The 144,179-nt window shown below is 41.7% G+C and overlaps 3 protein-coding genes across 3 annotated transcripts; 1 reads left to right on the top strand and 2 right to left on the bottom strand.

The window, feature by feature from the left end:
• Positions 1-8,730: 8,730 nt before the first annotated feature.
• Positions 8,731-14,940, bottom strand: LOC145864281 (uncharacterized). Its single transcript, XM_082969793.1, has 2 exons — positions 14,909-14,940; positions 8,731-11,220 (listed from the first exon to the last, which is right to left on the bottom strand). The coding sequence occupies exons 1-2, from the start codon at positions 14,938-14,940 to the stop codon at positions 10,296-10,298; spliced, it is 957 nt and encodes a 318-aa protein (XP_082825919.1). The 3' UTR covers positions 8,731-10,295.
• A 64,886-nt stretch (positions 14,941-79,826) lies between these two features.
• On the top strand, positions 79,827-134,072 carry LOC123732931 (uncharacterized). Its single transcript, XM_045712255.2, has 4 exons — positions 79,827-79,838; positions 82,010-82,736; positions 86,345-86,349; positions 132,180-134,072. Exons 1-4 carry the CDS (start codon positions 79,827-79,829, stop codon positions 132,837-132,839), a joined length of 1,404 nt encoding a protein of 467 aa, XP_045568211.2. The 3' UTR covers positions 132,840-134,072.
• Positions 91,941-121,049, bottom strand: LOC145863554 (uncharacterized). Its single transcript, XM_082968341.1, has 2 exons — positions 120,457-121,049; positions 91,941-94,849 (listed from the first exon to the last, which is right to left on the bottom strand). Exons 1-2 carry the CDS (start codon positions 120,836-120,838, stop codon positions 94,722-94,724), a joined length of 510 nt encoding a protein of 169 aa, XP_082824467.1. The 5' UTR covers positions 120,839-121,049; the 3' UTR covers positions 91,941-94,721.
• Positions 134,073-144,179: the final 10,107 nt, after the last annotated feature.

Genomic DNA, 144,179 nt, shown 5'->3' with positions numbered 1-144,179 from the left:
AAGTTCCTCCTAGAGATCTATAGTTCCTCACAGAGATCTATAGTTCCTCACAGAGATCTATAGTTCCTCACAGAGATCTATAGTTCCTCCTAGAGATCTATAGTTCCTCCTAGAGATCTATAGTTCCTCCTAGAGATATATAGTTCCTCACAGAGATCTATAGTTCCTCACAGAGATCTATAGCTCCTCACAGAGATCTATAGTTCCTCACAGAGATCTATAGTTCCTCACAGAGATCTATAGTTCCTCACAGAGATCTATAGTTCCTCACAGAGATCTATAGTTCCTCACAGAGATCTATAGTTCCTCCTAGAGATCTATAGTTCCTCACAGAGATCTATAGTTCCTCACAGAGATCTATAGTTCCTCACAGAGATCTATAGTTCCTCACAGAGATCTATAGTTCCTCCTAGAGATCTATAGTTCCTCACAGAGATCTATAGTTCCTCACAGAGATCTACAGTTCCTCCTAGAGATCTGTAGTTCCTCCTAGAGATCTATAGTTCCTCACAGAGATCTATAGTTCCTCACAGAGATCTATAGTTCCTCCTAGAGATCTATAGTTCCTCACAGAGATCTATAGTTCCTCCTAGAGATCTATAGTTCCTCCTAGAGATCTATAGTTTCTCCTAGAGATCTATAGTTCCTCACAGAGATCTATAGTTCCTCACAGAGATCTATAGTTCCTCACATCACAGAGATCTATAGTTCCTCTCAGAGATCTATAGTTCCTCCTAGAGATCTATAGTTCCTCCTAGAGATCTATAGTTCCTCCTAGAGATCTATAGTTCCTCCTGGAGATCTATAGTTCCTCACAGAGATCTATAGTTCCTCCTAGAGATCTATAGTTCCTCCTAGAGATCTATAGTTCCTCCTAGAGATCTATAGTTCCTCTCAGAGATCTGTAGTTCCTCTCAGAGATCTGTAGTTCCTCTCAGAGATCTATAGTTCCTCTCAGAGATCTATAGAAACTTCCGGGTTTGGAGCGAGTAGTCGTGCTGCACTTCGCTCCGCAGGTAATATTACATTTCACTACATTACAACGGTTTGATTTGTTTGATCTGAGCAATTTTAGCTAGCTACATAGCTGTCCTTGCTGTCTTTGTATCAAAGATAGTGGTGTAGTTTAGAGAAATTATCGAGGTTAGCTAGCCAGCTATTGTCATCCGCCGCGACGCCGTTTTCCAAACCTAGTCATCACCACAGCCACTGCTAGCTAGCCTACTTTACCAATAGCAGCACTGTAGCACTGTAGAAACTAAATACATCACAACGGAACGATTTGATTATTGTAGTGTTAGCTAGCTACATAGTTGTCTTTGCTGTCTTTGTATCAAAGATAATTCTGTAGTTTACCGCCAACTTTAGAGAAATTATCGAGGTTAGCTAGCCAGCTCGCAGCGGCGCCGTTTTCCTAACAGTCAACTCCACAGCCGCCGCTAGTTAGCCAACTTTACCAATAGCAGCACTGTAGCACTGCAGAAACTAATACATTACAACGGAACGATTTGATTAGTGTAGTGTTAGCTAGCTACATAGTTGTCTTTTCTGTCTTTGTGTACTTTAGAGTAATTTTCGAGGTTAGCTAGCCAGCTATTTTCGTCCGCCGCGACGCTGTTTTCTAAACCTAGTCAAACTTAGTCAACACCACTGCTAGCTAGCCAACTTTACCGACTAGCAGCACTGTAGAAACTCAATACATTACAAAGGAACGTCTTGATTAGTGTTATGTTAGCTAGCTACATAGTTGCCTTTGTATCATGATAAAGGTGTAGTACAGATAAACTATCGAGGTTACCTAGCCAACTACACTTTCAAACAAAGTCAACGCAGCCACTGCTAGCTACCCAACTTTACCAGCTAGCAGTACTGTATCATTTTAGTCAATAAGATTTTTGCAACGTAAGCTTAACTTTCTGAACATTCGAGACGTGTAGTCCACTTGTCATTCCAATCTCCTTTGCATTAGCGTAGCCTCTTCTGTAGCCTGTCTACTATGCGTCTGTCTATCCCTGTTCTCTCCCCTCTGCACAGACCATACAAACGCTTCACACCGCGTGGCTGCTGCCACTCTAACCTGGTGGTCCCTTTGCGCACAACCCACATGGAGTTCCAGGTCTCCGGCAGCCTCTGGAACTGCCGGTCTGCGGCCAACAAGGCAGAGTTCAACTCAGCCTATGCTACCCTCCAGTCCCCCGACTTCTTGGCGCTGACGGAAACATGGATTACCACAGAAAACACTGCTACTCCTACTGCTCTCTCCTCGTCTGACCACGTGTTCTCGCATACCCCGAGAGCATCTGGCCAGCGGGGGGGTGGCACTGGAATCCTCATCTCTCCCAAGTGGACATTCTCTCTTTCTCCCCTGACCCATCTGTCGATCTCCTCCTTTGAATTCCATGCTGTCACAGTTACTAGCCCATTCAAGCTTAACATCCTTATCATTTATCGCCCTCCAGGTTCCCTTGGAGAGTTCATCAATGAGCTTGACGCCTTGATAAGTTCCTTTCCTGAGGATGGCTCACCTCTCACAGTTATGGGTGACTTTAACCTCCCCATGTCTACCTTTGACTCATTCCTCTCTGCCTCCTTCTTTCCACTCCTCTCTTCTTTTGACCTCACCCTCTCACCCTCTCACCCTCCCCCCCCTACTCACAAGGCAGGCAATACACTTGACCTCATCTTTACTAGATGCTGTTCTTCCACTAATCTCATTGCAACACCCCTCCAAGTCTCCGACCACTACCTTGTATCCCTTTCCCTCTCGCTCTCCTCCAACACTTCTCACTCTGCCCCTACTCGGGTGGTATTGCGCCGTCGCAACCTTCGCTCTCTCTCTCCCGCTACTCTCTCCTCTTCCATCCTATCATCTCTTCCCTCTGCTCAATCCTTCTCCAACCTATCTCCTGATTCTGCCTCCTCAACCCTCCTATCCTCCCTTTCTGCATCCTTTGACTCTCTATTTCCCCAATCCTCCCGGCCGGCTCGGTCCTCCCCTCCTGCTCCGTGGCTCGACGACTCACTGCGAGCTCACAGAACAGGGCTCCGGGCAGCCGAGCGGAAATGGAGGAAAACTAGCCTCCCTGCGGACCTGGCATCCTTTCACTCCCTCCTCTCTACATTTTCTTCCTCTGTTTCTGCTGCTAAAGCCACTTTCTACCACTCTAAATTCCAAGCATCTGCCTCTAACCCTAGGAAGCTCTTTGCTACCTTCTCCTCCCTCCTGAATCCTCCTCCCCCCTCCCCCCCTCCCTCTCTGCGGATGACTTCGTCAACCATTTTGAAAAGAAGGTTGACGACATCCGCTCCTCGTTTGTTAAGTCAAACGACACCGCTGGTCCTGCTCACATTGCCCTACCCTATGCTTTGACCTCTTTCTCCCCTCTCTCTCCAGATGAAATCTTGCGACTTGTGACGGCCGGCCGCCCAACAACCTGCCCGTTTGACCCTATCCCCCCTCTCTCCTCCAGACCATTCCCGGAGACCTTCTCCCTTACCTCACCTCGTTCATCAACTCATCCTTGACCACTGGATATGTCCCTTCCGTCCTCAAGAGAGCGAGAGTTGCACCCCTTCTCAAAAAACCTACACTCGATCCCTCCGATGTCAACAACTACAGACCAGCATCCCTTCTTTCTTTTCTCTCCAAAACTCTTGAGCGTGCCGTCTTTGGCCAGCTGTCTTGCTATTGCTCTCAGAATGACCTTCTTGATCCAAATCAGTCAACTGAGACTGCTCTTCTCTGTGTCATGGAGGCTCTCCGCACTGCTAAAGCTAACTCTCTCTCCTCTGCTCTCATCCTTTTAGACCTATCTGCTGCCTTTGATACTGTGAACCACCAGATCCTCCTCTCCACCCTCTCCGAGTTGGGCATCTCCGGCGCGGCCCACGCTTGGATTGCGTCCTACCTGACAGGTCGCTCCTACCAGGTGGCGTGGCGAGAATCTGTCTCCGCACCACGTGCTCTCACCACTGGTGTCCCCCAGGGCTCTATTCTAGGCCCTCTCCTATTCTCGCTATACACCAAGTCACTTGGCTCTGTCATATCCTCACATGGTCTCTCCTATCATTGCTATGCAGACGACACACAATTAATCTTCTCCTTTCCCCCTTCTGATAACCAGGTGGCGAATCGCATCTCTGCATGTCTGGCAGACATATCAGTGTGGATGACGGATCACCACCTCAAGCTGAACCTCAGCAAGACGGAGCTGCTCTTCCTCCCGGGGAAGGACTGCCCGTTCCATGATCTCACCATCACGGTTGACAACTCCATTGTGTCCTCCTCCCAGAGTGCTAAGAACCTTGGCGTGACCCTGGACAACACCCTGTCGTTCTCCGCTAATATCAAGGCGGTGACCCGATCCTGTAGGTTCATGCTCTACAACATTCGCAGAGTACGACCCTGCCTCACACAGGAAGCGGCGCAGGTCCTAATCCGGGCACTTGTCATCTCCCGTCTGGATTACTGCAACTCGCTGTTGGCTGGGCTCCCTGCCTGTGCCATTAAACCCTTACAACTCATCCAGAACGCCGCAGCCCGTCTGGTGTTCAACCTCCCCAAGTTCTCTCACGTCACCCCGCTCCGCCGCTCACTCCACTGGCTTCCAGTTGAAGTTCGCATCCACTACAAAACCATGGTGCTTGCCTACGGAGCTGTGAGGGGAACGGCACCTCCGTACCTTAAGGGTCTGATCAGTCCCTACACCCAAACGAGGGCACTGCGTTCATCCACCTCTGTCCTGCTCGCCTCCCTACCTCTGAGGAAGCACAGTTCCCGCTCAGCCCAGTCAAAACTGTTCGCTGCTCTGGCACCCCAATGGTGGAACAAGCTCCCTCACGACGCCAGGACAGCGGAGTCAATCACCACATTCCGGAGACACCTGAAACCCCACCTCTTTAAGGAATACCTAGGATAGGATAAAGTAATCCTTCTAACCCCCCCCCAAAAAAAAGATTTAGATGTTCTATTGTAAAGTGGTTGTTCCACTGGATATCATAAGGTGATATCCAGTGGCCTTCCCTGTAGCTGAGTTGGTAGAGCATGGTGTTTGCAACGCCAGGGTTGTGGGTTCGATTCCCATGGGGGGCCAGCACAGAAAAAAAATGTATGAAATTGTATGAAATGTATGCATTCACTACTGTAAGTCGCTCTGGATAAGAGCATCTGCTAAATGACTTAAATGTAAATGTATAGTTCCTCTCAGAGATCTATAGTTCCTCACAGAGATCTGTATCAAATCAAGTCAAATGTATTTATATAGCCCTTCTTACATCAGCTGATATCTCAAAGTGCTGTACAGAAACCCAGCCTAAAACCCCAAACAGCAAGCAATGCAGGTGTAGAAGCACGGTGGCTAGGAAAAACTCCCTAGAAAGGCCAAAATCCAGGAAGAAACCTAGAGAGGAACCAGGCTATGAGGGGTGGCCAGTCCTCTTCTGGCTGTGCCGGGGTGGACATTATAACAGAACATGGCCAAGATGTTCATAAATGACCAGCATGGTCAAATAATAATAATCATAGTAGTTGTCAAGGGTGCAACAAGTCAGCAACTCAAGAGTAAGAGTAAGTGTTATATATTATATGCAACATTTTGCTGCGTGGCAATACTGTGTTGGGATTCTGAAGGGCATTTATACAAAAGAGGTAGTCTAGACACTGTATTAATACCATTATGCATTTGAATCCCATCTACATCTACCATCTAAGATATTAATTTCCCTCCACAAGGGGGCGGACATGTAACGTTTCCAAAATGGGATAGTATTGTACATGTAACGTTTCCAAAATGGGATAGTATTGTACATGTAACGTTTACTAAATGGGATAGTATTGTCCATGTAACGTTTCCAAAATGGGATAGTATTGTACATGTAACGTTATGCCCCCTTGTGAGTTAATAGTATTGCATGCTGTAGCAGGCTATATAAAGAGGAAGACCTCTATTGATGATTCAGTTCGTTGTAACATCTCGTCTGGACAGGTCACCATCCTTAGTTAGTTAGTTAGTTAACGAAGCTAACGTTAGCTAGTTCATTATCACAAAAGTGAGAACTGCTTTAGATTGGAAACTTACATTAATGAGTGTAAAGCCATGTTGGCTTTATGAAAACGATATACAATATATGGGAAAGAATATAGTTGAGGAAATAATCCAAACCTAGTTGTGCCTAGTTAGGACATAACGTTAGCTAGCTAGCTAACGGTACTGTACTGTAGCTCATACAACGCCGACGGTCAAACCCGGCTTTCTAATATTTACGTTCATTAACTATAGTAACGTTATGGAAGATATTCACAGAAAACCATCATTGTCTTCGTTATTCATTATTAGTATGTTATATTATTAGAATAAATTATTTCGAGACATATTCAGAGTCAAACATCAACCCAACTTAACCTTTTTAACTGTTGTCGCATCCAAACTTGTCACCATCGTTTTCAGTTGTAATTGCGAAGTTCCCGGAAGAAGTCCAGCAACAACGGAGGTTCCTCGATGAACCCACCTTCTAACAAGTTCTTTGAAGAACCTTTTGGGGCTGTTTTTCATTGACCAAGAACCCTACGGTTCTTAGGGGATCTGAGAACAACTCCGGTTGAACCCTTCATTTCTAGAGTGTAGTCGGCTCTATTTACTCTCAGATTCAAACATGATGATTAGTATCAACGATCAAGTCAGCTGCTGCTGCTCCAATACAGTATGAGGTGAGACGGTGAACTGATGTTAAACGGGGCAGTCAGCTGCTGCTGCTCCAATACAGTATGAGGTGAGACGGTGAACTGATGTTGAACCGGGCAGTCAGCTGCTGCTGCTCCAATACAGTATGAGGTGAGACGGTGAACTGATGTTGAACCGGGCAGTCAGCTGCTGCTGCTCCAATACAGTATGAGGTGAGACGGTGAACTGATGTTGAACCGGGCAGTCAGCTGCTGCTGCTCCAATACAGTATGAGGTGAGACGGTGAACTGATGTTGAACCGGGCAGTCAGCTGCTGCTGCTCCAATACAGTATGAGGTGAGACGGTGAACTGATGTTGAACCGGGCAGTCAGCTGCTGCTGCTCCAATACAGTATGAGGTGAGATGGTGAACTGATGTTGAACTGGGCAGTCAGCTGCTGCTGCTCCAATACAGTATGAGGTGAGATGGTAAACTGATGTTGAACCGGGCAGTCAGCTGCTGCTGCTCAAATACAGTATGAGGTGAGACGGTGAACTGATGTTGAACCGGGCAGTCAGCTGCTGCTGCTCAAATACAGTATGAGGTGAGACGGTGAACTGATGTTGAATTACACCTCTGTTGCTAGGCAGAACTTTAGTCACATGAGTTCTTCCTCACTTCACTTGACCTGACCTCAGCCTAAATTCCTCACTCCTCCCCACCTCACGGCTGTCCTGTTGACTTGTACCAGACTGTGGCCCTTCTCCTCCCCACCTCACAGCTGTCCTGTTGACTTGTTCCAGACTGTGGCCCTTCTCCTTCCATAGGATCCCTGATGTCTAATAATAACACATTCTGACAGAATGTAAACGTTCTACATTCCCCTCAAACAGTGACATGAATAAGGATATTTCATATTTTCAAGTTCAGAACCCATCACCTGCTATGTAAAAGAGACAGAAGAATGCACAATGGTCAATGCTATCTGGGATCCTTGGAACATCCCTACCCTAAACCCTAACCTTAAACCCTGACCTTAACCATTTTAAAAGTCAACTTCAACGGGCTAGGGACGTCCCAAGGATGTATCTCTACCTGAAAATACATGATCTAAGTGATTGATAGTTGGTATTCAGCAGTCATAAAGCCTTATTTACTTTAATGAACTACTAAAATAGTGATTTTGTCACAGCAGCTCCACACTTTATTGACTGACTGATCCATTCATCCTTCCATCCCTCCTCAGCCTTCCTCTCCTCTGAAGACCCAGTGAGGGTGGAGCTCAGTCAGAGAGCTGTTGAGGAACTGGTTAGGAAGAACACTTCTACAGCCAGAGAGGTGAGAGGTCACACATGGTTTAGATGGTAAATATGTTTGTCCCCTTAGCGGTTCATCACGTAAGCAAAAGGTAATATGTTCCATCCTCCATGTTTATTTACATTAGTGCAAATTGTCCACTGATATTGGTGTAATTTCTCACCCCTTTTGGCTGTATGAAAGTTAATTTCCCCTCAGGCACACACATTTGTTCTTTGATATTATGAAGGTAATTTGTGTAAATGTATTCATTCACCCCATCTCTTTACATTGCTGATGCATATTCGGTGGCCAGACTCAAATTCCGAACACAATGCCCATCCTGGCAGATCTAAACCTAATGCAGCACATTGTGACTTTTGTGCATCCAGACCTAATGCAGCTTAGAGTGATCAGATGACAGAAGTCACATTTAGGTGCCAGGTGTAACTGAGGCCATAGATGCTCCATATCCATTACTTTGAGTGTTTTATTTAACATGATTAAATGTGTTTATTTCTGTGTTGCAGGGGCAGTCAAGAAATGGAACAGCAAGACCACAGAACATGACATAATCAGAGCTGTGGGAGACCACCTCAAGCCCCTGGTAGAGCCGGGGGTGGTGTTTACCACTCCACCACGCCTTCAGCAGGCTGGAAAAGTGATCGTTTTTCATACTAAGATGGACCAAGAAATGTGTTGCTTTTGCACATATTTGTAAATTGGTTTGGCAAGAGTCTTCTTTTGTCAGTCATTGGGTTCATTTGTTTTACATTATGTTCAAATCAAATCAAGATTTATTTATACAGCACATTTCAGACATGGATGCAAAGCAATGGCTTCACAGGAAAAAAACTATGAAAATAAACAGAAATATTTAGTACACAACAAACATGAGGATAAAAAAACAGAAGACTAACAACTGAAAGACTAATGAGCATTCTAAGGAAAATATTAACAATTGGATTCAACATCCAACCCAAAATATAAGCTTGTTTTACTACATTGTTTGTTGTTACGTTCAAGAAAAATCTAAATTGCTCAAACAGAAGAGGGAACAAACAAAGAGTCACTGACAACAACCACAACTAAACAGGTGGGGTTTTAGGAGGGCCTCTGAAAGTTGAATAGTAACAACAACTCTGACCTAAAAGTCACCCACCATGAGACCCAATAAATCTGCTCAAGAAGAGACAAACAAAAGAAAAACCCACACCAAACTTAAAGACAGGAAGCAAACCACTGTGGAGCTTCTCTCTCTTTTCAGGGTTCACTAGATAGGCATGTTGTTGGAACGGGGCCCAGTCCCCAATGTCATGCTCTAGTACATTTGGGTTGGCACATCTGAGAATTAACCCTGATATTCTAAAAGCAGGGCAACAATGTCAGTTTGTGATATATTGAAAACCTAAACATAAAATGTGCTATGTACACAAACATCTGCCACAATACTCATATTACTTGGATATTTTAAAACAAGCACCTTATAAACTGCACAAGCACCAGAAACACTGTTGTTTTGACAAGTAGCAACCAACAGACAGTTTCAAATAAAATATCGACAACAGATTAAAGTGATCTCATTCGAACAGACAGCAACATATTCAGATCGATTTCAGTACGGACACTGTAAACAACGTACCATGGGCAAATAGTATGCTCTTTAAAGTAACATAAATCCTGAATAAATACCATAAAGACTGTTAATTTATGCTGTGTCAAGAGCACTGATATCGATTAGGGGGGAAATCAGGTTGTACGTGCTGTTGAAACTAAAAAAAACACATGGAAATGGGAGATATATTTTATCTCACTGATTAGAGGACAACCAGCAGAAGACAGTCAGCTACATTTTGGAGTGATGCATTTAAATGTAGGGGTCGCTAAACAAAGGAACACAACACTTATTTGTCATCACTCATTGATATCATGTTGAAATCAATTGCGCGAAAAAGGGGGAGATGAGGTTGCACGTCCTGTTAAACTAACAGCTCAAAAACCACACGAAATCTGGGAATAATGTGTACATCACTGGTTAGAGGACAATTTGTAGAAAACAGCTCGCTACATTTTGAAGTGTTGCATTTTGATTCAATTGGGTTGCCAATGCGGTAAGTGTAACACAACTATTTTTCTGTTTGTCACTTTTTGTTAAATCTCATAAATAGTAACTCTTCCAATTCAGAGCCTGGATTTTCCCCCTGAGGCTAATATCCATATCATGTTGAAATCAATAGAACAGGGGACAAACGTTTAGGATTCTACATTGTGACATCATTAAATTACTCCTACAATAAATATTAAAACATTCTACATTGTGAGATCATTAAATACTCCTTCTACAATGTTAAAACATTTGACATTAATTCATTGAGGTATTTTATCAGATTATCTCTGGTCACACTGATCACAGCTGAGGTTTCTCCTGTATGTGTTATATGGTGTGTAGTCCGCTTGCTAGACGTAGTAAAACTCTTCCCACATTGATTACAGCTAAAAGGCTTCTCTCCTGTGTGTTTTCTCTGGTGTTTAGTCAGACAGCTAGACTCAGTAAAGCTCTTCCCACATTGAGCACAGCTATACAGCTTCTCTCCTGTGTGTGTTCTCCGGTGTTTAGTCAGACTGTTAGATGTAACAAAACTCTTCCCACATTGAGCACAGTTAAAAGGTTTCTCTCCTGTGTGGTTTCTCTGGTGTGATATCAGGCTGGGTGATTGAGTAAAACTCTTCCCACATTGAGTACAGCTATAAGGTTTCTCTCCTGTGTGTATTCTCTGGTGAAGAGTCAGATTACGCAATGTTGTAAAACTATTCCCACATTCATCACAGCTATAAGGTTTCTCTCCTGTGTGTGTTCTCTGGTGTGATATCAGGCTGTTTGAATGACTAAAGCTCTTCCCACATTGAGTACAGCTATATGGTTTCTCTCCTGTGTGTGTTCTTTGGTGTACAGTAAGATGGCTAGATGTATCAAAACTCTTCCCACATTGACCACAGCTATAAGGTTTCTCTCCTGTGTGGATTCTCTGATGAATTTTCATGCCTGATGAGGTGGTGAATCTTTTCCCACAGCAGTGAGGTTTCTTCCCTGTGGATCTCTGCTGGTGTTTCTTGAGGTGTGCTAATGTGGAGAGACTCTTCTCTGCCTTGTCAGCATCATGAGGTTGTTGAGGCTCCCCAGAGGACCCACGGTAGTCCCGTCTCACTCCTGTGTGAACAACAAAGTCAGACAGATGGTTAAAAGCCAACAACAGCGGTAATCCACTGTAAAAGGTGATGCCAACAGCGTAGCCATGATGTTGTACAACAATTGACGTCTGTAATGAATGTAATGATTATTTGACATTTGTCTTAAAATGAGCAAGAACAGTCATATTTTGTCTTGTTTTCACATTAGTAGTAACATCTAAGACGATAAATAAGTTACTCATGTTGTTGAAACTCTAAGCAGTGTGCCAGACGACCTTTGGTCTCCAATATAGGCCCCTTTCTGTGTTTAATAAAATTGCGGCACGAGGGCGATGCACATGCAATTTGGTTGTAGAAACTCCTCCCTGCTAATGAGGAAACCGATAGTTATGGATGTAGTATATCTGCCAGGAGCAAAAATGGTGAGAAAAGATTTTTCACAATGTATTCTGAATGTGAATGGGGAAAACTCAGGGGAGTAACCTCCATTTCCAGGTTGCTTATGAGTGCATTTCACACTACTTTGGATTATAATTGTAAGGCTCGTTTGAATGTCCTGCTTAATATAATGTTAGTGTCATCATTGCAAATCAACCTCTTTGTATTTAAAAAACACTTCAACCAGTAAAATGCTCTTTGGCTTTTCCATCAGCCTGACAATGAGGGTTTGTACACTGTTTGCCAAATTGGCCCATAACTTCACCTAACAACAAATATACCTATGTAATGAACGAAGAAGCACTTTGGTTGTTGTTGCATGACATACATAGTGTCCTCTAGGATCCATAACAATAACATAAACCTACTGTAGGACCCATAACAATAACATAGACCTACTGTAGGACCCATAACTTCACCTAACAACAACATAGACCTACTGTAGGACCCATAACTTCACCTAACAATAACATAGCCCTACTGTAGGACCCATAACTTCACCTAACAATAACATAGCCCTACTGTAGGACCCATAACTTCACCTAACAACAACATAGACCTACTGTAGGACCTATAACTTCACCTAACAACAACATAGACCTACTGTAGGACCCATAACTTCACCTAACAACAAATAAAGGAAAATAGCTCTGTGTGTTGTACAATAGCCTGTCCATCAAGGAACACACTGAACTCTGTCTGAGAAGCAGTTGGTGAACCAGGCGAGTCAGTCATTTGAGAAACCAAGGCTGTTGAGTCTGCCGATAAGAATACGGTGATTGACAGAGTCGAAAGCCTTGGCCAGGTTGATGAAAACGGCTGCACAGTACTGTCTTTTATCGATGGCGGTTATGATATCGTTTAGTACCTTGAGCGTGGCTGAGGTGCACCCGTGATCAGCTCGGAAACCGGATTGCACAGCGGAGAAGATACGGTGGGATTCAAAATGGTCAGTGATCTGTTTGTTAACTTGGCTTTCGAAGACTTTAGAAAGGCAGGACAGGATGGATATAGGTCTGAAACAGTTTGGGTCTAGAGTGTCACCCCCTTTGAAGAGGGGGATGACCGCGGAAGCTTTCCAATCTTTAGGAATCTCGGACAATACGAAAGAGAGGTTGAACAGACTAGTAATACGGGTTGCCACTGGCGGCGGATAACTTTAGAAAGAGAGTGTCCAGATTGTCAAGCCCAGCTGATTTGTAGGGGTCCAGGTTTTGCAACTCATTCAGAACATCAGCTATCTGGATTTGGGTGAAGGAGAAGCTGGGGAGGCTTGGGCAAGTAGCTATGGGGGGTGGGGAGCTGTTGGCCGGGGTTGGGGTAGCCAGGAGGAAAGCATCTCCAGCCGTAGAGAAAAGCTTATTGAAATTCTCCATTATCGTGGATTTATCGGTGGTGACAGTGTTTCCTAGCCTCAGTACAGTGGGCAGCTGGGAGGAGGTGCTCTTATTCTCCATGGTCTTTACAGTGTCCCAAAACGTTTTGGAGTTAGAGCTACAGGATGCAAATTTCTGTTTGAAAAAGCTAGCCTTTGCTTTCCTAACTGACTGTGTGTATTGGTTCCCGACTTATCTGAAAAATTGCATATCGCGGGGACTATTCGATGCTAGTGCAGTACGCCAGAGGATGTTTTTGTAATGGTCGAGGGCAGTCAGGTCTGGAGTGAACCAAGGGCTATATCTGTTCTTAGTTCTACATTTTTTTAAAGGGGCATGCTAATTTAAAAAAATGCTTAGTTAGGAAATTACTTTTAAAGAACAACCAGGCATCCTATACTGATGGGATGAGGTCAATGTCCTTCCAGGATACCCGGGCCAGGTCGATTAGAAAGGCCTGCTCGCAGGAGTGTTTAACAGTGATGAGGGGTGGTCGTTTGACCACGAACACATAACAAATGCAGGCAATGAGGCAGTGATCGCTTAGATCCTGATTGAAAACAGCAGAGGTGTATTTGGAGGGCAAGTTGGTCAGGATAATATCTATGAGGATGCCCATGTTAACGGATTTAGGGTTGTACCTGGTGGGTTCCTTGATAATTTGTGTGAGATTGAGGGCATCTAGCTTGGATTGTAGGACGGCAGGGGTGTTAAGCATATCCCAGTTTAGGTCACCTAACAGAACGAACTCTGAAGATAGATGGGGGGCAATCGATTCACATATGGTGTCCAGGGCACAGCTGGGAGCTGAGGTGGGTCTATAACAGCCGGCAACAGTGAGAGACTTGTTTCTGGAGAGATTCATTTTTAAAATTAGAAGCTCGAACTGTTTGGGCATAGACCTGGAAAGTATGACAGAACTTTGCAAGCTATCTCTGCAGTAGATTGCAACTCCTCCCCCTTTGGCAGTTCTATCTTGACGGAAAATGTTGTAGTTGGGGATGGAAATTTCAGAATTTTTGGTGGCCTTCCAAAGCCAGGATTCAGACACGGCAAGGACATCAAGGTTGGCGGAGTGTGCTAAAGCAGTGAGTCAAACAAACTTAGGGAGGAGGCTTCTGATGTTAACATGCATGAAACCAAGGCTTTTACGGTTACAGAAGTCAACAAATGAGAGCGCCTGGGGACACACAGGGCCTGGGTTAACCTCTACATCACCCGAGGAACAGAGGAGTAGGATGAGGGTATGGCTAAAGGCTATCAGAACTGCTCGTCTAGTGCGTTGTGAACAGAGAATAAAAGGAGCAGAATTCTGGGTAGTATAGATTCAAGGCCTAATGTACAGACAGGGGTATGGTAGGGTGCGGGTACAGTGGAGGTAAACCTAGGCGTTGAGTGACGATAAAAGAGGTTGCATCTCTGGAGGCACCAGTTATGCTAGGTGAGGTCACCGCATGTGTGGGAGGTGGGACAAAAGAGTTCTCTGAGGCATGTTGAGTGGGACTAGGGGCTCCGCAGTAAAATAAAACAATGATAACTACCCTAAACAACAGTATACAAGGCATATTGCCATTAGAGAGACATAAAGCGAGGCATAAAGCAATCACAGGTGTTGATTGGGAGAGCTAGCTAAGACAACGGCTAAGACAACAGTTAATCAGCTAAGACAATAACAGGTAAAATGGCGATGAATGGGCAGAAAGGGTCAGTTAACTACACACAGGGCCTGAGTTCGAGGCTGTGGCCGACAGATAAACAAAATAAACAAAATGGAGACCCGTGATTAATGAACAATTCGGCAGGCATCAGCTATGTAGCCAAGTGATCATAGGGTCCAGTGAACAGGAATATACGAAACAGGGAAGCCGGTAGATAGTCGTTACTACGCTAGCTGGGAGATGCGCCTGGCTCGAAGCTAACTGGTGCTAACTTCGGCACAAGGGCGTCACCGACGTCTGGCAAAGGCCGGTTGAGGGCACATCGGACGGAATTACGTCGGCAGACCAGTCGTGATGGATCGGCCGGGAGAAGCACCTGGCTCGAGGCTAACTGGTGCTAGCTTCGGGACAAGGGAATTATCCACTATAGCCAATCTGGTGCAAAGGTCCAGAGCTTACGGCAGGAATCCGGTGATGTAGTGGCTTCTAGTCGTCTTAGTGAAGAGTCTGGGAGGCATCAGCTGTGTAGCTGAGTGATCATAGGGTCCACTGAGCAGGCCGGGAGATGGGCCTGGCTCAAGGCTAGCTTCGAGGCTGGGCCACTCGGTAGCAGCTAGCTAGCTGTGATTATCCAGTGTAATGGTCGGCTTGTCACCAAAAACACTCACAAACTTTTACAGATGCACAATCGAGAGCATCCTGTCGGGCTGTATCAAACGCCTGGTATGGCAGCTGCTCTGCCCATAACCGAAAAAGGCTCTCCAGAGGGCACAACGCATCACCATCACCAGAAACTATAGGAGCATAACATCAGAATTTACGAAGGCAAGCAGCAGCGGGAGGAGTAGGCTAAGGAAGAGGTTTTTTTCTGATGGTTAGGCTCTTGTATCTGAGGGGTGTCATCAATAGCCCATAATGACATAATGACAAAGTTAAAACAAGTAAAAAACAAAAATACCTTATTTACTTAAGTATTCAGACCCTTTGCTATGAGACTCAAAATTGCTTTCATGTGCATCTTGTTTCCATTAATCATCCTTGAGATGTATCTACAACTTGTTCGGAGTCCACCTGTGGTAAATTCAATTGATTGGATATGATTTGGAAAGGCACACACCTGTCTATATAAGGTCCCACAGTTGACAGTGCATGTCAGAGCAAAAACCAAGCCATGAGGTCGAAGGAATTGTCCGTAGAGCTCCGAGACAGGATTGTGTCGAGGCACAGATCTGGGGATGGGTACCAAAAATAATTCTGCAGCATTGAAGGTCCCCAAGAACACAGTGGCCTCCATCATTCATAAATGGAATACTCTTCCTAGAGCTGGTCACCCGGCCAAACTGAGCAATTGGGGGAGAAGGGCCTTGGTCAGGGAGGTGACCAAAAACCTGATGGTCACTCTGACAGAGCTCCAGAGTTCCTCTGTGGAGATGGGAGAACCATCCAGAAGGACAACCATCTCTGCAGCAGTCCACCAATCAGACCTTTATGGTAGAGTGGCCAGACAGAAGCCACTACTCAGTAAAAGGCATATGACAGCCCTCTTGGAGTTTGACAAAAGGCACCTTAAGACTCAAAGACCATGAGAAACAAGATTCTCTGACTTGATGAAACCAAGATTGAACTCATTGGCCTGACTGCCAAGAGTCACATCTGGAGGAAACCTGGCACCATCCCTACGGTGAAGCATGGTGGTGGCAGCATCATGCTGTGGGGATGTTTTTCAGCAGCAGGGACTGGGAGACTAGTCCGGAAAGTATTATGTGAAATTATTTTGATGTGATATTTAAATATTGTGTGAAATTACTCTGAATTGATATGAAAGTACAGCGATTTATGCTTCTAGAAACGTATCGCAATTGAGAATCGATGGAATATTTGACTATTTTACCTGAACAGAGCCAGTCTACCTCTGAAAATAACATACAGTACTTGGACCTTGAGGAGTAACGGGGGCAGCAATCAGCAGTAGAAACAATAACAAAGCGTACTCCCTGCCCGTTTCGGTAAAAAGCTGAGGGATGGGGCTGGAGAAATGCAACCATCCATGATATCAACATTCTAGTTTTAACCATGTTTTGAGGATATACAGTGTTTGTTTATATTTACTGACAAACATTGGAGTAAAAGAAGCTTATATTTTGGGTTCTGATGGGGGTTCGACAGTTCAACTAAGCTCATGAGGCATTTATAAGTGATTTATTCAAGAAACAGATGGGTACATATCATTAATGTATAAGTCCCCAAATGGATGTAACAACTGCTGATTGCCCCTTTAAGAGAACATCTTGGGCTAATCTAATCGGAGATATTGAGGACTACAGTATTTCAGGCATTGTCATTGGATGCATTTGATCAATTGTTAACGTTTTGTTGATGGTCCACTCTTGATGTTCTACACGTTACAGTGTAGCTTCAGCCATTCCTACAGAACAACATTAAAGTGTAGAACCCCTTTACTGCATATTGGTTCAACAACTGCAGAGACGGTACTTACTGGTGTTAAACAGATCTCCAACCTCCTCTTCTTCCTCTAATGTGACAGTCATCTCCCCCTCCTCCTCTTTCACTCCAAAAACTGCATCCTCCTCTTTCTCTTCCTCCTCTTCTTTTACTGTAACATCCTCCTCCTCTTTCACTCTGAACGTGTCTTCCTCTTCTTTCACTTTAACGTCTTTCTCTTCTTCTTTCACGGTAACAGCCTCACCCTCTACTTGTTTTTGTATTGTAACATTCTTCTCTTCTTTCACTAGAGCTTCTTTCTCCGTCCAGCAGACCTCCTCTTCTTTAGCAGGAGAGTAGCTTAGTGAACTCATGGTCGGGGATGTTAGCTAGCTAGCATTAGCGACTAGCTTAGTTCTAAGCTAACTTAGCAAACCAGCTAGCTGACAAACAACGTAAATATATAATTAAATGGGCCAACAAGTACATACGACAGAAGTGTGTTTAATACACAGCGACAAATATACACCAAACCAGTGTAAAGAGCGTGAATGTTGTAGCTATGTTTGCTAGAAAGCTACCGAGGTGTCTGACTAGCTGTTGTTGTTGAAGGAGCGTCCCGTCCACTAGATTATACGTCACACTGGCAGCATCGCCTGAACCTAAAAGACGCACATCGCCATCTGCTGACTGGAGTGGGCAACGCAGTTGAGGAACCAAACGTTTATTTTTCATTTATTTCAGAAAAGTTGATTATTATATTAAATCGGTCAAAGAGAAGCATGTGTTGTTTGATTCGTTTTTAATGAGTGAGAATTTAATACAAACTTTACACCCACTACATATTTTCATTGACCCATACTTCTGACATGGATCATTTTGACCCCAGAGGCATATCTTTGATCATAGCCAAAATGTGGTTCATTCAATTATTCCAATTTTTAATGACTTTGTCAAACAACTTGTTTTTAATATATATAAATCATGGTTTAGTGTTTCTTTATCAAAATTGACTTTTAATTCAAATCCTTTGGAGTCATTTTGACTCCAGCCAAAAGCACCTTTGTTAAATAGGACGTTTATTTCAAATCAAATCACATTTTATTGGTCACATACACATGTTTAGCAGATATTATTGTGGGTGTAGCGAAATGCTTGTGTTTCTAGCTGCGACAGTGCAGTAATATCTATCAAGTAATATCTAACTATTTCACAACATATACCCAATAAACAAACATCTAAGTATTTGAATCTAGGTTTCTCTGTAGACATGATCCATCCCACCAGAGGGTGGAGGGGCTCCTGTATCAGTGGTTTTGACAGATAGACACCTGCAGACACACTGTATAGTGCGTGTACTCTCCATGTACTCTCCTAAGATTGGACTTTTCTATACCACGTATCACATGACTGTGTACAAAACTGCCAGTGGTAGAAAACACTCCCAGCGGTAGAAAACACTGCCAGAGGTAGAAAGCCCTGCCAGTGATATACAGAGCATTCGTTAAGTATTCCGACCCCTTCACTTTTTCAACATTTTGTTACGTTACAGCCTTATTCTAAAATTGTATAATTTTCCCCCCTCATCAATCTACACAAAATACCCCATAATGACAAACCAAAAACAGTTTGACATTTTTGCAAATTGATTAACTTAAGTATTCAGATCCTTTGCAATGAGACTCAAAATTGAGCTCAGATGCATCCTGATTCCATTGATCATCCTTGAGATGTTTCTACAACTTGATTGGAGTCGACTTGTGGTAAATTCAATTGATTAGACATGATTTGGAAAGGCACACACCTGTCTATATAAGGTCCCACAGTTTACAGTGCATGTCAGAGCAAAAACCAAGCCATGAGGTCAAAGGAATTGTCCATAGAGATCTGAGACAGGATAGTGTCGAGGCACAGATCTGGGGAAAGGTAGCAAAAAATGTCTGCAGCATTGAAGGTCCCCAAGAACACAGTGGCCTCCATCATTCTTAAATGGAAGAAGTTTGGAACCACCAAGACTCTTCCTAGAGCTGGCCGCCTGGACAAACTAAGAAATCGGGGGAGAAGGGCCTTGGTCAGGAGGTAAACAAGAACCCGATGTTCACTCTGACAGAGCTCCAGAGTTACTCTCTGGAGAAGGGAGAACCTTTGAGAAGGACAACCATCTCTACAGCACTCCACCAATCAGGCCTTAATGTAGCAATGATTAAATTGTCAAAATGTATTTCAATGGACAATTCAGTGAACTGTTCTGTGAAAGGTGTTGGCTAGAGATGACATGCAGGAGGTTGCAGGGATTTGTTGTCTTGCATGTCATCTACTTTGATGCTAATTAGCATTTTAGAATCAAAGAGTAAAGAGACACAAATATATTGATAAAGTATTTGAATTTATTATGGATCCCCATTAGTTCCTGCCAAGGCAGCAGCTACTCTTCATGGGGTTTATTATGGATCCCCATTAGTTCCTGCCAAGGCAGCAGCTACTCTTCCTGGGGTTTATTATGGATCCCCATTAGTTCCTGCCGAGTATGGTCAGGGAGCGGGCCAGCCTGCCTGAACCACCCCTGAATTAACAGGTATAAATGATGGGTTATGAACTAACAGGTATAAATGATGGGTTATGAACTAACAGGTATAAATGATGGGTTATGAACTAATAGGTATAAATGATGGGTTATGAACTAACAGGTATAAATGATGGGTTATGAATTAACAGGTATAAATGATGGGTTATGAACTAACAGGTATAAATGATGGGTTATGAACTAACAGGTATAAATGATGGGTTATGAACTAACAGGTATAAATGATGGGTTATGAATTAACAGGTATAAATGATGGGTTATGAATTAACAGGTATAAATGATGGGTTATGAACTAACAGGTATAAACGATGGGTTATGAATTAACAGGTATAAATGATGGGTTATGAACTAACAGGTATAAATGATGGGTTATGAACTAACAGGTATAAATGATGGGTTATGAATTAACAGGTATAAATGATGGGTTATGAATTAACAGGTATAAATAATGGGTTATGAATTAACAGGTATAAATGATGGGTTATGAACTAACAGGTATAAATGATGGGTTATGAACTAACAGGTATAAATGATGGGTTATGAATTAACAGGTATAAATGATGGGTTATGAATTAACAGGTATAAATGATGGGTTATGAATTAACACATCCCCTCCAGGCATTTCAATACATTCAGGACCTCTTACGGTCCATGTGCAATATATATGGTTATCTGTCTCTCTCTCTCCATCTCTTCTTTAACAAGCAGCCATGTTGTTGTCATTCCACTAGGGACCTGTTTTCAGCATTTTAAGTCTCCAGTCAATAACCGGTGCACTGGAATTATCCCTCAACACCCTTTACACATGTACTGCACTGGAATTATCCTTTTACACATGTACTGCACTGGAATTATCCCTCTACACATGTACTGCACTGGAATTATCCCTCTACACCATTTACACATGTACTGCACTGGAATTATCCTTTTACACATGTACTGTACTGGAATTATCCCTCAACACCCTTTACACATGTACTGTACTGGAATTATCCTTTTACACATGTACTGTAATGGAATTATCCTTCTACACATGTACTGTACTGGAATTATCACATTGGCTGGCAGAAACTTACTGTTTTTTTTATTGGGCCATCAAAGCTGTCTCAGTGAGAGACTAGTTGATTATGGACTAACAGTCTAACAGCTTAAAGGACACAACTCCTGTTATTCTGGTTAAACAGAGAGAGACCAGTTGATTAAGGAGTGGGGATTTTTTGACAATTATGAAATAATATGTCATGTTTTACTCGTACCTCAGCCAGCATTGTGAATGGTTAGGAAATAATATGTCATGTTTTACTCGTACCTCAGCCAGCATTGTGAATGGTTAGGAAATAATATGTCATGTTTTACTCGTACCTCAGCCAGCATTGTGAATGGTTAGGAAATAATATGTCATGTTTTACTCATATTCTTCTTCATATTCATTCTACACACCCAGAACAGTTAGAACATCATGGGTTCATTCTACACACCCTGAACAGTTAGAACATCATGGGTTCATTCTACACACCCAGAACAGTTAGAACATCATGGGTTCATTCTACACACCCAGAACAGTTAGAACATCATGGGTTCATTCTACACACCCAGAACAGTTAGAACATCATGGGTTCATTCTACACACCCAGAACAGTTAGAACATCATGGGTTCATTCTACACACCCAGAACAGTTAGAACATCATGGGTTCATTCTACACACCCAGAACAGTTAGAACATCATGGGTTCATTCTACACACCCAGAACAGTTAGAACATCATGGGTTCATTCTACACACCCTGAACAGTTAGAACATCATGGGTTCATTCTACACACCCAGAACAGTTAGAACATCATGGGTTCATTCTACACACCCAGAACAGTTAGAACATCATGGGTTCATTCTACACACCCAGAACAGTTAGAACATCATGGGTTCATTCTACACACCCAGAACAGTTAGAACATCATGGGTTCATTCTACACACCCAGAACAGTTAGAACATCATGGGTTCATTCTATACACCCAGAACAGTTAGAACATCATGGGTTCATTCTACACACCCAGAACAGTTAGAACAGGCCTCTATCAACACACTTTTCTATGTTATAGGAGTTAGGTTCTTGAACAATCTCAAGCCCAATGCCTCGGCTTAAAGAATTATATTTGACTACACCAGCATGAGTAAGGTTTAATAGAAATTTCCCTCACAGTGCTAACGAGCTATACGTGCTAACGAGCTAGACGTGCTAACGAGCTAGACGTGCTAACGAGCTAGACGTGCTAACGAGCTAGACGTGCTAAAGTCCAACCTCACAACATAAATGGAAAAACCAAAGCCTGTAACACCTTCCCCCTTAAGACAACAAATATATCCTATATTTTTGTGAGACAAGTTTGCTCACCACCAACAGAAAACAACTTCCATTTCATATTAAAATCAACTAAAATGCTTCACCTCCTGTCAACAATTAAAAACAAGAAAAACACACTTATTTCGAAATAATAATATACAATTGAAATATTTTTTTTCTCATTTTTCTCTTACTATAGAATGCTAAAACTCACTAGCTTCTAGAACTCTTGTCCCCTTGGAACGAGCCCAAACAAAACTCATCTCTAATACATGCAGTCAAAATAAATTGTGATCCATGGTAACGCACTGGCTAAACACTAAACACATCTTTTTGACTGCCCACCCTTGAGACAATCAGCAACCAAGTTGTCCTTATCATGGACATGTCTGATTTCAAGAGGAAACTCCTGCAATATCCGTAGTAACTTTCCACCTCACTGCAGAGCTTCTCTCTCTTTTCAGGGTTCACTAGATAGGCATGTTGTTGGATCGGGGCCCAGTCCCCAATGTCATGCTCTAGTACATTTGGGTAGGCACATCTGAGAATGAACCCTGATATTCTAAAAGCAGGGCAACAATGTCAATATAATTGTACCCAAAAATTGTCAGTTGGTTGCATAAATAATTATGATTACTAAATGTTAAATGAAATGTAAATATGAAATATTTGGTTGCATAGTCCTTTTTTCAAAGTATTTTCAATTAAATGTTGCTAGGTGTGATAGCCAAATGTTAAAACACAGTTTTAACGTGTACAAATCAATAACCAATATGCAGAAACAGTTTTGGATATATTGAAAACCTAAACATAAAATGGGTCATACTATATACACAAACATCTGCCACAATAATCATATTACTTGTATTTTTTTAAAACAAGCACCTTATAAACTGCACAAGCACCAGAAACGCTGTTGTTTTGACAAGTAGCAATAAATCACTGATATCGATTAGGGGGGAAATCAGGCTGTACATGCTGTTGAAACTAACACAACAAAAAAAAACACATGGAAATGGGAGATATATTTTACCTCACTGGTTAGAGGACAACCTGCAGAAGACAGTCAGCTACATTTTGGAGTGATGCATTTAAATGTAGGGGTCGCTAAACAAAGGAACACAACACTTATTTGTCATCACTCATCGATATCATGCTAAAATCATTTGTGCGAGAGGAGGGAGATGAGGTTGCACGTCCTGTTAAAACTAACAGCTCAAAAACCACACGGAATCTGGGAATAATGTGTACATCACTGGTTAGAGGACAATTTGTAGAAAACAGCTAGCTACATTTTGAAGTGTTGCATTTTGATTCAAGTGTACGTTGGTAAGTGTTACACAACTCTTTTTTTGTTAGTCACTTTTTGTTAAATCACATAAATAGTAACTCTTCCATTTCAGAGCCTGGATTTTCCCCCTGAAGCTAATATCCATATCATGTTGAAATCAATAGAACAGGGGACACACGTTTAGGATTCTACATTGTGACATCACTAAAATACTCCAACTACAATGTTTAAACATTCTACATTGTGACATTAATTCATTGATTGAGGTATTTTATCAGATTATCTCTGGTCACACTGATCACAGCTGAGGTTTCTCCTGTATGTGTTATATGGTGTGTAGTCCGCTTGCTAGACGTAGTAAAACTCTTCCCACATTGATTACAGCTAAAAGGCTTCTCTCCTGTGTGTGTTCTCTGGTGTTTAGTCAGACAGCTAGACTCAGTAAAGCTCTTCCCACATTGAGCACAGCTATAATATTTTTCTCCTGTGTGTGTTCTACGGTGTGATTTCAGACTGTTAGATGTAACATAACTCTTCCCACATTCATCACAGTTATAAGGTTTCTCCTGTGTGTGTTCTCTGGTGTGATATCAGGCTGGTTGATTGAGTAAAACTCTTCCCACATTGAGTACAGCTAAAACGTTTCTCTCCTGTGTGGATTCTCTGATGAATTTTAATGCCTGCTGAAGAAACAAAACTCTTCCCACAGTCAGAGCAGTGGTGAGTTCTCTTCCCTGTGGATCTCTGCTGGTGTTTCTTGAGGTGTTCTGATGTGGAGAGACTCTTCTCTGCCTCGTCAGCATCATGAGGTTTTTGAGGCTCCCCAGAGGACCCACGGTAGTCACGTCTCTCTCCTGCGTGAACAACAAAGTCAGACAGATGGTTAAAGGCCCACAAAATGAACAAGAATAGTCATTTTGTCTTGTTTTCACATTAGTAGTAACATCGATGATTGAGTTATTCAAGTTGTTGAAACCCTAAGCAGTGTGCCAGACAACTTTTGGTCTCCAATATAGGACAATTTCTGTGTTTGCTAAAATTGCGGCACGAGGGCGATGCACACTGTTCGGTCAGTTGTAGAAACTCCTCCCTGCTAATGAGGAAACCGCTAGTTATGGATGTAGTATATCTGCCTGGAGCAAAAATGGTGAGCAAAGATTTTAGTTTTTCACAATGTATTCTGAATGTGAATGGGGGAAAACTCAGGGGAGTAACCTCCATTTCCAGGTTGCTTATAAGAGCATTTCACACTACTTTGGATTATAATTGTAAGGCTCGTTTGAATGTCCTGCTTAATTTAATTTTTCTGTCATCATCGCAAATCAACCGCTTTGTACTTAAAAAACACTTCAACCAGTAAAATGCTCTTTGGCACACAACTTTACCTAACAATAACATAGACCTACTGTAGGACCCATAACTTCACCTAACAACAAATATACCCATGTCGTGATGTTTGCCATTTGACTGTCATTCAGAAAATGATTTCCTGGATCAGCTGATGATAGTTGAACATGTGACTGTAACTAAACAGCTACAGTATTAAGAATTATGTGTAATTATTTAAGAACTGCGTTAATGACAGTATCCATTTGGGTGTTGTCTGTAAAGTTAAGATGACTGTTATTTGTTGTTTTAGGTATTATTATCATCATCATCATCATCACAGGAGAGGCAGACTGAGCGGCCTACTGGTCAGACTCAGAAGGAGAGCACATCATCCACCGCTTCCGATCAAATTACTCGCCAATGTCCAATCGCTAGACAACAAGGTGGACGAAATTGCTACCAGACAAATTAAACATCTTCTTTGCTCGCTTTGAGGACAATACAGTGCCACCGACACAGCCCGCTACCAAAGACTGTGGGCTTTCCTCCGTGGCCGACGTGAGTGAAACATTTAAACATGTTAACCCTCGCAAGGCTGACGGCCCAGACGGCATCCCTCGCCGCGTCCTCATAGCATTCGCAGACCAGCTGGCTGGTGTGTTTACGGACATATTCAATCAATCCCTATCCCCGTCTGCTGTGCCCACATGCTTCAAGAGGGCCGTCATTGTTCCTGTTCCCAAGAAAGCTAAGGTAACTGAACTAAATTACTATCGCCCCATTTCACTCACTTCTGTCATCATGAAGTGCTTTGAGAAACTAGTCAAGAATCATATCACCTCCACGCTACCTGATACCCTAGACCCACTTCAATTTGCTTACTGCCCCAATAGGGCCACAATGCAAATCTCATCTGGACAAAAGGAACACCTATTTAAGAATGCTGTTCATTGACTACAGCTCAGCAATTAACACCATAGTGCCCTCCAAACTCGTCATTAAGCTCGAGACCCCGCCCTGTGCAACTGGGTCCTGGACTTTATGATGGGTCACCTCCAGGCGGTAAAGGTAGGAAATAATATCTCCACCCCGCTGATCCTCAACACTGGGGCCCCGCAAGGGTGCGTTCTCAGCCCTCTCCTGTACTCCCTGTTCACCCATGACTGGGTGGCCATGCACACTTCCAACTGCAGACGACACTACAGTAGTCGGCTTGATTACCAACATCAACGAGACGGGCTACAGGGAAGAGGTGAGGGCCCTCGGAGTGTGGTGTCAGGAAAATAACCTCTCACTCAACATCAACAAAACAAAGGAGATGATCGTGGACTTCAGGAAACAGCAGAGGGAGCACCTCCTATCCACATTGACGGGACAGTAGTGGAGAAGGTGGAACGTTTTAAGTTCCTCGGCATACACATCACGGACAAACTGAAATGGTCCACCCACACAGACAGCGTGGTGAAATAGGCGCAACAGTGCCTCTTCAACCTCAGGAAGTTGAAGAAATTTGGCTTGTCACCGAAAATACTCAAACTTTTACAGATGCACAATCGAGAGTATCCTGTCAGGCTGTATCACCGCCTGGTATGGCAACTGCACCGCCCTCAACCGCAAGGCTCTCCAGAGGGTAGTGAGGTCTACTCAACGCATCAATGGGGGCAAACTACCTGCCCTCCAGGACACCTACACCACCCGATGTCACTAGAAGGCCAAAAAGATCATCAAGGATAACAACCACCCGAGCCACTGCCTGTTCACCCCACTATCATCCAGAAGGTGAGGTCAGTACAGGTGCATCAAAGCTGGGACCGAGAGACTGAAAAACAGCTTCTGTCTCAAGGCCATCAGACTGTTAAACAGCCATCACTAACATTGAGTGGCTGCTGCCATCATACTGACTCAAATCTCTAGCCACTTTAATGATAAAAAATTGGATGTGATAAATGTATCACTAGTCACTTTAAACAATGCCACTTTATATAATGTTTACATACCCTACATTACTCATCTCATATGTATATACTGTACTCTATACCATCTACTGCATCTTGCCTATGCCGTTCGGCCATCGCTCATCCATATATTTATATGTACATATTCGTATTCATTCCTTTACACTTGTGTATATTAGGTAGTTGTTGTAAAATTGTTAGATTACTTGTTAGATATTACTGCATGGTCGGAACTAGAAGCCCAATCATGTCTCTACACTCGCATTAACATCTGCTAACCATGTGTATGTGACCAATAACATTTTATTTGGTACAACTCAGACGAGTGCTCTGAAATCAGAGTAGATAGCCGGAGTCAATTTATAAAAACACCCGAATGTCCATTGAGAAAACACAACGACTGTACCATTTAGCTAAGCTAAGAATGACGGGAATAATCAAGTCAATAAACGTTGGGTAGTTAGTTAAATAGAATATAGAGAATATACTGGCAAGTTTGATGTATAAGTAGCCAACTAACGTTAGGTAGCTAGTTAACACACCGGTACATACTGCTGTAATAACATGCTAGCAAATTGTCAGCCAAAATATCGTGTAAGGTAACTTATTTGAAAAGTAATTATTTTATTACATTGCTCAACATTTTCTTAACATTTGTCATAATTAGTTAAAACAATGAATTTGTATCGGCTCTCGTTGGACTTCGGCTGCATATTTTCCGCCATTTTCTTCAAATCTGAAAACACTATGAAGCCACGCCCATTTCCTGAAGAATTGCATTATGGGCCCTAACGTACTGCGTGTTTACGTCATATTATGGCGAATTTAGTACGACATCCGGGAACTTTTGGCATACTAACTACATCATACTATGACCAATAAGCATACTATATACTCAGTTAACATCACAAATAGTAGGGTTAGTATGAGTATTCTAACACAGCTAATGACTTATCAACAGCTCTAACAATTTGACCCCCACAGGAAATCTACACTGGCAGTTATAGACAGACCCATTTACTATATAACCATTGATTCTTGAAGAATATAACTTATAAATGCCCCAAATGTTTCAACTTTATTACCCCACCAGAAACCAAAACATAAGCTTGTATAACGCCACTGTTTGTAAACAAGCACTGTATAGCCTTAATCTTGTTTAAAACTATCATTTTGACCTTATGGCCAGCCAGTCCTTGTATTCATAGTGTAGTGAATTCAGGGGGTAGTCCTGAGCTGACCTCAAACCTGGGTCCAGCGACTGTCAAGCCAACACCTTATAACTGTTACGCCAAGATGTCTGAACTTCTTGACGAGGTCATTAGGTGTTGGGTTATGGTTTCTACAATAGCCTTCTCTATGCATTTGAGTGGTTACATTTCTCCTTCCCCCATCCCTCAGCTGTTTACCAAACCAAGTCTCTGGGCAGCCGTTTTGTTACTGTTTAAATCCTAGGTTACCCCTATAAAATAGCCGCACATCTATCAACCAATCTGCAGTTCATACAATAACAAAGCTGTCATTCCACCACTAGTTTGGTTATAAGATGATGATGGGGCTGGAGAAATGTAACTACTCTCAAATGCATAGACGGACCTACGGATGCAAGGACTGACCATCCATGACATCAACATTATAGTTTTAACCTTGTTGAGTGTTTACAGTGTTTGTTTATCATTTAAATTGTTTCTAAACATTGGAATAAAAAAGCTTATTTGGGGTTCTGATGGGGTACAACAGTTGAACTAAGCTCATGAGGCATGTGTTATATTCTTCAAGAATCAATGGCTATAAATAAATAATTTAAAAAGTCACAATATGGATGTAGCTATTTCATATTTCCCCTTTAACACCAAACATCAGTTAAACAACTGCAGAGTTTGTGCCTCTGTTTTTAAGACAGTACTTACTAGTGTTAATCAGGGTCCGTTTATCGTTAGAACCATTGGATGCCTTAACATGCCTTTGGGAAACCGAGCCCAGATATCCAGTTTCAAACTCCTCCTCCTCCTCCTCTTTCACTCTGCGAATATTCCTCTTCTTTAACTGAAACGTCTCTCTTCTTCTTCACGGTAACAGCCTCACCCCTTACTTGTTTTTGTATTGTGACATCCTCTTCCTCCTCTTTCACGACAACGTTCAGCCACAGACCCTCTTCCTCCGTCCAGCAGACCTCTTCTTTAGCAGGAGGAGAGTAGCTTAGTGAACTCATGGTCGGGAATGTTAGCTAGCTAGGCTAATGCTAACTTAACCAGCCCGCTAGCTGACTAATAACAACAACACCGTAAATATGAAATTAAATCGGATAACTAACTAGACGAAAGAAGTGGTTTTAAAACACAGTGGCTAATATACACTAAAGCGTCTAAAGAGCTTTATTGGTTCGGCTATTTTGTCTAGCAAGCTACCGAGGTGGCTGAGTAACTGTTGCTGCTGTTGAAAGAAGCGTTCCGTCCACTAGATTATACGTCACACCAACAGCATCGCCTTAAAGCTCCACATGATGTATTGTTACACCATGTAGGAGCAGTATAGACCTAGTCTGTTCATTATATACATCTACATGATGTATTGTTACACCATGTAGGAGCAGTATAGACCTAGTCTGTTCATTATATACATCTACATGATGTATTGTTACACCATGTAGGAGCAGTATAGACCTAGTCTGTTCATTATATACATCTACATGATGTATTGTTACACCATGTAGGAGCAGTATAGACCTAGTCTGTTCATTATATACATCTACATGATGTATTGTCACACCATGTAGGAGCAGTATAGACCTAGTCTGTTCATTATATACATCTACATGATGTATTGTTACACCATGTAGGAGCAGTATAGACCTAGTCTGTTCATTATATGCATCTACATGATGTATTGTTACACCATGTAGGAGCAGTATAGACCTAGTCTGTTCATTATATACATCTACATTATATATTGTTACACCATGTTGGATCAGTATAGACCTAGTCTGTTCATTATATACATCTACATGATGTATTGTTACACCATGTAGCAGCAGTATAGACCTAGTCTGTTCATTATAGACATCTATATGATGTATTGTGTCACCAAAATAAAGGGAAATTATATCATTTTATAGTAATACAATTGCTCAGAGAAAGAGATTTAGTTTAACATGTAATTCTCAAAATGTAGGGGTCTGAATTATTGCCACCCATGTTTTTAATTCTCCAGCACTCTCCCCTTGGGAGGATAATGACACTGAAATGTTTTATGAGATTACAGAACACATACAGAATCTCTCCAGGTCCTTGATTTATTTAGTCTGCGCTTGTGGACTGCCCTGTTCAATTCAAACCACAGGTTTTCAATGGAGTTCAAGTCCGAAGTCTGAGAAAGCCATTGAAAATGTTGATTTTGTGCCCAATTAACCATTTCTTGGTGGATGTTGATGTGTCTTGCTGGAAGATCCACTTATCGCCAAGTTTCAGCCTCCTAGCAGAGAGGTAACCAGGTTTTGGGCTAAAATATCCTGGTAAAGTTTATTTATTTATTTCATACAGTAATTTTTGCTCATCTTTATCAAGGGTATCAATAACTAGGTGCTTATTTTGATATATAATCATTTGCTTCTTAATCAGAAATACAGATGTGAAGTAGAGGTTAAGTTTGTTTTAAATTTTCATAAAAAATCTGAACTAATCAAACAACACTTGTTACTCTTTGTACGTGTTGATATAATATTCATATTTAATGGAGAGAAAACTGCTTTATAATATTATAATTCAATGAAGAATAAAAATAGTTTTCCCTCCTCAACTGCGTTTCCTCCCTCCAGGCAGCAGATGGCGATATGTGTCTTTCAGGCGATGTTTCTAGTGTGACGTATAATCTAGTGGACGGAACGCTTCTTCAACAACTGCAGCCACCTCGGTAGCTCGCTAGCCGACAAAGTCGGAACTTTCAAGCTGTTTGGACAATTTCGTGGTTTAATTGCCACTGTGATTTAAACATAGTACTACATTTTATGTAATATTTACGTTGTAAGTCAGCTAGCTGGCTGATTAAGTTAGCACTAGTCTAGTCGCTAATGCTAACTAGCTATTGTCCCCGACCATGAGTTCACTAAGCTACTCTCCTTCTGTTAAAGAGGAGGCCTGCTGGACGGAGAAAGAAGCTCTGGTGAAAGAGGAGGAGGAAGAGGAGGCTGTTACAATACAAAAACAAGTAGAGGGTGAGGCTGTTACCGTGAAAGAAGAAGAGAAAGACGAGGATGTTACTGTGAAAGAAGATGAAGAGGATGCAGTTTTTGGGGTGGAGGATGAAGAGGGGGAGATTACTGTCACATTAGAGGAGGACGAAGAAGAGAAGACTGGAGATCTGATTAACACCAGTAAATACAGTGAGTACTATCTAATAAAACAGGGACATTGATCTGATTAACACCAGTAAATACAGTGAGTACTTTCTATAAAACAGGGACATTGATCTTTTATTATTATTATTATTTTTTAAATCACCTTTTTTAACCAGGTAGGCAAGTTGAGAACAAGTTCTCATTTACAATTGCGACCTGGCCAAGATAAAGCAAAGCAGTTCGACAACATACAACAACACAGAGTTACACATGGAGTAAAACAAACATACAGTCAATAATACAGTAGAAAAATAAGTCTATATACAATGTGAGCAAATGAGGTGAGATAAGGGAGGTAATGACAAAAAGGCAGTGGTGGCAAAGTAAATACAATATAACAAGTAAAACACTGGAATGGTAGATTTGAAGTAGAAGAAAGTGCAAAGTAGAAATAGAAATAATGGTGTGCAAAGGAGCAAAATAAATAAATACAGTAGGTGAAGAGGTAGTTGTTTGGGCTAAATTATAGATGGGCTATGTACAGGTGCAGTGATCTGTGAGCTGCTCTAACAGCTGGTGCTTAAAGCTAGTGAGGGAGATAAGTGTTTACAGTTTCAGAGATTTTTGTAGTTCGTTCCAGTCACTGGCAGCAGAGATCTGGAAGGAGAGGCGGCCGAAGGGGGAATTGGCTTTGGGGGTGACCAGAGATATACCTGCTGGAGCGCGTGCTACAGATGGGTGCTGCTATGGTGACCAGCGAGCTGAGATAAGGGGGAACTTTACCTAGCAGGGTCTTGTAGATGACCTGGAGCCAGTGGGTTTGGCGACGAGTATGAAGCGAGGGCCAGCCAACGAGAGCGTACAGGTCGCAGTGGTGGGTAGTATATGGGGCTTTGGTGACAAATCGGATGGCACTGTGACAGACTGCATCCAATTTATTGAGTAAGGTATTGGAGGCTATTTTGTAAATGACATCGCCAAAGTCGAGGATCGGTAGGATGGTCAGTTTTATGAGGGTATGTTTGGCAGCATGAGTGAAAGATGCTTTGTTGCGAAATAGGAAGCCAATTCTAGATTTAACTTTGGATTGGAGATGTTTGACAGTCTAACCAGACACCTAGGTATTTGTAGTTGTCCACATATTCTAAGTCAGAACCGTCCAGAGTAGTGATGCTGGACGGGCGGGCAGGTGCAGGCAGCGATCGTTTGAAGACCATGCATTTAGTTTTACTTGTATTTAAGAGCAGTTGGTGGCCACGGAAGGAGAGTTTTATGGCATTGAAGCTTGTCTGGAGGGTTGTTAACACAGTGTCCAAAGAAGGGCCAGAAATATACAGAATGGTGTCGTCTGCGTAGAGGTGGATCAGAGATTCACCAGCAGCAAGAGCGACATCATTGATGTATACAGAGAAGAGAGTCGGCCCAAGAATTGAAACCTGTGGCACCCCCATAGAAACTGCCAGAGGTCCGGACAACAGGCCCTCCGATTTGACACACTGAACTCTATCAGAGAAGTAGTTGTTGAACCAGGCGAGGCAATCATTTGAGAAACCAAGGCTATTGAGTCTGCCGATGAGGATGTGGTAACTGACAGAGTCGAAAGCCTTGGCCAGGTCAATGAATACGGCTGCACAGTATTGTTTCTTATCGATGGCGGTTAAGATATCGTTTAGGACCTTGAGCGTCACTGAGGTGCAGTTGCTGTTTGAGGTGAAGAAACATTTGTTTTGAGAAGCTCCACAACTCATTAGTGGTGGTGCATTAAGACAATCAGAAATACTATCAGACATCCACAAATGGGCACATTTATAGGCCTACATTTGCACACAGGCCAGGTAGACTAGTCCTACTTCTATATGTGTAATTAGGTGTGCGTCCTTACTCAACATTGACAGGAGTGTTTCAAACAAAAGACAATTAATTGACAAAACTGACGCATCTTGCGGGGTCAGGTCTGGGTGGTCTGCCAGGGGCCGTTTCATTTAGTATCCATTTGGGTCGGCATGGGGAATGATTGTATTTTCCCATAGTATGTTGTACCGAAGTTGACCAACTGAAAGGGAGTATAACTTTATGACTATTGTTGGATTCGGGCTAAACTTTGAACATTGAGATATTAACCTGTTACATCTAGATGTTCCCGCTAGTGGAACACCGCTCCAATATCCAATGATAGGGCGTGGCACGAATTACAAATTCCTCAAAAATCCGAAAACTTCAATTTTTCAAACATATGACTATTTTACACCATTTTAAAGACAAGACTCTCCTTTATCTAACCACACTGTCCGATTTCAAAAAGGCTTTACAACGAAAGCAAAACATTAGATTGTCAGGAGAGTACCCAGCCAGAAATAATCAGACACCCATTTTTCACCTGACCCCGCAAGATGCGTCAGTTTTGTCAATTTTAGCAAACATAGAAAGGGGCCTATATTGGAGACCAAAAGTCGTCTGGCACACTGCTTAGAGTTTCAACAACATGAATAACTTATTTCTAGCCTACAATCATCAATGTTACTACTAATGTGAAAACAAGACAAAATATGACTATTCTTGCTCATTTTAAGACAAATGTCAAGTAATCATTACATTCATTACAAACGTCAATTGTTGTACAACATCATGGCTACGCTGTTGGCATCACCTTTTACAGTGGATTTTCGCTGTTGTGGGCCATTAACCATCTGTTTGACTTTGTTGTTCACACAGGAGAGAGACGTGACTATCGTGGATCCTCTGGGGAGCCTCAACAACATCATGATGCTGACAGGGCAGAGAAGAATCTCTCCACATCAGAACACCTCAAGAGACACCAGCAGAGACCCACAGGGAAGATATCTCACTCCTGCTCTGACTGTGGGAAGAGATTCACCTCATCAGGCATTAAAATTCATCCGAGAATCCACACAGGAGATAAATCTTTCAGCTGTACTCAATGTGGGGTGAGTTTTACTCAGTCAACCAGCCTCATATCACACCAGAGAATACACACAGAAGAGAAACCGTATAGCTGTGGTCAATGTGGGAAGAGTTTTTTAAAATCTAGAGATCTGACAGTGCACCAGAGAATACACACAGGAGAGAAACCTTTTAGCTGTACTCAATGTGGGAAGAGTTTTGTTCAATCTAGCCAGCTCAAATTACACCAGAGAACACACACAGGAGAGAAACCTTATAGCTGTGGTCAATGTGAGAAAAGTTTTGGTCAATCTAGCCATCTGACAGTGCACCAGAAAAGACACACAGGAGAGAAATCTTATAGCTGTACTCAATGTGGGAAGAGTTTTGTTCAATCTTGCCAGCTCAAATTACACCAGAGAACACACACAGGAGAGAAACCTTATAGCTGTTGTCAATGTGGAAAGAGTTTTGCTGAATCTGGCAATCTGACAAGACACCAGCAAGTACACACAGGAGAGAAACCATTCCACTGTTCAGATTGTGGAAAAAGATTCTCAACTTCACAGAATTTGAAGATGCACCAGAAAACACACACAGGAGAGAAAGCTTATAGCTGTGATCAATGTGGGAAGAGATACTTTGATAAAAGATCTCTGATCAAACATCAGAAAATACATACATGAAGGAATTGTTTCATGATATCAATGAATTAATGTCACAATGTAGAATGTTTTAACATTGTAGTAGCAGTATTTTAATGATGTCACAATGTAGAACCCTAAACATTTGTCCCCTGTTTTATTGATTTCAACATGATATGGATATTAGCCTCATTGGAAAATACAGGCTCTGAAATGAAAGAATTACTATTTATGTGATTTAACAAAAAAGTGACTAACACAAAAAGAGCTGTTACACTTACCATGTTGGTGACCCACTTTAATCAAAATCCACCACTTCAAAATGTAGCGATCTGTTTTCTACAAGTTGTCCTCTAACCAGTGATGTACACATTATTCCCAGATTCCATGTGGTTTTTAGCTGTTAGTTTTAACAGGACGTGCAACCTCATCTCCCTTCTGTCACACAATTGATTTCAACATGATATCGATGAGTGATGACAAATAAGTGTTGTGTTCCTTTGTTTAGCGACCCCTAAATTTAAATGCATCACTCCAAAATGTAGCTGACTGTCTTCTGCAGGTTGTCCTCTAACCAGTGAGGTGAAAGATATCTCCAATTCCATGTGTTTTTTTAGTTGTGCTAGTTTCAACAGCACGTACAACCTGATTTCCCCCTAATCGATATCAGTGATTTATTGCTACTTGTCAAAACAACAGCGTTTTGGTGCTTGTGTCCATGGTGAGGACAATTTAGTTTCTGATTGTCTCAAGGTTGGGCAGTCAAAAATATTTGTGTTTTAGCCAGTGAGTTGCCATGGATCTTATTTTGACTGCACGTTTTTCCGTATTGGAGATGAGTTTTGTTTGGTTACAAAGGGACCAGAGTTCTAGAAGCTAGTGTTTTCTTTTTTTTCTTGTTTCTAATTGTTGACATCCAGTAGACACCATGTTTATATTGGTGAAGGTGAAGCATTGTAGTTGATTATAATGTGAAATGCAAGTTGGAAGTTGTTTTCTGTTAGTGGTAAGCATTCTCTTAAGGTGTTACAGTCTTTGGTTTTTCCATTTATGTTTTGAGGTTAGCACGTCTAGCTCGTTAGCACGTCTAGCTCGTTAGCACGTAGGACGCACTGATTGGTGTCACCTCGTTAGTCAGTATGTGTTACACCTGTGCTGGCTTGTCCATCTCGTTAGTGGGAAGGTGTTTCACCTGAGCTGGTCCAGGTTCTATTTAAGAGTGTCTGGCCCAGTGCTCCAGTTGTCTTGATACATGTGGAGAGTCAACACCTTTAGTTGCTCCACCTTTTTGGTTTGCTTCCTGTCTTTAACCTCTTGGGGCTATGTGGGACGCTAGCGTGCCCCCCGTGGTGCACCCTATCAACAGCAGGTGCATTTCAAGAGCGGCAAATTTGAAACCAAATAAATGTCAAAATTCAAATTTTTCAAACATACAACTATCTTACACCCTTTGAAAAATAAACATCTCCTTAATCTAACCACGTTGTCCGATTTCAAAAAGGTTTTACGGCGAAAGCATAAAGTTAGATTATGTTAGGACAGTACATTGACAATAGTTGTGTGTAATGTTTTGTCAATTCAAGACAGGCGTCACCAAAACCATAAAATCAGCTAAAATTATGCACTAACCTTTGACAATCTCCATCAGATGACACTCCTAGGACATTATGTTAGACAATACATGCATTTTTAGTTCTATCAAGTTCATATTTATATCCAAAAACAGCTTGCCAGATTTAAAAATAACATTACTGGGAAATCACACTTTGCAATAATCTGAGCACTGCGCCCAGAAAAACGCTTTGCGATACAGACTAACCGCCATGTTGGAGAGATCTAAAATACTATGTAAATAATCCATTACCTTTGATTCTCTTCATCAGATGTCACTTCCAGGAATCGCAGGTCCATAACGAATGTAGTTTTGTTCAAAAAAGCTCATAATTTATGTCCAAAAAGCTCTGTGTTGTTAGCACATGATCTAAGCCCGCCGGACTTCACTTCATGAACGAGGGGAAAAAATATATTTACGTTCGTTCAAACACGCGTCAAACGTTGTATAGCATAAATCATTAGTGCCTTTTTTAACCAGAACATGAATAATATTCAAGGCGGACGAATGCATTCTCTTTGAAAACGTATTGGAACGAGGGTACCCAACATGAACTCGCGCGCCAGAGTCTAATGGGCCATCACCGTTCCAAGGCTCTTGTTCGGTCAGATCTCACAGTAGAAGACTCAAAACACTTTGTAAAGGCTGGTGACATCTAGTGGAAGCAATAGGAAGTGCCAAAACATTAATGAGCCCCTGTGTGTTTCAATGGCATAGGTTTAAAGGTAATACAACACATCAGGTATCCACTTCCTGTCAGAATCTGTCTCAGGGTTTTGCCTGCCAAATGAGTTCTGTTATACTCACAGACACCATTCAAACAGTTTTAGAAACGTTAGGGTGTTTTCTATCCATATATAATAAGTATATGCATATTCTAGTTACTGGGTAGGATTAGTAACCAGATTAAATCGGGTACGTTTTTTTGTCCAGCCGTGAAAATACTGCCCCCTAGCCCCAACAGGTTAAGTTTGGTGTAGGTTTTTCTTTTGTTTTCCTCTTCTTGGGCAGATTTAGTGGGTCTCATGGTGGGTGTCTTTTAGTTCCCAGTTGTTGTCACTAGTCAACTTCAGTGGACACTGAGAGCAAAACTGCAAGATTATGTTATTATACTTTTATTGCATCAAATGGTTGTTTTATGCAACAGAATAGAGGGTTCTTAGAACTATTGTGTCTGTGTTCTACTGAGGATGGGCCTCTGGGAGAAAACACTGACAGGAGATTTACAATGTCTTTTGGGTGATAAAACCTAAAGAGACCACATTCCACAGCATGAGTTAATGTTTCTGTTCTATATGGGACCAGGGAGAGATGACCCCAGGGCCAGACCCTGGTCTCTACACAAAGAGTACTGTTTTTACAGCAGATACTGTCTGCTGAGAATTATAAGTATCTTTCATACAAATCTTAAGCTTGTGACCCATTCTATTCATCGGTTGTTCGTCATGTAGGTTGAAAGGGGTGTATCTTGGCTTTAAAATACCTTTGTACTTTTGTATCGTGGTTCTCAACGAGTCATCTGGGGGTGATTCGTCGACCAGCGATCATTATCGTAGAGCACTCAATTGATTCACCCTATATTTGTGTGTTGTATTTACCTGCTCCCTTAATAATAAGTGAATAAAGATTTAGTTTCAGAATTACTCTGACTTGTGTGATAAGTTTGTCTCCTCATTTGATGTTAAAGAAATTAATCACCACATTTGGGGATGTGAATCTTCACTTGGTACCGCTCCTGGTGACCTGGGTAAATGGTGCACCAGGGATCCCTCTAACTTGGGATCTCAGGGAAACCACACTTCGGGAACGGAGCAGATGGATTCACCTTTGATCTGAGAGGCAGCGAGCCGAGTGGATACCACATCTTGAACGTAGTTTTAAAAAAAGAGGTGAGTGAAACACGTAAAGTGGAGTTTTTAGAAAAGCCTCGTAGGCTCTGAGTGTGTATTCCTGTGTGGAGGTGTAAACAGGGCCCAGTCAGGAGGCTCTGAGTGTGTATTCCTGTGTGGAGGTGTAAACAGGGCCCAGTCAGGAGGCTCTGAGGCTGAGTCAGCTATCTGTGTGAACTGGATGAAAACTAGAATCTGTGTTTACTAGTTAAGACCATTTGTGATATAGTATAAGATGGTACGGTGCACCTGGAATTATTTTAAACCTGTACCCCATTTTAGAAGTATTGAAAGATGTAAATGTATGAGTTTCATTATCCTAGGAACTAACCATTAGATAAATGTGAAAATATTCCTGCAGGTTAAAATATTGTTGAAAAACAACTAATTGATTATCTTGAACGTAGTTTAAAAAAAAAAAGAATGTGAGCGAAGCACGCAAAGTGGAGTTTTTAGAAAAGCCTCGTAGGCTCTGAGTGTGTATTCCTGGGGGGGGGGGCTTGGAGGTGTAAACAGGGCCCAGCCAGCCATCTGTGAACTGAATGAAAACTAGAATCTGTGTTTACTAGTTAAGACCATTTATGATATAGTATAAGCTAGTAAGGTGCACCTGTAATTATTTTAAACATATACTTGATTTAAACCTGTAATAGTTAGTTAACGAAGCTAACGTTAGCTAGTTCATTATCACAAAAGTGAGAACTGCTCTAGATTGGAAACGTACGTTAATGAGAGTAAAGCCATGTTGGCTTTATGGAAACTTGTTTTAAACCTGTACTTATTCTAAACCTGTCATTATTTTAAACCTGTACCCCATTTTAGAAGTAATGAAAAATGTATGAGTTGCATTATCCTAGGGACTAACCATGACATAGAAATGTGAAAATATTCCTGCAGGTTAAAATATTGTTGAAAAACAACAAATTGATTAGTTATGTTTGAGAATAGCATTGTGTGACAGGCTGACTTGAAAGATTATACTCAACATTTTGCTGCGTGGCAATACTGTGTTTGGATTCTGAAGGGCATTTATACAAATGAGGTAGTCTAGACACTGTATTAATACCATTATGCATTTGAATCCCATCTACAGCTACCATCTAAGATATTAATTTCCCTCCACAAGGGGGCGGACATGTAACGTTTCCCAAATGGGATAGTATTGTACATGTAACGTTTCCAAAATGGGATAGTATTGTACATGTAACGTTTCCTAAATGGGATAGTATTGTACATGTAATGTTTCCAAAATGGGATAGTATTGTACATGTAACGTTTCCAAAATGGGATAGTATTGTACATGTAACGTTTCCAAAATGGGATAGCATTCTATATGTAACGTTAACCAAAATGGGTTAGTATTGTCCAGTATTGTCCATGTAATGTCTCCAAAATGGGATAGTATTGTACATGTAACATTTCCAAAATGGGATAGTATTGTACATGTAACGTTTCCAAAATGGGATAGCATTGTATATGTAACGTTAACCAAAATGGGATAGTATTGTCCAGTATTGTCCATGTAATGTCTCCAAAAAGGGATAGTATTGTACATGTAACGTTTCCAAAATGGGATGGTATTGTACATGTAACGTTTCCAAAATGGGATAGTATTGTACATGTAACGTTTCCAAAATGGGATAGTATTATACATGTAACGTTATGCCCCCTTGTGAGTTAATAGTATTGCATGCTGTAGCAGGCTATATAAAGAGGAAGACCTCTATTGATGATTCAGTTCGTTGTAACATCTCGTCTGGACAGGTCACCATCCTTAGTTAGTTAGTTAGTTAGTTAACGAAGCTAACGTTAGCTAGTTCATTATCACAAAAGTGAGAACTGCTCTAGATTGGAAACTTACGTTAATGAGTGTAAAGCCATATTGTCTTTATGGAAACAATATACAATATATGGGAAAGAATATAGTTGAGGAAATAATCCAAACCTAGTTGTGCCTATTTAGGACATAACGTTAGCTAGCTAGCTAACGGTACTGTACTGTAGCTCATACAACGCCGACGGTCAAACCCGGCTTTCTAATATTTACGTTCATTAACTATAGTAACGTTATGGAAGATATTCACAGAAAACCATCATTGTCTTCGTTATTCATTATTAGTATGTTATATTATTATAATAAATGATTTCGAGACATATTCAGAGCCAAACATCAACCCAACTTAACCTTTTTAACTGTTGTCGCATCCAAACTTGTCACCATCGTTTTCAGTTGTAATTGCGAAGTTCCCGGAAGAAGTCCAGCAACAACGGAGGTTCCTCGATGAACCCACCTTCTAACAAGTTCTTTGAAGAACCTTTTGGGGCTGTTTTTCATTGACCAAGAACCCTACGGTTCTTAGGGGATCTGAGAACAACTCCAGTTGAACCCTTCATTTTTAGAGTGTAGTCGGCTCTATTTACTCTCAGATTCAAACATGATGATTTGCATCAACGATCAAGTCAGCTGCTGCTGCTCCAATACAGTATGAGGTGAGACGGTGAACTGATGTTGAACCGGGCAGTCAGCTGCTGCTGCTCCAATACAGTATGAGGTGAGACGGTGAACTGATGTTGAACTGGGCAGTCAGCTGCTGCTGCTCCAATACAGTATGAGGTGAGACGGTGAACTGATGTTGAACCGGGCAGTCTGCTGCTGCTCCAATACAGTATGAGGTGAGACGGTGAACTGATGTTGAACCGGGCAGTCAGCTGCTGCTGCTCCAATACAGTACGAGGTGAGACGGTGAACTGATGTTGAACCGGGCAGTCAGCTGCTGCTGCTCCAATACAGTATGAGGTGAGACGGGGAACTGATGTTGAACTGGGCAGTCAGTCATTTATTCTGTACTATGAGTCTGGTCTAACATTGTGGTGGAAATTCTAACCAATCAGGAGAGACTGTCATTTCTTCAAACAATCAACCTTTATTTGATAAGAATTGCAATAATGTAGCTGGTTAGCCCTACCCTCTGAGGTGGAAGGCCGAGAGCTCGATGACACAAGGAGTTCAGAAGCCCACAGTTCCCCAATAGCTGTCCCTCAACCCTCCAAGATCCCCCCACAGTTCCCCAATAGCTGTCCCTCAACCCTCCAAGATCCCCCCACAGTTCCCCAATAGCTGTCCCTCAACCCTCCAAGATCCCCCCACAGTTCCCCAATAGCTGTCCCTCAACCCTCCAAGATCCCCCCACAGTTCCCCAATAGCTTTCTCTCAACCATTCGAGACCCCTCCCACAGTCCCCCCTAATAAAAAAAGACAATTAATTCCATTCCCCACCTTCAAGAACCCCCCAATGCACCAACAACCAAGAGAATGAACTAAAGAGAAAAAAGGAAAAGACAGAAGAAAACGGCATACAATGCAAAAAAATTATAAAACAAAATAATACATTTAAAACAAAGGACATCAAGGACAACTAAAATCATAACAGCAATGCCAACTGTATATGTTTGTGTGCATGTCTGGCACTATTACATGTATGTGTGTGTTCTTGTATGTGTTTGTTTGAATGAGAGTGTGTGAATATGCATGTGTTCCAACACCTGCACGGCATCAGCCTCAGGCAAACCGGCATTAGTTGTAAAAACACTGCCACTTAGTGTCATTCAAATGTACTTTTTATTATGTTTGATTTTGACGTAATTTTTTTTTCAAAAGTTTATCTTTTGACCATCTATCATCTACCATGAGGTAGTCACCTGGAATGCATTTCAATTAACAGGTGTGCCTTGTTAAATATTCATTTGTGGAATTTCTTTCTTTCTTAATGCATTTGAGCCAATCAGTTGTGTTGTGACAATGTAGGGGTGGTATACAGAAGATAGCCCTATTTGTCTATATTATGGCAAGAACAGCTCAAATAAGCAAAAAGAAATGACAGTCCGTCATTACTTTAACACATGAAGGTCAGTCAATACGGAAACTTTCAAAAACTTTGAATGAATCTTCAAGTGTAGTCACAAAAACCATCCATCGCTATGATGAAGCTGGCTCTCATGAGGATTGCCACAGGAAAGGAAGACCCAGAGTTACTTCTGCTGCAGAAGATAAGTTCATTAGAGTTAACTGTGAAGACGACAACTATGCCTATGAGATGGTTTGGGATGAACCGGACCGCAGAGTGAAGGAAATGCAGCCAACAATTGCTCAGCATATGTGGGAACTCCTTCAAGACTGTTGGAAAAGCATTCCAGGTGAAGCTGGTTGAGAGAATGCAAAGAGTGTGCAAAGCTGTCATCAAGGCAAAGGGTGGCTACTTTGAAGAATTTCAAATATAAAATATATTTTGATTTGTTTAACACTTTTTTGGTTACTACATCATTCCATATGAGTTACTTCATAGTTGTGTTGTCTTCACTATTATTGTAAATTTTTTACATTTTAGTTATTTAGCAGAAGCTCTTATCCAGAGCAACTTACAGTAGTGAATGTATACATTTCATGCATTTTTTTTTTTGTTGTACTGGCCCCCCGTGGGAATCTAACCCACAACCCTGGTGTTGCACACACCATGCTCTACCAACTGAGCCACAGGAAAGGCCAACTTAGACAACAGTTAAAATAAAGAAAAAACATTGAATTTGTAGGTGTGTCCAAACAATTGACCGGTACTGAATATGCATTGTGGAGGAGAACTGATCTTAGATCTGTACAAAGGCATAACATCTACAGCAGGAACAACTGTCTGTGTTAAAAAGGCCCAGCTGGATTGAATTGAGCTATCTAAAATGACATATTTGAATGTCAAATGATTTGTTCTGTTTGTCAATACAAGACAGGGTCTGTGGAGGCTTGGCCTATTAGTGGTAGATTTGGGGGAGAATTTGAGTTGGAATAGTGATAGATTTTTGGAGGGACCCTTGTCACTACAGCCAATCAGCGAGCAGCTTCCCTTCCCCCACATCTCAGGCAGTTCTGTTACTCACAACACTTCCCCTGCTTTCCTCAACAATGGAAAAGCCCACTGAACTAAAGCCTTGCCATTTCAGATCTTTTTTAAAAGATTGGGGAATTTTTTACAATTAGGAAATAATATTTCATGTTTTACTCGTACCCCAGCCAGCATTGTGAATGGTTAGGAAATAATATGTCATGTTTTACTCGTACCTCAGCCAGCATTGTGAATGGTTAGGAAATAATATGTTATGTTTTACTCGTACCTCAGCCAGCATTGTGAATGGTTAGGAAATAATATGTCATGTTTTACTCGTACCTCAGCCAGCATTGTGAATGGTTTCTGATGCAGTGACATACTAGACCATGGTAGTAAATCTAATACTTAGGTGTTTTTAGTCATGCATGAAAGGTCTGGGGTGGTTCAGTGGTTATAAGTTACATCTCTGGCCATGCTGGCAGGGTCTGAATCAAACCCAATGTCCAGTAGGATTGATCTGTTTGATCCAATTGTTCGTTTCAGTTTTCAGTAGTTGAATCCTTTGACATATTGTTGATTTCAACATTTTTAATTTTAAAAAATGCACTGGTTTGGTTGAAAGTGATACTAAACTTAAATGCACTATATTGTACAAAGTGGAATTTTTTTAAATATATTTTTCTATAAACACTGCTCAAAAAAATAACGGGAACACTTAAACAACACAATGTAACTCCAAGTCAATCACACTTCTGTGAAATCAAACTGTCCACTTAGGAAGCAACACTGATTGACAATAAATTTCACATGCTGTTGTGCAAATGGAATAGACAACAGGTGGAAATTATAGGCAATTAGCAAGACACCCCCAATAAAGGAGTGGTTCTGCAGGTGGGGACCACAGACCACTTCTCAGTTCCTATGCTTCCTGGCTGATGTTTTGGTCACTTTTAAATGCTGGTGGTGCTTTCACTCTAGTGGTAGCATGAGACGGAGTCAACAACCCACACAAGTGGCTCAGGTAGTGCAGCTCATCCAGGATGGCACATCAATGCGAGCTGTGGCAAGAAGGTTTGCTGTGTCTGTCAGCGTAGTGTCCAGAGCATGGAGGCGCTACCAGGAGACAGGCCAGTACATCAGGAGACGTGGAGGAGGCCGTAGGAGGGCAACAACCCAGCAGCAGGACCGCTACCTCCGCCTTTGTGCAAGGAGGAGCAGGAGAAGCACTGCCAGAGCCCTGCAAAATGACCTCCAGCAGGCCACAAATGTGCATGTGTCTGCTCAAACGGTCAGAAACAGACTCCATGAGGGTGGTATGAGGGCCCGACGTCCACAGGTGGGGGTTGTGCTTACAGCCCAACACCGTGCAGGACGTTTGGCATTTGCCAGAGAACACCATGATTGGCAAATTCGCCACTGGCGCCCTGTGCTCTTCACAGATGAAAGCAGGTTCACACTGAGCACGTGACAGACGTGACAGAGTCTGGAGACGCCGTGGAGAACGTTCTGCTGCCTGTAACATCCTCCAGCATGACCGGTTTGGCGGTGGGTCAGTCATGGTGTGGGGTGGCATTTCTTTGGGGGGCCGCACAGCCCTCTATGTGCTCGCCAGAGGTAGCCTGACTGCCATTAGGTACCAGACCCCTTGTGAGACCATATGCTTGTGCGGTTGGCCCTGGGTTCCTCCTAATGCAAGACAATGCTAGACCTCATGTGGCTGGAGTGTGTCAGCAGTTCCTGCAAGAGGAAGGCATTGATGCTATGGACTGGCCCGCCCGTTCCCCAGACCTGAATCCAATTGAGCACATCTGGGACATCATGTCTCGCTCCATCCACCAACGCCACGTTGCACCACAGACTGTCCAGGAGTTGGCGGATGCTTTAGTCCAGGTCTGGGAGGAGATCCCTCAGGAGACCTTCCGCCACCTCATCAGGAGCATGCCCAGGCGTTGTAGGGAGGTCATACAGGCACGTGGAGGCCACACACACTACTGAGCCTCATTTTGACTTGTTTTAAGGACATTACATCAAAGTTGGATCAGCCTGTAGTGTGGTTTTCCACTTTAATTTTGAGTGTGACTCCAAATCCAGACCTCCATGGGTTGATAAATTGTATTTCCATTGATTATTTTTCTGTGATTTTGTTGTCAGCACATTCAACTATGTAAAGAAAAAAGTATTTAATAAGATTATTTCTTTCATTCAGATCTAGGATGTGTTGTTTAAGTGTTCCCTTTATTTTTTTGAGCAGTATATAAACATTTTTATTACGTACAATGCCATTCATACAAAACAAAACCATCAATATTCCAAACAAACAAAAAAAGGCATTTTTAAATTCAAAACGAAACAAAAACCCAATAACTAAAAACTCAGGGGAGCATCTTCCCTCCCCTTCATGCCTACAAACTACATCTCTAAAGCCCAACCTTCCCCCATCTCCCAGTCACTATTCTATCCCCTTAAATCATCTAAATTAACCCCAGCCCTAAACCTCCCTTCCTCCTCTGCCGGGCAGCATGCTGCCCCCACTTCCTCTCCTCCCTCTTCATCCTCCCCCTCAAATTCCCTTCCACCCTCCTCACTATCCCCTCCATCCACCAATCTCTCCCTGTCTTTACCATGTCCTGACTGGCTTCCCACAGCCCCCATTTAAAGAGGCTTATGAGAAGCCAGAGCAGAAACCTGTCCCTGACCGTCCCCCTCGCTCTCCCTACACCTCTCTCTACCCTAGCCCAAGTTAAAACAAAATTCCCTTTCACCCTACCTAACAACAGCCGTGCCCATACTACTCCGGCAAAGGCACAGTCCCAAAAGGTGCACTGTCTCCTCCCCACCACAAGATGGTCTTGGACAGGTGGGGGATCGCGCCAAGCTATGCCGGTACATGATGGAACGTACCGGCAAGCACTTGTGGAGGCTCAACCAATTCAGGTCCTTGAGCTTGTTGTCCATACCTTACCTTAACTAAATCCCACCAATCTAACACCCCCTCACACATGGACCGGAGGCCTTCAATCCCCCGAAACTAACCAGTAAAGGCTTCAATGAAAGCTCATCCAGCACATCCCGATCTAATTTCCAGTACACCCTACCTAAGAGGCAGACTGGTGACCTCACCTGCAGGAGCAGCCCGTCGGGATCCGAAAAGAACACAGGCAACAGCTGCCTAGACAACTGACCCAAGGACCTGGACAGAAACATATAGTCAGGCCTCCATCAACCCCCCGGGAGTTGCACCAAGTGGAACCAGACATTTTAGGAGTAATGTGCAGACCTCCATCAACCCCCCGGGAGTTGCACCAAGTGGAACCAGACATTGTAGGAGTAATGTGCAGACCTCCATCAACCCCCCGGGAGTTGCACCAAGTGGAACCAGCCATTGTAGGAGTAGTGTGCAGACCTCCATCAACCCCCCGGGAGTTGCACCAAGTGGAACCAGCCATTGTAGGAGTAGTGTGCAGACCTCCATCAACCCCCCGGGAGTTGCACCAAGTGGAACCAGCCATTGTAGGAGTGGTGTGCAGACCTCCATCAACCAGACCATGGCAAGCCATTAGCCCGGTGATGGCGCCTGCACTGCTATCCCCCCCCCCACCCCCCCCCCCCCTAAATCTATATTAAAATCCCCCCCACCCCTAAATCTATATTAAAATCCCCCCTACTCCTAAATCTGTATTAAAATCCCCCCCTACCCCTAAATCTATATTAAAATCCCCCCCTACCCCTAAATCTATATTAAAATCCCCCCCACCCCTAAATCTATATTAAAATCCCCCCACCCCTAAATCTATATTAAAATCCCCCCACCCCTAAATCTATATTAAAATCCCCCCACCCCTAAATCTATATTAAAATCCCCCCCTATCACCACTTGCCTATTTGTGGCGCAAAGGGGCACCAGACATTCCACCATCTCCTTCCTGTCTGCCACCACCTGTGGCCCGTACACCCCCACTAATCTATATCTGCAATCCCTTAAGGTGACATCCACCCCCAAAACCCTCCCCTGCAATACCACAAATGAACGCTCAACCTTTACCTCCCTGTGCCCACACAAAATCCCTACCCCCGATGAGTGCAACCCCCCTATACCCCAAACTGACTCCCCTTGTCCCACTCCCTCCTAAATCTATTAACATCCCCTCCATCCCTCCCCCCCTATACCCCAAACCGACTCCCCTTGTCCCACTCCCTCCTAAATCTATTAACATCTCCTCCATCCCTCCCCCCTATACCCCAAACCGACTCCCCTTGGCCCGCTCCCTCCTAAATCTATTAACATCCCTCCCCCCTATACCCCAAACCGACTCCCCTTGTCCCCCTCCCTCCTAAATCTATTAACATCCCTCCATCCCTCAGGTGAACCTCCTTTAAAAAACAAAAGTCAAAACCCACACCCTCTAAATAACTAAAAACCTTCCTTCTCTTAACAAAATCCCTTAAACGCTTCCATTTAAACTAACAAAAGTTATAGTAGGCTCCATGAAAACAATTATAAAATCAAATCAAAAACAACCATCACCCAACTACTAACCCCCCCAGGAGTCTCACCTGATGCTCCTCTGCTCCATCTCCACCGGCAGGGACGCCGTCTCTCCTCCCGACGTCCCCCCGTCTTCCTCCATCTCACCAACCCAGGATGCAGGAAGGCTGTTTGGCACCTGAGTGCTCTGCATCCGGGGTTGACCACCAAACTCCTCCACTTCCCCAGCCCCGTATCTGGTTGGGTAGAGAGTAGGGGAGCCCGTGTCCCCAAACAGGAACTGCGACCCCCCCCTCAGTTGACCAGCCCTGAGCCGTGCTTGGTGTATCAAGCTCCACCAGGAGTTGAGGGGCTGGGGAAGCCAGCGAGGACACAGAAGTTTCTCCCGCCCCATCACTCGCTTGGCCACCCCCTCCCCCCGATACCCCCTTACCTCTCGCTGTCCGTCGAGAGCCCCTTCCTCTTCCCTCTCTTCTTTGGCGATGGCAGTAACAGGGAGACACCACCCCCCCTCCCCGCAAACTCCTCCACCATTCCCCCCCATCTCTTCCACGAGGGCCCTCGACATTCTGCTGTCCCCCCACTCCCTCTCCCCCCTCCTCCACTGGTCCTGCCACCGACTCCTTCTCCACCACCTCTCCCTCCATTGCTGCCCTCTCTGGCTCCTCCACTCCCTTGCTTCCTCCCACCTCTTTTCCCTCCTCTCCTCCCGGTTCTGCTGCTCCCGTGCCTTCTCTGTCCCCCTCTCCTCCTGCTGCCGCTCTTTGCTCCTCCTCCTTCCGTGAGACCGTCCTCTCTGGGCCTGTGTTCGGTTCTTGGTCTGGGCCTCCTCCCCTTCTTCCCCCATCTCCCGCTCCTGCTCCCCCCCAGCCGCAGACACGTATGGCCTCTGACGAGCCGGGCATTCCTGCCACAGGTGTGCTGACGAGCCATACCCGTGACACGCCTTGAGCTCGTCACAGTCCTTCGCCTTGTGCTCCCCAGATCCACAAAATCTGCACTTTCTTGTGCTGCACGAGGCTAGGATGTGGCCGTAGGCCATACCACGCCTGCAAAACGGGGGCTGACGTGCATAAAACAACGTCCCCCTGTCAGCCCCCAGGGAGAACAGAGCTGGAGGATGAAGGTAGCCGCCCAGTCCCTTTGGGTCCTCCATGAGGAGGGCCTGGAAGTCTCTCCTCCCGTTCCAAAAACCCAGGGAGTCCTTGAGGTGCCTTGCTGAGGAGATGTCATCCATGTATCTCCCCAGAAAGGCCCTCACCTCCTCGTCCTTGACGGACGGGTTATAAATGTTCACAGTTACAATCCTGAAATAGTTTTTGCTGTTTTTTGCCAAGCTGGTTACCTCATAGTGGCACATCGGCCTCGCACCTCCTACTTCTCTCACCTTTTTCAGGATCTCGTCATGTTTTTCTTCTGTGTGTAAAGCCACATCATAAGTTCCCTCCAACGGGTAACCTTGGAGGCAAAACACATCCTTCCCTGTCAGTTTAAAGATCCACATCAAGATAGTCCTTCCAAAAGTTTCACGTCCGAATGGCTCCATCTCCTTGTCCTTCCATGCAAAGCGAACCGTATTCGCCAGTCCGATCCAAGGGACCGACCTATTTGAAGAATTTTGCGCCATCTCCACTCCCACTCTCTTCCAAAAAACTTTTTTACCGCCCTCCGGGCTTCGACTTTCAGCTAAGAGGTTATCGACCTCAGTACCCAACTTGAACTTAGCCACACAGGAGAGAAGCCTTATAGCTGTAATCAATGTGACAAGAGATACTCTCATTCATGTGGTCTGATTAAACATCAGAAAATACATGCAGGAGATCCACAGAGTGTAGAATGATCTCCACCACCAGACCTGGGTAGTAGAACACAGAGTGTAGAATGACCTCCAACACCAGACCTGGGTAGTAGAACACAGAGTGTAGAATGACCTCCAACACCAGACCTGGGTAGTAGAACACAGAGTGTAGAATGACCTCCAACACCAGACCTGGGTAGTAGAACACAGAGTGTAGAATGATCTCCAACACCAGACCTGGGTAGTAGAACACAGAGTGTAGAATGATCTCCAACACCAGACCTGGGTAGTAGAACACAGAGTGTAGAATGATCTCCACCACCAGACCTGGGTAGTAGAACACAGAGTGTAGAATGATCTCCTACACCAGACCTGGGAAGTAGAACACAGAGTGTAGAATGACCTCCAACACCAGACCTATATACATCAAATCACATTTTATTTGTCACATACACTTGTTTAGCAGATGTTATTGTGGGTGTAGCAAAATGCTTGTGTTTCTAGCTCCAACAGTCCAGTAATATCTAACAAGTAATATCTAACAATACACAAAATCTAAAGGAATGGAATTAAGAATATATAAATATTTAGGCGAGCAATGTCAGAGCTGCATAGACTAAGATACAGTAGAATAGGATAGAATACAGTATATACATATGAGATGAGTAATACATAGACAGATACAGTAGAATAGGATAGAATACAGTATATACATATGAGATGAGTAATACATAGACTAAGATACAGTAGAATAGTATAGAATACAGTATATACATATGAGATGAGTAATACATGGACTAGGATACAGTAGAATAGGATAGAATACAGTATATACATATGAGATGAGTAATACATAGACTAAGATACAATGGAATAGGATAGAACCTAGTCTGTTCATTATATACATCTATATGATGTATTGTTACACCATGTAGCAGCAGTATAGACCTAGTCTGTTCATTATATACATCTACATGATGTATTGTTACACCATGTAGGAGCAGTATAGACCTAGTCTGTTCATTATATACATCTACATGATGTATTGTTACACCATGTAGGAGCAGTATAGACCTACAGTAGCTGGCTACTTATTTATATGTTGTTTGACTGAATGAAACTGCCTTAAATGTGCTGTAGTAAACATGTCTTATTCGCACTAATCAACCAACACATCCCTGTCTTTGTATGTCTCAATATAATAGTATTATTTAATTAAATCCATGTAAAATAATCTTTGTCTGAAAATAAAATCTGATCCTCAACTGCGTTTCCCTCCAGTCAGCAGACGGCGATGTGCGTCTTTCAGGCGATGCTGCAGCGTGACGTATAATCTAGTGGACGGTTCTTCATAAACAGCTCGTCAACCACCTCGGTAGCTTGCTAGCCAACATAGCCGAAAGATTCAACCTATTTATACGCTTTCGGTCTATATTACCTACTGTGTTTTAGACACACTTCTGTCGTATCTACTTGTTAACCTATTTAATTTAATATTACGTTATTTTTATTAGTCAGCTATAGTAGCTGGCTGGTTAAGTTAGCATTAGCCTAGTCGCTAATGATAGCTAGCTAGCTAACATCCCCGAACATGAGCTCCCTAAACTACTCCCCTCCTGTTAAAGAAGAGGAGGTCTGCTGGACGGAGAAAGGTATGTATGCCACGGCATGTAGTGATTTTAATGTAGTGATGTTTTACTACACACCGTGACCCCCAATAGAGCCATGTGAGAGTTGGGTTGGCTACACCAAAGATTATGGATATACTGACAAGATGTCTCTCCGTCCTGACAAGGGGAGTCGTTGTCCACAAAGCTGCACTGTGGGTTGTCTCGCTCCCGCCTATCCTGTCTTTGGATTGGTGGATACATCTTATTATTGTAATCTATTGTTTATATTCTATGAGGGTTGTTGTCGTCAACCGCCTGTATTCAATGGAGAGAGATGCTAAGCTACTAGCATGAATATGCATAGCGATCTGAAGACAACTCCTATAGTGTTTTTATCAAAGTTGTCGGTATGTCACGTGTCCACGTAACAACTTAATCATTACGAAACTTCTGTTAGATCAAGTAAACCTCACGTAGCAAATAAGCCATTCATTTTGTTGTTGACCAAATTCAACACTTTCCACATTGGGTTGATAATTGTTTCCACTTGGATACAACCAACTGTAGCCTACTGGCATGAGCTAGAGAGATACAACCTACTGTAACCTACTGGCATGACCTAGAGAGATACAACCTACTGTAACCTACTGGCATGACCTAGAGAGTTACAACCTACTGTAACCTACTGGCATGACCTAGAGAGTTACAACCTACTGTAACCTACTGGCATGACCTAGAGAGATACAACCTACTGTAGCCTACTGGCATGACCTAGAGAGTTACAACCTACTGTAACCTACTGGCATGACCTAGAGAGATACAACCTACTGTAGCCTACTGGCATGACCTAGAGAGATACAACCTACTGGCATGACCTAGAGAGTTACAACCTACTGTAACCTACTGGCATGACCTAGAGAGATAAAACCTACTGGCATGACCTAGAGAGATACAACCTACTGTAGCCTACTGGCATGACCTAGAGAGTTACAACCTACTGTAATCTACTGGCATGACCTAGAGAGTTACAACCTACTGTAGCCTACTGGCATGACCTAGAGAGATACAACCTACTGTAGCCAACTGGCATGACCTAGAGAGATACAACCTACTGTAGCCTACTGGCATGACCTAGAGAGATGCAACCTACTGTAACCTACTGGCATGACCTAGAGAGATACAACCTACTGTAACCTACTGGCATGATCTAGAGAGATACAACCTACTGTAGCCTACTGGCATGACCTAGAGAGATACAACCTACTGGCATGACCTAGAGAGTTACAACCTACTGGCATGACCTAGAGAGATACAACCTACTGTAACCTAATGGCATGACCTAGAGAGATACAACCTACTGTAACCTACTGGCATGACCTAGAGAGTTACAACCTACTGTAACCTACTGGCATGACCTAGAGAGTTACACCTACTGTAGCTTACTGGCATGACCTACAGAGATACAACCTACTGTAGCCTACTGGCATGACCCAGAGAGATACAACCTACTGTAGCCTACTGGCATGACCTAGACGAGTACAACCTACTGTAGCCTACTGGCATGACCTAGAGAGATACAACCTACTGTAGCCTACTGGCATGACCTAGAGAGATACAACCTACTGTAGCCTACTGGCATGACCTAGACGAGTACAACCTACTGTAGCCTACTGGCATGACCTAGAGAGATACAATCTACTGTAACCTACTGGCATGACCTAGAGAGATACAACCTACTGTAGCCTACTGGCATGACCTAGAGAGTTACAACCTACTGTAGCTTACTGGCATGACCTAGAGAGATACAACCTACTGGCATGACCTAGAGAGATGTAACCTACTGGCATGACCTAGAGAGTTACAACCTACTGTAGCTTACTGGCATGACCTAGAGAGATACAACCTACTGGCATGACCTAGAGAGATACAACCTACTGTAACCTACTGGCATGACCTAGAGAGTTACAACCTACTGTAGCTTACTGGCATGACCTAGAGAGATACAACCTACTGTAGCCTACGGCATGACATATATATATATATATATACAAGCATTTCTAAACTTTTTTTCTCACTTTTATGGGGTATTGTGATGTCTTTATGAGGTATTATCTGAAAATTGAAAAAAAAAAAAATCATTTTTATAATAACCAAATGTGTAAAAAGGGAAGGGGTCTGAATGCATGTATGTTGTATGTTCTAGGGCAGATTTTAAAAAAAATTGTATTTTCTTTCTACCAATTGTTTGGTTGAAATGTTATGACGTGTATTTTTCCGTATGGACACACCCCATGTGTTTAATAAAATCAACTGTATGTGCAGAACTTGAACTGAACTGATGCTTCAAGCGTTTGATTAAATAATTAACACACTCAAATGACTTGAGGAAGCCAGAGGTCAATATAACCAGAAGAAAATAACCAATTCCCCACCTGCTGCTGGCCTTCGTTAATTCTGACGTTATGCTCCTGAAGTTTCCGGTAAAATAGGCAAACTTTTTCCATTTCCGTTTGAAGTGCCAATTTATCTTACCATTTCTACCGATCTGCGTGCCAGTTATGAACGAGTTACAACACCTGTTTGGCTCCGCCACTTCCTGGGTCGGTGAAGTGAGGTATTAAATTTAAGGATTAAATCATTTAAGAAATATATCCGAGTCTCACGCTCATCACCTGTGGAAGGCGGGGCTTCCAGCGAGGTGTGGATTTAGTAGTATGTTGTACCTAGTTTCCCTCCTTCAGGGAACAGTAGTTATAGTCATAACATGTGGATTTAATAGTATGTTGTACCTAGTTTCCCTCCTTCAGGGAACAGTAGTTATAGTCATAACTTAGTCTCTCTACTTGCAGACTTGCAGACTTGTTTACGCTGCTGTGCGTTTTTGTTGCCGATCTTACTTTGATACCTGACGGTTTTTTACTTTTTCATTACCGTATATTTTTACTTTTTCCCTCAACTTTTTTCATTCAACTTTTTCACCCCGGAGGTTTTATCTGGACATGGTTCGTCAGGACTTCAAACAGCCGAAGCTAAGTAACATTAACATGATGCCTTCTAATTGCAGTCGTTGTACTTATAATATACAGGAGAACGATCGCCTTACGGCAAGGATAGCTGTGCTGCAAGCCCAGCTTCAGACGCGATCGTTAGGCAAGGGTAATTTCAGTGTAGGAAAGGATGAAACAGCGTCTGTGCCACCAGTAAGTACAGATAGTAACGTTAGTATAAACCCCCTCGCACGGTCCCCGCAGCCGGACATCTTTCTCATGGCTTCTGGAGGGAAACGCTGTAGGAATGCTCAACCGGTGTCGCTTATTCAGCCGACAGAAACTTTCAACCGGTTCTCCCCATTAAGCGAGTCGGAGTCGGAGGCCGAGACTTCTCTGGTCTCTACTCCTCCCGTTGTGGGGTCTGAGACGCCGACGGCTCCCACCATTAGCTCTGACAAATTGAAAACCCTAGTCATTGGCGACTCCATTACCCGCAGTATTAGACTTAAAACTAATCATCCAGCGATCATACACTGTTTACCAGGGGGCAGGGCTACCGACGTTAAGGCTAATCTAAAGACGGTGCTGGCTAAAGCTAAAACTGGCGAGTGTAGAGAGTATAGAGATATTGTTATCCACGTCGGCACCAACGATGTTAGGATGAAACAGTCAGAGGTCACCAAGCGCAACATAGCTTCAGCGTGTAAATCAGCTAGAAAGATGTGTCGGCATCGATTAATTGTCTCTGGCCCCCTCCCAGTTAGGGGGAGTGATGAGCTCTACAGCAGAGTCTCACAACTCAATCGCTGGTTGAAAACTGTTTTCTGCCCCACCCAAAAGATAGAATTTGTAGATAATTGGCCCTCTTTCTGGGACTCACCCACAAACAGGACCAAGCCTGGCCTGTTGAGGAGTGACGGACTCCATCCTAGCTGGAGGGGTGCTCTCATCTTATCTACGAACATAGACAGGGCTCTAACTCCTCTAGCTCCACAATGAAATAGGGTGCAGGCCAGGCAGCAGGCTGTTAGCCAGCCTGCCAGCTTAGTGGAGTCTGCCACTAGCACAGTCAGCGTAGTCAGCTCAGCTTTCCCCATTGAGACCGTGTCTGTGCCTCGATCTAGGTTGGGCAAAATTAAAAATGGCGGTGTTCGCTTTAGCAATCTCACTAGTATAAAGACCTCCTCCATTCCTGCCATTATTGAAAGAGATTGTGATACCTCACATCTCAAAATTGGGTTACTTAATGTTAGATCCCTCACTTCCAAGGCAGTTATAGTCAATGAACTAATCACTGATAATAATCTTGATGTGATTGGCCTAACTGAAACATGGCTTAAGCCTGATGAATTTACTGTGTTAAATGAGGCCTCACCCCCAGGTTACATTAGTGACCATACCCCCCGTGCATCCGGCAAAGGCGGAGGTGTTGCTAACATTTACGATTGCAAATTTCAATTTACAAAAAAAAAAACAACAATGACGTTTTCGTCTTTTGAGCTTCTAGTCATGAAATCTATGCAGCCTACTCACTCACTTTTTATAGCTACTGTTTATAGGCCTCCTGGGCCATATGCAGTGTTCCTCACTGAGTTCCCTGAATTCCTATCGGATCTTGTAGTCATAGCAGATAATATTCTAATTTTTGGTGACTTTAACATTCACATGGAAAAGTCCACAGACCCACTCCAAAAGGCTTTCGGAGCCATCATCGACTCAGTGGGTTTTGTCCAACATGTCTCTGGACCTACTCACTGCCACAGTCATACTCTGGACCTAGTTTTGTCCCATGGAATAAATGTTGTGGATCTAAATGTTTTTCCTCATAATCCTGGACTATCGGACCACCATTTTATTACGTTTGCAATTGCAACAAATAATCTGCTCAGACCCCAACCAAGGAGCATTAAAAGTCGTGCTATAAATTCTCAGACAACCCAAAGATTCCTTGATGCCCTTCCAGACTGCCTCTGCCTACCCAAGGACGTCAGAGGACAAAAATCAGTTAACCACCAAACCGAGGAACTCAATTTAACCTTGCGCAATACCCTAGATGCAGTTGCACCCCTAAAAACTAAAAACATCTGTCATAAGAAACTAGCTCCCTGGTATACAGAAAATACACGAGCTCTGAAGCAAGCTTCCAGAAAATTGGAACGGAAATGGCGCCACACCAAACTGGAAGTCTTCCGACTAGCTTGGAAAGACAGTACCGTGCAGTATCGAAGAGCCCTTACTGCTGCTCGATCATCCTATTTTTCCATCTTAATTGAGGAAAATAAGAACAATCCGAAATTTCTTTTTGATACTGTCGCAAAGCTAACTAAAAAGCAGCCTTCGCAAATGGAGGATGGCTTTCACTTCAGCAGTAATAAATTTATGAACTTCTTTGAGGAAAAGATCATGATCATTAGAAAGCAAATTACAGACTCCTCTTTAAATCTGGGTATTCCTCCAAAGCTCCATTGTCCTGAGTCTGCACAACTCTGCCAGGACCTAGGATCAAGGGAGATACTAAAGTGTTTTAGTACTATATCTCTTGACGCAATGATGAAAATAATCATGGCCTCCAAACCCTCAAGCTGCATACTGGACCCTATTCCAACTAAACTACTGAAAGAGCTGCTTCCTGTGCTTGGCCCTCCTATGTTGAACATAATAAACGGCTCTCTATCCACCGGATGTGTACCAAGCTCACTAAAAGTGGCAGTAATAAAGCCTCTCCTGAAAAAGCCGAATCTTGATCCTGAAATTATAAAAAACTATCGGCTTATATCGAATCTTCCATTCCTCTCCAAAATTTTAGAAAAAGCTGTTGCACAGCAACTGACTGCCTTCCTGAAGACAAACAATGTATACGAAACGCTTCAGTCTGGTTTTAGACCCCATCATAGCACTGAGACTGCACTTGTGAAGGTGGTAAATGACCTTTTAATGACGTCAGACCGAGGCTCTGCATCTGTCCTCGTGCTCCTAGATCTTAGTGCCGCTTTTGATACCATCGATCACCACATTCTTTTGGAGAGATTGGAAACCCAAATTGGTCTACATGGACAAGTTCTGGCCTGGTTTAGATCTTATCTGTCGGAAAGATATCAGTTTGTCTCTGTGAATGGTTTGTCCTCTGACAAATCAATTGTAAATTTCGGTGTTCCTCAAGGTTCCGTTTTAGGACCACTATTGTTTTCACTATATATTTTACCTCTTGGGGATGTCATTCGAAAACATAATGTTAAATTTCACTGCTATGCGGACGACACACAGCTGTACATTTCAATGAAACATGGTGAAGCCCCAAAATTGCCCTCGCTAGAAGCCTGTGTTTCAGACATAAAGAAGTGGATGGCTGCAAACTTTCTACTTTTAAACTCGGACAAAACAGAGATGCTTGTTCTAGGTCCCAAGAAACAAAGAGATCTTCTGTTGAATCTGACAATTAATCTGGATGGTTGTACAGTCGTCTCAAATAAAACTGTGAAGGACCTCGGCGTTACTCTGGACCCTGATCTCTCTTTTGAAGAACATATCAAGACTGTTTCAAGGACAGCTTTTTTCCATCTACGTAACATTGCAAAAATCAGAAATTTTCTGTCCAAAAATGACGCAGAAAAATTAATCCATGCTTTTGTTACTTCTAGGCTGGACTACTGCAATGCTCTACTTTCCGGCTACCCGGATAAAGCACTAAATAAACTTCAGTTAGTGCTAAATACGGCTGCTAGAATCCTGACTAGAACCAAAAAATTTGATCATATTACTCCAGTGTTAGCCTCCCTACACTGGCTTCCTGTTAAGGCAAGGGCTGATTTCAAGGTTTTACTGCTAACCTACAAAGCATTACATGGGCTTGCTCCTACCTATCTTTCCGATTTGGTCCTGCCATACAAACCTACACGTACGCTACGGTCACAAGACGCAGGCCTCCTAATTGTCCCTAGAATTTCTAAGCAAACGGCTGGAGGTAGGGCTTTCTCCTATAGAGCTCCATTTTTATGGAATGGTCTGCCTACCAATGTGAGAGACGCAGACTCAGTCTCAACCTTTAAGTCTTTACTGAAGACTTATCTCTTCAGTAGGTCCTATGATTAAGTATAGTCTGGCCCAGGAGTGTGAAGGTGAACGGAAAGGCTGGAGCAACGAACCGCCCTTGCTGTCTCTGCCTTGCCGGTTCCCCTCTTTCCACTGGGATTCTCTGCCTCTAACCCTTTTACAGAGGCTGAGTCACTGGCCTACTGGTGTTCTTCCATGCCGTCCGTGGGAGGGGTGCGTCACTTGAGTGGGTTGAGTCACTGACGTGGTCTTCCTGTCTGGGTTGGTGCCCCCCCCCCCCTTGGGTTGTGCCATGGCGGAGATCGTTGTGGGCTATACTCGGCCTTGTCTTAGGACGGTAAGTTGGTGGTTGGAGACATCCCTCTAGTGGTGTGGGGGCTGTGCTTTGGCAAAGTGGGTGGGGTTATATCCTGCCTGTTTGGCCCTGTCCGGGGGTATCATCGGATGGGGCCACAGTGTCTTCTGATCCCTCCTGTCTCAGCCTCCAGTATTTATGCTGCAGTAGTTTATGTGTCGGGGGGCTAGGGTCAGTCTGTTACATCTGGAGTATTTCTCTTGTCTTATCCGGTGTCCTGTGTGTATTTAAATATGCTCTCTCTAATTCTCTCTTTCTCTCTTTCTGTCTTTCTCTCGGAGGACCTGAGCCCTAGGACCATGCCTCAGGACTACCTGGTATGATGACTCCTTGCTGTCCCCAGTCCACCTGGCCGTGCTGCTGCTCCAGTTTCAACTGCTCTGCCTGCGGCTATGGAACCCTGACCTGTTCACCGGACGTGCTTGTTGCACCCTCGACAACTACTATGATTATTATTATTTGACCATGCTGGTCATTTATGAACATTTTAACATTTTAACATTTTGACCATGTTCTGTTATAATATCCACCCTGCACAGCCAGAAGAGGACTGGCCACCCCTCATAGCCTGGTTCCTCTCTAGGTTTCTTCCTAGGTTTTTGGCCTTTCTAGGGAGTTTTTCCTAGGGAGTTTTTCCTAGCCACCGTGCTTCTTTCACATGCTTTGCTTGCTGTTTGGGGTTTTAGGCTGGGTTTCTGTACAGCACTTTGAGAATATCAGCTGATGTACGAAGGGCTATATAAAAATAAATTTGATTTGATTTGATAGTATGTTGTACCTAGTTTCCCTCCTTCAGGGAACAGTAGTTATAGTCATAACGTTAAGCTTGTCATATGATGAACTTTAACTTAAATACTGGATCTTGCTGTCGGACAGATTTTTGTATTCAGATCTCTGAAACGCTCTCTAACTATGTAACATTTATTGTCTCCTTATGTTACGCTGTAAAAAAAGTTTTCATGGGCACAGAAATCCTAAATCATTTCAGTTTACTAAATCCAATGGTTCTAACCGAGAGTCACCTTAACTTTATTGACAACACCCAAATGGATACTGTCATTAATGCGGTTCTTAAATAATTACGCATAATACTTAATACTGTAGCTGTTTAGTTACAGTCACATGTTCAACTATCATCAGCTGATCCAGGAAATCATTTTCTGAATGACAGTCACATGACAAACATCACGACATGCAACAACAACCAAAGTGCTTCTTCATTCATTACTCTGGTAAAGACAGTTATGCCGTGCTCCACGTTGGATCCAACATCCCTAACAAATTGATGTTTATAATGTGTTATTATCTGCCTGATTTACAGTAGGGTCTCGTTAGTCCGTTTTGATACAGAGATACTTAGTTCTGGAAATGGAGGCTTTATTTGCTGTCAGCCTATGAGAACTCCCCTGAGTTTCCCCCACGGTGGTGAAGTAGTGAATAGACACAGAGCTTAATGTGAGTTTCCTTGAGTAGCACTCCTGATCTAGTGCTGTAATATTCAGAATACATTGTGAAAACTAATCTTTGCTCACCATTTTTTAAATATATATATTTTTTTCTCCCCAATTGGTACTTACAGTCTTGTCTCATCGCTGCAACTCCCATACGGACTCTGGAGAGGCGAAGGTCGAGAGCCATGCGTCCTCCGAAACACAACCCAACCTAGCCGCGCTGCTTCTTGACACAATGTCCATCCAACCCGGAAGCCAGCAGCACCAATGTGTCGGAGGAAACACCGTACACCTGGCGACCTGGTCAGTGTGCACTGCGCCCGGCCCGCCACAGGAGTCGCTAGTGCTTGATGAGACAAGGATATCCCTGCCGGCCAAACTCTCCCCTAACCCGGACGACGGTGGGACAATTGTGCGTCGCCCCATGGGCCTCCCGGTCGCGGCCGGCTGCAACAGAGCTTGGACTCGAACCCAGAATCTCTAATGGCACAGCTTAGGCCACTTGCTCACCATTTTTGCTCCAGGCAGATATACTACATCCATAACTAGCGGTTTCTGCATTAGCAGGGAGTGTTTCTGCAGTCAAATTGTGTGCGCATCGCCCTTGTCGCAATTTTAGCAAACACAGAAAGGTGCCTATATTTGAGAACAAAAGTCGCCTGGCACACTGCTTAGGAGTTCAACACCTTTTACTTATTTCTAGTTACTACTAATGTGAAAACAAGACTAAATATGACTATTGTTGCTCACTTGACTGTCTTAAGACAATTGTCAAGTAATTTTAACATTCATTACAGACGTCAATTGTTGTACAGTATCATGGCTATGCTGTTGGCATCACCTTTTTCAGTGGAGTTCTGCTGTTGTGAGCCTTTAACTATCTGTCTGACTTGTTCACACAGGAGAGAGACGTGACTATCATGGATCCTCTGGGGAGCCTCAACATCATGATGCTAACGAGTCAGAGAAGAGTCTGTCCAGATTCTATCACCTCAAGAAACACCAACAGAGACCCACAGGGAAGAAATCTATCTGCTGCTCTGACTGTGGAAAACATTGCAAATCTTCATCAGAACTTAAAATACACCAGCGAACACACACAGGAGAGAAATCTCACCACTGTTTTGATTGTGGGAAGAGTTACTTAAGATTAAAAGCACACCTGAGAATTCACACTGGAGAGAAACCTTACAGCTGTGATCAATGTGGGAGGAGTTTTACTACATTTTTCTCTCTGACTCTACACCAGAGAGAAATCGTACAGCTGTACTCAATGTGGGAAGAGTTTTACTCAGTCAAGCAACCTGTTATCACACCAGAGGATACACACAGGAGAGAAATCTTTTAGTTGTAATCAATGTGTGAAAAGTTTTATTTAATCTAGTTACCTGACTGTACACCAGAGAATACACACAGGAGAGAAACCTTATAGCTGTGATCAATGTGGGAAGACTTATATTTCATCTTGCCATCTGACTAGACACCAGCGAGTACACACAGGAGAGAAACCTTATAGCTGTAATCAATGTGGGTAGAGTTTTCCTCGGCCAGACAGCCTGATATCACACCAGAGAACACACACAGGAGAGAAACCTTATAGTTGTGGTCAATGTGGGAAGAGTTTTACTACATCTAGCTCTCTGAATCGACACCAGAGAAGACACACAGGAGAGAAACCTTCTAGCTGTGGTCAATGTGGGAAGAGTTTTACAACATCTGGCTGTCTCTCCAGATCAAAACGCCTCAAGAAACACCTGCAGAGATCCACAGGGAAGAGAACTCACTGCTCCTCTGACTGTGGGAAGAAATTCACCTCTTCATCAGGCATTAAAATTCATCAGAGAATCCACACAGGAGATAAATCTTTTAGCTGTACTCAATGTGGGAAGAGTTTTACTTCATCTAGCCATCTGACTCTACACCAGAGAAGACACACAGGAGAGAAACCTTATAGCTGTGGTCAATGTGGGAAGAGTTTTACTACATCTGGCTGTCTGACTCGACACCAGAGAACACACACAGGAGAGAAACCTTATAGCTGTGATCAGTGTGACAAGAGATTCTCCGGTAAAAGACATCTGATCAAACATCAGAAAATACATGAATGAGTTGTTTCATGATATCAATGATATAATGTCACAATGTAGAATGTTTTAACATTGTAGAAGGAGTATTTTAATGATGTCACAATGTAGAACCCTAAAGGTTTGTCCCCTGTTCTATTGATTTCCTCTAACCAGTGATGTACACATTATTCCCAGATTCTGTGTGGTTTTTGAGCTGTCAGTTTTAACAGGACGTGCAACCTCATCTCCCTCCTCTCTGCACAATTGATTTCAACATGATATCGATGAGTTATGACAAATAAGTGTTGTGTTCCTTTGTTTAGGGACCCCTAAATTTAAATGCATCACTCCAAAATGTAGCTGACTGTCTTCTGCAGGTTGTCCTCTAACCAGTGAGGTAAAAGATATCTCAATTTCCATGTGTTTTTTGTTTTGTTGTGTTAGTTTCAAGAGCAGATTCAACCTGATTTCCCCCCAAATTGATGTAAGATTTGTGTTTTGCGTTTAGCTAGTGCGTTGCTATGGATCTTTATTTATTTTGACTGCACGTTTTTCCGTATTGGAGATGAGTTTTGTTTGGCCTCCTTCCAAGGAGACGAGAGTTCTAGAAGCTAGTGGGATTTAGAAAGAGGAGAGTTCTAGGAAGACGAGTGTTCTAGAAGCTAGTGGGATTTAGGATTCTATAGAAAGAAAAAGGAGAAACAAATAATACTATTGTATATTATTATTTAGAAATACGTGTTTTTTTTCTTGTTTTTAATTGTTGACATCCAGTAGACACCATGTTTATATTGGTGAAGGTGAAGCATTGTAGTTGATTATAATGTGAAATGGAAGTTGTTTTCTGTTGGTGGTGAGCAAACTTTTCCAACAAAAATATAGGATATATTTGTTGTCTTAAGGTGTTATAGGCTTTGGTTTTTCCATTTCTGTTTTGAGGTTGGACGTTAGCACGTCTAGCTCGTTAGCACGTATAGTTCGTTAGCACGTATAGTTCGTTAGCACGTATAGCTCGTTAGCAGGTCTCGCTCGTTAGCACGTCTAGCTCGTTAGCCCGTCTAGCTCGTTAGCACGTCTAGCCCGTTAGCACGTAGGACGCACTGATTGGTGTCACCTCGTTAGTCAGTATGTGTTACACCTGTGCTGGCTTGTCCATCTCGTTAGTGGGAAGGTGTTTCACCTGAGCTGGTCCAGGTTCTATTTAAGAGTGTCTGGCCCAGTGCTCCAGTTGTCTTGATACATGTGGAGAGGCAACACCTTTAGTTGCTCCACCTTTTTGGTTTGCTTCCTGTCTTTAAGTTTGGTGTGGGTTTTGTTTTCCTCTTCTTGGGCAGATTTAGTGGGTCTCATGGTGGGTGTCTTTTATGTCCCAGTTGTTGTTACTAGTCAACTTCCAGTGGACACCCCCATAGTGTCTTTCAGAGCCCCTCCTAAAATCATGCTTATATTTTGGGTTGGATGTTGCATCCAATTAATATTTTAATCAATGGATTTTCCTTAGAATGCTAATTCGTCTTTCAGTTGTTAATCTTATGTTTGTTGTGGTAAATATTTCTGTTTTATTTTTTTCCTGTGAAGCATCCATGTCTGAAATGTGCTGTATAAATAAAGCTTGATTTGAACATATTGCAAAATAAATTAACATAATGACTGACAATCAACAGACTCTTGCAAAACCAATACGTATCTTGGTCCATCTTATTATGAAAACAGTATAAATTCAGTATATTTCCCACTATGTCAAAATAGTGCTGGTATGTACGTTTAGTATAACTTTTCAACCAACCCTGTGCATTTGTTGAAGATAAATGTTTAATTCAACAATACGTCAAAGGATTCAACTACTGCAAACCGAAAAAAAACAAATGGATCAACCAGATCAATCCCACTTTTCCAGCCTGCTGAAGGTGTGGTGGAGTGGTAAACACCACCCCCAGCTCTACCAGGGGCTTGAGGTGGTCTCCCACAGCTCTGCTTATGTCATGTTCTGTGGCCTTGCTGTTCCATTTATTGACTGTCCCTGCAACACAGAAACACATTTAGTCATATTATATAAAACACTCAAAGTAATGGATATGGAGCATCTATGGCCTCAGTTACACCTGGCACCTAAATGTGACTTCTGTCATCTGATCACTCCAAGCTGCATTAGGTTCAGATCTACCAGGATGGGCCTTTGATATAGTCTGGATGCAGTCAGGCCACTGAATATGCATAAGCAATGTAAAGAGATGGGGTGAATGAGGGGAAAAGTACATTTGACACAAATGACCTTCATAATATCAAAGAACAAATGTGTTTCTGAGGGGAAATTAACTTCATACAGCCAAAAGGGGTGAGAAATTACACCAATATCAGTGAACAATTTGCACTAATGTAAATAAACATAGATGATGGAACATATTCCCTTTTGCTGACGTGATGAACCGCTAAGGGGACATAAATATTTACCATCTAAACCATGTGTGACCTCTCACCTCTCTGGCTGTAGAAGTGTTCTTCCTAACAAGTCCCTCAACAGCTCTCTGACTGAGCTCCACCCTCACTGGGTCTTCAGAGGAGAGGAAGGCTGAGGAGGGATGGAAGGATCAGTCTGTGAATAAAGTATAGAACTGCTGTCTGACAGAATCACTATTTTAGTAGTTCATTAAAGTAAATAAGGCTTTATGACTGCTGAATACCAACTATCAATCACTTAGATCATGTATTTTCAGGTAGAGATACATCCTTGGGACGTCCCTAGCCCGTTGAAGTTGACTTTTAAAATGGTTAAGGTTAGGGTTTAGGGTAGAGATGTCCCCAGGGTCAAAGATAGAAGAATGCACAATGGTCAATGCTATCTCTTTTACATAGCAGGTGTAAAAGAAACACAGACAAGACAAGTTGGCAAGCAATGGATTATGGTAATTGTAGTTAATTATGGGTTTTTTTTGCGCTAAACTATGTAGAATATTGGCCTGTTGGAAACTACAACTCCCTACTACATCACACAGTTCAGTCTGGATCTGATTTATCTCTAGAGAAACTACAACATCACACAGTTCAGTCTGGATCTGATTTATCTCTAGAGAAACTACAACTCCCTACTATATTACACAGTTCAGGCTGGATCTGATTTATCTCTAGAGAAACTACAACTCCCTACTACATCACACAGTTCAGTCTGGGTCTGATTTATCTCTAGAGAAACTACATCTCTCTACTACATCACACAGTTCAGTCTGGATCTGATTTATCTCTAGAGAAACTACAACTCCCTACTACATCACACAGTTCCGTCTGGATCTGATTTATCTCTTGTGAGGGAAAATCAATGTTAACCTCTTTAAGTTGATATGACTTCTATTGTGTTGAAGGATCTCTTTAAGGTTGAGAAGTTTATGTGGGTCTGCAACCACACACCCTCTGGACAGACAGACCAAAGCCCCAATTCAGGGAACCGTTGATCTACTTAAGAGGAACTGTGTCTAGAGTGATTTCCTGTTGTTTTGACACCTCACTGGAAAACTAGAATAACTAGCTGTTGCTAGAGAACGAGACGACCAATTCACAGTTAGTCTGTGTCTCGTTCTCCACACACGTACACAAACCAAGATCACGTGTTTTCTATATGAACAAGATAATTTGACTATATAAGGCTTCTGAACTCCTTGTGTCATCGAGCTCTCGGCCTTCCACCTCAGAGTGTAGGGCTGACCAGCTACATTATTGCAATTCTTGTCAAATAAAGGTTGATTGTTTGAAGAAATGACAAAGTCTCTCCTGATTGGTTAGCATTTCCACCACAATGTGCAGTAACAATGTTAGACCAGACTCATATCAGTTCACCGTCTCACCTCATACTGTATTGGAGCAGCAGCAGCTGACTTGATCGTTGATGCTAATCATCATGTTTGAATCTGAGAGTAAATAGAGCCGACTACACTCTAAAAATGAAGGGTTCAACTGGAGTTGTTCTCAGATCCCCTAAGAACCGTAGGGTTCTTGGTCAATGAAAAACAGCCCCAAAAGGTTCTTCAAAGAACTTGTTAGAAGGAGGGTTCATCGAGGAACCTCCGTTGTTGCTGGACTTCTTCCGGGAACTTCGCAATTACACTGAAAACGATGGTGACATGTTTGGATGCGACAACAGTTAAAAAGGTTACGTTGGGTTGATGTTTGGCTCTGAATATGTCTCGAAATCATTTATTATAATAATATAACACACTAATAATGAATAACGAAGACAATGATGGTTTTCTGTGAATATCTTCCATAACGTTACTATAGTTAATGAACGTAAATATTAGAAAGCCGGGTTTGACCGTCGGCGTTGTATGAGCTACAGTACAGTTAGCTAGCTAGCTAACGTTATGTCCTAACTAGGCACAACTAGGTTTGGATTATTTCCTCAACTATATTCTTTCCCATATATTGTATATCGTTTCCATAAAGCCAACATGGCTTTACACTCATTAATGTAAGTTTCCAATCTAGAGCAGTTCTCACTTTTGTGATAATTAACTAACTAACTAAGGACGGTTGTTTGAATGTTAAATGACGAGACAGAGTAACCAGTCTTGTTCAGTATATTGCAATACATCCGGGTATTTCAGGCACACCGGTAAAAACACTGGAGTTGCAGTAATTAACATTTACCAACAGATGGCATCACTGTGCCATCTTACACCCATAACAATGACTGTCACATTGGAAGAAGAGGAGGATGAAGAGGAGGAAACTGGATTTCTGGGCTCGGTTTCCCAGACGCATCTTAAGGAATCCAATGGTTCTAACGATGAACGGGCCCTGATTAACACTAGTAAGTACTGTCTTAAATACAGAGGCACAAACTCTGCAGTTGTTGAACTGATGTATGGTCTTAAAGGGGAAATATGCAATAGCTGCATCCATATTTAGACTTTTTTTTAAACCTGTTTAGGATAGGGGGCAGTATTTTCACAGCCGGATAAAAAACGTACCCGATTTAATCTGGTTATTACTCCTGCCCAGAAACTAGAATATGCATATAATTATTTGATTTGGATAGAAAACACCCTAAAGTTTCTAAAACTGTTTGAATGGTGTCTGTGAGTATAACAGAACTCATATGGCAGGCCAAAACCTGAGAAGATTCTATATGGGAAGTGCCCTGTCTGACCATTTCTTGTCCTTCTATAGCCTCTTTATCGAAAATAGAGGATCTCTGCTGTAACGTGACATTTTCTAAGGCTCCTATAGGCTCTCAGAAGGCGCCAGAATGGGGAATGATGACTCTGTTGTCCCTGGGCGAAAAACAGTAGGGCTTTTGGAAAGTGGTTGTTCTGAGAACAATGACACGGGTGCGCGCGTGCATGTGAAGACTCCATTTTCTATTTTCAGTGTTTGAACGAAAACAAGGTCTCCCAGTCGGAATATTATCGCTATTTTACGAGAAAAATCGCATAAAAATAGATTTTAAACAGCGTCCGGCACGTCACCCTTCGGATAGTATCTTGAACGCAAGAACAAAACGCAGCTATTTGGATATAACTATGGATTATTTGGAACAAAAACAACATTGGGTGTTGAAGTAGAAGTTCTGGGAGTGCATTCTGACGAAGAACAGCAAAGGTAATCCAATTTTTCTTATAGTAAATCTGAGTTTGGTGAGTGCCAAACTTGGTGGGTGTCAAAATAGTTAGCCATGATGGCCGGGCTATCTACTCAGAATATTGCAAAATGTGCTTTCACCGAAAAGCTATTTTAAAATCGGACACCGCGATTGCATAAAGGAGTTCTGTATCTATAATTCTTTAAAAATGTTTTATGTTTTTTATGAACGTTTATCGTGAGTAATTTAGTAAATTTACCGGAAGTTTTCGGTGGGTATGCTAGTTCTGAACGTCACATTCCAATGTAAAAAGCTGGTTTTTGATATAAATATGAACTTGATTGAACAAAACATGCATGTATTGTATAACATAATGTCCTAGGAGTGTCATCTGATGAAGATCAAAGGTTAGTGCTGCATTTAGCTGTGGTTTTGGTTTTTGTGACATTATATGCTAGCTTAAAAAATGGGTGTGTGATTATTTCTGGCTGGGTACTCTGCTGACATAATCTAATGTTTTGCTTTCGTTGTAAAGCCTTTTTGAAATCGGACAATGTGGTTAGATAAAGGAGAGTCTTGTCTTTAAAATGGTGTAAAATTGTCATATGTTTGAAAAATGGAAGTTTTTGGATTTCTGAGGTGTTTGTAATTCGCGCCACGCCCTATCATTGGATATTGGCGAGGCGTTCCGCTAGCGGCACATCTAGATGTAAGAGGTTTTAACGTGTTGATTTATAGTTATTGATTCTTGAAGAATATAACACATGCCTCATGAGCTTAGTTCAACTGTTGTACCCAATCAGAACCCCAAATAAGCTTTTTTTACTCCAATGTTTAGAAACAATGTAAATCAACACTGTATAGCCTCAACATGGTTAAAACTATAATGTTGATATCATGGATGGTCAGTCCTTGTATCCATAGGTCTGTCTGTCTGTAGTTACATTTCTCCAACCCCATCATCATCTTATTACCAAAACAGTGGTGGAATTACAACTTTGTTATTGTTTGAACTGCAGATTGGTTGGTTGATTGTGTGGCTTTTTTAAAGTGGCAACCTAGTTTTTAAACAGAAACAAAATGGCTGCCCTGAGACTTGGTTTGGTAAACAGCTGAGGGATGGGGGCTGGAGAAATGTAACCACTCTCACATTCATAGAGAACGCTATTGTAGCCCAAAACCTAGTGACCTCATCAAGAAGTTCAGACATCTTGGTGTAACAGTTATAAGGTGTTGGCTTGACAGTTGCTGGACCCAGGTTTGAGTTCAGCTCAGGACTACCCCCTGAATTCACTACACTATAAATACAAGCACTGGCCATCCATAAGGTCAAAATTATAGTTTTAACCAGATTTCAAGGCTATACAGTGCTTGTTAACAAACAGTGGTGTTATACGAGCTTATGTTTTGGTTTCTGGTGGGGTAATAAAGTTGAAACATTTGAGGCATTTATAAGTTATATTCTTCAAGAATCAATGGTTATATAGTGTAGATTTCCTGTGGGGGTCAAATTGTTAGAGCTGTTGATAAGTCATTAGCTGTGTTAGAATACTCACACTAACCGTACTATTTGTGACGTTTAAATTTTTTTAACATTTTTTACATTTCACCTTTATTTAACCAGGTAGGCTAGTTGAGAACAAGTTTTCATTTGCAACTGCGACCTGTCCAAGATAAAGCATAGCAATTCGACACATACAACAACACAGAGTTACACATAGAATAAACAAAACATGCAGTCAATAATACAGTAGAACAAAAGAAAACAAAAAGTCTATACACAGTGAGTGCAAATGAGGTAAGTTAAGGCAATAAATAGGCCATGGTGGCGAAGTAATTACAATATAGCAATTAAACACTGGAATGGTAGATGTGCAGAAGACGAATGTGCAAGTAGAGATACTGGGGTGCAAAGGAGCAAGATAAATAAATACAGTATGGGGATGAGGTAGGTAGATAGATGGGCTGTTTAAAGATGGGCTATGTACAGGTGCAGTGATCTGTGAGCTGCTCTGACAGCTGGTGCTTAAAGCTAGTGAGGGAGACATGAGTCTCCAGCTTCAGAGATTTTTGCAGTTAGTTCCAGTCATTGGCAGCAGAGAACTGGAAGGAAAGACGACCAAAGGAGGAATTGGCTTTGGGGGTGACCAGTGAGATATACCTGCTGGAGCGCGTGCTACGAGTGGGTGCTGCTATGGTGACCAGTGAGCTGAGATAAGGCGGGGCTTTACCTAGCAGAGATTTGTAGATAACCTGTAGCCAGTGGGTTTGGCGACGAGTATGAAGCGAGGGCCAACCAATGAGAGCGTACAGGTCGCAATGGTGGGTAGTGTATGGGGCTTTGGTGACCAAATGGATGGCACTGTGATAGACTGCATCCAGTTTGTTGAGTAGAGTGTTGGAGGCTATTTTATAGATGACATCACCGAAGTCGAGGATCGGTAGGATGGTCAGTTTTACGAGGATGTGTTTGGCAGCATGAGTGAAGGATGCTTTGTTGCGATATAGGAAGCCGATTCTAGATTTAATTTTGGATTGGAGATGCTTAATGTGAGTCAGGAAGGAGAGTTTACAGTCTAACCAGACACCCAGGTATTTGTAGTTGTCCACGTATTCTAAGTCAGAACCGTCCAGAGTAGTGATGCTGGACGGGCGAGCAGGTGCGGGCAGTGATCGATTGAATAGCATGCATTTAGTTTTACCTGCGTTTAAGAGCAGTTGGAGGCCACGGAAGGAGAGTTGTATGGCATTGAAGCTCATCTGGAGATTTGTTAACAAAGTGTCCAAGGAGGGGCCAGAAGTATACAGAATGGTGTCGTCTGCATAGAGGTGGATCAGAGAATCACCAGCAGCAAGAGCAACATCATTGATGTATACAGAGAAGAGAGTCGGCCCGAGAATTGAACCCTGTGGCACACCCATAGAGACTGCCAGAGGTCCGGACAACAGGCCCTCCGATTTGACACACTGAACTCGATCAGAGAAGTAGTTGGTAAACCAGGCGAGGCAATCATTTGAGAAACCAAGGCTGTCGAGTCTGCCAATAAGAATGTGGTGATTGACAGAGTCGAAAGCCTTGGCCAGGTCGATGAATACGGCTGCACAGTATTGTCTCTTATCGATGGCGGTTATGATGTCGTTTCGGACCTTGAGCGTGGCTGAGGTGCACCCATGACCAGCTCTGAAACCAGATTGCATAGCGGAGAAGGTATGGTGGGATTCAAAATGGTCAGTAATCTGTTTTGTTAACTTGGCTTTCGAAGACCTTAGAAAGACAGGGTAGGATAGATATAGGTCTGTAGCAGTTTGGGTCTAGAGTGTCACGCGCCAGCTTTCCAATCTTTTTGAATCTCAGACGATACGAAAGAGAGGTTGAACAGGCTAGTAATAGGGGTTGCAACAATTTCGGCAGATCATTTTAGAAATAGAGGGTCCAGATTGTCTAGCCCGGCTGATTTGTATGGATCCAGATTTTTGCAGCTCTTTCAGAACATCAGCTATCTGGATTTGGGTGAAGGAGAAATGGTGGGGGCTTTGGCGGGTTGCTGTGGAGGGTGCCGGGCAGTTGACCGGGGTAGGGGCAGTTAGGTGGAAAGCATGGCCAGCCGTAGAGAAATGCTTATTGAAATTCTCAATTATAGTGGATTTATCAGTGGTAACAGTGTTTCCTAGCCTCGGAGCAGTGGGCAGCTGGGAGGAGGTGCTCTTATTCTTCATGGACTTTACAGTGTCCCAGAACTTTTTTGAGTTAGTACTACAGGATTCAAATTTCTGTTTGAAAAAGTTAGCCTTAGCTTTTCTAACTGCCTGTGTATATTTGTTCCTAACTTCCCTGAAAAGTTGCATATCACGGGGGCTATTCGATGCTAATTCAGAACGCCACAGGATGTTTTTGTGCTGGTCAAGGGCAGACAGGTCTGGAGTGAACCAAGGACTATATCTATTCCTAGTTCTAAATGTTTTGAGTGGGGCATGCTTATTTAAGATGGTGAGGAAGGCACTTTTAAAGAATAGCCAGGCATCATCTACTGACGGGATGAGGTCAACATTCCAGGATACCCCGTACATATATGGATGAGCGATGGCCGAACGGCATAGGCAAGATGCAGTTGATGGTATAGAGTACAGTATATACAGTGCCTTGCGAAAGTATTCGGCCCCCTTGAACTTTTCGACCTTTTGCCACATTTCAGGCTTCAAACATAAAGATATAAAACTGTAATTTTTTGTGAAGAATCAACAACAAGTGGGACACAATCATGAAGTGGAACGAAATGTATTGGATATTTCAAACTTTTTTAACAAATAAAAAACAGAAAAATTGGGCGTGCAAAATTATTCAGCCCCCTTAAGTTAATACTTTGTAGCGCCACCTTTTGCTGCGATTACAGCTGTAAGTCGCTTGGGGTATGTCTCTATCAGTTTTGCACATCGAGAGACTGACATTTTTGCCCATTCCTCCTTGCAAAACAGCTCGAGCTCAGTGAGGTTGGATGGAGAGCGTTTGTGAACAGCAGTTTTCAGTTCTTTCCACAGATTCTCGATTGGATTCAGGTCTGGACTTTGACTTGGCCATTCTAACACCTGGATATGTTTATTTGTGAACCATTCCATTGTAGATTTTGCTTTATGTTTTGGATCATTGTCTTGTTGGAAGACAAATCTCCGTCCCAGTCTCAGGTCTTTTGCAGACTCCATCAGGTTTTCTTCCAGAATGGTCCTGTATTTGGCTCCATCCATCTTCCCATCAATTTTAACCATCTTCCCTGCCCCTGCTGAAGAAAAGCAGGCCCAAACCATGATGCTGCCACCACCATGTTTGACAGTGGGGATGGTGTGTTCAGGGTGATGAGCTGTGTTGCTTTTACACCAAACATAACGTTTTGCATTGTTGCCAAAAAGTTCGATTTTGGTTTCATCTGACCAGAGCACCTTCTTCCACATGTTTGGTGTGTCTCCCAGGTGGCTAGTGGCAAACTTTAAACGACACTTTTTATGGATATCTTTAAGAAATGGCTTTCTTCTTGCCACTCTTCCATAAAGGCCAGATTTGTGCAGTATACGACTGATTGTTGTCCTATGGACAGAGTCTCCCACCTCAGCTGTAGATCTCTGCAGTTCATCCAGAGTGATCATGGGCCTCTTGGCTGCATCTCTGATCAGTCTTCTCCTTGTATGAGGTGAAAGTTTAGAGGGACGGCCGGGTCTTCGTAGATTTGCAGTGGTCTGATACTCCTTCCATTTCAATATTATCGCTTGCACAGTGCTCCTTGGGATGTTTAAAGCTTGGGAAATCTTTTTGTATCCAAATCCGGCTTTAAACTTCTCCACAACAGTATGTTGCCTACTGGCATGACCTAGAGAGATACAACCTACTGTAGCCTACTGGCATGACCTAGAGAGATACAACCTACTGTAACCTACTGGCATGACCTAGAGAATTACAACCTGCTGTAACCTACTGGCATGACCTAGAGAGTTACAACCTACTGTAACCTACTGGCATGACCTAGAGAGATACAACCTACTGTAGCCTACTGGCATGACCTAGTCGAGTACAACCTACTGTAGCCTACTGGCATGACCTAGTCGAGTACAACCTACTGTAGCCTACTGGCATGACCTAGACGAGTACAACCTACTGTAGCCTACTGGCATGACCTAGAGAGATACAACCTACTGTAGCCTACTGGCATGACCTAGAGAGATACAACCTACTGGCATGACCTAGAGATACAACCTACTGTAACCTACTGGCATGACCTAGAGTTACAACCTACTGTAACCTAATTGCATGACCTAGAGAGATACAACCTACTGTAACCTACTGGCATGACCTAGAGAATTACAACCTGCTGTAACCTACTGGCATGACCTAGAGAATTACAACCTACTGTAACTTACTGGCATGACCTAGAGAGATACAACCTAGTGTAGCCTACTGGCATGACCTAGAGAATTACAACCTGCTGTAACCTACTGGCATGACCTAGAGAGTTACAACCTGCTGTAACCTACTGGCATGACCTAGAGAGATACAACCTACTGTAGCCTACTGGCATGACCTAGAGAGATACAACCTACTGTAACCTACTGGCATGACCTAGAGAATTACAACCTGCTGTAACCTACTGGCATGACCTAGAGAGTTACAACCTGCTGTAACCTACTGGCATGACCTAGAGAGATACAACCTACTGTAGCCTACTGGCATGACCTAGTCGAGTACAACCTACTGTAGCCTACTGGCATGACCTAGTCGAGTACAACCTACTGTAGCCTACTGGCATGACCTAGAGAGATATAACCTACTGGCATGACCTAGAGAGATACAACCTACTGGCATGACCTAGAGAGATACAACCTACTGTAACCTACGGGCATGACCTAGAGAGATACAACCTACTGTAACCTACTGGCATGACCTAGAGAGATACAACCTACTGTAGCCTACTTGCATGACCTAGAGAGATACAACCTACTGTAACCTACTGGCATGACCTAGAGTTACAACCTACTGTAACCTACTGGCATGACCTAGAGAGATACAACCTACTGTAACCTACTGGCATGACCTAGAGAATTACAACCTACTGTAGCCTACTGGCATGACCTAGTCGAGTACAACCTACTGTAGCCTACTGGCATGACCTAGACGAGTACAACCTACTGTAGCCTACTGGCATGACCTAGACGAGTACAACCTACTGTAGCCTACTGGCATGACCTAGAGAGATACAACATACTGTTGCCTACTGGCATGACCTAGAGAGATACAACCTACTGTAGCCTACTGGCATGACCTAGAGAGATACAACCTACTGTAACCTACTGGCATGACCTAGAGATACAACCTACTGTAACCTACTGGCATGACCTAGAGTTACAATCTACTGTAACCTACTGGCATGACCTAGAGAGATACAACCTACTGTAACCTACTGGCATGACCTAGAGAATTACAACCTGCTGTAACCTACTGGCATGACCTAGAGAATTACAACCTGCTGTAACCTACTGGCATGACCTAGTCGAGTACAACCTACTGTAGCCTACTGGCATGACCTAGTCGAGTACAACCTACTGTAGCCTACTGGCATGACCTAGACAAGTACAACCTACTGTAGCCTACTGGCATGACCTAGAGAGATACAACATACTGTTGCCTACTGGCATGACCTAGAGAGATACAACCTACTGTATCCTACTGGCATGACCTAGAGAGATACAACCTACTGGCATGACCTAGAGATACAACCTACTGTAACCTACTGGCATGACCTAGAGTTACAACCTACTGTAACCTACTGGCATGACCTAGAGAGATACAACTACTGTAACCTACTGGCATGACCTAGAGAATTACAACCTGCTGTAACCTACTGGCATGACCTAGAGAGTTACAACCTACTGTAACCTACTGGCATGACCTAGAGAGATACAACCTACTGTAGCCTACTGGCATGACCTAGTCGAGTACAACCTACTGTAGCCTACTGGCATGACCTAGTCGAGTACAACCTACTGTAGCCTACTGGCATGACCTAGACGAGTACAACCTACTGTAACCTACTGGCATGACCTAGAGAGATACAACCTACTGTAGCCTACTGGCATGACCTAGTCGAGTACAACCTACTGTAGCCTACTGGCATGACCTAGTCGAGTACAACCTACTGTAGCCTACTGGCATGACCTAGAGAGATACAACCTACTGTAACCTACTGGCATGACCTAGAGAGATACAACCTACTGTTGTCTACTGGCATGACCTAGAGAGATACAACCTACTGTTGTCTACTGGCATGACCTAGAGAGATACAACCTACTGTAACCTACTGGCATGACCTAGAGATACAACCTACTGTAACCTACTGGCATGACCTAGAGTTACAACCTGCTGTAACCTACTGGCATGACCTAGAGTTACAACCTACTGTAACCTACTGGCATGACCTAGAGAGATACAACCTACTGTAACCTACTGGCATGACCTAGAGAGATACAACCTACTGTAGCCTACTGGCATGACCTAGAGAGCTACAACCTACTGTAGCCTACTGGCATGACCTAGAGAGATACAACCTACTGTAACCTACTGGCATGACCTAGAGAGATACAACCTACTGTAGCCTACTGGCATGACCTATATATATATATATATATATATATATATATATATATATATATATATATATATATACAAGCATTTCTAAACTTTTTTTCTCACTTTTATGGGGTATTGTGATGTCTTTATGACGTATTGTCTGAAAATTGATAATTTAAAAAAAAAATCATTTTTATAATAACCAAATATGTAAAAAGGGAAGGGGTCTGAATGCATGTATGTTGTATGTTCTAGGGCAGATTTTAAAAAAATAGTATTTTCTTTCTACCAATTGATTGGTTGAAATGTTATGACGTGTATTTTTCCATATGGACACACCCCATGTGTTTAATAAAATCAACTGTATGTGCAGAACTTGAACTGAACTGATGCTTCAAGCGTTTGATTAAATAATTAACACACACAAATGACTTGAGGAAGCCAGAGGTCAATATAACCAGAAGAAAATAACCAATTCCCCACCTGCTGCTGGCCTTCGTTAATTCTGACGTTATGCTCCTGAAGTTTCCGGTAAAATAGGCAAACTTTTTCCATTTCCGTTTGAAGTGCCAATTTATCTTACCATTTCTACCGATCTGCGTGCCAGTTATGAACGAGTTACAACACCTGTTTGGCTCCGCCACTTCCTGGGTCGGTGAAGTGAGGTATTAAATTTAAGGATTAAATCATTTAAGGAATATATCCGAGTCTCACGCTCATCACCTGTGGAAGGCGGGGCTTCCAGCGAAGTGTGGATTTAATAGTATGTTGTACCTAGTTTCCCTCCTTCAGGGAACAGTAGTTATAGTCATAACATGTGGATTTAATAGTATGTTGTACCTAGTTCCCCTCCTTCAGGGAACAGTAGTTATAGTCATAACGTGTGGATTTAATAGTATGTTGTACCTAGTTTCCCTCCTTCAGGGAACAGTAGTTATAGTCATAACGTTAAGCTTGTCATATGATGAACTTTAACTTAAATACTGGATCTTGCTGTGGGACAGTTTTTTTGTATTCAGATCTCTGAAATGCTCTCTAACTACGTAACATTTATTGTCTCCTTATATTACGCTGGGAAAACAGTTTTCATGGGCACAGAAATCCTAAATCATTTCAGTTTACTAAATCCAATGGTTCTAACCGAGAGTCACCTTAAATTTATTGACAACACCCAAATGGATACTGTCATTAATGCAGTTCTTAAATAATTACGCATAATACTTAATACTGTAGCTGTTTAGTTACAGTCACATGTTCAACTATCATCAGCTGATCCAGGAAATAATTTCCTGCATGCCAGTCAAATGTAGTTCTTCATTCATTACACCGGTAAAGACAGTTATGCCGTGCTCCACGTTGGATCCAACATCCCAAACAAATCGATATTTATAATGTGTTATTGTCTACTTGATTTACAGTGGGTCTCGTTAGTCCGTTTGGAAACGGAGATACTTAGCTCATAATGTGTAGAGAAATGTTCCTTGATGGATAGGCTACTGTACAACACACAGATCTATTTTCCTTTATTCAGGACATTTAGAATGACAACACATTACAGAATAGCCTAGTGGGATTATTCACAAAATTATCTGGTGATCAGGTTATGAATTGTCATGACAAAGACATTTTAGTCTCCTTGTTTCACCTAAAATATTAAATGATTTATAGTCCTAGGTCTATGTTATTGTTAGATGAGATTATAGACCATTTTGGCATACACTTAGTGGACAAAATCTCATTGTCAGGCTGATGTCAGGCTGATGGAAAACTGGCCAATGATCATTTTACTGGTTGAAGTCGTTTTTAAATATAAAGTAGTACATTTTCGACAATAACACAAACATTATATTAAATCAGGACATTCAAACGAGCCTTACAATTATAATCCAAAGTAGTGTAAAATGATAATAATAATAATCATAATCAACCTGGAAACGGAGGCTTTATTTGCTGTCAGCCTATGAGAACTCCCCTGAGTTTTCCCCACGGTGGTGAAGTAGTGAATAGACACAGAGCTTAATGTGAGTTTCCTTGAGTAGCACTCCTGATCTAGTGCTGTAATATTCAGAATACATTGTGAAAACTAATCTTTGCTCACCATTTTTTAAATAGATATTTTTTTTTCACCCCTTTTTTCTCCCCAATTGGTACTTACAGTCTTGTCTCATCGCTGCAACTCCCATACGGACTCTGGAGAGGCGAAGGTCGAGAGCCATGCGTCCTCTGAAACACAACCCAACCTAGCCGCGCTGCTTCTTGACACAATGCCCATCCAACCCGGAAGCCAGCAGCACCAATGTGTCGGAGGAAACACCGTACACCTGGCGACCTGGTCAGTGTGCACTGCGCCCGGCCCGCCACATGAGTTGCTAGTGCGCGATGAGACAAGGATATCCCTGCCGGCCAAACCCTCCCCTAACCCGGACGACGGTGGGCCAATTGTGCGTCGCCCCATGGGCCTCCCGGTCGCGGCCGGCTGCAACAGAGCTTGGACTCGAACCCAGAATCTCTAATGGCACAGCTTAGGCCACTTGCTCACCATTTTTGCTCCATGCAGATATACTACATCCATAACTAGCGGTTTCTGCATTAGCAGGGAGGTGTTTCTGCAATCAGATTGTGTGTGCATCGCCCTTGTCGCAATTTTAGGTGTTGGCTTTGGGGGTGACCAGTGAGATATACCTGCTGCTGTGATGTGATGCTGGACGGGCGAGCAGGTGCGGGCAGTGATCGATTGAATAGCATGCATTTAGTTTTACCTGCGTTTAAGAGCAGTTGGAGGCAACGGAAGGAGAGTTGTATGGCATTGAAGCTCGTTTGGAGGTTAGTTAACAGTGTCCAAAGAGGGGCCAGAAGTATACAGAATGGTGTCATCTGCGTAGAGGTGGATCAGAGACTCACCAGCAGCAAGAGCGACATCATTGATGTATACAGAGAAGAGAGTCGGCCCGAGAATTGAACCCTGTGGCACCCCCATAGACTGCCAGAGGCCCGTACAACAGGCCCTCCGATTTGACACACTGAACTCTATCAGAGAAGTAGTTGGTAAACCAGGCGAGGCCATCATTTGAAAAACCAAGGCTGTCGATTTTGCCAATAAGAATGTGGTGATTGACAGAGTCGAAAGCCTTGGCCAGGTCGATGAATACGGCTGCACAGTAATGTCTCTTATCGATGGCGGTTATGATGTCGTTGATGTAGTTAGTATGCCAAAAGTTCCCGGATGTCGTACTAAATTCTCCAAAATATGATGTATACACGCAGTACTTTAGGGCCCATAATGCAATTCTTCATGAAATGGACATAGCTTCACATCATTTTCAGATTTGAAGAAAATGGCGGAAAATATGCAGCCGAAGTCCAACGAGAGTCGAAACAAATTCATTGCTTTAACTAATTATGACAAATGTTAAGAACATGTTAAGCAATGTAATAAAGACATTTCTTTTCAAGTAAGTTACCTAACACAATATTTTGGCTGACAATTTGCTTGCATGTTATTACAGCAGTATGTACCGGCATGTTAAAACCTCTCTGGGGTAGGTGGGACGCTACCGTCCCACCTCGCCAACAGCCATTGAAATAGCAGGGCGCCAAATTCAAAACAACAAAAATCTCATAATTCAAATTTCTCACACATACAAGTATTATACACCATTTTAAAGATACACTTCTCATTAATCCAACCACAGTGTCCGATTTCAAAAACGCTTTACGGCGAAAGCATAGCATTAGATTATGTTAGGACACCACCTAGACAAGAAAAACCACACAGCCATTTTCCAAGCAAGGAGAGGCGTCACAAAAACCAGAAATACAGCTAAAATTAATCACTAACCTTTGATGATCTTCATCAGATGGCACTCATAGGACTTCATGTTACACAATATATGTATGTTTTGCTCGATAAAGTTCATATTTATATCCAAAAACCCCATTTTACATTGGCATGTAATGTTCAGAAATGTTTTGCCTCCAAAACCTCTGGTGAATGAGCATATCAATTTACAGAAATACTCATCATAAACGTTGATAAAATATACAACTGTTATGCATAGAATTAAAGATATACTTCTCCTTAATGCAACCGCTGTGTCAGATTTCAAAAAAGCTTTACGGCGAAAGCACACTTTGCAATAATCTGAGTACAGCGCTCAGACACCAAAACAAGCCATACAGATACCCGCCATGTTGTGGAGTCAACAGAAGTCAGAAATACCATTATAAATATTCACTTACCTTTGATGATTTTCATCGGAATGCACTCTCCCAGGAATCCCAGTTCCACAATACATGTACGTTTTGTTCGATAAAGTTCATGTTTATGTCCAAATACCTCCATTTTGTTCGCGTGTTAGGTTCACTATTCCAAATGCAGAAGGCGCGCGCACTAAAGTCCAGACGAAAAGTCAAAAACGTTAAACGATGTGTAGAATCAATCTTTAGGATGTTTTTATCATAAATCTTCCATAATATTCCAACCGGACAAGTCCTTTGTCTTCATAAAGGAAAGAGAACTGAGCTCGTGCTCATGGCTGCGCACGTAACTAAAATAATGGCCAACGGCCAGACACCTGACTAAATCAGCTCTTATTCTCTCCCCATTCACAGTAGAAGCCTGAAACAACATTCTAAAGACTGTTGACATCTAGTGGAAGCCTTAGGAAGTGCAATATGACCCCATAGACACTGTATATTGGATGTATATTGTGTGTTAGATAGGCAATCACTTGAAAAACTACAAACCTCAGATTTCCACACTTCCTGGTTGGATTTTTCTAAGGTTTTGCCTGACATATGAGTTCTGTTATACTCACAGACATTATTCAAACCGTTTTAGACACTTCAGTGTTTTCTATCCAAATCTACTAATTATATGCATATTCTAGCTTTTGGGCCTGAGTAGCAGGCAGTTTACTCTGGGCATGCTTTTCATCCGGACGTGAAAATACTGCCCCCTACCCCGATGAAGTTAAGCATTTCCAATCCAAAATGAAATCTAGAATTGGCTTCATATTTCGCAACAAAGCCTCCTTCACTCACGCTGCCAAACATACCCTCGTTAAACTGACTTTCCTGCCGATCCTTGACTTCGGCGATGTCATTTTCAAAATAGCCTCCAACACTCTACTCAGCAAACTGGATGCAGTCTATCACAGTGCCATCCGTTTTGTCACCAAATCCCCATATACCACCCACCACTGCGACCTGTATGCTCTCGTTGGCTGGCCTTCTCTACATATTCGTCGCCAAACCCACTGGCTCCAGGTCATCTATAGGTCTTTGCTAGGCCGCCTTCACTCACTGGTCACCATAGCAACACCCACCCATAGCACGCACTCAAAGAGGTATATCTCACTGGTCATCCCCAAAGCCAACACCTACTTTGGACACATTTCTTTCCAGTTCTCTGCTGCCAAAAATCGCTGAAGTTGGAGACATATATCTCCCTCACTAACTTTAAGCATCAGCTATCTGAGCAGCTTACCGATCGCTGCAGCTGTACACAGCCCATCTGTAAATAGTCCATCCAACTGCCTACCTCATCCCCATGTTTTTATTTACTTTTTTGCTCTTTTGCACACCAGTATTTCTACTTGCACATCATCATCTGCACATCTATCACTCCAGTGTTAATTTGCTAAATTGTAATTACTTCGCTGCTGTGGCCTATTTATTGCCTTACCTCCTTACTCCATTTGCACAACTGTATATAGATTTTTCTATTGTGTTATTGACTGTATGCTTGTTTATCCCATGTGTAACTCTGTGTTGTTTGTGTCGCACTGCTTTGCTTTATCTTGGCCAGGTCGCAGTTGTAAATGAGAACTTGTTCTCAACTGGCCTACCTGCTTAAATAAAAGGTGAAAAACAAAATGTAATAAAAAATACATTTAAAAAATAACTTTATTGACAACACCCAAATGGATACTGTCATTAACTCGGTTCTTAATACTGTAGCAAACATTATATTAAGCAGAACATTCAAGCGAGCTTTACAATTATAATCCAAAGTAGTGTGAAATGCACTCATAAGCAACCTGGAAATGGAAGTTACTTCCCTGAGTTTTCCCCCATTCAGAATACATTGTGAAAAACGAAAATCTTTGCTCACCATTTTTGCTCCAGGCAGATATAGTACATCCATAACTATCGGTTTCCTCATTAGCAGGGAGGAGTTTCTACAACCAAATTGCATGTGCATCGCCCTCATGCAGCAATTTTAGGAAAAACAGAAAGGGGCCAATATTGGAGACCAAAAGTCGTCTGGCACACTGCTTAGAGTTTCAACAACATGAATAACTTATTTCTAGCCTACAATCTTAGATGTTACTACTAATGTGAAAACAAGACAAAATATGAATGTTCTTGCTCATTTTAAGACAATTGTTAAATCATGTTAACATTCATTACAGATATCAATTGTTGTATAACATCATGGCTACGCTGTTGGCATCACCTTTTACAGTGGATTTCTGCTGTTGTGGGCCTTTAAATCATCTGTCTGACTTTGTTGTTCACACAGGAGAGATACTTCACTATCTTGGATCCTCTGGGGAGCCTCAACAACCTCATGATGCTGACGAGGCAGAGAAGAGTCTCTCCAGATCAGAACACCTCAAGAAACACCTGCAGAGATCCACAGGGAAGAGAACTCACTGCTGCTCTGACTGTGGGAAGAGATTCACCTCATCAGGCATTACAATTCATCAGAGAATCCACACAGGAGAGAAATCTTATAGCTGTGGTCAATGTGGGAAGAGTTTTGTTCAATCTGGCCAGCTGACATTACACCAAAGAACACACACAGGAGAGAAATCTTATATCTGTGATCAGTGTGGGAAGCGTTTTGGTCGATCTGGAGGTCTGACTCGACACCAGAGAACACACACAGGAGAGAAACCTTATAGCTGTGATCAGTGTGGGAAGCGTTTTGGTCAATCTGGAGATCTGACAGTGCACCAGAGAACACACACAGGAGAGAAACCTTATAGCTGTGATCAATGTGGGAAGAGTTTTAGTACGTCTGGCTCTCTGACATTACACCAGAGAACCCACACAGGAGAGAAATCTTATAGCTGTGGTCAATGTGGGAAGAGGTTTACTCAGTCAATCAGCCTGATATCACACCAGAGAACACACACAGGAGAGAAACCTTATAGCTGTGATCAATGTGGGAAGGGTTTTAGTATGTCTGGCTCTCTGACTTTACACCAGAGAACACACACAGGAGAGAAATCTTATAGCTGTGGTCAATGTGGGAAGAGTTTTGCTGCACCTAGCACACTGACTCGACACCAGAGAATACACACAGGAGAGAAACCTTATAGCTGTGATCAGTGTGGAAAGAGTTATGGTCGATCTGGAGAGCTGACAGTGCACCAGAGAATACACACAGGAGAGAAACCTTATAGCTGTAATCAATGTGGGAAGAGTTTTGGTCGATCTGGAGAGCTGACAGTACACAAGAGAACACAGACAGGAGAGAAATCTTATAGCTGTGACCAGAGATAATCTGATAAAAGACCTCTGATCAAATATCAGAAAATACATGAAGGAGTTGTTAAATGATATCAATATATTTTAATGATGTCACAATGTAGAAGCCTAAACGTTTGCCCCCTGTTCTATTGATTTCAACATTATATGGATATTAGCCTCAGGGGGAAAATCCAGGCTCTGAATTGGAGGAGTACTATTTATGAGATTTAACAAAAAAAGAGCTGTGTTACATTTACAGCATTGGTGACCCACTTGAATCAAAATGTAGATGGCTGTTTTCTACAAATTGTCCTCTAACCAGTGATGTACACATTATTCCCAGATTCCGTGTGGTTTTGGAGCTGTTAGTTTTTACAGGACGTGCAACCTCATCTCCCTCCTCTCGCACAATTGATTTCAACATGATATCGATGAGTTATGACAAGTAAGTGTTCCTTTGTTTAGTGACCCCTAAATTTAAATGTATCAGTCCAAAATGTAGCTGACTGTCTTCTGCAGGTTGTCCTCTAATCAGTGAGGTAAAATATATCTCCCATTTCCATGTTTTTTTAGTTGTGTTAGTTTCAACAGCACGTACAACCTGATTTCCCCCCTAATCGATTATCAGTGATTTATTGCTACTTGTCAAAACAAGGTGCTTGTTTAAAAAAAATACAAGTAATATGATTATTGTGGCAGATGTTTTGTGTATATAGCACATTTTATGTTTAGGTTTTCAATTCATCCCAAACTGTTTCTGCGTATTGGTTATTGATTTGGACACTTAAAACTGTGTTTTGACATTGGGGCTATTTCATATTTTCATTTCATGTAACATTTAGTAATCATAATTATTTATGCAACCAACTGACAATTTTTGGGTACAATTATATTGACATTGTTGCCCTGTTTTTAGAATATCAGAGTTCATTCTCAGATGTGCCAAACCAAATGTACTAGAACATGACATTGGGGACTGGGCCCTGATCCAACAACATGCCTATCTAGTGAACCCTGAAAAGAGAGAGAAGCTCTGCAGTGAGGTGGAAAGTTACTATGGATATTGCAGGAGTTTCCTCTTGAAATCAGACATGTCTGTGTCCTATTGGAGATGAGTTTTGTTTGGGCTCGTTCCAAGAGGACAAGAGTTCTAGAAGCTAAGGAAGGATTGTATAGAACGAAAGATACTGTATATTATTTAGACATTTTTTTTCTTGTTTTTAATTGTTGACAGCCAGTAGACACCATGTTTATATTGTAGAAGGGAATACATTTAGTTGATTATAATGTGAAATGGAAGTTGTTTTCTGTTGGTGGTGAGCAAACTTGTCCAACAAAAATATAGGATATATTTGTTGTCTTAAGGGGGAAGGTGTTAAAGGCTTTGGTTTTTCCATTTATGGTTTGAGGTTGGACGTTAGCACGTCTAGCTCGTTAGCACGTCTAGCTCGTTAGCACGTCGGACGCACTGATTGGTGTCACCTCGTTAGTCAGTATGTGTTACACCTGTGCTGGCTTGTCCATCTCGTTAGTGGGAAGGTGTTTCACCTGAGCTGGTCCAGGTTCTATTTAATAAGAGTGTCTGGCCCAGTGCTCCAGTTGTCTTGATACATGTGGAGAGTCAACACCTTTAGTTGCTCCACCTTTTTGGTTTGCTTCCTGTCTTTAAGTGTGGTGTGGGTTTTTCTTTTGTTTTCCTCTTCTTGGGCAGATTTAGTGGGTCTCATGGTGGGTGTCTTTTAGGTCCCAGTTGTTGTTACTAGTCAACTTCCAGTGTCCCAAGCTTATATTTTGGGTTGGATATTGCATCCAATTAACATTTTGATCATTCGTTTTTCAGTTTAGTCTTCTGTTTTTTATCCTCTTATGTTCTGTTGTGTACTAAATATTTCTGTTTATTTTCAATGTTTTTTAAATCTTTTTCCTGTGAAGCCATTTTGTTGCATCGATGTCTGAAATGTGCTGTATGAATTAAGCTTGATTTTATTTGACCATATAATAAAACAAATTAACCCAATGACCGACCAACCACTTTTCCAGCCTGCTGAAGGCGTGGTGGAGTGGTAAACACCACCCCCGGCTCTACCAGGGGCTTGAGGTGGTCTCCCACAGCTCTGATTATATCATGTTCTGTTGCCTTGCTGTTCCATTTATTGACTGTCCCTGCAACACAGAAACACATTTAGTCATATTATATAAAACACTCAAAGTAATGGATATGGAGCATCTATGGCCTCAGTTACAACTGGCACCTAAATGTGACTTCTGTCATCTGATCACTCCAAGCTGCATTAGGTTCAGATCTACCAGGATGGGCTTTTGATATAGTATGGATACAGTCAGGCCACCAAATAAGCATAAGCAATGTAAAGAGATGTTGGGAAAAGTACATTATACACAAATGACCTTCGTAATATCAAAGAACAAATGTGTGTGCCTGAGGGGAAATTAACTTCATACAGCCAAGAGGGGTGAGAAATTACACCAATATCAGTGGACAATTTGCACTAATGTAAATAACATAGATGGAACATATTCCCTTTTGCTGACGTGATGAACCGCTAAGGGGACATAAATATTTACCATCTAAACCATGTGTGACCTCTCACCTCTCTGGCTGTAGAAGTGTTCTTCCTAACCAGTCCCTCAACAGCTCTCTGACTGAGCTCCACCCTCACTGGGTCTTCAGAGGAGAGGAAGGCTGAGGAGGGATGGAAGGATGAATGGATCAGTCAGTCAATAATGTGTAGAGCTGCTGTCTGACTAAATCACTATTTTAGTAGCTCATTAAAGTAAATAAGGCTTTATGACTGCTGAATACCAACTATCAATCACTTAGATCATGTATTTTCAGGTAGAGATACATCCTTGGGACGTCCCTAGCCCGTTGAAGTTGACATTTAAAATGGTTAAAGTAGGGGTTAAGGTTAGGGTTTAGGGCAGAGATGTCCCAAGGATCCCAGATAGCATTGACCATTGTGCATTATTCCGTCTCTTTTACAAAGCAGGTGATGGGTTCTGACTTCTGAACTTGAAAATATGAAATATCCTTATTATGTGAAATTGAATGAAACAATAATGTATGTTGATGCTAAAATGATGTACAATATTCCATGATGTTTCTATATGATAACAATAGAGTAATATATTTAATATGATGTACAATATTCCATGATGTTTCTATATGATAACAATACAGTAATATATTTAATATGATGTACAATATTCCATGATGTTTATATATGATAACAATACAGTAATATATTTAATATGTCATATATTTTTTAACAATTTCACTAATTCATTTTAATTAACTTAATCATTATGACACACCCCTCACTATTGTCATTGGTTGCACTAATTGCACTGTTTGTCTACATAACCTGGTTCAAGTATTCATGACATCACCCTGAGGAAGGCACAATGATGCCGAAACGTTGGTAAATACCCATTCAATTGCTGGGAGTTTATACATGGAGTGTGCGACTTTATTTATTTTGATAGTTTATAGTTTATTCGCCGTTAGTCAGCACCTCCTCACAAACTATTTTTCTGGGTGTGCGCCAGCTCATGTTTTTTAACCTGTTAGGGGTAGGGGGCAGTATTTACACGGCCGGATAAAAAACGTCCCTGATTTAATCTGGTTATTACTGCTGCCCAGAAACTAGAATATGAATATAATTGGCTTTGGATAGAAAACACCCTAAAGTTTCTAAAACTGTTTGAATGGTGTCTGTGAGTATAACAGAACTCATATGGCAGGCAAAAACCTGAGAAGATTCTGTACAGGAAGTGCCCTCTCTGACCATTCCTTGGGCTTCTTGACTCTCTTTATTGAAAACTTAGGATCTTTGCTTTAACGTGACACTTCCTACGGCTCCCATAGGCTCTCAGAACTCGGGAAAAAGCTGAATGATGTCTTTGCAGACCCTGGCTGAAAAACATTAGCGCCTTTGGTAAGTGGTCTATCAGAGGACAATGAGACTGAGGCGCGTGCACGAGGCGACCCCATGTTTTTATTTTCTCTGTCTTTTAACTAAAACACGGGCCAGACTACATTACCCCCCCCCCCCCCCCCCTGGGTCATTATAAACCATAAACCAGCTAGGCCAGACTACATTTACCCCCCCCCCCTGGGTCATTATAAACCATAAACCAGCAAGGCCAGACTACATTACCCCCCCCCCCCCTCCCTGGGTCATTATAAACCATAAACCAGATAGGCCAGACTACATTACCCCCCCTGGGTCATTATAAACCATAAACCAGCTATGCCAGACTACATTACCCCCCCCCCCCCCCGGGTTATTATAAACCAAAAACCAGCTAGGACAGACTACATTACCCCCCCTGGGTCATTATAAACCATAAACCAGCTAGGCCAGACTACATTACCCCCCCCCCCTGGGTTATTATAAACCAGCTAGGCCAGACTACATTACCCCCGGGTCATTATAAACCATAAACCAGCTAGGCCAGACTACATTACCCCCCCCCGGGTCATTATAAACCATAAACCAGCTAGGCCAGACTACATTAACCCCCCCCCCCCGGGTCATTATAAACCATAAACCAGCTAGGCCAGACTACATTAACCCCCCCCCCCCGGGTCATTATAAACCATAAACCAGCTAGGCCAGACTACATTACCCCCCCCCCCTGGGTCATTATAAACCATAAACCAGCTAGGCCAGACTACATTACCCCCCCCCCCCCCCCAGTTTATTATAAAGCATAAACCAGCTAGGCCAGACTACATTCCCCCCCCCCGGGTCATTATAAACCATAAACCAGCTAGGCCAGATTACATTACCCCCCCCCCCCCTTCCCGGTCGGAATATTATCGCTTTTTTACGAGAAAAATGGCATCAAAATTGATTTTAAACAGCGGTTGACATGCTTCGAAGTACGGTAATGGAATATTTAGAAATGTTTTGTCACGAAACGCGTCGGGCGCGTCACCCTTATTTACCCTTCGGATAGTGTCTTGAACGCACGAACAAAACAGAGGATATTTGAACATAACTATGGATTATTTTGAACCAAACCAACATTTGTTATTGAAGTAGAAGTCCTGGGAGTGCATTCTGACGAAGAACAGCAAAGGTAATAACATTTTTCTTATAGTAAATCTGACTTTGGTGAGGGCTAAACTTGGTGGGTGTCTAAATAGCTAGCCCTGTGATGCTGGGCTATCTACTCAAAATATTGCAAAATGTGCTTTCACCAAAAAGCTATTTTAAAATCGGACATAGCGAGTGCATAAAGGAATTCTGTATCTATAATTCTTAAAATAATTGTTATGTTTTTTGTGAACGTTTATCGTGAGTAATTTAGTAAATTCACCGGAAGTGTTCGGTGGGAATGCTAGTTCTGAACGTCACATGCTAATGTAAAAAGCTGGTTTTTGATATAAATATGAACTTGATTGAACAAAACATGCATGTATTGTATAACATAATGTCCTAGGATTGTCATCTGATGAAGATCATCAAAGGTTAGTGCTGCATTTAGCTGTGGTTTGGGTTTATGTGACATTATATGCTAGCTTGAAAACTGGGTGTCTGATTATTTCTGGCTGGGTACTCTGCTGACATAATCTAATGTTTTGCTTTCGTTGTAAAGCCTTTTTGAAATCGGACAGTGTGGTTAGATTAACGAGAGTCTTGTCTTTAAAATGGTGTAAAATAGTCATATGTTTGAGAAATTGAAGTAATAGCATTTCTAAGGTATTTGAATATCGCGCCACGGGATTACACTGGCTGTTGCGTAGGTGGGACGATTTCGTCCCACCTAGCCCAGAGAGGTTTTTTAAGGGTAGGTAACAACACACCCGCCACGCTGATCCTCAACACAGGGGCCCCTCTGGGGTGCTGCTCAGTCTCCTCCTGTAGTCCCTGTTCACTCATGACTGCACGGCCAGGCACGACTCCAACACCATCATTAAGTTTGCCGATGCCACAATAGTGGTAGGCCTGATCACCAACAACGATGAGAGAGCCTATAGGGAGGAGGTCAGAGACCTGGCCGTGTGGTGCAAGGAAAACAACCTCTCCCTCCATATGATCAAGACAAAGGAGATGATTGTGGACTACAGGAAAAGGAAGACAGCACGCCCCCATTCTCATCGACGGGGCTGTAGTGGAGCAGGTTGAGAGCTTCAAGTTCCTTGGTGTCCACATCACTAACAAACTATCATGGTCCAAGCACACCAAGATAATCGTGAAGAGGGCACGACAAAACCTATTCCTCCTCAGGAGACTGAAAAGATTTAGCATGGGTCCTCAGATCCTCAAAAGCTTCTACAGCTGCACCATCGAGAGCATCCTGACTGGTTGCATCCCTGCCTGGTATGGCAACTGCTCTGCCTCCGACCGCAAGGCACTACAGAGGGTAGTGCGTACAGCCCAGTACATCACTGGGGCCAAGCTCCCTGCCATCCAAGACCTCTTTACCAGGCGGTGTCAGAGGAAGGGGCCCCCCCCACTCTCTGTTATCATCTATGCATAGTCACTTTAATAACTCTACCTACATGTACATATTCACCGTCTCACCTCATACTGTATTGGAGCAGCAGCAGCTGACTGCCCGGTTCAACATCAGTTCACCGTCTCACCTCATACTGTATTGGAGCAGCAGCAGCTGACTGCCCAGTTCAACATCAGTTCACTGTCTCACCTCATACTGTATTGGAGCAGCAGCAGCTGACTGCCCGGTTCAACATCAGTTCACCGTCTCACCTCATACTGTATTGGAGCAGCAGCAGCTGACTTGATCGTTGATACTAATCATCATGTTTGAATCTGAGAGTAAATAGAGCCGACTACACTCTAAAAATGAAGGGTTCAACTGGAGTTGTTCTCAGATCCCCTAAGAACCGTAGGGTTCTTGGTCAATGAAAAACAGCCCCAAAAGGTTCTTCAAAGAACTTGTTAGAAGGTGGGTTCATCGAGGAACCTCCGTTGTTGCTGGACTTCTTCCGGGAACTTCGCAATTACAACTGAAAACGATGGTGACAAGTTTGGATGCGACAACAGTTAAAAAGGTTAAGTTGGGTTAATGTTTGGCTCTGAATATGTCTCGAAATAATTTTATTATAATAATATAACATACTAATAATGAATAACGAAGACAATGATGGTTTTCTGTGAATATCTTCCATAACGTTACTATAGTTAATGAACGTAAATATTAGAAAGCCGGGTTTGACCGTCGGCGTTGTATGAGCTACAGTACAGTACCGTTAGCTAGCTACCTAACCTAGGCACAACTAGGTTTGGATTATTTCCTCAACTATATTCATTCCCATATATTGTATATCGTTTCCATAAAGCCGACATGGCTTTACACTCATTAACGTAAGTTTCCAATCTAGAGCAGTTTCACTTTTGTGATAACGAAGCTAACGTTAGCTAGTTCATTAACTAACTAACTAACTAAACTAAGTAAGGACGGTGACCTGTCCAGACGAGATGTTACAACGAACTGAATCGTCAATGGAGGTCTTCCTCTTTATATAGCCTGCTACAGCATGCAATACTATTAACTCACAAGGGGGCATAACGTGACATGGACAATACTATCCCATTTTGGCAACGTTACATGTACAATACTATCCCATTTTGGAAACGTTACATGTACAATACTATCCCATTTTGGAAACATTACATGTACAATACTATCCCATTTTGGAAACGTTACATGTACAATACTATCCCATTTTGGAAACGTTACATGTACAATACTATCCCATTTGGGAAACGTTACATGTCCGCCCCCTTGTGGAGGGAAATTAATATCTTAGATGGTAGCTGTAGATGGGATTCAAATGCATAATGGTATTAATACAGTGTCTAGACTACCTCTTTTGTATAAATGCCCTTCAGAATCCAAACACAGTATTGCCACGCAGCAAAATGTTGAGTATAATCTTTCAAGTCAGCCTGTCACACAATGCTATTCTCAAACATAACTAATCAATTAGTTGTTTTTCAACAATATTTTAACCTGCAGGAATATTTTCACATTTCTATCTCATGGTTAGTTCCTAGGATAATGCAACTCATACATTTTTCATTATTTCTAAAATGGGGTACAGGTTTAGAATAAGTACAGGTTTAAAACAAGTTTCCATAAAGCCAACATGGCTTTACTCTCATTAACGTAAGTTTCCAATCTAGAGCAGTTCTCACTTTTGTGATAATGAACTAGCTAACGTTAGCTTCGTTAACTAACTATTACAGGTTTAAATCAAGTATATGTTTAAAATAATTACAGGTGCACCTTACTAGCTTATACTATATCATAAATGGTCTTAACTAGTAAACACAGATTCTAGTTTTCATTCAGTTCACAGATGGCTGGCTGGGCCCTGTTTACACCTCCAAGCCCCCCCCCCCAGGAATACACACTCAGAGCCTACGAGGCTTTTCTAAAAACTCCACTTTGCGTGCTTCGCTCACATTCTTTTTTTTTTTAAACTACGTTCAAGATAATCAATTAGTTGTTTTTCAATAATATTTTAACCTGCAGGAATATTTTCACATTTATCTAATGGTTAGTTACTAGGATAATGAAACTCATACATTTACATCTTTCAATACTTCTAAAATGGGGTAAAGGTTTAAAATAATTCCAGGTGCACCGTACCATCTTATACTATATCACAAATGGTCTTAACTAGTAAACACAGATTCTAGTTTTCATCCAGTTCACACAGATAGCTGACTCAGCCTCAGAGCCTCCTGACTGGGCCCTGTTTACACCTCCACACAGGAATACACACTCAGAGCCTCCTGACTGGGCCCTGTTTACACCTCCACACAGGAATACACACTCAGAGCCTCCTGACTGGGCCCTGTTTACACCTCCACACAGGAATACACACTCAGAGCCTACGAGGCTTTTCTAAAAACTCCACTTTACGTGTTTCACTCACCTCTTTTTTTAAAACTACGTTCAAGATGTGGTATCCACTCGGCTCGCTGCCTCTCAGATCAAAGGTGGGTCCATCTGCTCCGTTCCCGAAGTGTGGTCTCCCTGAGATCCCAAGTTAGAGGGATCCCTGGGGCACCATTTACCCAGGTCACCAGGAGCGGTCACCAAGTGAAGATTCATTTCTTTAACATCAAATGAGGAGACAAACTTATCACACAAGTCAGAGTTATACTTAAACTAAATCTTTATTAACTTATTAATAAGGGAGCAGGTCAATACAACACGCAAATATAGGGTGAATCAATTGAGTGCTCTACGATAATGATGGCTGGTCGACGAATCACTCCCAGATGATTCGTTGAGAGATGAATCACCCCCAGATGACTCGTTGAGAACCACGATACAAAAGTACAAAGGTATTTTAAAGCCAAGATACACCCCTTTCAACCTACATGACAAACAACCGATGAATAGAATGGGTCACAAGCTTAAGATTTGTATGAAAGATGCTTCTAATTCTCAGCAGACAGTATCTGCTGTAAAAACATGACTCTTTGTGTAGAGACCAGGGTCTGGCCCTGAGGTCATCTCTCCCTGGTACCATATAGAACAGAAACATTAACTCATGTTCTGGAATGCAGTCTCTTTAGGTTTTATCACCCAAAACACATTGTAAATCTCCTGTCAGTGTTTTCTCCCAGAGGCCCATCCTCAGTAGAACACACAGAGACAATAGTTCTAAGAACCCTCTATTCTGTTGCATAAAACAACCATTTGATGCAATAAAAGTATTATAACATAATCTTGCAATTTTGCTCTCAGTGTCCACTGAAAGTTGACTAGTAACAACAACTGGGATCTAAAAGACACCCACCATGAGACCCACTAAATCTGCCCAAGAAGAGGAAAACAAAAGAAAATCCCACACCAAACTTAAAGACAGGAAGCAAACCAAAAAGGTGGAGCAACTAAAGGTGTTGACTCTCCACATGTATCAAGACAACTGGAGCACTGGGCCAGACACTCTTAAATAGAACCTGGACCAGCTCAGGTGAAACACCTTCCCACTAACGAGATGGACAAGCCGGTGTAACACATACTGACTAACAGAAATGGAAAAACCAAAGACTATAACAACTTAAGAGAATACTTACCACCAACAGAAAACAACTTCCATTTCACATTATAATCAACTACAATGCTTCACCTTCACCAATATAAACATGGTGTCTACTGGCTGTCAACAATTTAACAATTTTTTTTTTTCCTCACTAGCTTCTAGAACTCTAGTCTTCCTAAAACTCACTAGCTTCTAGAACTCTCGTCTCCTTGGAACGAGCCCAAACAAAACTCATTCTGATCCATGGGCAACTCACTGCCTAAACGCAAAACTTTTTGACTGCCCACCCTTGAGACAATCAGCAACCAAGTTGTCCTTAACACGGACATTTGAGAATGAGAATTAACCCTGATATTCTAAAAGCAGGGCAACAATGTCAATATAATTCTACCCAAAAATGGTCAGTTGGTTGCATTAATAATAATCATTACCAAATCTTACATGAAATGTAAATATAAAATATTTGGTTGCATAATCTTATTTTCAACGGCTTTTCAATTACATTTTGCTAGGTGGGATAGCCCCACTGTCAAAACAAAGTTTTATCGTGTCTAAATCAATAACCAATATGCAGAGTTTGTGATACATTGAAAACCTAAAAATAAAATGTGCTATATACACAAACATCTGCCACAATAATCATATTACTTCTATTTTTTTAAAACAAGCTCCTTATAAACTGCACAAGCACCAGAAACGCTGTTGTTTTGACAAGTAGCAATAAATCACTGATATCCATTAGGGGGGAAATCAGGTTGTATGTGCTGTTGAAACTAACACAACTAAAGTAAAACACATGGAAATGGGAGATATATTTTACCTCACTGATTAGAGGACAACCTGCAGAAGACAGTCAGCTACATTTTGGAGTGATACATTTAAATGTAGGGGTCGCTAAACAAAGGAACGCAACACTAATTTGTCATAACTCATCGATAACGTGTTGAAATCAATTGTACGACAGGAGGGAGATGAGGTTGCACGTCCTGTTAAAACTAACAGCTCAAAAACCACACGGAATCTGGGAATAATGTGTACATCCCTGGTCAGAGGACAATTTGTAGAAAACAGCAAGCTACATTTTGAAGTGATGCATTTTGATTCAAGTGGGTCACCAACATGGTAAGTGTAACACAGCTCTTTTTTTGTTAGTCACTTTTTGTTAAATCTCATAAATAGTAACTCTTCCATTTCAGAGCCTGGATTTTCCCCCTGAGGCTAATATCCATATCATGCTGAAATCAATAGAACAGGGGATAAACATTTAGGGTTCTACATTGTGACATCATTAAAATACTCCTTCTACAATGTTAAAACATTCTACATTGTGACATCATTAAAATACTCCTACTACAATGTTTAAACATTCTACATTGTGACATTTTTTCATTGATATCATGAAACAACTCCATGTATTTTCTGATGTTTGATCAGAGATCTTTTATCAGAGTATCTCTTGTCACATTGTCCACAGCTATAAGGTTTCTCTCCTGTGTGTGTTCTCTGGTGCACTGTCAGATGTCCAGATTGACCAAAACTCTTCCAACATTTACCACAGCTATAAGGTTTCTCTCCTGTGTGTCTTCTCTGGTGTACAGTCAGAATGCTTGATGTAGTGAAACTCTTCCCACATTGATCACAGCTATAAGATTTCTCTCCTGTGTGTATTCTCTGGTGTACTGTCAGATGATCAGATGTAGTGAAACTCTTCCCACATTGATCACAGCTAAAAGGTTTCTCTCCAGTGTGTGTTCTCTGGTGTAAAATCAGCTTTCCAGACCGACCAAAACTCTTCCCACATTGACCACATCTAAAAGGTTTCTCTCCTGTGTGTATTCTCTGATTAATTTTAATGCCTGATGAGGTACAGTCAGAGGAGCAGTGAGTTCACTTCACTGTGGATCTCTGCAGGTGTTTCTTGAGGTGTTCTGATCTGGAGAGACTCTTCTCTGCCTCGTCAGCATCACGAGGTTGTTGAGGCTCCCCAGAGGATCCACGATAGTCACGTATCTCTCCTGTGTGAACAACAAAGACAGACAGATGATTAAAGGCCCAAAACAGCAGAAATCCACTATAAAAGGTGATGCCAACAGCGTAGCCATGATGTTGTACAACAATTGACATCTGTAATGAATGTAATGATTACTTGACATTTGTCTTAAAATGAGCAAGAATAGTCATATTTTGTCTTGTTTTCACATTAGTAGTAACATCGATGATTGTAGGCTAGAAATAAATTATTACACTTGTTGAAAACTCTAAGCAGTGTGCCAGACGACTTTGGTCTCCAATATAGGCCCCTTTCTGTGTTTAATAAAATTGCGGCATGAGGGCGATGCACATGCAATTTGGTTGTAGAAACTCCTCCCCACTAATGAGGAAACCGATATTTATTACATTTACATTACATTTAAGTCATTTAGCAGACGCTCTTATCCAGAGCGACTTACAAATTATGGATGTACTATATCTGGTAATGAGGAAACCACTAGTTATGGATGTAGTATATCTGGTAATGAGGAAACCACTAGTTATGGATGTAGTATATCTGGTAATGAGGAAACCACTAGTTATGGCTGTAGTATATCTGGTAATGAGGAAACCACTAGTTATGGATGTAGTATATCTGGTAATGAGGAAACCACTAGTTATGGATGTAGTATATCTGGTAATGAGGAAACCACTAGTTATGGCTGTAGTATATCTGGTAATGAGGAAACCACTAGTTATGGATGTAGTATATCTGGTAATGAGGAAACCACTAGTTATGGATGTAGTATATCTGCTAATGAGGAAACCACTAGTTATGGATGTAGTATATCTGGTAATGAGGAAACCACTAGTTATGGATGTAGTATATCTAGTAATGAGGAAACCACTAGTTATGGATGTAGTATATCTGGTAATGAGGAAACCACTAGTTATGGATGTAGTATATCTGGTAATGAGGAAACCACTAGTTATGGATATAGTATATATGGTAATGAGGAAACCACTAGTTATGGCTGTAGTATATCTGGTAATGAGGAAACCACTAGTTATGGATGTAGTATATCTGGTAATGAGGAAACCACTAGTTATGGATGTAGTATATCTGCTAATGAGGAAACCACTAGTTATGGATGTAGTATATCTGGTAATGAGGAAACCACTAGTTATGGATGTAGTATATCTAGTAATGAGGAAACCACTAGTTATGGATGTAGTATATCTGGTAATGAGGAAACCACTAGTTATGGATGTAGTATATCTGCCTGGAGCAAAAAATGGTGAGCAAAGATTAGTTTTCACAATGTATTCTGAATATTACAGCACTAGATCAGGAGTGCTACTCAAGGAAACTCACATTAAGCTCTGTGTCTATTCACTAATTCACCACCGTGGGGGAAACTCAGGGGAGTTCTCATAGGCTGACAGCAAAAATAGCCTCCATTTACAGGTTGCATATGAGTGCATTTCACATTACTTTTGGATTATAATTGTAAGGCTCGTTTGAATCTCCTGCTTAATATGTTTGTGTTATTGTCGCAAATCAACTGATTTATAGTTAAACACTTCAACCACTGATTTATAGTTTAACACTTCTTTGGCTAGCTTTTCCATCAGCCTGACAATAAGGGTTTGTACACTAAGTGTTTAACAAATTGGCCCATAACATCACCACCAATAACATAGTAGAGGTCCATAACGTCACCACCAATAACATAGTAGAGGTCCATAACATCACCAACAATAACATAGTAGAGGTCCATAACATCACCAACAATAACATAGTAGAGGTCCACCCATAACATCACCACCAATAACATAGTAGAGGTCCATAACATCACCACCAATAACATAGTAGAGGTCCACCCATAACATCACCACCAATAACATAGTAGAGGTCCACCCATAACATCACCAACAATAACATAGTAGAGGTCCATAACATCACCACCAATAACATAGTAGAGGTCCATAACATCACCAACAATAACATAGTAGAGGTCCATAACATCACCAACAATAACATAGTAGAGGTCCACCCATAACATCACCACCAATAACATAGTAGAGGTCCATAACATCACCACCAATAACATAGTAGAGGTCCACCCATAACATCACCACCAATAACATAGTAGAGGTCCACCCATAACATCACCAACAATAACATAGTAGAGGTCCATAACATCACCACCAATAACATAGTAGAGGTCCATAACATCACCAACAATAACATAGTAGAGGTCCATAACATCACCAACAAATAACATAGTAGAGGTCCACCCATAACATCACCAACAAATAACATAGTAGAGGTCCATAACATCACCACCAATAACATAGTAGAGGTCCACCCATAACATCACCAACAATAACATAGTAGAGGTCCATAACATCACCACCAATAACATAGTAGAGGTCCACCCATAACATCACCACCAATAACATAGTAGAGGTCCACCCATAACATCACCACCAATAACATAGTAGAGGTCCATAACATCACCACCAATAACATAGTAGAGGTCCACCCATAACATCACCACCAATAACATAGTAGAGGTCCACCCATAACATCACCAACAATAACATAGTAGAGGTCCATAACATCACCAACAATAACATAGTAGAGGTCCATAACATCACCAACAATAACATAGTAGAGGTCCACCCATAACATCACCAACAATAACATAGTAGAGGTCCATAACATCACCACCAATAACATAGTAGAGGTCCATAACATCACCAACAATAACATAGTAGAGGTCCACCCATAACATCACCACCAATAACATAGTAGAGGTCCATAACATCACCAACAATAACATAGTAGAGGTAGACCCATAACATCACCACCAATAACATAGTAGAGGTCCATAACAACACCAACAATAACATAGTAGAGGTCCATAACATCACCAACAATAACATAGTAGAGCCCCATAACATCACCAACAATAACATAGTAGAGGTCCACCCATAACACCACCCCCAATAACATAGTAGAGGTCCATAACATCACCACCAATAACATAGTAGAGGTCCACCCATAACATCACCAACAATAACATAGTAGAGGTCCATAACATCACCACCAATAACATAGTAGAGGTCCACCCATAACATCACCAACAATAACATAGTAGAGGTCCACCCATAACATAACCACCAATAACATAGTAGAGGTCCACCCATAACATCACCACCAATAACATAGTAGAGGTCCACCCATAACATCACCACCAATAACATAGTAGAGGTCCACCCATAACATCACCACCAATAACATAGTAGAGGTCCACCCATAACATCACCACCAATAACATAGTAGAGGTCCATAACATCACCACCAATAACATAGTAGAGGTCCATAACATCACCACCAATAACATAGTAGAGGTCCATAACATCACCACCAATAACATAGTAGAGGTCCACCCATAACATCACCACCAATAACATAGTAGAGGTCCACCCATAACATCACCAACAATAACATAGTAGAGGTCCACCCATAACATCACCACCAATAACATAGTACAGGTCCACCCATAAGATCACCACCAATAACATAGTAGAGGTCCACCCATAACATCACCAACAATAACATAGTAGAGGTCCACCCATAACATCACCAACAATAACATAGTAGAGGTCCATAACATCACCAAAAATAACATAGTAGAGGTCCATAACATCACCACCAATAACATAGTAGAGGTCCACCCATAACATCACCAACAATAACATAGTAGAGGTCCACCCATAACATCACCACCAATAACATAGTAGAGGTCCATAACATCACCACCAATAACATAGTAGAGGTCCACCCATAACATCACCACCAATAACATAGTAGAGGTCCATAACATCACCACCAATAACATAGTAGAGGTCCATAACATCACCACCAATAACATAGTAGAGGTCCATAACATCACCACCAATAACATAGTAGAGGTCCACCCATAACATCACCACCAATAACATAGTAGAGGTCCACCCATAACATCACCAACAATAACATAGTAGAGGTCCACCCATAACATCACCACCAATAACATAGTACAGGTCCACCCATAAGATCACCACCAATAACATAGTAGAGGTCCACCCATAACATCACCAACAATAACATAGTAGAGGTCCACCCATAACATCACCAACAATAACATAGTAGAGGTCCATAACATCACCAAAAATAACATAGTAGAGGTCCATAACATCACCACCAATAACATAGTAGAGGTCCACCCATAACATCACCAACAATAACATAGTAGAGGTCAACCCATAACATCACCACCAATAACATAGTAGAGGTCCATAACATCACCAACAATAACATAGTAGAGGTCCACCCATAACATCACCAACAATAACATAGTAGAGGTCCATAACATCACCACCAATAACATAGTAGAGCTCCACCCATAACATCACCAACAATAACATAGTAGAGGTCCACCCATAACATCACCAACAATAACATAGTAGAGCCCCAGAACATCTCCACCAATAACATAGTAGAGGTCCATAACATCACCACCAATAACATAGTAGAGGTCCACCCATAACATCACCAACAATAACATAGTAGAGGTCCACCCATAACATCACCAACAATAACATAGTAGAGGTCCACCCATAACATCACCACCAATAACATAGTAGAGGTCCATAACATCACCAACAATAACATAGTAGAGGTCCATAACATCACCAACAATAACATAGTAAAGGTCCACCCATAACATCACCACCAATAACATAGTAGAGGTCCACCCATAACATCACCACCAATAACATAGTAGAGGTCCATAACATCACCACCAATAACATAGTAGAGGTCCATAACATCACCACCAATAACATAGTAGAGGTCCACCCATAACATCACCACCAATAACATAGTAGAGGTCCATAACATCACCACCAATAACATAGTAGAGGTCCATAACATCACCACCAATAACATAGTAGAGGTCCATAACATCACCACCAATAACATAGTAGAGGTCCATAACATCACCACCAATAACATAGTAGAGGTCCACCCATAACATCACCACCAATAACATAGTAGAGGTCCATAACGTCACCGCCAATAACATAGTAGAGGTCCATAACATCACCAACAATAACATAGTAGAGGTCCACCCATAACATCACCACCAATAACATAGTAGAGGTCCACCCATAACATCACCACCAATAACATAGTAGAGGTCCACCCATAACATCACCACCAATAACATAGTAGAGGTCCATAACATCACCACCAATAACACAGTAGAGGTCCACCCATAACATCACCACCAATAACATAGTAGAGGTCCACCCATAACATCACCACCAATAACATAGTAGAGGTCCATAACATGACCAACAACAACATAGTAGAGGTCCACCCATAACATCACCACCAATAACATAGTAGAGGTCCACCCATAACATCACCAACAATAACATAGTAGAGGTCCATAACATCACCACCAATAACACAGTAGAGGTCCACCCATAACATCACCACCAATATATAGTAGAGATCCATAACATCACCACCAATAACATAGTAGAGGTCCATAACATCACCACCAATAACATAGTAGAGCCCCATAACATCACCACCAATAACATAGTAGAGGTCCACCCATAACATCACCAACAATAACATAGTAGAGGTCCACCCATAACATCACCAACAATAACATAGTAGAGGTCCATAACATCACCACCAATAACATAGTAGAGGTCCATAACATCACCACCAATAACATAGTAGAGGTCCACCCATAACATCACCACCAATAACATAGTAGAGGTCCATAACATCACCACCAATAACATAGTAGAGGTCCACCCATAACATCACCACCAATAACATAGTAGAGCCCCATAACATCACCACCAATAACATAGCAGAGGTCCATAACATCACCACCAATAACATAGTAGAGGTCCACCCATAACATCACCACCAATAACATAGTAGAGGTCCACCCATAACATCACCACCAATAACATAGTAGAAGTCCAACCATAACATCACCACCAATAACATAGTAGAGGTCCATAACATCACCACCAATAACATAGTAGAGGTCCACCCATAACATCGCCAACAATAACATAGTAGAGGTCCACCCATAACATCGCCAACAATAACATAGTAGAGGTCCACCCATAACATCACCAACAATAACATAGTAGAGCCCCATAACATCACCACCAATAACATAGTAGAGGTCCATAACATCACCACCAATAACATAGTAGAGGTCCACCCATAACATTGCCAACAATAACATAGTAGAGGTCCACCCATAACATCACCAACAATAACATAGTAGAGGTCCACCCATAACATCACCACCAATAACATAGTAGAGGTCCAACCATAACATCACCACCAATAACATAGTAGAGGTCCATAACATCACCACCAATAACATAGTAGAGGTCCATAACATCACCAACAATAACATAGTAGAGGTCCAACCATGACATCACCAAACAATAACATAGTAGAGGTCCATAACATCACCAACAATAACATAGTAGAGATCCACCCATAACATCACCACCAATAACATAGTAGAGGTCCACCCATAACATCACCACCAATAACATAGTAGAGGTCCACCCATAACATCACCAACAATAACATAGTAGAGGTCCATAACATCACCACCAATAACATAGTAGAGGTCCACCCATAACATCACCACCAATAACATAGTAGAGGTCCATAACATCACCACCAATAACATAGTAGAGGTCCACCCATAACATCACCACCAATAACATAGTAGAGGTCCATAACATCACCAACAATAACATAGTAGAGGTCCACCCATAACATCACCACCAATAACATAGTAGAGGTCCACCCATAACATCACCACCAATAACATAGTAGAGGTCAATAACATCACCACCAATAACATAGTAGAGGTCCACCCATAACATCACCACCAATAACATAGTAGAGGTCCACCCATAACATCACCACCAATAACATAGTAGAGGTCCATAACATCACCACCAATAACATAGTAGAGGTCCACCCACAACATCACCACCAATAACATAGTAGAGGTCCACCCACAACATCACCACCAATAACATAGTAGAGGTCCACCCATAACATCACCACCAATAACATAGTAGAGGTCCACCCATAACATCACAACCAATAACATAGTAGAGGTCCACCCATAACATCACAACCAATAACATAGTAGAGGTCCACCCATAACATCACCACCAATAACATAGTAGAGGTCCATAACATCACCACCAATAACATAGTAGAGGTCCACCCATAACATCACCACCAATAACATAGTAGAGGTCCACCCATAACATCACCAACAATAACATAGTAGAGGTCCACCCATAACATCACCACCAATAACATAGTAGAGGTCCACCCATAACATCACCACCAATAACATAGTAGAGCCCCATAACATCACCACCAATAACATAGAAGAGGTCCATAACATCACCACCAATAACATAGTAGAGGTCCATAACATCACCACCAATAACATAGTAGAGGTCCATAACATCACCACCAATAACATAGTAGAGGTCCACCCATAACATCACCACCAATAACATAGTAGAGGTCCATAACATCACCACCAATAACATAGTAGAGGTCCATAACATCACCACCAATAACATAGTAGAGGTCCATAACATCACCACCAATAACATAGTAGAGGTCCACCCATAACATCACCACCAATAACATAGTAGAGGTCCACCCATAACATCACCACCAATAACATAGTAGAGGTCCACCCATAACATCACCACCAATAACATAGTAGAGGTCCACCCACAACATCACCACCAATAACATAGTAGAGGTCCACCCACAACATCACCACCAATAACATAGTAGAGGTCCACCCACAACATCACCACCAATAACATAGTAGAGGTCCACCCATAACATCACCACCAATAACATAGTAGAGGTCCACCCATAACATCACCACCAATAACATAGTTGAGGTCCATAACATCACCACCAATAACATAGTAGAGGTCCACCCATAACATCACCACCAATAACATAGTAGAGGTCCACCCATAACATCACCAACAATAACATAGTAGAGGTCCACCCATAACATCACCACCAATAACATAGTAGAGGTCCACCCATAACATCACCAACAATAACATAGTAGAGCCCCATAACATCACCACCAATAACATAGAAGAGGTCCATAACATCACCACCAATAACATAGTAGAGGTCCATAACATCACCACCAATAACATAGTAGAGGTCCATAACATCACCACCAATAACATAGAAGAGGTCCATAACATCACCACCAATAACATAGTAGAGGTCCATAACATCACCACCAATAACATAGTAGAGCCCCATAACATCACCACCAATAACATAGTAGAGGTCCACCCATAACATCACCACCAATAACATAGTAGAGGTCCATAACATCACCACCAATAACATAGTAGAGGTCCACCCATAACATCACCACCAATAACATAGTAGAGGTCCATAACATCACCAACAATAACATAGTAGAGGTCCATAACATCACCAACAATAACATAGTAGAGGTCCACCCATAACATCACCACCAATAACATAGTAGAGGTCGACCCATAACATCACCACCAATAACATAGTAGAGGTCGACCCATAACATCACCACCAATAACATAGTAGAGGTCCACCCATAACATCACCACCAATAACATAGTAGAGGTCCACCCATAACATCACCACCAATAACATAGTAGAGGTCCATAACATCACCACCAATAACATAGTAGAGGTCCATAACATCACCACCAATAACATAGTAGAGGTCCACCCACAACATCACCACCAATAACATAGTAGAGGTCCACCCATAACATCACCACCAATAACATAGTAGAGGTCCACCCATAACATCACCACCAATAACATAGTAGAGGTCCACCCATAACATCACAACCAATAACATAGTAGAGGTCCACCCATAACATCACCACCAATAACATAGTAGAGGTCCATAACATCACCACCAATAACATAGTAGAGGTCCACCCATAACATCACCACCAATAACATAGTAGAGGTCCACCCATAACATCACCAACAATAACATAGTAGAGGTCCACCCATAACATCACCACCAATAACATAGTAGAGGTCCACCCATAACATCACCAACAATAACATAGTAAAGCCCCATAACATCACCACCAATAACATAGAAGAGTTCCATAACATCACCACCAATAACATAGTAGAGGTCCATAACATCACCACCAATAACATAGTAGAGGTCCACCCATAACATCACCACCAATAACATAGTAGAGGTCCATAACATCACCACCAATAACATAGTAGAGGTCCATAACATCACCACCAATAACATAGTAGAGGTCCACCCATAACATCACCACCAATAACATAGTAGAGGTCCACCCATAACATCACCACCAATAACATAGTAGAGGTCCACCCATAACATCACCACCAATAACATAGTAGAGGTCCACCCATAACATCACCACCAATAACATAGTAGAGGTCCACCCATAACATCACCACCAATAACATAGTAGAGGTCCATAACATCACCACCAATAACATAGTAGAGGTCCACCCACAACATCACCACCAATAACATAGTAGAGGTCCACCCATAACATCACCACCAATAACATAGTAGAGGTCCACCCATAACATCACCACCAATAACATAGTAGAGGTCCACCCATAACATCACCACCAATAACATAGTAGAGGTCCACCCATAACATCACCACCAATAACATAGTAGAGGTCCATAACATCACCACCAATAACATAGTAGAGGTCCACCCATAACATCACCACCAATAACATAGTAGAGGTCCACCCATAACATCACCAACAATAACATAGTAGAGGTCCACCCATAACATCACCACCAATAACATAGTAGAGGTCCACCCATAACATCACCAACAATAACATAGTAGAGCCCCATAACATCACCACCAATAACATAGAAGAGGTCCATAACATCACCACCAATAACATAGTAGAGGTCCATAACATCACCACCAATAACATAGTAGAGGTCCATAACATCACCACCAATAACATAGAAGAGGTCCATAACATCAAGACCAATACCATAGTAGAGGTCCATAACATCACCACCAATAACATAGTAGAGGTCCACCCATAACATCACCACCAATAACATAGTAGAGGTCCATAACATCACCACCAATAACATAGTAGAGGTCCATAACATCACCACCAATAACATAGTAGAGGTCCATAACATCACCACCAATAACATAGTAGAGGTCCACCCATAACATCACCACCAATAACACAGTAGAGCCCCATAACATCACCACCAATAACATAGTAGAGGTCCATAACATCACCTCCAATAACATAGTAGAGGTCCACCCATAACATCACCTCCAATAACATAGTAGAGGTCCACCCATAACATCACCACCAATAACATAGTAGAGGTCCACCCATAACATCACCACCAATAACATAGAAGAGGTCCATAACATCACCACCAATAACATAGTAGAGGTCCATAACATCACCACCAATAACATAGTAGAGGTCCATAACATCACCACCAATAACATAGAAGAGGTCCATAACATCACCACCAATAACATAGTAGAGGTCCATAACATCACCACCAATAACATAGTAGAGCCCCATAACATCACCACCAATAACATAGTAGAGGTCCACCCATAACATCACCACCAATAACATAGTAGAGGTCCATAACATCACCACCAATAACATAGTAGAGGTCCACCCATAACATCACCACCAATAACATAGTAGAGGTCCATAACATCACCAACAATAACATAGTAGAGGTCCACCCATAACATCACCACCAATAACATAGTAGAGGTCCACCCATAACATCACCACCAATAACATAGTAGAGGTCCATAACATCACCACCAATAACATAGTAGAGGTCGACCCATAACATCACCACCAATAACATAGTAGAGGTCCACCCATAACATCACCACCAATAACATAGTAGAGGTCCACCCATAACATCACCACCAATAACATAGTAGAGGTCCATAACATCACCACCAATAACATAGTAGAGGTCCATAACATCACCACCAATAACATAGTAGAGGTCCACCCACAACATCACCACCAATAACATAGTAGAGGTCCACCCATAACATCACCACCAATAACATAGTAGAGGTCCACCCATAACATCACCACCAATAACATAGTAGAGGTCCACCCATAACATCACAACCAATAACATAGTAGAGGTCCACCCATAACATCACCACCAATAACATAGTAGAGGTCCATAACATCACCACCAATAACATAGTAGAGGTCCACCCATAACATCACCACCAATAACATAGTAGAGGTCCACCCATAACATCACCAACAATAACATAGTAGAGGTCCACATATAACATCACCACCAATAACATAGTAGAGGTCCACCCATAACATCACCAACAATAACATAGTAGAGCCCCATAACATCACCACCAATAACATAGAAGAGGTCCATAACATCACCACCAATAACATAGTAGAGGTCCATAACATCACCACCAATAACATAGTAGAGGTCCATAACATCACCACCAATAACATAGTAGAGGTCCACCCATAACATCACCACCAATAACATAGTAGAGGTCCATAACATCACCACCAATAACATAGTAGAGGTCCATAACATCACCACCAATAACATAGTAGAGGTCCATAACATCACCACCAATAACATAGTAGAGGTCCACCCATAACATCACCACCAATAACATAGTAGAGGTCCATAACATCACCACCAATAACATAGTAGAGGTCCACCCATAACATCACCACCAATAACATAGTAGAGGTCCACCCATAACATCACCACCAATAACATAGTAGAAGTCCAACCATAACATCACCACCAATAACATAGTAGAGGTCCATAACATCACCAACAATAACATAGTAGAGGTCCATAACATCACCAACAATAACATAGTAGAGGTCCACCCATAACATCACCAACAATAACATAGTAGAGGTCCATAACATCACCAACAATAACATAGTAGAGGTCCACCCATAACATCACCACCAATAACATAGTAGAGGTCCACCCATAACATCACCACCAATAACATAGTAGAGGTCCATAACATCACCACCAATAACATAGTAGAGGTCCATAACATCACCACCAATAACATAGTAGAGGTCCATAACATCACCAACAATAACATAGTAGAGGTCCACCCATAACATCACCACCAATAACATAGTAGAGCCCCATAACATCACCACCAATAACATAGTAGAGGTCCATAACATCACCACCAATAACATAGTAGAGGTCCACCCATAACATCACCACCAATAACATAGTAGAGGTCCACCCATAACATCACCACCAATAACATAGTAGAGGTCCACCCATAACATCACCACCAATAACATAGTAGAGGTCCACCCATAACATCACCAACAATAACATAGTAGAGGTCCATAACATCACCACCAATAACATAGTAGAGGTCCACCCATAACATCACCATCAAATAACATAGTAGAGGTCCACCCATAACATCACCAACAATAACATAGTAGAGGTCCATAACATCACCAACAATAACATAGTAGAGGTCCACCCATAACATCACCACCAATAACATAGTAGAGGTCCACCCATAACATCACCACCAATAACATAGTAGAGGTCCACCCATAACATCACCACCAATAACATAGTAGAAGTCCACCCATAACATCACCACCAATAACATAGTAGAGGTCCACCCATAACATCACCACCAATAACATAGTAGAGGTCCACCCATAACATCACCACCAATAACATAGTAGAGGTCCACCCATAACACCACCACCAATAACATAGTAGAGGTCCATAACATCACCACCAATAACATAGTAGAGGTCCACCCATAACATCACCACCAATAACATAGTAGAGGTCCACCCATAACATCACCACCAATATCATAGTAGAGGTCCATAACATCACCACCAATAACATAGTAGAGGTCCACCCATAACATCGCCAACAATAACATAGTAGAGGTCCACCCATAACATCACCAACAATAACATAGTAGAGGTCCACCCATAACATCACCACCAATAACATAGTAGAGGTCCACCCATAACATCACCACCAATAACATAGTAGAGGTCCATAACATCACCAACAATAACATAGTAGAGGTCCAACCATGACATCACCAAACAATAACATAGTAGAGGTCCATAACATCACCAACAATAACATAGTAGAGATCCACCCATAACATCACCACCAATAACATAGTAGAGGTCCACCCATAACATCACCACCAATAACATAGTAGAGGTCCACCCATAACATCACCAACAATAACATAGTAGAGGTCCATAACATCACCACCAATAACATAGTAGAGGTCCACCCATAACATCACCAACAATAACATAGTAGAGGTCCATAACATCACCACCAATAACATAGTAGAGGTCCACCCATAACATCACCACCAATAACATAGTAGAGGTCCATAACATCACCACCAATAACATAGTAGAGGTCCACCCATAACATCACCACCAATAACATAGTAGAGGTCCACCCATAACATCACCACCAATAACATAGTAGAGGTCCATAACATCACCACCAATAACATAGTAGAGGTCGACCCATAACATCACCACCAATAACATAGTAGAGGTCCACCCATAACATCACCACCAATAACATAGTAGAGGTCCACCCATAACACCACCACCAATAACATAGTAGAGGTCCATAACATCACCACCAATAACATAGTAGAGGTCCACCCATAACATCACCACCAATAACATAGTAGAGGTCCACCCATAACATCACCACCAATATCATAGTAGAGGTCCATAACATCACCACCAATAACATAGTAGAGGTCCACCCATAACATCGCCAACAATAACATAGTAGAGGTCCACCCATAACATCACCAACAATAACATAGTAGAGCCCCATAACATCACCACCAATAACATAGTAGAGGTCCATAACGTCACCACCAATAACATAGTAGAGGTCCACCCATAACATTGCCAACAATAACATAGTAGAGGTCCACCCATAACATCACCAACAATAACATAGTAGAGGTCCACCCATAACATCACCACCAATAACATAGTAGAGGTCCACCCATAACATCACCACCAATAACATAGTAGAGGTCCATAACATCACCACCAATAACATAGTAGAGGTCCATAACATCACCAACAATAACATAGTAGAGGTCCAACCATGACATCACCAAACAATAACATAGTAGAGGTCCATAACATCACCAACAATAACATAGTAGAGATCCACCCATAACATCACCACCAATAACATAGTAGAGGTCCACCCATAACATCACCACCAATAACATAGTAGAGGTCCACCCATAACATCACCAACAATAACATAGTAGAGGTCCATAACATCACCACCAATAACATAGTAGAGGTCCACCCATAACATCACCAACAATAACATAGTAGAGGTCCATAACATCACCACCAATAACATAGTAGAGGTCCACCCATAACATCACCACCAATAACATAGTAGAGGTCCATAACATCACCACCAATAACATAGTAGAGGTCCACCCATAACATCACCACCAATAACATAGTAGAGGTCCACCCATAACATCACCACCAATAACATAGTAGAGGTCCATAACATCACCACCAATAACATAGTAGAGGTCGACCCATAACATCACCACCAATAACATAGTAGAGGTCGACCCATAACATCACCACAAATAACATAGTAGAGGTCCACCCATAACATCACCACCAATAACATAGTAGAGGTCCACCCATAACATCACCACCAATAACATAGTAGAGGTCCACCCACAACATCACCACCAATAACATAGTAGAGGTCCACCCATAACATCACCACCAATAACATAGTAGAGGTCCACCCATAACATCACCACCAATAACATAGTAGAGGTCCACCCATAACATCACCACCAATAACATAGTAGAGGTCCACCCATAACATCACCACCAATAACATAGTAGAGGTCCACCCATAACATCACCACCAATAACATAGTAGAGGTCCATAACATCACCACCAATAACATAGTAGAGGTCCACCCATAACATCACCAACAATAACATAGTAGAGGTCCACCCATAACATCACCACCAATAACATCGTAGAGGTCCACCAATAACATCACCAACAATAACATAGTAGAGCCCCATAACATCACCACCAATAACATAGAAGAGGTCCATAACATCGCCACCAATAGCATAGTAGAGGTCCATAACATCACCACCAATAACATAGTAGAGGTCCACCCATAACATCACCACCAATAACATAGTAGAGGTCCATAACATCACCACCAATAACATAGTAGAGGTCCATAACATCACCACCAATAACATAGTAGAGGTCCATAACATCACCACCAATAACATAGTAGAGGTCCACCCATAACATCACCACCAATAACATAGTAGAGGTCCACCCATAACATCACCACCAATAACATAGTAGAGGTCCACCCATAACATCACCACCAATAACATAGTAGAGGTCCAACCATAACATCACCACCAATAACATAGTAGAGGTCCATAACATCACCAACAATAACATAGTAGAGGTCCATAACATCACCAACAATAACATAGTAGAGGTCCACCCATAACATCACCAACAATAACATAGTAGAGGTCCACCCATAACATCACCACCAATAACATAGTAGAGGTCCACCCATAACATCACCACCAATAACATAGTAGAGGTCCACCCATAACATCACCACCAATAACATAGTAGAAGTCCACCCATAACATCACCACCAATAACATAGTAGAGGTCCACCCATAACATCACCACCAATAACATAGTAGAAGTCCACCCATAACATCACCACCAATAACATAGTAGAGGTCCACCCATAACATCACCACCAATAACATAGTAGAGGTCCATAACATCACCATCAATAACATAGTAGAGGTCCACCCATAACATCACCAACAATAACATAGTAGAGGTCCATAACATCACCAACAATAACATAGTAGAGGTCCATAACATCACCAACAATAACATAGTAGAGGTCCACCCATAACATCACCAACAATAACATAGTAGAGGTCCACCCATAACATCACCACCAATAACATAGTAGAGGTCCACCCATAACATCACCACCAATAACATAGTAGAAGTCCACCCATAACATCACCACCAATAACATAGTAGAGGTCCACCCATAACATCACCAACAATAACATAGTAGAGGTCCACCCATAACATCACCAACAATAACATAGTAGAGGTCCACCCATAACATCACCACCAATAACATAGTAGAGGTCCACCCATAACATCACCAACAATAACATAGTAGAGCCCCATAACATCACCACCAATAACATAGAAGAGGTCCATAACATCACCACCAATAACATAGTAGAGGTCCATAACATCACCACCAATAACATAGTAGAGGTCCATAACATCACCACCAATAACATAGTAGAGGTCCACCCATAACATCACCACCAATAACATAGAAGAGGTCCATAACATCACCACCAATAACATAGTAGAGGTCCATAACATCACCACCAATAACATAGTAGAGCCCCATAACATCACCACCAATAACATAGTAGAGGTCCACCCATAACATCACCACCAATAACACAGTAGAGGTCCATAACATCACCACCAATAACATAGTAGAGGTCCATAACATCACCACCAATAACATAGTAGAGGTCCATAACATCACCACCAATAACATAGTAGAGGTCCACCCATAACATCACCACCAATAACATAGTAGAGCCCCATAACATCACCACCAATAACATAGTAGAGGTCCATAACATCACCACCAATAACATAGTAGAGGTCCACCCATAACATCACCACCAATAACATAGTAGAGGTCCACCCATAACATCACCACCAATAACATAGTAGAAGTCCAACCATAACATCACCACCAATAACATAGTAGAGGTCCATAACATCACCAACAATAACATAGTAGAGGTCCATAACATCACCAACAATAACATAGTAGAGGTCCACCCATAACATCACCACCAATAACATAGTAGAGGTCCATAACATCACCAACAATAACATAGTAGAGGTCCATAACATCACCAACAATAACATAGTAGAGGTCCACCCATAACATCACCAACAATAACATAGTAGAGGTCCATAACATCACCAACAATAACATAGTAGAGGTCCACCCATAACATCACCACCAATAACATAGTAGAGGTCCACCCATAACATCACCACCAATAACATAGTAGAGGTCCACCCATAACATCACCACCAATAACATAGTAGAGGTCCACCCATAACATCACCACCAATAACATAGTAGAGGTCCACCCATAACATCACCACCAATAACATAGTAGAGGTCCACCCATAACATCACCACCTATAACATAGTAGAGGTCCACCCATAACATCACCACCAATAACATAGTAGAGGTCCACCCATAACATCACCACCAATAACATAGTAGAGGTCCATAACATCACCATCAATAACATAGTAGAGGTCCACCCATAACATCACCAACAATAACATAGTAGAGGTCCATAACATCACCAACAATAACATAGTAGAGGTCCATAACATCACCAACAATAACATAGTAGAGGTCCACCCATAACATCACCAACAATAACATAGTAGAGGTCCACCCATAACATCAACACCAATAACATAGTAGAGGTCCACCCATAACATCACCACCAATAACATAGTAGAGGTCCATAACATCACCACCAATAACATAGTAGAGGTCGACCCATAACATCACCACCAATAACATAGTAGAGGTCGACCCATAACATCACCACCAATAACATAGTAGAGGTCCACCCATAACATCACCACCAATAACATAGTAGAGGTCGACCCATAACATCACCACCAATAACATAGTAGAGGTCCACCCATAACATCACCACCAATAACATAGTAGAGGTCCACCCATAACATCACCACCAATAACATAGTAGAGGTCCATAACATCACCACCAATAACATAGTAGAGGTCCACCCATAACATCACCAACAATAACATAGTAGAGGTCCATAACATCACCACCAATAACATAGTAGAGGTCCATAACATCACCAACAATAACATAGTAGAGGTCCACCCATAACATCACCAAACAATAACATAGTAGAGGTCCACCCATAACATCACCACCAATAACATAGTAGAGGTCCACCCATAACATCAACACCAATAACATAGTAGAGGTCCATAACATCACCACCAATAACATAGTAGAGGTCCATAACATCACCACCAATAACATAGTAGAGGTCCATAACATCACCAACAATAACATAGTAGAGGTCCACCCATAACATCACCACCAATAACATAGTAGAAGTCCATAACATCACCACCAATAACATAGTAGAGGTCCACCCATAACATCACCACCAATAACATAGTAGAGGTCCATAACATCACCACCAATAACATAGTAGAGGTCCACCCATAACATCACCAACAATAACATAGTAGAGGTCCACCCATAACATCACCAACAATAACATAGTAGAGCCCCATAACATCACCACCAATAACATAGTAGAGGTCCACCCATAACATCACCAACAATAACATAGTAGAGGTCCACCCATAACATCACCAACAATAACATAGTAGAGATCCACCCATAACATCACCACCAATAACATAGTAGAGGTCCATAACGTCACCACCAATAACATAGTAGAGGTCCATAACATCACCAACAATAACATAGTAGAGGTCCACCCATAACATCACCACCAATAACATAGTAGAGGTCCACCCATAACATCACCACCAATAACATAGTAGAGGTCCACCCATAACATCACCAACAATAACATAGTAGAGGTCCATAACATCACCACCAATAACATAGTAGAGGTCGACCCATAACATCACCACCAATAACATAGTAGAGGTCGACCCATAACATCACCACCAATAACATAGTAGAGGTCCACCCATAACATCACCACCAATAACATAGTAGAGGTCCACCCATAACATCACCACCAATAACATAGTAGAGGTCCATAACATCACCACCAATAACATAGTAGAGGTCCACCCATAACATCACCAACAATAACATAGTAGAGGTCCATAACATCACCACCAATAACATAGTAGAGGTCCATAACATCACCAACAATAACATAGTAGAGGTCCACCCATAACATCACCAAACAATAACATAGTAGAGGTCCACCCATAACATCACCACCAATAACATAGTAGAGGTCCACCCATAACATCAACACCAATAACATAGTAGAGGTCCATAACATCACCACCAATAACATAGTAGAGGTCCATAACATCACCACCAATAACATAGTAGAGGTCCACCCATAACATCACCACCAATAACATAGTAGAGCCCCATAACATCACCACCAATAACATAGTAGAGCCCCATAACATCACCACCAATAACATAGTAGAGCCCCATAACATCACCACCAATAACATAGTAGAGGTCCACCCATAACATCACCACCAATAACATAGTAGAGGTCCACCCATAACATCACCACCAATAACATAGTAGAGGTCCACCCATAACATCACCACCAATAACATAGTAGAGGTCCACCCATAACATCACCACCAATAACATAGTAGAGGTCCACCCATAACATCACCACCAATAACATAGTAGAGGTCCACCCATAACATCAGCACCAATAACATAGTAGAGGTCCATAACATCACCACCAATAACATAGTAGAGGTCCATAACATCACCAACAATAACATAGTAGAGGTCCATAACATCACCACCAATAACATAGTAGAGGTCCATAACATCCCCACCAATAACATAGTAGAGCCCCATAACATCACCACCAATAACATAGTAGAGCCCCATAACATCACCACCAATAACATAGTAGAGGTCCACCCATAACATCACCACCAATAACATAGTAGAGGTCCACCCATAACATCACCACCAATAACATAGTAGAGGTCCACCCATAACACCACCACCAATAACATAGTAGAGGTCCATAACATCACCACCAATAACATAGTAGAGGTCCACCCATAACATCACCACCAATAACATAGTAGAGGTCCACCCATAACATCACCACCAATAACATAGTAGAGGTCCATAACATCACCACCAATAACATAGTAGAGGTCCACCCATAACATCACCAACAATAACATAGTAGAGGTCCACCCATAACATCACCAACAATAACATAGTAGAGCCCCATAACATCACCACCAATAACATAGTAGAGGTCCACCCATAACATCACCAACAATAACATAGTAGAGGTCCACCCATAACATCACCAACAATAACATAGTAGAGATCCACCCATAACATCACCACCAATAACATGGTAGAGGTCCATAACGTCACCACCAATAACATAGTAGAGGTCCATAACATCACCAACAATAACATAGTAGAGATCCACCCATAACATCACCACCAATAACATAGTAGAGGTCCACCCATAACATCACCACCAATAACATAGTAGAGGTCCACCCATAACATCACCACCAATAACATAGTAGAGGTCCACCCATAACATCACCAACAATAACATAGTAGAGGTCCACCCATAACATCACCAACAATAACATAGTAGAGATCCACCCATAACATCACCACCAATAACATGGTAGAGGTCCATAACGTCACCACCAATAACATAGTAGAGGTCCATAACATCACCAACAATAACATAGTAGAGATCCACCCATAACATCACCACCAATAACATAGTAGAGGTCCACCCATAACATCACCACCAATAACATAGTAGAGGTCCACCCATAACATCACCACCAATAACATAGTAGAGGTCCACCCATAACATCACCACCAATAACATAGTAGAGGTCCACCCATAACACCACCACCAATAACATAGTAGAGGTCCATAACATCACCACCAATAACATAGTAGAGGTCCACCCATAACATCACCAACAATAACATAGTAGAGGTCCATAACATCACCAACAATAACATAGTAGAGGTCCTCCCATAACATCACCACCAATAACATAGTAGAGGTCCACCCATAACATCACCACCAATAACATAGTAGAGGTCCACCCATAACATCACCACCAATAACATAGTAGAAGTCCACCCATAACATCACCACCAATAACATAGTAGAGGTCCATAACATCACCAACAATAACATAGTAGAGGTCCACCCATAACATCACCAACAATAACATAGTAGAGGTCCACCCATAACATCACCACCAATAACATAGTAGAGGTCCACCCATAACATCACCACCAATAACATAGTAGAAGTCCACCCATAACATCACCACCAATAACATAGTAGAGGTCCACCCATAACATCACCACCAATAACATAGTAGAGGTCCACCCATAACATCACCACCAATAACATAGTAGAGGTCCACCCATAACACCACCACCAATAACATAGTAGAGGTCCATAACATCACCACCAATAACATAGTAGAGGTCCACCCATAACATCACCACCAATAACATAGTAGAGTTCCACCCATAACATCACCACCAATAACATAGTAAAGGTCCATAACATCACCACCAATAACATAGTAGAGGTCCACCCATAACATCACCAACAATAACATAGTAGAGATCCACCCATAACATCACCACCAATAACATAGTAGAGGTCCATAACGTCACCACCAATAACATAGTAGAGGTCCATAACATCACCACCAATAACATAGTAGAGGTCCATAACATCACCACCAATAACATAGTAGAGGTCCACCCATAACATCACCAACAATAACATAGTAGAGGTCCACCCATAACATCACCAACAATAACATACTAGAGGTCCACCCATAACATCACCACCAATAACATAGTAGAGGTCCATAACATCACCACCAATAACATAGTAGAGGTCCATAACATCACCACCAATAACATAGTAGAGGTCCATAACATCACCACCAATAACATAGTAGAGGTCCATAACATCACCACCAATAACATAGTAGAGGTCCATAACGTCACCACCAATAACATAGTAGAGGTCCACCCATAACATCACCACCAATAACATAGTAGAGCTCCACCCATAACATCACCACCAATAACATAGTAGAGGTCCATAACATCACCACCAATAACATAGTAGAGGTCCACCCATAACATCACCACCAATAACATAGTAGAGGTCCACCCATAACATCACCAACAATAACATAGTAGAGGTCGGCCGATTATGATTTTTCAACGCCGATACCAATTATTGGAAGACCAAAACAAGCCAATACCGATTAATCGGACGATTTTATATATATATTTGTAATAATGACAACTACAACAATACTGAATGAACACTTATTTTAACTTAATATAATACATCAATAAAATCTATTTAGTCTCAAATAAATAATGAAACATGTTCCAGTTGTTTAAAATAAATAATGGAACATGTTCCATTTGGTTAAAATAAATAATGAAACATGTTCCATTTGGTTAAAATAAATAATGAAACATGTTCCATTTGGTTAAAATAAATAATGAAACATGTTCCATAGTGCAAAAACACTGTTGGAGAAGAAAGTAAAAGTGCAATATGAGCCATGTAAAAAAGCTTTTAACATAACTATTTCTCTCTGTATCATTTGAAATTCATATACATTTTTATTTATTTATATATTTTATTACCTTTAGTGGGTTAACTGCCTGTTCAGGGGCAGAACGACAGATTTGTACCTTGTCATCTCGGGGATTTGAACTTGCAACCTTTCAGTTACTAGTCCAACGCTCTAACCACTAGGCTACCCTGCCGCCCAGAATGTTCTTATAGGCACTTTAGTATTGCCAGCCTACTCTTGGGAGTTGATAGGCTTGAAGTCATAAACAGAGCTGTGCTTCAAGAATTGCGATGAGCTGCTGGCAAACGCAGGAAAGTGCTGTTTGAATGAATGCTTTCGAGCCTGCTGCTGCCTACCACCACTCAGTCACCGCTCAGTCAGACTGCTCTATCAAATATCAAATCATAGACTTAATTATAATATAATAAACACAGAAATACGAGCCTTAGGTCATATTCAATTTAATATCACTCTTCACCGAGCCAGGAACAGGCGGGGCCAAACAGGTGTTGTACCTCGTTCCCCTCCTTCAGGGAACAGTAATTATAGTCATAAAGTTACACTCCATTTCAGTCGGTCAACTTCGGTACAACATACTATGGGAAAATACAATCATTCTCCATGCCGACCCAAACGGATACTAAATGAAACGGCCCCTGGCAGACCACCCAGACCTGACCCCGCAAGATGCGTCAGTTCTGTCAATTTATTCATTGTCTTTTGTTTGAAACACTCCCGTCAATGTTGAGTAAGGACGCACACCTGATTACACATATAGAAGTAGGACTAGTCTACCTGGCCTGTGTGCAAATGTAGGTCTATAAATGTGACCATTTGGGATGTCTGATAGTATTAACGCACCACCACTAATGAGTTGTGGAGCTTCTCAAAGTAATTTTTTCTTCACATCAAAAAGCAAGTAAACAAAGTCTAATCAAAATCAATTGCAAATGACAATAGTTCCTCAAAGTATTTTCGTAAAATATTTCCACTTGGCACGAAAGGGAAAAACTGTATTGTGCTGATCCAGTGGAAATGTCAAAATACCTGATTACTTCTTATCCCTTTAACAAATAGCCTACAGCTGCGTCTGTCCCAAACTCACTGGCGGGAAACTGAGGGCCCAGAATATTTTATACTGTGTTTCAAGTTCGTTGTAGACAGGCCATGTGATTTAAAGGATATTTATTTGCAATTTTTATTTGTTGGCTTTATGTAGGGAATTTTTACATAGTTGGCAATAACAATAAAAGTTCCTTTTAGATTTGTATGATTTTCATTTAGATTTAGATAGAATGTAGATTAATCACAGACAATGATTTTGAGATACTATTATAAATTAAATTAAACTGTTCCATGAAAATGTGCATATGAAAATAATAACTGGCACGCAGATCGGTAGAAATGGTCAGATACATTTGGAGTGCAAATTTAGGTTGCTGACTGCTTGTGTAGCCTATTACCAGCAACGTCAGAATTTATGAAGGCCAGCAAGAGGAGGTGGTTCAGAAAGAGTTTTTTCTCTTCTGGTTAGGCAATATTGATGTAATGGCATGAAAATAAATTGGCTGAATATTATACAATGACTTATCAACAGCTCTAACAATTTGACCCCCACAGGAAATCTACACTGGCAATTATAGAATATACTATATAGCCTAGAAACCTGCTTAAACTATCATTACGACATAATGGAGGAATTCTAGAATATACTATATAGCCTCGTAACCTGGTTAAACTATCATTATGACATAATGGATGAATTCTAGAATATACTATATAGCCTAGAAACCTGCTTAAACTATCATTATGACATAATGGAGGAATTCTAGAATATACTATATAGCCTCGTAACCTGGTTAAACTATCATTATGACATAATGGATGAATTCTAGAATATACTATATAGCCTAGAAACCTGCTTAAACTATCATTATGACATCATGGATGAATTCTAGAATATACTATATAGCCTAGAAACCTGCTTAAACTATCATTATGACATCATGGATGAATTCTAGAATATACTATATAGCCTAGTAACCTGGTTAAACTATCATTATGACATCATGGATGAATTCTAGAATATACTATATAGCCTAGAAACCTGGATAAACTATCATTATGACATCATGGATGGCCAGTCTTTGTATTCATAGTGTAGTGAATTCAGGTGGTAGCCCTGAGCTGAACTCAAACCTGGGTCCAGTGACTGTCAAGCCAACACCTTATAACTGTTACGCCAAGATGTCTGAACTTCTTGACGAGGTCCCTATGAATTTGAGAGTGGTTACATTTCTCCAGCTCCCATCCCTCAGCTGTTCACCAAACCAAGTCTCAGGGCAGCCATTTTGTTTCTGTTTTAAAACTAGGTTGCCCCTTTAAAAAAGCCACAACAATCAATCAACCAATCTGCAGTTCAAACAATAACAAAGCTGTAATTCCCCCACTGTTTTGGTTATAAGATGATTATGGGGTTGGAGAAATGTAACTACTTTCAAAATTCATAGACAGACCTATGGATGCAAGGACTGACCATCCATGATATCAACATTATAGTTTTAACCATGTTGAGGCTATACAGTGTTGGTTTACATTGTTTCTAGACATTGGAGTAAAAAAAGCTTATTTGGGGTTCTGATGTGGTACAACAGTTGAACTAAGCTCATGAGGCATGTGTTATATTCTTCAAGAAACAATGGCTATAAATTAATCATTTAAAAGTCACAATATGGATGTAGCTATTGCAGATTTCCGCTTTAACACCAAACATCAGCTCAACAACTGCAGAGTTTGTGCCTCTGTATTTAAGACAGTACTTACTAGTGTTAATCAGGGAACGGTTTCTCAAAACCATCTTATGTCTAAGTTCACAGTTAGAACCATTGGACGCCTTAAGATGCGTTTGGGAAACCGGGCCCAGATATCCAGTTTCCTCCTCTTCTTCCTCCTCCTTTCTCGATGTAACAGACATCTCCCCCTCCTCTTTCACTCCATAAACTGCATCCTCCTCTTTCACTCTGAACGCGTTTTCCTCTTCTTTCACTGAAACGTCTTTCTCTTCTTCTTTCACGGTAACAGCCTCACCCTGTACTTGTTTTTGTATTGAAACAGCTTCCTCTTCCTTCTCCTCTTTCACGGGAGTTTCTTTCTCCGTCCAGCAGACCTCTTCTTTAGCAGGAGGAGAGTAGCTTAGTGAACTCATGGTCGGAGATGTTAGCTAGCTAGGCTAATGCTAACTTAACCACCCCGCTAGCTGACTAATAACAACAACACCGTAAATATGAAACTAAATCTGATAACTAACTAGACGACAGAAGAGGGTTTAAAACACAGTGGCTAATATACACTAAAGCGTCTAATGAGCTTTATTGGTTCGGCTATTTTGTCTAGCAACCTACTACATTATACGTCACACCAACAGCATTGCGTTAAATTCCCACACCGCCATCTGCTGACTGGAGTGGGTAACGCAGTTGAGTAAAATGTTTATTTAATTTTAGACAAAAGTTAAAGGGTAGGAATCCGGGACGTCGCTAGGCCTAAATATTCATTAGCCTAAATATTCATTAGCCCCCCTTAAATAAATCAATATCAGTCAATATATTTTTTCTGTGATTTATTTTTTTCGTGAACAGTTACATCGCATCTTAAACATTTTATCGGGCCGACACTAGGACCAGGGGAGGCTGCTGCTGTACTAGTGACTGTTAGAATTTCTTCAGTAAAGATGGAGGACAGAAACACTAGGAGAGAGGGGTACCCCTACACAGAACTGAACTGGATCAAAGATGGCGGACAGAACTACTAGGAGAGAGGGGTACCCCTACACAGAACTGATCTGGATCAAAGATGGCGGACAGAAATACTAGGAGAGAGGGGTACCCCTACACAGAACTGATCTGGATCAAAGATGGCGGACAGAAATACTAGGAGAGAATTTTTTATTTTTTTATTTTATTTTTATTAACAGTAACATGCAAAACATAAACATAACAGCCAGAGGGATTCCAAAGAAATGAGAAAAAAATTAAATAAAACTATTCCACATTATATCAAATCAAATACAGACATATAGCGAATACATTTTTTTGACATTTTGTTTTGTATACGTTTTAAAGACTCTAAATAGTTTTCCACATCAGATAAAAAAATTAAGAAAAGGGGCTTTTTCTTCATAAATTTTGATTTGTGTATGAAACATTGTCCTAATAAAATAAAGAGATTTATGACGTACCCCTACGCAGAACTGAACTGGGTCAAAGATGGAGGACAGAAATACTAGGAGAGAGGTACCCCTACACAGAACTGAACTGGATCAAAGATGGAGGACAGAAATACTAGGAGAGAGGGGTACCCCTACACAGAACTGAACTGGATCAAAGATGGTGGACAGAAATACTAGGAGAGAGGGGTACCCCATACACAGAACTGAACTGGATCAAATATGGAGGACAGAAATACTAGGAGAGAGGGGTACCCCTACACAGAACTGAACTGGATCAAAGACTGCCGACAGAAATGCTAGGGGAGAGGGGTACCCCTACACAGAACTGAACTGGATCAAAGATGGAGGACAGAAATACTAGGAGAGAGGGGTACCCCTACACAGAACTGAACTGGATCAAAGATGGAGGACAGAAATACTAGGAGAGAGGGGTACCCCTACACAGAACTGAACTGGATCAAAGATGGCGGACAGAAATACTAGGAGAGAGGGGTACCCCTACACAGAACTGATCTGGATCAAAGATGGCGGACAGAAATACTAGGAGAGAGGGGTACCCCTACACAGAACTGAACTGGATCAAAGATGGCGGACAGAAATACTAGGAGAGAGGGGTACCCCTACACAGAACTGAACTGGATCAAAGATGGCTGACAGAAATACTAGGAGAGAGGGGTACCCCTACACAGAACTGAACTGGATCAAAGATGGCGGACAGAAATACTAGGAGAGAGGGGTACCCCTACACAGAACTGAACTGGATCAAAGATGGCTGACAGAAATACTAGGAGAGAGGGGTACCCCTACACAGAACTGAACTGGATCAAAGATGGCGGACAGAAATACTAGGAAAGAGGGGTACCTCTACACAGAACTGAACTGGATCAAAGATGGCGGACAGAAATACTAGGATGGAAGCAAATGTAAGGGATTATAACGTCATAACGAATCATACAAAAACATGTACAGTTGACAGGAATGTTAGTTAATGTAGAGACAAACGATTATACTTTTTTTTAATCGTAAAGTTCGTTTACGAAAATCGCGATTTAGCAAGCTAGCTGACTAGCTAACATTAGCCAACTAGCTGACTAGCTAACATTAGCCAGCTAGCTGACTAGCTAACATTAGCCAGCTAGCTGACTAGCTAACATTAGCCAGCTAGCTGACTAGCTAACATTAGCCAGCTAGCTGACTAGCTAACATTAACCAACTAGCTGACTAGCTAACATTATCCAGCTAGCTGACTAGCTAACAATAGCCAGCTAGCTAACATTAGCCAGCTAGCTGACTAGCTAACTTTAGCCAGCTAGCTGACTAGCTAACTTTAGCCAGCTAGCTGACTAGCTAACATTAGCCAGCTAGCTGACTAGCTAACATTAGCCAGCTAGCTGACTAGCTAACATTAGCCAGCTAGCTGGGCTAGCTTTATGGGTGTTGTGACATGAGTATGAAATTGTCATTCTGGTTGTTTTAGGGACTCCTGAAACAACCAGCAAACCAGGCTGTCGTTTTGTGAAACAGTGAATGTATAGAATCTAGTTAGCTGAAGAATTTACTGTAAATTGAATGTACAATTGTGTAAGCTTGCCTTGCTGATATTTGCCATGCAGATAGATGAAATAACGTAGCTAGCTATGTTCTTGCTTATTGTGAAGTGGATGATTAAAATACATGTATGCCTATGGATGTGTAGCTAGCTATCTAGCCGATCTGTGTATGGACCCAAACGTTTGGTATACATATTAGTTCAGAACCTATGAACCTCAGCTATCATAGCCAGTTGTATCAACTTAAAAACAGCCTGAATGACATTAATGAAGCCTATGGATTGAGTAGAATATAATATCATGTTGTACCAAGGATGCAAGTCGTATATACATGTAGTTATTACCATGCATGAGATCCCCACATTGTAGCCTGTACATTTAATATATTCACTGATCATGTACTCTACCTTGGCAAATAAAGGTGCAGTTTAGGTATGAATGTCTTCGAGATTATTTTTCAGTCATATCCAATACCAGGAGTATCAAATTCCAGTCTTTGAATGACGCTGTGTCTGCATGTATGTATTACAATTATACACTTCAACAGTGTTTACCAATCTTGGTCCTGGGACATCAATGGTTACACATTGTAACTAATAGACAAGAAACAGGATTTAACTAGTTAATTCATATATACAGAAATATAATGTTAAAAAACAGAACACTATACTTCCTATGCATCATGTAAATACTCTAACACTGGTTCATCTCAACATCTAATGCTCTTCATCTGCATTGATCTGATAAACACAGGATAGGTGGAGTATTTCATCACATTACACTTCATTTCAAACCAGTAGAGAATGTGAAACGCTTTATTGAAAAACTCATTATCCAAGTGTTATAAATACAAGTTTCAATCTGTACTTCAATGCACATCTGTTGTGCTTTATAAAAACAGAGGAAGAAAGAGGAGGTGGTGAGAGAGGTGTAAAAGACAGAAAGGGAAAGAGGTAAGCACATAGGAGCAGGGAAGGCAGCTCATGATTAATGAATCACAGTGCTACATAAATATTCTCTCAGTTCATCACAATTACATAATAGTGTCTCTCGTCGGCCCAAAGGTTCTTAAAAGCAGGTGAGGTGGCGATGACAGGACTGGGGGTTGGCCTCCTCTCACATCAAAACATATCTGCAGACGAGAGACAGATGGAGAGAGAGAGCATGTTTAAACCTTGTGTTTTTATTTTTTATTCTAACATTGTTAGTCATCAATCAGGAGGTGAAATGTAAAACTGACCTTGGATCATTAACTCTGGGACTACTGCATCTCTGTCTGTATTTCAATGTAAAGCATCTCTTTAATAATACTTCCTGTATAATATAAACTGACCTGGGATCATTAACTCTGGGACTACTGCATCTCTTTAATAATACTTCCTGTTGACCTGACCAAGTGACCTCTCACCTCTGTTCATGCTGTGCCCTCTATGTAGCCAGTTCAGATGCAGGAGGGGTTCACCGACACAGCTGATATAACCTAGAGGATTTAGGGAGAAGAGGAGAGAGGGATGAAGTGAAGGAGAGAGACTGTTATTGAGAAAATAAGGTAGTTAAAGTGACAGTGTTCAACAGTAATCTGTGTGTGGCTTCACCTGGTGTCCACACCACACTAAGTGGCTGCAGAGTACTTTATGCTGAAAAACATGAAAGGACACATGACGACAAACAATATAGCGTACTTATAGAAATAATGAAGCGTCTTACTATTCTCCATGGTTAGCCCTCTTGCCTATTCTTTGAAGGTGGAAGGAGCCACAGTTATACACCTGAGCCTGTTTACTGCACAACACAATCCATCAATCAGATTGATACATGAGTGTGTAGGTGTGGGTTATAGGGTGTCTAATTGTTCTAAATTTTTTTCAATATGGGTGATTTAAAATAGCCTGTTTTGTTTTTGCACAGACATCACACCCTTACCTAAACAGCACCCTCACCTGAGAAGTAGAAATCAAAGGGAGAGAAACTATGAATTGAATAACTGCAGTTGACATAGCTAAGTAAATGGAAGAATACTCTTATTGCAATGTGAATGGCTCTTAAAAGAGCCTTTGGTTGTGCATAGTGTAGTCTAGGGTCCTCGTGTCCATCCTCATAAAGTTACGCAGGACACAGGTAGCCTTCACACACCTGAATTCCTCCAGGAGGCAGTCCCAGATGACCCTGGTCACCCAACCTTGCAGTGCCCTACAAGGTAACTGTAGGCAATCGTTTTGAAGGAATCTCCAGTTACAGGGTCTCTGAGGGAATATGGAAGACAATGTAATTATTAGACTGTTACATCACCAGGTCATTGTGGATTACTAAAGTATAATATCCCTGATAACAAATCATGATAACATTGGATTGATAGATGCATGGGCACACATATGTACATGTCTAGCATGTGACAATAACAGGATCATATCAAGGACGGCATCACAAATGAATACATAAATACCACTTGAAGCTTGATGATGATTTTGAATAATTTGAATCAGCTGTGCAGTGTGAAGGCAAAAACAAAAATGTGCCCCTCTTTGAGTCCCCAGCACTGAGAACCACTGCTCTTCATTGGGACCTCTTCATATGTAGACTGGCTTTCATAGAGCTCTTTATCTGAGGACAGAAAACCTCACAAGAAACAAACTTCATTATAGTCAAATTACACCACACTGAATATTATGTTACTATTATCTCCGTCCTCACTTCTAGGGACAGGAACTACACAAAAGTACCTGCCCTATCCAGAATAGCCTCCTCTCTCACTGACAGTTGGGGCTGCTATCCTTTCACCCTCCTCCATGGCTGTTAGCTAGCTACCTACAAATGCATTTGGAGTTTGTTTTTTACAGTGATATATACATCAAGATAGATAGCTAATATGAAGTTAGGTAGATGGTGATATTTCATTCACTTAGCTAGCTATCTATCTATACAGTATTTGAAGTTGGTTAGATAGCTAGCTAGTCAACTAGATAGCTCATTTAGCAGCTCATTTGAGTTAGCCTGCACTGTAGCTAGTTAGCTAATAATACATTGTTGTTTTTTACATTTTCAAAATCTATTTACTTACTTACTTGAATAGGTTCTCCCAGCCATGTGGACAATTGGAAACAGGGCAGTAAAGTTTGTCACCAGGGCGTTTTAGAGGATATTACTATTGAACTATGTACCCATTAATAACCAGACCTTCATACAAACTTGCTCTGCTGAATTCTTGACGGAGTCACAATGGGCGGCCTAAGAGGCATCTAGTCCATCTGCTGACTGGACACAGTTGAGTAAAATGTTTATTTAATTTTCAGACAAAAAGTTAAAGTGTAGGAAGCATGAGTTTTTACTCACCAGTGTAACAACACAGTGTGGTTAAAGACTTAGTAACTGAGTTGTAGTCACGATCTGGTTCCCTATAAGTACAGTTATATTTTTGCGTTGTTACATATTTCTTAACTTATTTCTGGATATCTCCTAAACTACCCACAATGCACTATTTCTCTACATCATATGGAGGATCTACTCTGTGCTACAGAGTTTGTATGCTAGCTCGGTAGCTAGCTCCAGCTTGTCAACATTAGCCACACCTCATGCGTTTCATGTACTGTGTGGTTGTGTTATCTAGTGGGAACCCATGAGTGCAAACGATTGGTTTAATATGAAGTTATACATTTGAAGTTATTTCTGTTGTAGTTTACATCATAGGCTGGTCCTCCATATTACTTCACACCTGACTTTAGCATTCTTTGTAATTCTAATTGGATTTATGTAATAACTCTAAAAATAGAACAGTGAGGTGTAACTTTGCATTGGGACTTAAAAAATATTTTATTTTATATTTTATAAACAATACAAAACATACACACACAAACGACATCATATTAACATTAACTACATCACACCTTCCCAGACCCACTAGCACACATCTTCAGCACCCGCATCTCGCCACGTTATTTTGTATTAGTCAGCTATAGTAGCTGGCTGGTTAAGTTAGCATTAGCCTAGTCGCTAATGATAGCTAGCTAGCTAACATCCCCGAACATGAGCTCCCTAAACTACTCCCCTCCTGTTAAAGAAGCTCTGGGGCTGAACATTGTCGTGAAAGAGGAGAAGGAAGAAGAGGATGTTATAGTAAAACAAGAAGTAGAGGGCGAGGCTGTTACAGCGAAAGAAGAAGAGGAAGACGTGTTCAGAGTGAAAGAGGAGGATGGGGAGATTACTGTCACATTGAAAGATGAAGAGGAGGAGATAGGAGATCTGATTAACACCAGTAAGTACCACCTTCAATTAGTTTTTAACTTTGGATATTCGGAGTTGGCTCGTCAATACCTCTTCAACGGAGGGCCCTGGGATGATGACTGATATGTCTAGAATCAGGACGTAGAGACAAGCTACCCCTTGTTTTCTCCGTTCCGTTTCCAAAAAGTGACTTAACATATATATTTGAGGAGGGTCTATCTGCTGACCGCAGACTGGGGGCCACGGCATGTAGTGATTTTAATGTAGTGATGTTTTACTACACACCGTTCCCCCCAATAGAGCCATGTGAGAGTTGGGTTGGCTACACCAAAGATTATGGATATACTGACAAGATGTCTCTCCGCCCTAACAAGGGGAGTCGTTGTCCACAAAGCTGCACTGTGGGTTGTCTATCTCCCGCCTATCCTGTCTTTGGATTGGTGGATACATCTTATTATTGTAATCTATTGTTTATATTCTATGAGGGTTGTTGTCGTCAACCGCCTGTATTCAATGGAGAGAGATGCTAAGCTACTAGCATGAATATGCATAGCGATCTGGAGACAACTCCTATAGTGTTTCTATCAAAGTTGTCGGTATGTCACGTGTCCACATAACAACTTAATCATTACGAAACTTCTGTTAGATCAAGTAAACCTCACGTAGCAAATAAGCCATTCATTTTGTTGTTGACCAAATTCAACACTTTCCACATTGGGTTGATAATTGTTTCCACTTGGATACAACCAACTGTAACCTACTGGCATGACCTAGGGAGTTACAACCTACTGTAACCTACTGGCATGACCTAGAGAGTTACAACCTACTGTAACCTACTGGCATGACCTAGAGAGATACAACCTACTGGCATGACCTAGAGAGATACAACCTACTGTAGCCTACTGGCATGACCTAGAGAGATACAACCTACTGTAACCTACTGGCATGACCTAGAGAGTTACAACCTACTGTAACCTACTGGCATGACCTAGAGAGTTACAACCTACTGTTGCCTACTGGCATGACCTAGAGAGATACAACCTACTGTAACCTACTGGCATGACCTAGAGAGATACAACCTACTGTAACCTACTTGCATGACCTAGAGATACAACCTACTGTAGCCTACTGGCATGACCTAGAGAGACAGAACCTACTGTAGCCTACTGGCATGACCTAGAGAGACAGAACCTACTGTAACCTACTGGCATGACCTAGAGAGATACAACCTACTGTAACCTACTGGCATGACCTAGAGAGACAGAACCTACTGTAGCCTACTGGCATGACCTAGAGAGATACAACCTACTGTAACCTACTGGCATGACCTATATATATGCAAGCATTTCTAAACTTTTTTTACATTAGCATGTGACGTTCAGAACTAGCATACCTCCGGTGAATTTACTAAATTACTCACGATAAACGTTCACAAAAAACATAACAATTATTTTAAGAATTATAGATACAGAACTCCTTTGTGCAAGCGAGGTGTCCAATTTTAAAATAGCTTTTCGGTGAAAGCACATTTTGCAATATTCTGAGTACATAGCCCAGCCATCACGGCTAGCTATTTAGACACCCACCAAGTTTAGCCCTGACCAAACTCCGATTTACTATTACAAAAGTTTGATTACCTTTGATGTTCTTCGTCAGAATGCACTTCCAGGACTGCTACTTCAATAACAAATGTTGGTTTGGTCCAAAATAATCCATCGTTACATCCAAATAGCGGCGTTTTGTTCGTGCGTTCAAGACACTATCCGAAGTGTAAATAAGGGTCACGAGCATGGCGCAATTCGTGACAAAAAAATACTAAATATTCCATTACCGTACTTCGAAGCATGTCAACCGCTGTTTAAAATCCATTTTTATGCCATTTTTCTCGTAAAAAAGCGATAATATTCCGACCGGGAATCTGCGTTTAGGTAAACAGACGAAAGAAAACATAGCATGGGGTCGACACGGGCACGCGCCTGAGTCTCACAGTACTGTAACCAGCCACTACCCAAACGCGCTACTTTTTTTCAACCAGAGCCTGCAAAGCCACGATTCAGCTTTTTACCGCCTTCTGAGAGCCCATGGGAGCCGTAGGAAGTGTCACGTAACAGCAGAGATCCTCTGTAATGGATAGAGATAATCAAGAAGGGAAAGAAATTGTCAGACAGGCCACTTCCTGCATGGAATCTTCTCAGGTTTTGACCTGCCATTTGAGTTCTGTTATACTCACAGACACCATTCAAACAGTTTTAGAAACTTTAGGGTGTTTTCTATCCAAAGCCAATAATTATATGCATATTCTAGTTACTGGGCAGGAGTAGTAACCAGATTAAATCGGTACGTTTTTTTATCCAGCCGTGTCAATACTGCCCCCTATCCCTAACAGGTTAACTTAAATACTGGATCTTGCTGTCGGACAGTTTTTGTATTCAGATCTCTGAAATGCTCTCTAACTACGTAACATTTATTGTCTCCTTATGTTACGCTGGGAAAACAGTTTTCATGGGCACAGAAATCCTAAATCATTTCAGTTTACTAAATCCAATGGTTCTAACCGAGAGTCACCTTAACTTTATTGACAACTCCCAAATGGATACTGTCATTAATGCGGTTCTTCAATAATTACACATCATTCTTAATACTGTAGCTGTTTAGTTAAAGTCACATGTTCAACTATCATCAGCTGATCCAGGAAATCATTTTCTGAGTGCCAGTCAAATGTAGTTCTTCATTCATTACACCGGTAAAGACAGTTATGCCGTGCTCCACGTTGGATCCAACATCCCAAACAAATCGATATTTATAATGTGTTATTGTTTACTTGATTTACAGTAGGGTCTCGTTAGTCCGTTTGGAAACGGAGATACTTAGCTCATAATGTGTAGAGAACTGTTCCTTGATGGATAGGCTATTGTACAACACACAGAGCTATTTTCCTTTATTCAGGACATTTAGAATGACAACACATTACAGAGTAGCCTAGTGGGATTATTCACAAAATTATCTGGTGATCAGGTTATGAATTGTCATGACAAAGACATTTTAGTCTCCTTGTTTCACCTGAAATATTAAATGATTTATAGTCCTACGTCTATGTTGTTGTTAGACCTACTGTAGGACCCATAAAGTCACCTATGTTATTGTTAGGTGAGATTATAGACCATTTTGGCATACACTTAGTGGACAAAACCTCATTGTCAGGCTGATGGAAAACTAGCCAATGAGCATTTTACTGGTTGAAGTCCTTGAGTAGCACTCCTGATCTAGTGCTGTAATATTCAGAATACATTGTGAAAACTAATCTTTGCTCACCATTTTTTAAATATATATTTTTTTTTCTCCCCAATTGGTACTTACAGTCTTGTCTCATCGCTGCAACTCCCATACGGAATCTGGAGAGGCGAAGGTCGAGAGCCATGCGTCCTCCGAAACACAACCCAACCTAGCCGCGATGCTTCTTGACACAATGCCCATCCAACCCGGAAGCCAGCAGCACCAATGTGTCGGGGGAAACACTGTACACCTGGCGACCTGGTCAGCGTGCACTGCGTCCGGCCCGCCACAGGAGTCGCTAGTGCGCGATGAGACAAGGATATCCCTGCCGGCCAAACCCTCCCCTAACCCGGACGACGGTGGGCCAATTGTGCGTCGCCCCATGGGCCCCCCGGTAGCGGCCGGCTGCAACAGAGCTTGGACTCGAACCCAGAATCTCTAATGGCACAGCTTAGGCCACTTGCTCACCATTTTTGCTCCAGGCAGATATACTACATCCATAACTAGCGGTTTCTGCATTAGCAGGGAGGTGTTTCTGCAATCAAATTGTGTGTTCATCGCCCTTGTCGCAATTTTAGCAAACACAGAAAGTTGCCTATATTTGAGAACAAAAGTCGCCTAGCACACTGCTTAGGAGTTCAACACCTTTTACTTATTTCTAGTTACTACTAATGTGAAAACAAGACTAAATATGACTATTGTTGCTCACTTGACTGTCTTAAGACAATTGTCAAGTAATTTTAACATTCATTACAGACGTCAATTGTTGTACAGTATCATGGCTACTCTGTTTGCATCACCTTTTTCAGTGGATTTCTGCTGTTGTGAGCCTTTAACTATCTGTCTGACTTGTTCACACAGGAGAGAGACTTGACTATCATGGATCCTCTGGGGAGCCTCAACATCATGATGCTAACGAGTCAGAGAAGAGTCTGTCCAGATTCTATCACCTCAAGAAACACCAGCAGAGACCCACAGGGAAGAAATCTATCTGCTGCTCTGACTGTGGAAAACATTGCAAATCTTCATCAGAACTTAAAATACACCAGCGAACACACACAGGAGAGAAATCTCACCACTGTTTTGATTGTGGGAAGAGTTACTTAAGATTAAAATCACTAAAAGTACACCAGAGAACACACACTGGAGAGAAACCTTACAGCTGTGATCAATGTGGGAAGAGTTTTACTACATCTAGCTATCTGATTATACACCAGAGAACACATACAGGAGAGAAACCGTACAGCTGTACTCAATGTGGGAAGAGTTTTACTCAGTCAAGCAACCTGTTATCACACCAGAGGACACACACAGGGGAGAAATCTTTTAGTTGTAATCAATGTGTGAAAAGTTTTATTACATCTAGTGAACTGACTGTACACCAGAGAACACACACAGGAGAGAAACCTTATTGCTGTGATCAATGTGGGAAGACTTATATTTCATCTTGCCATCTGACTAGACACCAGCGAGTACACACAGGAGAGAAACCATTCCACTGTTCAGATTGTGGAAAAAGATTCTCATCTTCACAGAATATGAAGAAGCACCAGAAAACACACACAGGAGAGAAACCTTATAGCTGTAATCAATGTGGGAAGAGTTTTACTCGGCCAGACAGCCTAAAATTACACCAGAGAACACACACAGGAGAGAAACCTTATAGCTGTAACCAATGTGGGAATAGTTTTTCTACATCTAGCTATCTCACTATACACCAGAGAACTCACACAGGAGAGAATCCTTATAGCTGTAACCAATGTGGGAATAGTTTTTCTACATCTAGAGATCTCACTAAACACCAGAGAACTCATACAGGAGAGAAACCATATAGCTGTACTCAATGTGGGAAGAGTTTTTCTACGTCTAGCTATCTCACTATACACCAGAGAACACACACAGGAGAGAAACAATATAGCTGTATAGCTGTAGTATAGCTGTAATATAGCTGTATTCAATGTGGGACAAGATTTGCTTGGCTATCACATCAGAGAACACACACGAGATAATATCATAGCTGTGATCAATGTGGGAAGAGATTCTCTGATTAAACATCAGAAAATACATGAAGGAGTTGTTTCATGATATCGATGAAATAATGTCACAATGTAGAATGTTTTAACCTTGTAGTAGGAGTATTTTAATGATGTCACAATGTACAACCATAAACATTTGCCCCCTGTTCTATTGATTTCAACATGATATGGATATTAGCCTCAGGGGGAAAATCCAGGCTCTGAAATGGAATAGTACTATTTATGAGATTTAACAAAAAGTGACTAACAAAAAAAGAGCTGTGTTACACTTACCACGTTGGTGACGCACTTGAATCCAAATGCAACACTTCAAAATGTAGCTAGCTGCTTTCTACAAATTGTTCTCTAACCAGTGATGTACACATTATTCCCAGATTCCATGTGGTTTTTGAGCTGTTCGTTTTAACAGGATGTGCAACTTCATCTCCCTCCTGTCACACAAATTATTTTAGCATGATATCGATGAATAAGTGTTGTGTTCCTTTGTTTAGCGACCCCTACATTTAAATGCATCACTCCAAAATGTAGATGACTGTCTTCTGCAGGTTGTCCTCTAACCAGTGAGGTAAAATATATGTCCCATTTCCATGTGTTTTTGTTTAGTTGTTAGTTTCAACATCACGTACAACCTAATTCCCCCCCTACTCAATATCAGTGATTTATTGCTGCTTGTGCAGTTTATAAGGAGCTTGTTTTAAAAAATACAAGTAATATGATTATTGTGGCAGATGTTTGTGTACATAGCACATGTTATGTTTAGGTTTTCAATTTATCACAAACTGTTTCTGCATGTTGGTTATTGATTTGGACAAGTTAAAACTTTGTTTTGACATTGGGGATATCCCACCTAGCAAAATGTAATTGAAAAGACATCGAAAATAAGACTATGCAATCAAATATTTCATATTTACATTTCATGTAACATTTAGTAATGATAATTATTTATGCAACCAACTGACTGATTTTTTTGGTACAATAATATTGACATTGTTATCCTGCTTTTAGAATATCAGGGTTCATTCTCAGATGTGCCAAACCAAATGTACTAGAGCATGACATTGGGGACTGGGCCCCGATCCAACAACATGCCTATCTAGTGAACCCTGAAAAGAGAGAGAAGCTCTGCAGTGAGGTGGAAAGATACTACGGATATTGCAGGAGTTTCCTCTTGAAATCAGACATGTCAGTGGTAAGGACAACTTGGTTGCTGATTGTCTCAAGGGTGGGCAGTCAAAAAGATTTGTGTTTTGCGTTTAGCCAGTGCGTTGCCATGGATCACAATTTATTTTGACTGCACGTTTTTCCGTATTGGAGATGAGTTTTGTTTGGGCTCGTTCCAAGGAGACAAGAGTTCTAGAAGCTAGTGAGTTTTAGGAAGACGAGAGTTCTAGAAGCTAGTGGGTTTTAGGATTCTATAGAAAGAAAAAGGAGAGAAAATAAAACTATTGTATATTATTGTTTAGAAATACGTGTTATTCTTGTTTTTAATTGTTGACATCCAGTAGACACCATGTTTATATTGGTGAAGGTGAATCATTGTAGATGATCATAATGTGAAATGGAAGTTGTTTTCTGTTGGTGGTGAGCAAACTTGTCCATCAAAAATATAGGATATATTTGTTGTCTTAAAGGGGAAGGTGTTACAGGCTTTGGTATTTCTATTTATGTTTTGAGGTTGGACTTTAACAGGTATAGCTCGTTAGCACGTCTAGCTCGTTAGCACGTCTAGCTCGTTAGCCCGTCTAGCTCGTAAGCACGTAGGACGCACTGATTGGTGTCACCTCGTTAGTCAGTATGTGTTACACCTGTGCTGGCTTGTCCATCTCGTTAGTGGGAAGGTGTTTCACCTGAGCTGGTCCAGGTTCTATTTAAGAGTGTCTGGCCCAGTGCTCCAGTTGTCTTGATACATGTGGAGAGTCAACACCTTTAGTTGCTCCACCTTTTTGGTTTACTTCCTGTCTTTAAGTTTGGTGTGGGTTTTTCTTTTGTTTGCCTCTTCTTGGGCAGATTTAGTGGGTCTCATGGTGGGTGTCTTTTAGGTCCCAGTTGTTGTTACTAGTCAACTTTCAGTGGACACCCCCATAGTGTCTTTCAGAGACCCTCCTAATACCCCACCTGTTTAGTTGTGGTTGTTGTTAGTTCCTCTTCTATTTGAGCAACATTTTAGATTTTTCTTGCTGGGGAACGTAACAACAAACAATGTAGTAAAACAAGCTTATATTTTGGGTTGGATGTTGCATCCAATTAAAATATTAACAATCAATGGTATTTCCTTAGAATGTTAGTCTACTGTTTTTTATCATATGTTTGTTGTTGTAAATATTAGTTTTTTTTTCCTGTGAAGCCATTGTGTTGCATCCATCTCTGAAATGTGCTGTATAAATAAAGCTTGATTTGATTTGAACATATTGCAAAACAAATTAACCCAATGACCAATCAACAGACTTGCAAAAGCAACACATATCTTGGTCCATCTTAGTATGAAAAACATATCTTCAACTATGTCAAAATAGTGCTGGTATGTACATTGAGTATCACTTTTCAACCAACCCAGTTCATTTGTTGAAGATGAAAAATGTTTCAAGGAAAAGGATTCAACTACTGAAAACAAAAACAAACAAATGGATCAACCAGATCAATCCCACTTTTCCAGCCTGCTGAAGGCGTGGTGGAGTGGTAAACACCACCCCCGGCTCTACCAGGGGCTTGAGGTGGTCTCCCACAGCTCTGCTTATGTCATGTTCTGTGGCCTTGCTGTTCCATTTATTGACTGACCCTGCAACACAGAAACACAGTCATATTATATAAAACACTCAAAGTAATGGATATGGAGCATCTATGGCCTCAGTTACACCTGGCACCTAAATGTGACTTCTGTCAACCGATCACTCCAAGCTGCATTAGGTTCAGATCTACCAGGATGGGCCTTTGATAGTCTGGATGCAGTCAGGCCACTGAATATGCATCAGCAATATAAAGAGATGGGGTGAATGAGTGGGGAAAAGTACATTTGACACAAATGACCTTCATTATATCAAAGAACATATGTGTGTGTCTGAGGGGAAATTAACTTTCATACAGCCAAAAGGGGTCAGAAATTACACCAATATCAGTGGACAATTTGCACTAATGTAAATAAACATAGATGATGGAACATATTCCCTTTTGCTGACGTGATGAACCACTAAGGGGACATAACTATTTACCATCTAAACCATGTGTGACCTCTCACCTCTCTGGCTGTAGAAGTGTTCTTCCTAACCAGTCCCTCAACAGCTCTCTGACTGAGCTCCACCCTCACTGGATCTTCAGAGGAGAGGAAGGCTGAGGAGGGATGGAAGGATGAATGGATCAGTCAGTCAGTCAATAAAGTGTAGAGCTGCTGTCTATGCTGTCTGACAAAATCACTATTTTAGTAGTTCATTAAAGTAAATTAGGCTTTATGACTGCTGAATACCAACTATCAATCACTTAGATCATGTATTTTCAGGTAGAGATACATCCTTGAATGTCCCTAGCCTGTTGAAGTTGACATTTAAAATGGTTAAGGTAGGGGTTAAGGTTAGGGTTTAGGGTAGGGATGTCCCAAGGATCCCAGATAGCATTGACCATTGTGCATTCTTCTGTCTCTTTTACATAGCAGGTGATGGGTTCTGACTTCTGAACTTGAAAATATGAAATTGAATGAAACAGTAATGTATGTTGATGCTAATATGATGTACAATATTCCATTATGTTTCTATATGATAACAATAGAGTCAAATATTTAATATGACATATACTCTTTTTTAACAGTTTCACTAATTCATCTTAATTAACTTAATCATTATGACACACCCCTCACTATTGTCATTGGTTACACTAATTGCACTGTTTGTCTACAGAACCTGGTTCAAGTATTCATGACATCACCCTGAGGAAGGCACAGTGATGCTGAAACGTTGGTAAATACCCAATCAATTGCTGGGAGTTTAAACATGGAGTGTACAACTTTCTTTATTTTGATAGTTTATAGTTTATTCGCCGTTAGTCAGCACCTCCACACAAACTATTTTTCTGGGTGTGCGCCAGCTCATGTTTTTTAAGGGTAGGTAACAACACATCCGCCACACTGATCCTCAACACAGGGGCCCCTCTGGGGTGCGTGCTCAGCCCCCTCTTGTACTCCCTGTTCACTCATGACTGCACAGCCAGGCACGACTCCAACAGCATCATTAAGTTTGCTGATGCCACAACAGTGGTAGGCCTGATCACCAACAACGACGAGACAGCCTATAGGGAGGAGGTCAGAGACCTGGCCGTGTGGTACCAGGAAAACAACCTCTCCCTCAACGTGATCAAGACAAAGGAGATGATTGTGGATTACAGGAAAAAGAAGACTGAGCATGCCCCCATTCTCATCGACGGGGCTGTAGTGGAGCAGGTTGAGAAGTTCAAGGTCCTTGGTGTCCACATCACTAACAAACTATCATGGTCCAAGCGCACCAAGACAGTCGTGAAGAGGGCATGACAAAACCTATTCCCCCTCAGGAGACTGAAAAGATTTAGCATGGGTCCTCAGATCCTCAAAAGCTTCTACAGCTGCACAATCGAGAGCATTCTGACTGGTTGCATCCCTGCCTGGTATGGCAACTGCTCTGCCTCCGACCACAAGGCACTACAGAGGGTAGTGCATACAGCCCAGTACATCACTGGGGCCAAGATTCCTGCCATACAGGACCTCTTTACCAGGCGGTGTCAGAGGAAGCCCCCCCCCTCCACACACACACTCTGTTATCATCTATGCATAGTCACTTTAATAACTCTACCTACATGTACATATTACCTCGACTAACCGGTGCCCCCACACATTGACTCTGTACCGGTACCCCCTGTATATAGTCTAGCTATTGTTATTTAACTTCTGCTCTTTAATGACTTGTTCCTTTTATTTATTATTCTTATTTGTACTTTTTAAAACTGCATTGTTGGTTAGCGGCTTGTAAATAAGCATTTCACTGTAAGGTAAAATTCTATTTGATTTGATAGACTCATAGTACAGAATGAATGAGTGACTGCCCAGTTCAACATCAGTTCACCGTCTCACCTCATACTGTATTGGAGCAGCAGCAGCTGACTGCCCGGTTCAACATCAGTTCACCGTCTCACCTCATACTGTATTGGAGCAGCAGCAGCTGACTGCCCAGTTCAACATCAGTTCACCGTCTCACCTCATACTGTATTGGAGCAGCAGCAGCTGACTGCCCGGTTCAACATCAGTTCACCGTCTCACCTCATACTGTATTGGAGCAGCAGAAGCTGACTTGATCGTTGATACTAATCATCATGTTTGAATCTGAGAGTAAATAGAGCCGACTACACTCTAAAAATGAAGGGTTCAACTGGAGTTGTTCTCAGATCCCCTAAGAACCGTAGGGTTCTTGGTCAATGAAAAACAGCCCCAAAAGGTTCTTCAAAGAACTTGTTAGAAGGTGGGTTCATCGAGGAACCTCCGTTGTTGCTGGACTTCTTCCGGGAACTTCGCAATTACAACTGAAAACGATGGTGACAAGTTTGGATGCGACAACAGTTAAAAAGGTTAAGTTGGGTTGATGTTTGACTCTGAATGTCTCGAAATAATTTATAATAATAATATAACATACTAATAATGAATAACGAAGACAATGATTGTTTTCTTTGAATATCTTCCATAACGTTACTATAGTTATTGAACGTAAATATTAGAAAGCCGGGTTTGACCGTCGGCGTTGTATGAGCTACAGTACAGTACCGTTAGCTAGCTAGCTAACGTTATGTCCTAACTAGGCACAACTAGGTTGGGATTATTTCCTCAACTATATTCTTTACCATATATTGTATATCGTTTCCATAAAGCCAACAACAGCTCTTATTCCTTCCCTTTCTCTAATGTATTTTGTAATAAAATGAGCAAGTGTAGTAAGATCATTGCTTTACTTTACTAGGACTGGAGACCACAGCAGCGATTCTGCTCTTGCCCTACCTCTTCAATGAGGACCCGAGTGGCCTTTATGTCCGTGACAAGGTATGCCTATGCACCAATCATCTGTTTCTTCATAAACATAGGTGTGCATGCTTATATAAAACTGAACATTTGCTGAACATTTGTTCTGTTCTTTGTTAATTGTATGTGTATTAATCTTTTCTTACTTTTGTTGACACAGAGTTTCACCGCTCTTCACTCCTTTACTGCACATCGGTGGAAATCCATTTCACCATGAGAGTGAAATCCCGTTGGCCTTTGATGGGGAGAACATCCAGGCCCTCGAGGACGTCCCCATGGGACTTGGGGCTCTGCTACGACTGGATTTTTATTTTCCCTTAAATTTCCCCAAAATTTCAGAAAAACACTTATGTTCTTTAGTTAATGTGTTCTGGGGATAAGAGAAGTTGGGGTGAAGTTACCAGGGCATATATATATTATAAACACATACAATTCATCATATTTTAATATATTCACAGAATCCATATAAAACAAGAAATTCTCAGGTAGTCATGACAACCATTCCATTTGCTTTTTCAAGGACTCTCCATAGCTACGAAGCAGCTCTCCAAACATACTCCCAGCAGAACCAAAAATAAACTTTTGTTTCCCAGACAATGACCATATTTCAACCACATTCACACAACTCTCATATCACAGTCACACAATGCTATTCCCAAACATACCTAATCAATTAGTTGTTTTTCAACAATATTTTAACCTGCAGGAATATTTTCACATTTCTATGTCATGGTTAGTTCCTAGGATAATGTAACTCATACATTTACATCTTTCAATAATTCTAAAATGGGGTCCAGATATAAAACAATTTTAGGTGCACCTTACTATCTTATACTATATCATAAATGGTCTTAACTAGTAAACACAGATTCTAGTTTTCATCCAGTTCACACAGATAGCTGACTCAGCCTCAGAGCCTCCCTGTTTACACCTCTACACAGGAATACACACTCAGAGCCTCCTGACTGGGCCCTGTTTACACCTCCACACAGGAATACACACTCAGAGCCTACGAGGCTTTTCTAAAAACTACACTTTGCGTGTTTCTCTAACCTCTTTTTTTTTTTACTAGGTTTGAGATGTATCCACTCAGCTCGCTGTCTCTCAGGTCAAAGGTGGGTCTATCTGCTCCGTTCCCAAAGTGTGGTCTCCCTGAGATCAAGTTTGAGGGATCCCTGGAGCACCACTTACCCAGGTCATCAGGAGCGGTTTTAACATCCCCAAATGTGGTTAATTTCTTTCATATCAAATGAAGAGACAAACTTGTCACACAAGTCAGAGTTATTCTGAAACTAAATCTTTATTCACATATTAATAAGGCAGCAGGTCAATACAACACACACATATAAAGTGAATCAAATGAGTGCTCTACGATAATGAAGGCTGGTCGACGAATCACCACCAGATGATTCATTGAGAGCCCCGAGACAAAAGTACAAAGGTCTTTTACTGCCAAGATACACCCCTTTCAATCTACATGACGAACAATAGATGTATAGAACGGGTAACAAGGTTAAGATTTGTATGAAAGATACTGTCTGCTGAGAATAATAAGTATCTGCTGTAAAAACAGTACTCTTTGTGTAGAGACCAGGGTCTGGCCCTGGGGTCATCTCTCCCTGGTACCATATAGAACAGAAACATTAACTCATGCTCTGGAATGCGGTCTCTTTAGGTTTTATCAACCAAAAGACATTGTAAATCTCCTGTCAGTGTTTTCTCCCAGAGGCCCATCCTCAGTAGAACACACAGACACAATAGTTCTAAGAACCCTCTATTCTGTTGCATAAAACAACCATTTGATGTAATAAAAGTATTATAACATAATCTTGCAGTTTTGCTCTCAGTGTCCACTGAAAGTTGACTAGTAACAACAACTGGAACAAAAAAGACACCCATCATGAGACAAACTAAATCTGCCCAAGAAGAGGCAAACAAAAGAAAAACCCACACCAAACTTAAAGACAGGAAGCAAACCAAAAAGGTGGAGCAACTAAAGGTGTTGACTCTCCACATCTATCAAGACAACTGGAGCACTGGGCCAGACACTCTTAAATAGAACCTGGACCAGCTCAGGTGAAACACCTTCCCACTAACGAGCTAGACGTGCTAACGAGCTAGACGCGCTAACGAGCTATACCTGCTAACGAGCTAGACGCGCTAACGAGCTAAAATCCAAACCTCAAAATATAAATGGAAAAACCAAAGACTAACACCTTACGAGAATGCTTACCACCAACAGAAAACAACTTTTATTTCACATTATAATCAACTACAATGCTTCACCTTCACCAATATAAACATGGTGTCTACTGGCTGTCAACAATTAAAAACAAGGAAAATGTTTTTTCCCCCCCACTAGCTTCTAGAACTCTCGTCCCCTTGGAACGAGCCCAAACAACACATATCTCCAAAACGGAAAAACGTGCAGTCAAGATAAGATCCATGACAATTCACAGGCTAAACGCAAAACACAAAACAGCCCACCTTGAGAAAATCAGAAACCAAGATGTCCTCACCATGGACACTCACCATGGACTGCAATATCCATAGTAACTTTCCACACCTCACTGCAGAGCTTCTCTCTCTATTCAGGGTTCACTAGATAGGCATGTTGTTGGATCGGGGCCCAGTCCCCAATGTCATGCTCTAGTACATTTGGTATGGCACATGGGAGAATTAACCCTGATATTCTAAAAGCAGGGCAACAATGTCAATATAATTGTACCAAAAAATGGTCAGTTGGTTGAGTAAATAATTATCATTACTAAATGTTTCATGAAATGTAAATATGAAATATTTGATTGCATAGTCTTATTTTTAACATCATTTCAATTACATTTTGCCAGGTGGGATAGCCCAATGTCAAAACATGTCCAAATCTAAACATAAAATGTGCTATATACACAAACATTTGCCACAATAATCATATTACTTGTATTTTTTTTTTAAAAAGCACCTTGTTTTGACAAGTAGCAATAAATCACTGATATCCATTAGGGGGGAAATCAGGTTGTACGTGCTGTTGAAACTAACACAACTAAAAAAAACACATGGAAATGGGAGATATATTTTACCTCACTGGTTAGAGGACAACCTGCAGAAGACAGTCAGCTACATTTTGGAGTGATGCATTTAAATGTAGGGGTCACTAAACAAAGGAACGCAACACTTATTTGTCATCACTCATCGATATCATGTTGAAATCAATTGTGCGAGAGGAGGGAGATGAGGTTGCACGTCCTGTTAAAACTAACAGCTCAAAAACCACATGGAATCTGGGGTTAATGTGTACATCACTGGTTAGAGGACAATTTGTAGAAAACAGCTAGCTACCTTTTGAAGTGTTGCATTTTGATTCCAGTGCGTCACCAACGTGGTAAGTGTAACACAACCCTTTTTGTGTTAGTCACTTTTTGTTAAATCACGTAAATAGTACTCTTTCAATTCAGAGCCTGGATTTTTCCCCTGAGGCTAATTTCCATATCATGTTGCAATCAACTGATGAGGGGGGGGGGGGGGGGGGGGGACTTTTAGGATTCTACATTGTGACACTATTAAAATACTCCTACTACAATGTGTTAACATTCTACATTGAGTCATTAATTACTTGATATCATGAAACAACTCCTTCATGTATTTTCTAATATTTGATCAGAGATCTTTTATCAGATTATCTCTAGTCACAGCTACGAGGTTTTTCTCCTGTGTGTGTGTTCTCATGGTGTTGTATCAGACTGCTTGACTGAGTAAAACTCTTCCCACATTGACCACAGCTATAAGATTTCTCTCCTGTGTGTGTTCTCTGGTGTGATATCAGGCTGTGTGAATGAGTAAAACTCTTCCCACATTCATCACAGCTATATGGTTTCTCTCCTGTGTGTGTTCTCTGGTGTGATATCAGGCTGTGTGAATGAGTAAAACTCTTCCCACATTCATCACAGCTATATGGTTTCTCTCCTGTGTGTGTTCTCTGGTGTATTTTCAGACAGCTAGAACTAACAAAACTCTTTCCACATTGATCACAGGTATAAGGTTTCTCTCCTGTGTGTGTTCTCTGGTGTGCTATCAGGCTCTGTGACCAAGTAAAACTCTTCCCACATTCATCACAGGTATAAGATTTCTCTCCTGTGTGTGTTCTCTGGTGTACTGTCAGGCCTGATGATTAAGAGAAACTCTTCCCACATTCATTACAGCTATATGGTTTCTCTCTTGTGTGTGTTCTCTGGTGTGAAATCAGGTTGCTTTGCTGAGTAAAACTCTTCCCACATTGATCACAGCTATAAGGTTTCTCTTCTGTGTGTGTTCTCTGGTGTGATATCAGGCTGTGTGAATGACTAAAACTCTTCCCACATTCATCACAGCTATACGGTTTCTCTCCTGTGTGTGTTCTCTGGTGTTCAGTCAGACAGCTAGAACTAACAAAACCTTTCCCACATTGATCACAGGTATAAGGTTTCTCTCCTGTGTGTTCTCTCTGGTGTGATATCAGGCTCTGTGACCAAGTATAACTCTTCCCACATTGAGTACAGCTATAGGGTTTCTCTCCTGTGTGTATTGTCTGGTGTGACATCAGATTGCTTAGCTGAGTAAAACTCTTCCCACATTGAGAACAGCAATAAGGTTTCTCTCCTGTGTGGATTCTCTGATGCATTTTAATGCCTGCTGATGAGGTGAATCTCTTCCCACAGTCAGAGCAGCAGAGAGTTCTCTTCCCTGTGGATCTCTGCAGGTGTTTCTTGAGGTGTTCTAATGTGGAGAGACTCTTCTCTGCCCTGTCAGCATCATGAGGTTGTTGAGGTTCCCCAGAGGACCCACGGTAGTCCTGTCTCTCTCCTGTGTGAACAACAAAGTCAGACAGATGGTTAAAGGCCCACAACAGCGGAAATCCACTGTAAAAGGTGATGCCAACAGCGTAGCCATGATGTTGTACAACAATTGTCATCTGTAATGAATGTAATGATTATTTGACAATTGTATTAACTTCTCTAGGGTAGGGGACAGTATTTTGATGTCCGGATGAAAGGCGTGCCCGTAGTAAAATGCCTGCTACTCAGGCTCAGAAGGTAGGATATGCATATTATTAATAGATGTTGATAGAAAACACTCTGAAGTTTCTAAAACGTTTTGAATGATGTCTGTGAGTATAACAGAACTCATATGGCAGGCAAAAACCAGAGAAGAATCCAACCAGGAAGTGTGGAATTCTGAGATCTGTA

The sequence above is a fragment of the Salmo salar genome, chromosome 02 (assembly GCF_965601325.2).
Source record: "Salmo salar chromosome 02, fSalSal1, whole genome shotgun sequence".
In the NCBI taxonomy this organism is placed as follows: domain Eukaryota; kingdom Metazoa; phylum Chordata; class Actinopteri; order Salmoniformes; family Salmonidae; genus Salmo; species Salmo salar.
The sequence above is the reverse complement of the archived record's forward strand: the minus strand, read 5'-3'. Positions and strand labels throughout refer to the sequence as shown.

Bases quoted from the DNA above. Each gene is read 5' to 3' on its own strand.
- LOC145863554 (XM_082968341.1), bottom strand. From the start codon at position 120,838: ATGAGTTCACTAAGCTACTCTCCTCCTGCTAAAGAAGAGGTCTGCTGG. The intron at 94,850-120,456 runs GTAAGTACTGTC...TTGTTCACACAG, and splicing joins CCGTTCCCTGATTAACACTA to GAGAGATACGTGACTATCGT.
- LOC145864281 (XM_082969793.1), bottom strand. From the start codon at position 14,940: ATGTGCCCTCAACCGGCCTTTGCCAGACGTCG. The intron at 11,221-14,908 runs GTGACGCCCTTG...CACCTTTTACAG, and splicing joins CCGGCCTTTGCCAGACGTCG to TGGATTACCGCTGTTGTTGG.